This window comes from Lemur catta, chromosome 23, assembly GCF_020740605.2.
Source record: "Lemur catta isolate mLemCat1 chromosome 23, mLemCat1.pri, whole genome shotgun sequence".
Classification (NCBI taxonomy): domain Eukaryota; kingdom Metazoa; phylum Chordata; class Mammalia; order Primates; family Lemuridae; genus Lemur; species Lemur catta.
Window position 1 is genome coordinate 13844118 of NC_059150.1, and position 121896 is coordinate 13966013.

Sequence of the window (121896 nt, forward strand, 5' to 3'; positions counted from 1 at the left end):
TTGAGAGAGGCTGCTCACGGAGAACTCTCTCGTTATATAATAGCAACTGAATCCATAGTGGTTTTATTGTCCTTAGGAAACTATAAAGAATTTCTACATTCACGAAACCGTGGTACCTAGAAAGTATCAAAGAAATCTCTTGTCTATTCGAATCACAGTCAGACTTCTGAGAGGGTTAAAGATAGTTCCACCAGAACGCTGTCCCTCATCCCTACACCCCCATGACCTTGGCCTTGAGAAAAGTGGATGGAGTTAGATGTTGAAAACCTGGCCACCAAGGCTGACATTAGCACAGGCTTGGCCATGATGACTTCTCTGACACTAGTTTACACGTATTATGTAGACAAGCAAGACTATTTTGGCAACAGTCTAACTTACACAATAAAAATAAATAAAATCCACAGCCAGCACAATGGTCAGGAGAGGTGGGCAGAGTGGGTGGCTGTATGGCAATTTGCACGCTTAAAATTCTAAAGAATGAAAGACGCTGTAACATCTTTCCATTCAGTTGCACGCCTGCTTCTGAAATATCAATCCCTGGACTTTACCACAGAACAACTCTAATCTGATACACCAGATGACCCAGGCCAAGTGACCATGACCTCAATATTATTTTCTTCTCCTTCATACTCTATTTTCTCAGTTACTATTTTTACTGAGAACAAGAACTATTTTATCAGAATTTCACATCTAATCAAGTATAAATACTTCAAATAGAAAATAAACGTGACTGTGATGATCAGATGGTAAATGCATGAATATCCTAGTCCTTGCAGTCCATATCTCGAGTGGCATTTTTAAGAAGGATGGTACCAAATGAAAACACTAAAAGCGCACATTGTCACACAAAACCACTAATAAAATTCATACAATTAAACATCCCAAAGTGTTATTCCCCCAGATCAGAATTGTATTCTGTTGAAAGAACAGGATGACATGATATCAAGGAGTACTAATGTCATTTGAAAATCAAGTTATAATCAAATAACCAGTGCTCAGTAAAATGGACTTCATAGTAATCATTTCTTTCTATAACTGAGCAGTCCAATAAATGTTACTTCTCTTAATCAGTTCTGATTGGTATTTGCTATATGAGACACAGACAAATCTTTGACCAATCTTTAATTAGTATCACTGATGAAATATTTATTCTTTTAATTTGAATTTAGAAACCCAATAAAGCCATGTTTGCATCTTTTATCAACTTAAATATTATCCTCCTTTATTGCTTTTGTCATGACTGCAGATTCTGAAAATGTTCTCCTGAAACAATGCGTATTTCATGTATGCAGAGTTACCCCGGTCTCATTGCTTTTAGGGCAAATATTTAATATAGGCATTCGGGTCATAAATTCATTTCAGTCTTCTTTCTGAGGGGATCATGAAGTAAATTTCCTCTAAGTGTCAGGAGAGAAAAGAAAGATATTTTTAGACATCCTAAGACCTTCTTAGGGAATCACAGATTCACTAAATCATAACCTAATCCTCCCTGGGGCTTCTGGTGTCCAATTCACAGAAGCAATCGAGCTGGACATTACTAGGGCCTTGTGCATGGAATGTGCGGGATATTCCAGTGCCCAGACGCTGAACTCAGAAGCCAGTGTTCTATTTTTGGCTCTACTATATTGATGAGTGGCCATCTTTAGCTTAACTGGTCTTTCCAACCAGAGGCACAGTTACACAGTCCCCAAGTCTGATGGTTCTTGGGGCTCTGAGTTCATTTAAAATAGGTAGAAATCACCAGGCATATTATTAAAATCTAATGAAGCAATCAGATTGCACTGTGTTACAAAAACAGCTTTACCAATTTCCTCTAGTACACAAAACACCTCCAAAATTAGTGTACCCAGAATAATGTAGCAAAAAAAAAACAAAAAAAAAAAAAAAGAGGAGGGATTATATCTTCTGAAAGAGACACAAATAAATGACATATATGTCTTCCCTATTGCTCAAAGAAGTCTCCGGTACACAAATATCTTTCCCAGTTACTGGTTTTGAATTTTCTTTCACCTTCTCTTTTGCACTCTATGATCTCTGATGAAAGCTACCTCTTTGTAACAAATCTATTCAAAAATAGGTTTTTAATAATGTGTAGAACTTTAGAAGTTCTTAAGACCTGTGCTTGTTAATCTGTTACACTTACTTCAATGGCACCCTGGACCTCTGCTACAGAGCACTTTCCTAGTTACATTTACTCCACATTTACTCATGAGAGTATTTGATTTGTGTCAACCTTACAGGTTAGATGATGAGCTCTTCCAGAATATGGATCACACCAGCTTTTGTTTATGATTATAAACTTAAAGCCTAGCACAATGTCCGGAAGATTCACGTTCATCAAAGGAAGAGAACACAGACCTTTGCTCAAAGAAACCAACATTTATTCTGTACTTGTCTCGAGAGAGCCTTTGATTGGATCCCATCTTTATCTACCCTGGTGAGCACCCTTCACTGTTGCCAGAGCTTCTGTAGCAGAGCCCCGAGCCACAGGTGAACACAGTCCCTAGTACTTCCACATTCCTACTTCTTTCTAGAAATAACAACACAATAACCCGGCTTTTGTATTTTGGCAATACCTGTTTATGAAAAAATGCAAAGTAGGGCCCCTAACTACTTAAATCACATTCAATAAAATGCAATATTCTTAACTAAAAACTTTAGAAGTAACTAGTCTATTTTTTTTTCTTAAAATAATCTGCCATGAAAAAAAGAGGGAGGAGACACAAATATAAAAAATAGCATCATTGTTGACACATCAGTTAACAAATACGTTGTAGATGCCGGCATTTCCCGTCAAAATCTTCATTAGAAGTTAATTCTGTCAAACACAATCTTGGCCTACAATTCTATTTGGTGGTGGCTTTCAGCTTGTATTTTACACATTTCAGTATTATTTAAAAGTACTTTTCCATATTTAATATATGATGGCTTACTGTACCTTTCCACTGGCATTTATCACCTCTCAAGAGTGATCAGTCTCCACGAAAGTGAAGTTCACTGTCACAGAAGGGTCCAGCCCTCATTTATTTTCCTGGGCAGTATTTGGTACAGAGTGGAGTGTACGATAGCAGGTGTGCCTTCAATTTAGAGGTCACACTTTTTAGCAATAGAAATATCACTTATTAAGATAGACTTGTAATCTTCAAAAACATAAAGTACCCTTAAAGTCTAGATAATGGTACAAAATTCAGTGCGTATATTTTCTTTTGCTCCAGGTTCCAAAATGATCCTAAAGATGCTGCCATTTCCCAAACCAGAATTTCTGTTGTTGGCAGGATAAACATTGAGTTTAGAAAAACACGGGTCTACAATAGCCCCATCAACCAGCTATATCCTTGCCTAATTTCCCCGTATCTGTAATAGGCTAAGTCGAAGCAGCTTCAGGGCTTGAAGGCATTTAAAGAATATTTAGAGGAACATTTTTTTTCCATTTGATTTAGCTTCAGCATGATAAGATCATCTGAAGCCTCTGATCATTAGTGTTGCAAGGGAGGTGCACTGCAGTATAGGAGAAACAAGTGCCTAAAGTACTGAATTTGACCTTCCCCACAGCTGTGCTACCTACTGGCAGCTATGTGACGTAGGGAAGGATACTCAAACACTTTCAAACCTCAACTTCCTCATCTGGAAGGATATGAGGATAGTAAGTGCTATAAAAAAATTTATATATATATACCCTATTTGTTGACAATATTGATCACTTATGTACAAAGCAATGTCTTGAACTGTTTTATATGTATTAACTCATTTATCCCTTACAATAAACTTATGAGAAAAAAGGAAAGGAAACAGAAATATGTAGTGGTTTACTCAACCCAAAATGGCAGAACTGGGATCTACTCATCATACGGCCTCTAATAGGTATAATTAACATTATGAAACTCACCTAGGACTGAGTTTGGCACACAGTTAGTACTCCATATAAATGGTAAGTTCTATTTCTCTGTTCCTTGTGTTTCCTTTTCATATAAATCAATAGTCAAGATTCTCTTAGAGTAACCTGAAGAACTAATTCAATTGGTATAACAGATCCTAGCAGGGGGTCACCAGATACCAAATCTTATAAAAGTGTATATAAATATAAAGCAAATATAACACACATATAAACACACACACACACACACACACTTGAGTCAAATAAGCCTCCAGAGAAAGTCTCCTGGAACATCCACTGCCAATGAGTTTATCATCAATATTGATGGCACATAGACTCAGGTCACAAAACTGTGCTGGGTTTAGGGGCAGTGAGGGGAGGAGGTCAGACAAGAATGAAACTTATTGCCTGCCCTCAAGGGCGCAGAATCCACTGGGGGACTCTTTAATAACTCACTGTAATATATTTTGTGCTATGCTAGAGGTATGTAAAAAATCCTGTGGGGATATAGAACAAGAAACAATTAATTCTGGCTGAGGATTCACAAAATAGAAGTGATTTCTTCTAGATATGTTGAACTTCTCCAGGTAGAGATGAGGGTGAGGAGGCCATTCCACATTGAGAGAATGAAGGAGCGGAAACACGAAGGCATGAAAAGCATGCTATGAGCAGGCAAGTGGCTAAAACATATGGTGCCTAAAGAAGGCTAGGGAGATAAATTAGGTTCTAATTGTGAATGGTTGCTTATATGACCACCAGGGAATTTGGACTTTAGCCTATGCAGTGCAAAGGACAGAAGGGACCGAAGGCACTGAGGACATATAGACCAGTGGATTATTTCAGTAACCCAGGTGAGAAAGGGAAGTGATGTGTGCTAAAGTGGCAAAAGGGATGAATAGGAAGAGATGGATTCAAAAGATGCCCTGCAGACAGAATCTACTAGGTTTAGTAACTGAAGAGATGGAGGGAATTAGGAAAAGGATGAATTCCAGGATGTGTTGAATGATAGTCGTCTATGTACTTGATGCTCTTAAGACCTACTCTTGCTCACACAGGAAGGATAGAAGGAAGGAAGAGAAGGAAGGAGGGAGGGGCAAGGGAAGAATTGCTTCAATTCTAGGATGCCATGCAATTTAAGTGGACTAGCAGATATCTTGGGTTACAGAGAAGGGCACCTAAAGGAACTTGTTGGCAGCCTTCATCTCTTCCAAAAATACATACCTAACACCCTTTACAGTTCCTTCTTCCCCTCCTCTTTCTCCTTCCTCCCCCCTCTCCTTTCTTGTTTCCCTCCCACTTCTCTGCGGTCTGTCCTAACCCCAGACAGATGAGCAGAGCTTAGGCCCACGAGGCGGGAAGAATTCATACAATCTGCCCTTCCATTTCACTCACGGCAACATTAGTGTCACAACCACAATTTACTTTACGCTCCTCACAATCCCATTATCAAAATCCAGATTCTTCCAAAACTGCTTTGTGGGACTTATTTAACCTAAAAGCTCAGTGATGTTTACCTCTGAGCCTGCAGCAGCGCAGTAGAATAACTTAATAAATGGAACTGGCAGAGACACCTTTATGTTTCCTATGCAAATACTGCTTAGAAAAGCCATTAATGGGAATTATGGAAGGGGAAAGCCAACTAAATACATGGGCCAGAATAAGCAGGATGACTCAACTGGCCTTCAGGGGCCTTCGCTTCTGCTGGTAATTTTATTAGAACCACTACCAGTGAAGAAATTTTTAGCTCTTAGAATTGAACTGTAAATTGTTTCTGCTTTCCACGGCATCTTAAAGGAATTTCAGGGGGAATTTTTCTTTAGTTAGTGGAGTGGACTAGGGGAAGTCTTTTGGAAATTTCTGGGTGACTACCGGGGATTTTTCCTGAAATGGACTCTTCCTTGGAAATCTTTTAAAATATAAATTTTAAAATTTATATTGGAAAATTTCTGTATGAAGATTCATAGCATCCTTCCAGTTTTCTGTTTATAGGATTCATAAGAATATTATTGTAACAGTAGCATCTTATAATGATGAAAAGTGTTTCTACTTACTGTTACAAAAGCCCCTACTACTGCTTCAATCTCCACAGTAAGAAGTCATTATTTAAAAAACTACCAAACAAAGAATGTGTTCTTGACAATTCTTCATAACCCAATTTATTTTTGGCAGAGGTGCTATGAAGTTTTTCCTTTTTATTTATAAAAATATATTATTTGTGATTCTGGGAAATACACTACAAAAGAATGTGGAAAGCACCTTAAAATATTTATCTAGGAGACCGTGTAAAGCCTCATAGTAACTATTGTGATATAAAGTTTATTGTGTTTCATCATTACACCATTTATTTGATTCAAAATTGTGTGTGCCTCTCTACCTATACCAATTTTAACAAAATAGTATTTTACTGTTCGCATCCTCCTTAGCAAATTCCAGCTTATATTAACAATACTAATCATTCACAGTGGCAATATAAAATGTCTTTTAACATATATTCTCTTCTGTTGCTTCTCTTGCAGTCAATGTTCAAACACTAACCACACACACACAAAAAAAACATATTTGAAAGATGATGGATATGAATAAGAGAACTAGGTTTAGTTTTCTGAGAACAGTATCGTATGCACAAAGCTTTTATTTTATTGTTAACCTTTTAACACAAAGAGGTTTCCTTCTGCCATTTTCCCTGCTTTGTCACAAGTTTCATGCGAGAGTCTTTTTCTTGGTTTGCAACTTTGGTGTCCTGGTAGGGCTGCGTTGTCCAGGCTGCACTAAACTGTAAGTCCCCTCTCCCTGAATTCCACACCCTGCTTTACAAAAACACACCATTTTGCAGATCAAAGAGAGACGATTTATGCTTTCATCCAGCTGACGGACGATTAAATTAAAACAGATCAGCAGTGCGGTGCCTGGGCAGGTGGCTCCCACCACCACTGTCGGCCTCAGAGCGATTAAATTGTGGCGGAGATGGAGGGCCTTCCGCTCCCATTCCCGCACTTACAGATCAAACGGTGACAAATGAGATGTTACTGCTCTTGTAAAGCAAGGCTACAATCTGTCAAAATCCAACATAATTTGTGACCCTCTGTGACATCCTCTTTCTCTCTTTTTTTTTTTTTTGACATTTGAATACAGTGATTGTAGTAGAGTCAAGTCCATTTAAGTGAATATAGTCAATTCTATCTAAAGGAATACAGCCTGTTAGCTCCAACATGGTAGCTGAATATATATCTAGTGAGTACTCCAGCGACCCTTTGTGTTAAGTGCATACCATTAACAATGAATTCTGATTTTCTCCAAGTTATATAATTTGATATCTTGACAGCCCAGACACTTAAAGCACTACTATTTGTTTTAAATGGCTTTATTTTATTGTTTAAATGTCAGTATCAAAATAAAGTAATGCATACAGTCTTGTCAGTTCCAGTGCAGGGGGAAGTATTCCTGTTGAGAAGAGTCTTGAAAGAGTTGGTTCTAAAAATGGACTCAAAAGTCAATTGCAATGTCTCTTGGCTGAATCCTTAAATGACTCATGAAACATATTTATACTGCATTTTCTGTTTAGCTGGTGCATTTAATAAAGCACCGAAGCATAAACAGCAAAGGAAGTGCAGCATCTTAACTTACTGAAGTTGACATTATTGCCAGGTTCTAGAAATACCGACTACAGGAAAGAATTGAGAAATCCACGATAGAGCCCATGGCCCATATAAATTAACATACCTCTCGGTGTGTTTTAATTATCTAATCTGCTAGATTATTATAGGTGGCTTAGTCATAAAGGGGGAAAATAAATTCAAGAGACTGACTGAAGGTCATTTCTAATATTTTAAACTACTAGAATGGCAGGGAGAGTTGATTCTCTCATGCGTCCACTCCATTCAGACCTGTGTGGCCGTTACAAGCCTGTCACATTTCAGAACAAGCCTAGATTTTCTATTAATACTTCAAAGTGACGCAAGATCTTTCCCAAAAGACTTTTGTTGGTCACAAAACTTTAGACAGGTTAACCTCAACCTTGAGGGAAATCACTCTGAAATAACTTTGTTTACAAAGAATAAAAGTATATCTAGACACTTGGAGTACATTTTTCCTAAAGAAATAGGGTTATACTTTAAGATTCTTAGGCATAAGATATTTTTCTACTGTGTAGCACATTCTGTGATCTACATAAGTGGGTACGCTTGGGTTATTCAGCTCACCCTGGTCTATCTCCTTAATTTTCGGCTTGTTTACACACGTTTTATAGTAACTGTCCCATTTGATGTACAGTCTCTATTAATGACTTTGCTTCAGAAACCCAGCTAGCTACAGAACAGACTCCAGTTCGTGGCATTTCGAAGTAACCAGCTGGGACTGAAAAGTCACCTCCATTTTTTTGGCACATGGTATTGTGACAGACACTAATCTACCCTTATCATGATGGACCTTCTTATCCTCTCCAGGCTTTCATGCCTGTCATCACCCTATCTTGACCCATATGTGGAGAGGAAGAATACAGCCCATAAGACCTACAGACCTTGCCTACGTTAAAGGAAGCGTTCCCACCTCAGTCTGACCACACTATAGGAGTCACATGTTTGCTTTGTATAGACAGGAAAAGGCATCCCATCCCCCCTAAGAAGGCTCTAGGGCCTCTAGCCAATAGCTCCATTTTGTCAGGGGTATACTAAGGCCGGTGCTGCAGTGGGCGATCCCAGGAGATGGTCCACCAGATCCCAGCTCCCGTCACTGTGTGCCCACAGAGACCCAGCATGTAACTAGGACAACGGTGTCCTAACCTGTGGGTGCAGCTGGCTTTTGTTATCAGTGAAAATCCACCAGGAGTTTGAGTGTAAATTAAAGGTCTATGTTCTGCTCTGAACCCGTTGGCGGATGCGTGCACTGACACACAAAATGCCTATCTACCTCATTGTCCTCTTCACGATCATTTTTCCCAAGTCAAAAAGTGCCAGATGACAAATTTTAGAAAGGTTGATTTCTAACCCCCCCTTCCTTCCATCTATTTCTCTACATTGTTTATAAATGCAAACGTGTTAGGACTGTGTGTTGATCTGTACCTATGGTGACCACAGAGGGCAGTCACTCGGGCTGGCCAGTTGGCCTGTGTTTGTTAACAGAGCATGCACTTCTACTTTTTGTGAGTTCTGTCTGGCTCCGGTTTCAGTAAAGGCCTTTGCTGATTTTTATAGCCTGCCACAAACCACTGAGCTGATCTGCTCTCGCTTTCCTCCCTCTTCTCTCTATTATCTCTAAAGCACTTCCTGCTTTTGATGTAGATTCTCTATTAGACACAAGGGATACAAGGCAGGTTTTCACCTTTGCCTGTAAGCACAAGGGGAGGAAAGAGTAAGGTGGCAGAAATATTATTAACTTTAAAATCTTCCCTCTACCTCCAAGATGAGAATAAATGTCCCCCAAAGAGTCCCTGAGATATGCACAGACAGCTCTTCTTCCCCCATAGGAATCTCCTGTCACCTCGGGTTTTTTTCTTCTTTTTCTTCCTTTAATGGAATATAAGACTCTCAGTGTATGTAGAGATCTTTTCAAATGAAACGACAGTACTACATCTGTCGGATGACATTTTCATAATAGAAAACTCATCCGATCTGTTTCTTTTCAACACTTTCAATGTTTGTTATATGATGTCAATTATATCTTCACTTCCCTTACCCTAACAGTTTCCCAGAGTTTCATGAGATTGGCCAGCTAAACCTCACATACTCACATTTAACTTCTCAGGCAACAGAATAGAAGTGTATGAGTGCCTGATGTTAACCAAACCAAGGCCACTTGAGAATGCCACTAAAAGAATAGTGGCTGAAGGTTATAAATAGGTGACACTATTTATAAAGCATAAACAAAATGTTCATGATGTGTAACATAAAGCCCAAGCAGTCATATTGTTAAAACCCGGTTCCTGTGCCTAATGTCTACATAAATAGCAGCATGAACACGGTATAATGAGCTGCTTTGTTTGGCCTCAAGCTAATCGCAGACATAGAAGATGAAACATTTCCTACTAATTGCTGGTCTGTCTTTAGGAAAAAAAAAAAAAGTTGGGGATAGGGGACTTACAATGTGAGGAAACAGCAGTTTTCGAAAGAATCCAAATTATCTGGACATTCAGCAATGATCATATATTGCAGTACTTAAGTCCAACAATAGCATGTTGATAACAGGAATGCTAATCTCTTGGCCTTCACCCCCACCCAGCACTTGTTGCTCCTGAAAGATTAATGTTATCTCTCTATTTAAGTAACCCACATATATGTCCAAAATTAGACTGTAAAGCAAGAGCCTGCTTGGCTAGAATAAAATGGTTTTTAACATCAATTTATAAATACTCTGAAAATGCAAGTCACTTTCCCGCAGCTGAATGGCTAATGCATTATAAGATTTTGTGATACCCAGACCACTGGATGTCAGAAAGATTTAAGTTCAAATCAACATGCATTTATTCTATGGTACAGCAATATGGAAGGGTGATGGCATGAATATTTTACAGTAATGCTTCAATATTAAAATCCCCATATTGAGATTCTAGAGTAACATACAAATTATATTTAACCATCAAAAAATTCATTGAAGTACTTATTAGAGTATCAGTAATAATAGTCATTAAAATTTTATGATCACTTAAAAGAACACTAAATAAAGACAGTTTAGCAAATGCCCTATTTACATATTTTAACAAGACTCACATAGTAATATCAAAATCACATTGAATTTGAGAGTAAAATTAAACTTGCCCTCAAAAGAACAGATATATTACGGATCTGCTCTGCTAGGCTTGCTTGTTTTCCCAAAAGTGGGGTGAGTTGCACTGATTCCTTCACTGTCCCTTTTGGGACCAGCTATATTATTATACAAGAGTTGACCAAGAGGGGTTCAATCTATAGATAAAGAACAGAATTAACTAAGCAGGCTACACAGGAATTGAGTCTGCAACCTTAGCCTCATTTGGTACTGTGTTCTATTTTGCTCAGCTAAAAGCTTACAAATGTACCCACCTGATTTACATATATATAAATAAGTAATATTCATATAACTATTCAGACATATGTATGTATACACATATGTGGCTTGCTTTCATTTTCAAAATTTTAGAATATCTATGCAAGTTCTAGTCCTGAAGCATTTGGATATTTAGTGTACTTAGTTGATTTTTATAGCATCTTCAAAAATTGTGATTCTCCAAATTTGTACAAATCCGGGGTAGAGCATAAAACAAAAAGATTGGTGGGATTTGTTTTCTTTGCCTTCCCTGTTTAAGGTTAGGAGTGATCGCTGTAAATTCGATGAACGTGAGTGAACAATGGGTCACTAGAAATTCTCAAAGAGAGATATATGTAGGCACTCGGGGAAGATGGGTGGCCTAGGGTCAACAACCAAGCCTTCTGAGAACAGTCGTGCCGTTGACACAGGTCACTGTAGTTTCTTTGGGACATGTGATATACCGGCAAACACATCCACTAGAACCCTGTAGGTTCTGTCAGAATTTGAGGCTCATGAGTGAGTGGCAAATTAATTTCGCTCAGCATTCAGCTCCACAAAATCCCATTAGGAATAATAATAACAAAAAGTCACACCAGTGTATGAGTCCTTAGCTCTTTTCCTTGTTTAATGCATTTACAATATATCTAACGTTATGAAATCAGAGAAGTGAAAGACTTCTTAATATCATACAGTTCTGATGTTTGGGGGGGGGTCTGTGTGTGTGTGTGCACACACTTAAGGACGTGTGTGCACACTTACATGTTTGAAAGAGGGAAAATTAGAGAAATCACAGACTCTTACAAGCAGAAATTTATAAAAAAAATATTAAATACAAAATGAAAGTCAAACGATGTTTCCAGAAGTTTCTCTACATAGGCAAAGAAAAGATACCATCAGAAATACCTGGGGCCACCTTCATTCTATTGTGGATAACAAATGCATCAAAAAGCCCATTATCTTCATTGTCCCTGTTTCCTCTCTTTAAAGAAATGGGAATTAAGGTCTCTTACCTTCATTGGCTGTCAGTTAAGTAGGCTTGAGCAACAATTTACATGGCAGCTGTAGGAGCTTTCTAGTTAGGACATTAACTTTTTTTTCCTGCAAAACTGTAACTAATGCTAAGCCAGAAGTATTTCCATATTCTGAAATATATGCAATTGTGATAGAAGACAAAAGACTACAAGTAATTCATAGGCCCTCCTGAAGCATGCTTACCTTCCCAGTCCTATCTTCTGAGGTTAATATTAAAATCACAACATAGATTGTTTTGTTTTGTTGAAGAGTTAACAGATGCCTGGGAAACTGATTTGATAACTGACTAATCCACAGAGTACACCCAATACACGTGGTCGGCAGAGAGTCAAATTTAACTAGAAATACCTAGTCGGCCAAATATCTTAAGATGATTTTAAACTGAAATGCTCATTCGGTGTGAATTAGAAAAGCCCTGAGTACACAACACTGAGTCAAGAAGATCCGTAGCACACAATTTCTCCACCTATGGTTCTTTTCAATGTTTCAAAGGTAAAAGTTAATCCTTTTGACATTAAAAATCAATTTGAATACATGTAGAAAAGAATTTTTCATATAACTTAGGAATCCTCCATTCTATAATAGCACATAGCATGTCATAGTTTTCAAAAGCCTGGGCTCCCAAGCCAGTTTCGGGGTCTGAATCCCAGCTCTGGAACTTATCCGCTATGTGATTATGATCAAATTGTTTAATATCTCTGTTCCCAAATTTTCTCATCCACAAAATGGGTTGAAAAGAGTATCGAATTCATAGCATTGTTTTGAGGATGAAATGACTTACTACAGATAAGCACCTATAACACATGGTCAGCTCTAATTGTAAATCATTATGACCTAATTCATTGCCATCTCCCTCAACAGGACTGATTTGCTAGTTTAAATAGTAAGCTGCCCTCAGAGAATCCCATTTATTCAGGTTTTTATCCACTCACTCATTCAATTGTTCATTTTCTCAAAAAGCATTTGGAGAAGGACCCACCCCTATAGAACTAGTAAACCAAAGAAAAAGAATTAGTAATGCCTCTTCTTGAAAATAAACATGCATTTTGGTGGGCTGGAGTAATTGAATTAATATGAGTCAATCCTCTCTTCACCTCTAATTTATTCACATTACATTGTTTTAACAAAATGAAAAAGGGGTTTATCACTTGTATGTGCTCCAGGAAAATGCTTAAGATGTATTTTATTTCACCTGGAGGAAAAAAAAAATGGAAGTCTTTACAAGAACGTACTTTCCTGAAAGGTGGTAATCTCCCTTCATCCCCTATCCTTTGATCTGTGTCTATAGTTGCCATTTGGAGCATCTCTTCTACTTAAATATTCTCCATTTTAAGAAAACAGTTCAAAGCAGAACAGTATTTAGAATGATGTAGAGAAGGGGATTGATCTCTAAACACGTTTGGCTTACCAATCCGAAATCTGCTATCCCTTGAGAAAATATCAATATTGACATCATGTTTGGACACCAGATGTCAAGATACAGGGTGTTTTCCAATGAAGATTTCCATCCCATTTTGCTTTTACATCGGCCAATGAATATGGATAAGATCCTGGAAGCAGCCCTGGGTATGTATCCACAGCAGAAACTGAATGTAAGTGGCACATAAGTGATATTTATGGATAAAATTTTGCTTACTTATTCCAGGCTAACGCACTCAAAGTAATTCATACTAACCCTGACCTACCCCTATCCAAATGGGCAAAAATCCAATTTCTTATCCAATTTAAAGAACTTTCTTTCCTTTATGTTGTATTGGAAAATTATGCCTGTGCAGCTCATGGCACTACTAAAAGAAACATCCCCATGATATGTGCTTGAAAGACCTTTGACAAAGAGGTGCACTATTGAGGGTCACACATAGTAATTATTTTTGTCATTTCCATACATCTCACCAAAAGGTGGCCATTGTTTGCACCTTTGTATTTTGTTGCTAGGTGAGGGAGAGGGAGATGGAGAAAGATTTTGACCCACATGTTTGGGGTATGCGATGATAAAGCCACACCTCTTAGGAGAAAGGATTCCCTCAGATACCCCTCATCGCCAGTCAACGTGTGAAGTTCTCAACAACCCCACTTCCACACTGTCATCTTGAGGAAGCAGAATGCCCCATGACTGATCAGCTCATTTGGGGCAGTTCATCAACCACAGAAGACACGATTTGACTGTCTAAGTCATATTGGCTTTGCCATTCAGATCTGCAGACTGATGGCATATGGGGATTAATCCACTGCAACAGATGGCTCCACTGAGTTTCCTGATGAAGCGATTACTGCTCCTTCCAACAATATTCCCAAATCCAGCCAGGCACGGGGGGTCAGGTTAATTCTGCCTTAGGGATGTTTCTCCAGTCCACCTCTTTCTTCCTAGTTCCACTGCCACTAACCTCGTGTGGGGCCCTCACTGTTGGACCCCTGCAGCATCTGCAGTGATATCCTCACTAGACTGTGCCTACACATCTTTCCCTTCTCCCATCTCAGATACTTGTGCACGCGTGACTTCCCTGCACAGAGGCCTGAACTGGATGACTACTGTCTACAGGATACAGGGCAAAGATCTGGCCTGCAATTCAAGCAACACCTCCCATGACCTGGACCTTACCTCCAAATTCAGCCTTTTACAAAAACTTGCCTCCAGCCAAAATGATACTTACTACACCTTGAAAACACCACGGAAGTTATACCTGTGAGACTCCGCTGACCACAGTGACCTCAATGGAGAAAGTCCTTCCTCTTGATCTCTGCAGTTCTAAGAACAATTCTTTAAGAACAGTAGAAATTCTACTTCTAAAGGACTTCTTAAAACACTCTGGTCATCTTTAATCAGTTCAGCAACTGAGCTCTGATAGCTGGCATCTGCCATATTTATATGGAACCTTGGCTATGCGTTCTTTTCTTTATTTTTAAATTTTTTTTAAATTTCAGCATGTTATGGTGGTACAAAAGTTTAAGTTATGTATATTGCCCTTGTCCCCCCTCCCTGTCCCAAATCAGAGCTTCAGGCATGTCAAAAAGGTTGGCAACCACTGTTGTAAGCAGTATCCCTACATGTTGAGAACAGAACATACTACGGTAAAATATTCCCTGCCTCTGCTCTTCGGGCAAAGCAGAAAAGGTATCAGTGATAAAAGCTCTGCTACTGAGGGCCCAAGGAACTTGAAGAGTTACTTTATCAACTTTGAGTGCGTAAGGAAACTTAAAACTAGACAGAGGCTTATAAATGCTGACAATTTACCCATGTCATATTAAACTATTAACCTTTCTAGGAAACATAACCCTCTGAATGGTGATAAAGTTAACAGTAACTATATATGATAAACATACTGAGGATTTGCTAGAGTTATGTACAGGCTGGAATGGGCAGAAAGAGCTTGTATGTGCGTGTATAGCACAACACATAGAAACACAAAGAAATGTAGGACAAAGACAGGTCTATACTGAGAGCGGATATTTGTTGTGCTCAAGGGTATATATTCATGTGGCTCAAATGTGCTATGCTAGCAAGATCATTATTTACGACTCAAACTCTACTAGCCAAGTCCACATCCTCAGAAGCATAATATTTGGAAAATATCTGGAACACTTTTCTTTTCTCCAAAATATGCTAAACAATTATCATTCCCACTAAGATCTAGAAAAAAGCCCAAGGAGGCATAAAAAACCCATGAATGACCACTGAAGACTGGCCTTGATCTCTTTGTCCCATAAATCAAAGGCAGCAGGATGTTAGAGCACTAAAAAGCTGAAGAGGAATAAATTCCTAGAACCACAAATAGAAAGTTCCCTTTGCTCATTTCCAGCAATACTGTGAGTTTCTGTTACTGTGTTCAATTATCAGTGCAAAGATGAAAGAGCATTCAGATACTTAACGGTGTCTAATAATAGTAGACAGTTTAGACCAGAAATAATTCCAGATCTCTAAGAAACCTGTCAAAATTTCCCAGAGGTAAGAAACAATGACCTACGGTAGCCTGTGGTCATGACCCTGAGGTCCAAGTGCTAACTCTAAAAAAGTGCCATGAGATATTTGGTGACAGCTGATCAAGACATCATTTTTACACCCTATCTGGAACAGATAATATGCTTTGAAATGAATATTCAGCATACTTGCCTACAATACCGCATGGAAATTCACACAGAGACACAAGAAAAAAAATGGCATTCTTCTTCTGATTAGGCTATTCGTGAATCAATACATGACCCAACTTTCATCTCTATGCTACTGCTCTCAAATATGTATCTCTATCCCTGAAATTCTCACCCAGATTCCAGCTTCAAATTTTCACTTGCTTGCAAGTCACTTTTATTTGGAGACCCCATTACTACCTAAAAATCCAGCACACCTTAACATCATGAATCCATGTTCAGTACTTATCAGAGGACTCAGCTCATAGGACAGAGAAAGCACTCTTAAATATTCATCAGGTAAATTGCTCTTTCTTCTCATACCAGCTTCCACTCTCAAATCCCCCAATTCTGTTTCTTGGCCAGTAGTTGCCTACTTTGCTTCTTTGAAATACTTGAGTCTTATTAAGTTGTTCCCCTCTCTGGACCCTCATTCAAATACTCACCAAATATCGCAATTCCTTCTTTACAAACTGTCAGATTTACCTCTTTGAATGCTACACTCAGTGATCACTGTACACCTGGGTCAATAAAACTGTCACCTCCTTTAGCACCTCCTTCCCCTTTCATCTGATCCTAATGATTAGGATTCATAAAATAATAGCCTTGTTCCTTTCTCAGAAAACCCATACTGGCTCAAAACTGTTGCATCAACTCTAAACCACTGCATCTGTCTTTTAATGTCTCTCTAAACTGAGTCTACCCTCCCTATCAATCCTCATCACCTACAGAATATTCCTATAACACCGTTGGATCACTTTTGTCCTGACTACATTTATGAAAACTCTTCACTGATGCTCTGTTGCCGAAAAAAAAAAAAAAATCTATATTAACACTTGAGGTTGATCCTAACAATACTGTCTGGCTTCTATTTTTTTTTTTTCACCTGGAAACATCGCACTTCCCTACACAAACACCAAATTGCAGGTGGCTAGAGATGAGCATGTAGGAGACAATACACTATGGTGATTAAGATCCAAACTCTGGAGTAGACTGCTTGGGTTCAAATTCCAGCTCCAGCACTTAGAAGTTAAATGACCTCAGCAAGACTTTTATCTTTTGTGTCTCAGTATCCTCATCTGTAAAATGAGGAAAATAATAATACCTACTTCATATGGTTCTTGTAAGAATCAAATGAGCTTATGCATACATATAAAGTGCTTAGGAATGTGTACAAAGCACGGTTGATGACATAGTTATTTTTAGTTATTATATTTCTGTTAGCCACTATTCACTGTCTCTCTCTTTCTGTGTCCCTGTATCTCTTCCTGTGTCTTTCTCCATCTCTCTCTCTGTATGTTTCTCTCTCTCTCTGTCTCTCTCTCTCTCTCCGTCTCTCTCTGTCTCCTCCCTGACAGTCAAGACTGGAGGAAAAGTTCTTCATGCTCATTACTTCTACATCTCATGCACTTCTCAAAGTACCGGTACCTGAGTTCTGCCCATGCTATTCTATAAAAACTGTTCTTGCCAAAATCAGCTTTGACCTCTTGTTGCCAAACCCTGTGATACCTTTCAGTTCTTTCAATGGGCCATTCTACAACTTTTCACATTTTTTTTTATCACTTCCTCCTTAAATCTCCATTCCCTTGGCCTCTGTAATACCACATTCTCTCGGGTTTTTCTCCTACATCTCTGATCTGCTTAATCTCTTTTAAATTCCTCTTCTCCTACCTTTGACTTATTATTAGCAACCTCAGGAATCTGTCCTGAACTCACTTCTCACCTTATGTTTTAAACAAATTTCCCCATGGCTTCCATGATCATCCATACACTGACAGCTCCACAGTTTCACCTGCAGCCCAGACCTCTTCCAGCTCTCTATTCTGCTTACTGGATATTTCTGCCCACCTTCCCACCTCAAACTCACTATGCCATAGCGATACGCACCCCTTCTCCTTCTTCCCTCCCACATCCTGTTCCTCATCTTGGATGCCCCAGGGCAGTGAGACACTGCACCACCCGCCCAGTGGCCTAAGTCAGAGATGCCTGTGTCCGTCCCTGTCCCCTGTCCCGCATCCTACTTGCCACGTTGTGTCCATTCCACTGTCTCACTGCCTCCTCGCTTCTTTCAATGCAGGGCTAATATTACCCAGAGAACTGCCGCAGGTTCCTAAGTGGTATCTTTGTAGCTGGCCTTGCCAGCTGCTTTGTCCTTTGGCCACACTGCAGTCTGACTCATCTGTCTAAAAAAAGGATCTCATCATATCAGCTCCCAGGTTAAACCTTTCATGGGGTTTCCCACTGCTGTCTGGGTAAAATACCAACTCTTTAGGGATGATCTTCATCAGGATCCTGCTTACCTCACCAACCTCATCCCTCATCATCTCCCTCCTCAGACTCTAATCTGACTCAGAATGAACTCCTTGTAGTTTCCTGAAGGTGCTATTCTCCCTGGTGGATTCTACTCCCTCTATTTGGAATTCGCTTGTGTCACCTGCTCTGTTTTTCTGTCAAACTCCTACTTGTCCCTTAGGGTTATATTTGGATGTCATCTCTGCAGGAAGCCCTCCCTGGCTTCCCAAGTTTGGATTAGACAATCCTTTGTGTTTGATTTGTGCCTTCTGCATACCCATATTATTGCAATTCTTGCTACCTTATAATTCTTTTATATCCTTCTTATTGACAGAACTCTTTAGGGACAGGATCCATATCTTATTGATAATTTTACCCCCAGTTCACAGCAGAGTAACTGGCACATAGTAGCTGTTCAATACGCATTTACTAAATGAATGAATGAACCTAACTGCAGTCCTCAATGCATAATGGATATCGTCATAATATTTTTGGTCTAAAAAAAAGTGTAAATTCATGATTAGCTTGCATGATAACATAATGTCTCAGGAGAAAGAGATAATATCAAAAGAATTATAGTGCCATTCTCTCTAATAAGGAAGAACTGATGGTAAAAATATTGGTGGGTATGGAAGTGAAAGAAACCTCAAGGCTAAGTGATCATATCATCTTGCAATTTATAATAGTGGAAGAAGGTGATGCTAAGGGTGCTTAACCACATACCTTAGACTCTAAAATATGTACATATATATATGTATGTACATATATAGTTTTTAAAAAATTCAGAGTGATGTTTATGTCATATCAAGAACTATAAAACTGCCCATATACCTTGACCCAGATTTCCCTCTCTTAGGAATTTATCCTAAAGAAATTATTCAAAAGAAAAATGCTACAGAGATATATAGGATGTTATTATTTATAATGGAAAAAACCAGAAACAAGTGATTCCATGAAGAAAATAATTAGGTGAATTATGACATTAATTTTAATGAGATAGCACTTTAAAAAATATAAAAGTATATGTAAGAAATAATTTATATACTATAATTATAACTATAAAATATATGTGTGAATAAATGTATCATAGAGAAATAAAAATAAAGGTTATATTTGCTTTCAAAGTGGCAAAGTTAAAAGATTAAAACAGAATGACTCTAATAGGGAAGTCAGTTTTTAGATATCTACTTATGTTTTCATAGATTTTAAAAACATAAAGTCATTATGTTTTTAACATAAAACCTAATGCTTTAAAAACACTAGATTTATTATGTATTAAATCCCCAACAATTCTGAAGGGAAGAAGAGAATACACTATCTTCAAAATCCAGTGTGGCTAATGGTAATGTAAAGTGATCATTCACCGAGTATCTATTATGGACTAGGTCCTTTAAAACATTTTATCTTTAACCTGCATCCCCATGTTTATTGTAGCACTATTCACAACAGCCAGGATATGGAATTAACCTAACTAACAACAGATGAGTGCATAAAGAAAATGTGCTATACACACACACACACACACACACACACACACACACACACACGATAGAATACTATTCAACCACAAAAAAGAATGAAATCCTGCCATTTGCAGGGCCATGGATGGAACTAAAGGTCATTATGTTAAAAGAAATAAGCCAGACAAAGAAAGACAAATATCACATGTGGAAGCTAAAAACGCTGATCTTATGGAGGTAGAAAGTAGATGACAGTTACCAGAGACCTGGAAGGCAGGGGGAGATGAAGAAAGGTTAGTTAATATATACAAACAAGAATAAGTTGAAAGATAAAAGGAATAAGTTCTAGGGCTCAACAGCACAATAGTGTGACTATAGTTAACAACAATATATTGTATATTTCAAAATAGCTACAAGAGAAGATTTGAAATGTTCACAACACAGAGAAATGATAAATGTTCAGGGTGATGGATATCCTTAACGCCCTGATTTGATCATTACACATTGCACACATGTATTAAAGTATCACATGTACCCCATAAATATGTGGAATTAGTATGTATCAATAAAAAATTATTTTTAAATATAAAAAAACATTTATCTTTAGTACTTACAATTACTTTACAAAGTAGGTACTGTTAATTCCATTTTATAGATGAGGACTCTATAGATGAGTCTTAGAGAGGTTAAATCGCTTATCCAAGGCTCAACACTACTAAATGGTGCAGTCAATAGTCAAACCCAAGTATGCCTTGGTTCAGGCCGAGAACGTTGCTAATATACCATCTGCTGCAGGCCGTTTCCTCACAAACTTGAATTTTAACAAACAAAACAAAAAAGTAGAAGTAAAGGGATGGAAAATGACCAAAAAAAAAATTCAAAAGGAAGAAAAGAAATTATAAATAAAAAATGCATATTCCCAAATTAGCCAAGGTTTATAAAAAACATAAAACAACAAATGTCTTCCAGTCTGTTTTGTCTTGTTGTTCGTTTGCTTAGGAAAGATAGCCATGGTAAGTATGCACTTATTTCCCACCTCCCTCCACAAGACAACTAAAACTGAAGACAGTTGCTAACCTGAATCCCAGCAGTGAGGGGATAGGCACATGCTCAGCCAATCAGAACCCCCTGCCTGATCTCTGAATAGGGAATGGAAGTCAAAGACCAGGGGAGTGTTAAGAATTTACTTCAGGACCACCTGCCGCAGCACCCAGTGCCTGGTGAGAGCAGCTCCTTTGGTGGCCAGAGCAGTGTCCTTACGGGGATGTTCCTGGGCATTAACTACGGTTCAGTCACTCAGCTTCCTGCAGTCCCTACCCATTCCCTGAGCCTGTTTCTTTGGTATTTCCATTGATTGTTGAGCTACCCATCTTGCTGCCCATATCTAGCCCTTTTCTGTTTAAGTTAACTAATGTCAATTTTTATTGATTGCGAGAGTGTAACAGAACATATGGCCAAGTGATAGTAAACTATTTTGATGCCGTTTTTTTCCCTGTTTCCTCCATCAAAGAGAATGATCCTCTAGCTAGAGTAGGACAAAGCTGTGTAAACCAAACCACAAAATAAAATAATAAGAGAGCATCTACACACTTTTATTAAAGTGAAATTTCTAGGGCCAGGGAAATCACTTCCAGACTACTAGAACAATGTACTCATGAAACTAAAGAAGTATTTTCCTTAACCTTTAAGAAATCATGGTAATAAAAGAATCGCATCTGCAGATGTGATTGTCTCTAGATTCTTCAGAAAAGGGGAAATAGAAGATTTTAGAAACTACAGATCCTGATGTGCATACTTTACCAAATTTTAGAGTGAATTAGGTTGAGAGTCCCATGAGGAAGCATGTGCTCACTCAAGCGCACAACAGAAACAATAGTTGTCTTTTGGTGGTGAGTTTTTCTTCCTCCTTCTATTCTGTATTTCCCACATTCACTTTCTATAATGAATATAGTTAATCCTTTTAAAATGGAAGAAAAAAAATTAAAGGTCAAATGGTATCATACCATAAACAAGCCTCATATACTTTTTTGACAGGGCTATTCTCCTAGTAGATGAGTGGGATACCACAGACATCCGGATAGTACTTTCAACAAAGTATTGAGTAAAATCCACATGAAAATCTTGTGGATAAGACAGAAACATGTAGAGCAGATAAGAGTAAATTTAGAAGAATTTGAGGCTGAGTGATACTAGAGTTAGGCAAACTCACAAACGTAAAGTTCAAGATTAGCCTGACAAATCAATCAGGTAAGTAAAGAATAAGAGAGTCGAAACTAGAAAATAATTCATGAAAAAACACCTAAGGATTGGAGATGATGAGGTTAATATTAACAGCATGAAAAGCATGGGAAGAGCTGTTGTAATATCAAAAGGAGCCAACAGATCTTGGTGGGCAATATCTAGTCTTAAAGCAGCACTATTTTGTGCAGGTCTGAGAACCATCGTTTTAAGATGGACATTTATTGAGTAAAAAATATGAAAGGAAGGCAACCAGAATTAGGGGTCTGAGATCAGTTCTAGGGAAGAACTAATAGCCTAGAAAACCATGAAGGGGGAAAAATAAGCAATTTCTGATTTTTTAAGCACTGACATATATATACACAGAAGTATAGACTTTTGTGTGACTCCACAAGGCAAAAGTGGGAAGATCAGCTAATGTGCAAGAGAAGCAGTAGAGTTATTTATCTTCGAGAAAGAGTCAGGGCATGGATAGACAGATAGGTTGGAATTAGAAGTAACAGCAGTGTACTGTAAGTTTATTCCATGGAGCTAAGGTTTATTTTTCTATATCTTTGTGCCCAGTGGCTCTGCCAGAGCTTAAAAGACTTAAACAGCATAAGAAAAACAGTAGTTCTGGGGTTTGTGACCGCTAATGTATATCAAAGGGCAAGAAAACCCTACAGAGCAGATTTTCCAACCCATTGTCAAGGCACTTGTTTTCTGGAACTGGAAGAAATGTTACATATGGTTACAATTGCATGATTTGATCCAGAAGGTCTTGCTCCTTGTGGATGTCAATCATAAATAAAACACCTCTAATCTATATAAAAATAACTACTTTGTGGCTATAAATTGTTAAATTTTTATGTCTATACTTGGAAATCTCTTAGTTTGTAGGTGCCATTTTTTAAAATTTACAAATTTCCTGGTCACTTGTAATCCTTTCTCTGTCACCACTTCTACCTCTCGCTCCTCACTCACCCCACCCCTGAATTCCCTTCCTTTTCTTTTTGGTGACATCGTGTCTGGTTCTTACTCTCTCAGATGCCAACTCAGCTTCCTCAACACCTCTCATTCCTGCTTAGTTCTACTTCCACTCTGCTCCATCTAGTGGAATGTTATTTTTATAGTGTGGTGCCAGCTTATAAAAAAAAAAAAAAAACAAGTAATACTAGGCTATGCATGGTTAGGAAATAAACATGGGAAACAAAAGTCTGTATAAAGGTATGGGAACTTTTACTTTGGCTGGATAAATTAAGTCCCATTTTCCAAATACCTAGACAGAAACCTACAATTCTGACAGCATGCTAATTTGAAGAAAATGGAAACGCATTCAATCCAATAAAAGCATTAGGCTCAATAAGGGCTATTCCATCAAGAAATAAAAAACAGGTAAACAATTATTCTGTCTATTATGGAAACTTTGTTAGTACAGTCCTGTTATTATAAATTATTTTATAATTGTAAAATATGCTCTAGGAATCATTAAGACTTTTTTCTGGTACTGGATGATAAAAGTTTAAAATATTAGGAAAATTAAAATATTCCTATGCTTTGTTTATAGAATTTATAGAATGCTAGATTATGTTTGAAATTATGTAAAAATTAATTTTATCCCAAAAGCATAGGTATGGTTCTTTGGAAAACATATATATTCCTCTATGAAGATAGTTATTTTACAGCGTTCATAGGCTATGAACTACACCATAAACCTACAGCTTGATGGTGTATTTTCTTCAGATATATTCTGATTAATCTGAATATGATGTCCTTATGATTGAAAAAATGGATTTTTAGAGCTACAAAGGATCTTGGAGTCTATATTTGCAAATATTAATTCATGCCCTTTCTATACTCATAGTGAACACTCTGCTTGTGAATACAAATAACTCTGTTGAACCTGACAGGATCAAATCTTAAAGACTCAAGCGAAAAGCCAATTTGGAGTGGACTCCCTTATGGTCTTACTTCTGGAGTTGAAAACACATGACTGGCCCTGATTATCATCATCATATAGATAGAAATTCCTATTTTAAAATTTGATTGGAGACAGAAAGATCATAGAAACAAACTAGGAAGGAAAGGAATAAAATTCATTCTGAAAATGACAGCAAGTCTAGGCATAGCCCACCCTCATGCCAAGACCTCTGGCTCATTCATTTGTTTCTCAAACTATAGCCACAGCATCCTTCCTAAAACATAAATGGAAACTGATCCAAAACAAGAACAAACAAAACCTTCAGAAACTCCTCATTAACCTCAAGCAAAGTCCAAAACCCTTAAATAGATTTCAAGATCCTTCATTATCAAGTCCTTGACTCCATTCTCATAGCTAGTGACCTACCTCTTTGCAACACCCATGACCCTCTGGCCATTCTTAGCAACTTTCATTTCCTCAAAGGAACAAAACTCTCTCTAGGCCTCTGAGCTTATGCATCAACTGACCTCACCATTTGGAACACCTGCTCTCTTTTCCCCCCACCCTTCACTAATTAATGTCTGCTCATTCCTCAGGTCTCACTTTGCACATCAGAAGACTAGGACAGATGTCCCTCCTGTGTGCTCCCATGCCACCTTGCCACCACCACCACCCCCTCCCTACCACCAGCTACACAATAAATTCCTCCAGCTTCTGTTCACTGTTCATCCACGTTACCTAGAATACTGGTTGGAACAAAGGAAGCCGTCAATACACCTCTACTAAATGAGTCAATGAATACAGGAAGGAATGAAACAAAGACATCGGGGAAACATCAGCACAAAAACCAATGAGCTGACCGTGGACATTTCAGGGTTCAGTTTTATTAAACATAAAAATGGGAAGGAAGAATCTTTTTTTCTTAAACATAATGTATAAAAGCCACAAAATTTTGCTCGTTGGGTGTATATGGATATAAGATACCACTGTGAGAAGCAAATTTAAGACACAGTTAGTGAGTTAAGTCAGAATGGAATAACTCTGGAAGATAAGTAAAATTTCCCTATTGGACTTATTAGCTCCAATATCTAAGTCACTCCCTGGAGAGAATTTGGCTCTTACATAGGAATGCTAACTTTTTTTTCACCAGAGCAGAGTCTAATCAAGTGTGTAAATGCTGCAATACACCAAATGGCAGAGGAGAATTAATGTTCCTCTTGGGGGTTCCTGAAGTGTCTTACCACCAGGAAGTAACTTAGGCACTGAACAGAACAGGGATCATTAGAAACAGATATGCAAAACTTATGAACAGAAATACCCGTGCTTTATGTGAAGGTTAGAATTCAATGATCTGTTTTGGGCGCCCTTGGGGTGGAGACTTAGGTAAAATATCAAGTCTTACCCACAATCACAGGGCTCAAAGTAAGAAAAACCAATAGCAGTTTATAATTCCTGTGGTTGTCTATTGTTGGCTTCAAACACTATTTGAATAATGTTCTCATTTTAGAGATTCTAGTAAGTTAATTCTTCCCTCGTCAAAAAGGGCCCCACGTACACAGCAATTTTTGAGGACAATTACTTCCTCCAAAACCCCACAAAAATGAAAACTCTGACGCCACTGTCATAAGCAAAATCTTGGTGAAGTCACTGAAAACATCAGGCAAATAAATAACTTGACTTTTAAGCAAGTATTGCTTTTTGCTAATAAATTCAGGATTAGATGACTTTAAATAAATACTAAGGGAAGTGCTATAAAAAAAAAAACTATTTGCTTCATGACAGCAACTTTTGTGAATTTTGGTTTGTAACTCATCAGGTTCTTTCATTCTGTGTGATCAGAAAGACTTCAAAGTCCTAAATCACCATCACAACTTATCAGCTCGAGTTATTTTTCTCTTCCACCATAGAAGACTTTGGAAGTCCCCGTCCACCTGCTCATCAGATTGCATTCTGGCAATTTTTGTCACTGTTGGTAAAACTGACACACGCACGTGTGCACACTCATGCACACATTAAATCTTATAGGGAAAGGCTTCTACCTCTGCCAAATTTCAGCTGGGAACAAATTTTTATGGCTAGCTAATAAACCTGCTGAAAATAGGGGTTGATAATGGAAACCCTCCCGAGCCCTTAACTACAGTGTGCACGGCTATAATAAAAAGAATTAATGCAGTCAATTTGTACTACTGTTCTCAGAACAAAAAACCCTATTTCAACCACAGTCTTTTCAACAGCTGATTGGCAGCCCTGTCCATTTCCCCTCTGCAGTGTTGTCAGGAGTCTTCAACATGATAATGAGCCTGTCACCATATTCAAATAGCCCCGTGACAGCATGTTTTGTGAGTGTGACGTCCACTGCAAAGGGTCTGTCAAAAAGCACCTTTCAGAAAATGAAAAGAGAATGCTTTCCTGATGATAAACCTAATTTCTCCACAGATAAAAGGAGTGAGATTTTTCATCAGATTTTGTCAGTGTTGTGTTGCATTTATCTCTTCAAATGTTCCTGTTTTCTTTTTTAAAATATACATAAATTTAGATTTGTCAGTGACGGGGGATGGGGGCAAATGATGATGAAACACATTTTCTGTTCTAGGAAGCTGAGTCTATCAGGTTACCATAGAGGGGAAAAAGGAAACAAAAAAAAAACTGACACTTTTTATCACATTAAAAACTGGCAAGAAGAGTAGGAAGCTAACTTGTTACTAGTTGCCTAATAAACTTCCAAGTGTGGAACTCGGATTCTCTGTGCTCCATTTGCTGAGGCCAATTGCGTTCCCAAAAATACCCACAGAAGTTACTATGTTCGAACTGTGTCGCCATATAGTCACTTCCTCGGTGCACAAGGAAATCTGTGACCATATGAATAGCAAGGAGAAAGCTCCTGCTTCAAGATTTCAGTTACTTATGACCTTGGTAAATTGTGTGTATTTTCTGAATACCAGGAAGTATTTTCATCACATTTCAACACATTAAAGAATTTTGTGTGTAACTAAGATGTTTGAAAGTACTATTGTTAAAGGAGAAAATAATGTGTTTTGAATTATGAAGAATTATGTTATAAAAAGCCCAGGTTCTCTAGAGCATTGTTTAAATTCTCTTCCTTTGTTCTTCCCATCAATGTAGACCGAATCTCAGAGTGCTCAGTGTTCATACAAAACCTTAATTCAGGTACTGTCTCATAAGGGATATATGTATGTGTATAAGCACATGTATGTCTATATAATATACATATCATGCATATGTATATTAGATATGTAAATAAAAGTAAAATACATGCATTTGTACATAGGAACTTATATACACATATGTAATACCTATACATATGCACACATAGTAGAAAGAATGTGAAAGTGTTTATTTTTCACGAACCTTAGATTTTAATAAAATTCACAAAAACATGTCCAGGAAAACTGGGACGCTCTCTGGCTTTGACAGTGGAAGAGGTGGAAAGAGGATGGAGTGAGGGGGCAGGGGGACAGGAAGCCAGCAAAGAACTGTCATTCTCTCACTCCTAAGGTGCCCTCAATACCACCGAAAGCAAATAAACACACACAGGAAGTCCCAAAGGCTTCTAAGAAAGAAAACATGGGTAGAAATTTAAATCTAATGCCTACTTTATTTCAGGCTCTGTAACAATAAAAGAACCTTGTATTTTAAAAAACATATGCTCTGTCCAGTATATTACTGTGTGATGTAATTCATTAATATTCCCATATTAAACTATATCCAAATATTTTTTAAAGACATTACAAAACATGCATAACCTCGTGTCTCACTGCCCTGCCTTTAGCAGGTGGCTCACTGATAGGAGTCTCACTTCTCTTTTTATAGAAACAGTCTCGCTCTATTGCACAGGCTGGGGTGGAGTGGCAGCCTCAAGTTCCTGGGCTTATGTGATCCTCCTGCCTCAGCCTCCCAAATAGCTAGGACTACAGGTACAAGCCACCATACCCAGCTGTTTTTTAAATTTTTTGTGGGGACAGGGTCTCGCTAGGTTGCTCGGGTTGCTCTTGAACTCCTGACCTCAAGCGATCCTTCCATCTTGGCCTCCCAAAGTGCTGGCTGGGATTACAAGTGTGAGCCACCACATGCAGCCACAAGTCCCATTTTTAAAATGATATTTCCTTTCACTTTGATCTATGCAACTTATATATCTATATGTGATGATAGCATGTGTGAAACCCTTTCACTATTCAAAAGCAGTGCAGTCACTGGAATTTTTATTCTCCCAATTTCAAACAAACACAGGGTCCCAGTCATATCTCATTTGAATTGAGGTCTGACTACGCCAAAAAGACCTATCAATTAAAGAAAATTGTAAGTTCACATTTGTGTATATATCACATACACAGAGCTGACATAAGTAGAGAGTTTTCTAAATTAAAAATTAATATATTTCAATGCTTGGGGAAGGAAATCTCAGTGTTTGCAATAGAAGTTAACTTAAATATATTGAGGAGAATTAAAATTTAAAACACAAAAGAGAGATTTTTTTTTTTTTAAAGTATGATTCACCCTTTACTTGTCAACAATTAGTGAAGCTAAAATTACTGAAGAGTTTCTAGGGTTTTTGAAAATTCCAGAGTAAGAAAAGGCAGCAAAGAGGAAAAAAACGAGAAAACGGTTCCCCAATATGTATAAAGTCAACCCCTGAAAGAAGGTAAAAGTAAGCAATTAAAGATCAGCAATAAATTTGACTGATTTTAAGTTTGTCAGCTGGAGAGAACTATCATAAAGCCAATAAATAGAGCTATAGGCAGCTGGCTTTGTGCAATATACTGTCCCTTTGCCGAAATGTTTAAACCACTGGTTTGTTTGGGATTTTAAAAAGAGAGAAAGAGAGAGAGAGAGAGATCTCAAACTGAGCAATCCCCAACATACAAAGCAAATTCCAGAATCCTGAAGACTTTCATTGTCTCTGAAAGTCATTGTCACCACCCTAATCCCCTCATTAAAGCTAAAGAAATGCTGGGATGGCATTAAAATGAATGCAAACCGTTTGCAGCAATCTCCTGCTCACACCACCTCCAAATGAAGGCAGGCACATTGCATAATCCAGGCAGCAAGAGCTCCTGACAGGTGGATGATTTATGCTCATAGTCAGAAGAATCGGAGGGCCTGCGGAGGAGACAGCATGAGCAAGGTGGTGGCGAGACAGATGCTCTCAGTGGGCTTGCAGGGGCTGGCAGGCTCCAACTAGTTCAGGTGCAACCTGGACACTTTAAGTGCTGAACTCCTATTGCCTAGATTCCAACACTCTCCTGTGCCATTTGCAATATTATATGCAATGTACACAGTGAATAAACTGTCACATTCAGGCAAACACTGTATACATGCTCTACATACCTCTTACACACATCAATGTTATATACACAATGCCCCAGCACAGAAGTGAAAGGAAACCTCTTTTTGTCAAGTGATTATTATAATACAGATGTAAATATTTTGTAGTTTAAGGATCCTCAGTCCTGAAAATATTTAGCCCAGGTAGGGTGAGTAGAGAGTGACAAGATATCCTAACAATCGGATCAATATTAAAGATTGCACAGTAGGATTAGGAGAAACACACCTCAGCAGAAAACCGACATTCCTGTCAATTATATTAATTATTTTTCAGATACATGACATGCTTTCATGACATTTTATTCTGAGAAAGCATTTGAATATTTGAGAGGAAAATGAATAAGAGAGGAATAAAAGGAAGCATCCCCAAAGGGTTGAACGGCTTTGAAATCAATCATTAAAATAGTTTTCCAGAATTTCTCAATAGCCCCAAACAATAACAATCTGGTAAAGATTATGGTATTGGTTAAAAGGGTAGATAAACCTAATTACAGCTATTGATGACAAATTACTGCTACTCCGATCTCTAACAGAAGGTATTAGCCAGCATTTTCCTGGTCAGCAGTAAACCACCAATGGACAGAGAAATTCACGCCATAGATCTGCATAAAACTATATAGATAATTTTTTTTCCTTCCCGTTCAGCTGAGTATCTCTGAGGCATGAAACTTCAGGCATCAGTGAGAGGGATGAGCAGCCAAATGTACAAGCTTTAGGTTATCTTGGATGAATGAGATTTTACTTTCAACTCCTAGCTACCGTAGGGTCAAAGGTAGAACTGCCAATGAGAATTAAAGATCCCTTTAATTAGATAAAAGTATTCAAAGACTTGTAAATTCCCAAGAAGCCACTTTGCAAAGCAAGAGTTACAGTGTTCTCCTGAGGGAAAAGATGGGCAGTGGGCTTTTTTTTTTTTTTTTCTTTCCAGCTATGTACCACTAAAAGAGAATTTTTGAAAAGAGCAAAATGGAATACATTGTAAGTAATTCAGAATGCCTCCAGACTTTACAATTCTCCCCAGAGAAAAAACTCAAACAATTTGAAGTCTTCACAAACTGCATCCAAATCCTTTTTCTAACTTCATTAAGCTCCAGTACTTAAAAATCGTTCATAGCAAGTACTTTAATTAGAGACGAGCCAGTGTGCAATCCACCTAGCAAGCAGACTGCCAGGGGTGGGGGACGACGGTCTCCGACTCCCTGATGCCACTCGTAAAGGGACAAGCTGGAGTGTTGATACATTTCCTCTTTCCTCTCTCCGGAAAGGGGAGCGTGTGGGCTGGTGGGCTACAGGGAAGGATTCAAACATCATTCTGGCCTCATCAGTATTCTGGCAGTTCACCACCATATATACAGAAAAAGAACAGAAAGTGTGTTAAAGAAAGCAGGTTTTAAGAGGAACAGAGAACTAAGTCATCTGTACTGTAGGCCTATTTTTTCCCTTTTTGTTTCTCCTCCTCTCTCAATCCCCCTTCTCTCTTTGCTTCGCCTCTCCCCCTCTGTACACCAACCCTCCAAGCCCCATACTCTGAGACTGAAACCATTGCCAGCCACGAGAACTAGACCAGGCACAAAACTAGCAGGAAAGTGTAAAGGTGTCACACAGAACTCTGAGAGGCTGCTGCCATTTATCTGATGTTCTGGGACAAATGCAAGAGTGGAAAGGTGGTAGGGGAAGGGGAAGGAGGGGAGAACAGAGGAGAACGAGCCCTATGCGTGAGTAATTTGGCTGCAGTATTGTCTTTGGGGCTGAACTTGAGAAGGCAAGTAAAGAACTCACAGGTTCTAAGCTACCTGCAACCTAAGTTGCTCAGAGATTTGAACATAACAACAAAGTGTTTTTAAGGGACAGCATGATTCTTAAATATTCTAGGTGGAGGTGAAAAGCCCTTTCTTCATCAACGAGTTATATTTTATCCGGAAATGTTGGAACTGAATGAACATCACCATGTGCACAAGTAACTGCAGATGCCACAAATTACACCTCGGAAAAAGTTAGCAATGTCCAGATGAAAAGTGATACCATGGAGTCAAGGTCATTTGTTTCTGGTCCATGACAGACTTTCTTGCTGTCTCCCCACAATCCACGGAGGGGTCTCTGTACTTCTGGCAGGTTTTGCTGACCCTGCCTGTCACCTTCGGATCTCCTGCTCACAGGAGAGGGTCTTGGGCAGGAGTCACACAGAGCATTATCGTGCACCTCTGCCCCCAGCGAGTCATGGAGAACAAACAACGCGGAGACGACCCAGGCCTGCTGTGAACACAGCACTCGGTCATTTTGGAGGGAAAAAAAAAAATTCCAGGAAGATGACATTTGAGACCAAGCAGAACGGATTCGTCTTTAGTGTAAAGGCTCTAAACATTTGGGCAAGAAAATAATAGCAATGGTAACAGCTGATATTTAGTGAGGGCTTACGCCACATTTGTTAGACATTGTGCTAAGCATTTGAAATACATTCTCTTATTGAATCCTCACAGCAAACTGTAAGATAGGAATGACTGTCAGTATTTTTAAAATGAAGAAACTGAGGCTAGAGACATTAAGAAACTTGCCAGTAATTGGCAACTTAACAGCTATTCAAGGATGTCTATTAGCAAATTCTAAGATCTTAATACGCCATGTAGAATGATGTGTTTAAAATACAATTCCAAATATATATATATATATGTATACATATATATATATATATTTTTTTTTTTTTTTGAGACAGAGTGTTGCTTTGTTGCCTGGCTAGAGTGAGTGCTGTGGCACCAGCCTAGCTCACAGCAACCTCAAACTCCTGGGCTTAAGCGATCCTACTGCCTCAGTCTCCCGAGTAGCTGGGACTACAGGCATGCGCCACCATGCCTGGCTAATTTTTTCCATATATATGTTTAGTTGTCCAGATAATTTATTTCTATTTTTAGTAGAGATGGGGTCTCACTCAGGCTGGTCTCGAACTCCTGACCTCAAGCGATCCACCCGCCTCGGCCTCCCAGAGGGCTAGGATTACAGGCGTGAGCCACCGCGCCCGGCCCAATTCCAAATATATTATCTTCATTTTTCAAATCTGATAAACCTGTGACTTTGTAAGATACTACCCTACGTACTGGAATTTTGCAAAGTGCAAAGAAATGAACGGTCCTGATGTTTCCCTCCATTTCGCTCAGCCTTGAGTTCATTTAAAATACCCAGCCTTGATGAAAAATGAAAGAAAAAATAAAGAGAAAAAGAATAAGATATGAGTGCCTCAGCACTCCACGTTAGAAGACTTTTTATCAGTTATCTCTCTCACCGTGATCGCAAGGAGACAGCAGCAAAGACCCTGCAACTAACCTCTGCTTCCCTGGCCCATTAGCTGTTTTCCGATGTGCAAATGACTCTGGTCTCCCAGGACTGTTTAAGAGTTCAGCTGACTCCAGCACTGTCTCCTTTTGGGTTTCCAGTTAAAATCAATGCATTAACTGAGGCTGCTAGTTAGATTCTGTAACTGCAAGTTAAGTAAGAAAGGTGAGGAAGGGAAGAATTCCCAGCTTTATAGGCTTGGGAACTTTCAAAGAGGCCAGCTCCTGAGTGGCATTAAAATAGAAATAGAATTACTTGTAAAAGCTGGGGGATTTTGTTCTTTCCTACCTTAACAAAACTTCTGATAGATTTTTCTCTGCTGGAGCACATAACCAAATAGTTAAAGATTTGTGAGATAACCAAGAGATTCTCTAACATTTCTTAGGCACACAGTGTTGGAGATGAACTTCTGTTCCTTTTACTGTGTCACCATTAATGAAGCTTTATTTTTCTATACTGTCCTCTCCAGATCCTAATTAATGACTCCTGGGGAGACCGCCAGACATATACAGAATCGTTGAGAAATACATTTGTTCACAGACCACAAATTTGGACGTGCTGACTGCAGAGCATGAAAGTGATGCTACAAACAGAAAATGAAATCATCAAACAACAACCTGGACAGTCTCTCGGGGACAGATGCTGGGCACTGGCATACTCTCTTCCGCTAAACAATAGACTGTGATGGTCTACACGGAACAGGTGCTGTTCAGAAATGTGAGTAGCTCAAACATTATTGAAAGCATTTCAGAGAAAAAGACGAAATAGTTGACACAGAAATGCTAAGAAATAATATTCTGGACCTGCAGAGAACAATCTTTACAGAAATCAGAAAATGTTCTTTTTGTTGCCTAGCCTTCCTGTTTTAGAATGTCTACAACAAGGAATGATTCTGGAGTTTGTAACAGCTCCGGCACCAAAACCATTCTCTGAAATAAAGGTCTCCCTGCTCACAAAAGGAAGTGATAGCAGAGAACAGCAGCATCCATGTGACTTAAATAATATTTCACCTTTTGACACTCTGGTAAGATTAATTAAGAGAGGAACCAAAAGTCTTTATTGTAAATATCAGTACAGCATATGGGCTTCAGAGTCAGAGAATTTCAGATTGAATCCTGGCTTTACCATTAACTAGATGTCTGATGTTGGCCAAGTTATTTACATGAGTTCTTTAAAATAAGTCTTAGTTGTTACTTCATTTATATTCACTAACTTGTCACATGTCTATGGAGAAGATAGATGAAAACCAATATAATTCCTCATCTTTTTTTTTCTTTTTCCTTTTTTGGGGGGCTAACAACTGCTATATTGTCAGGTTAGTCAATATAAATTCAATAAAACAGAACTTCTGAAATACAATTCTGTCACAGAAATATGCACATAAAGAAAAATGTATTAGCAATTTACATATGAATTTTTCTAAAAACCATTAGTTAAGAGAAACTTATTCCTACATCCAAGTTATAAAAACATTACTGAAAGCATACCAAAATGGACTTTAAAAAGGAAAAAAATCACAGCCTCAGTGAAACCCTATCTCAAAAAAATTAAAAAAGGCAATCCGTTATATTTTAGTGAGCATCTACTACGTGATCATTATTTTGCTAGGTGTCTTGAGGGACTAAAATAAAAACACACATCATTCCTGTTCTGAAGTTGTTTATGCTTTGCTCCATGAGACATACTAAGTAAAGAATGGAATACTAAAAATTAATGGTAATACATGCTTTCTGAATGCTGTTGTTGATCAGACACTATATTAAGAATATTACATGTATTACTTTATTTGAGCCTCCAAACAATCCTCTGATATATGTGTAATGACAAGCTCCATTTCCCAGATAAGGCTTAAAAGGCAAACTATCTTGTTTGAGATGGCACAGCTAATAAGTAGGAAAGCGTGGAGTGCACCCCAATTCTATCTCTGCACTGCCCACTATGGTAGCCACCAGGCACTTGGGGACAATTTAACTTAAATTAAAGATTGAATTCTTCAGTGGCATTAGACACATTTCAAGGGCTCAATCAATAGTCACAGACTCCACTGGACCCAGACTCCATGCTGTTTATCTTTATGCTCTATTCCCTCTGTAGAAAACATGAAGTTAAAATGCTAAACTGTATGAAACAGAATATAAATGCTGGTGAAATTCAGAACATCTGAGTAACATCTACATAGTTTTAAGTAATCAGGCTTATGAAGGATCATAAACTCCATAAGGACAGAAACTCATTTTGTCATGTTCCCTTTCAATCCCTGGCACTTAAAGTGAGTGGTACGGAGCCATCTCCCGAAAGGCATTTGTTGAATGGGTGAAATCAAGGATGGAGGAATAAAAAGTTTGGAGATGGACTTAACAATGTGTATTACTTGGACTGATAGGCAGATAGATAGCAGCTCCTGGGAGGAATGACCTCACCCCAGCTCCAGATGTTGTAAAGAACAGGGTGTATTTCTGGGATAGCAGATAGAAGTATTTACACAGATCAAACCGTAAGGCAAGAATCCACTTTCCTTCCAAATACTTCCAAATTATGCATGAATTGATAATAACCTAAGACTGGCTAAGGTCAGAGTAATTGCCATTCAATTGGCTTCAAATATACTAATGATTATGGTAATATCGATACTGAATAGCCTAATAGGCCCGGAGACAAATGTCTAAGAGAGCAGAGAGGTAAATTCATGGCAGGTGGGGGTAGGGAGGGGCTCATTATGAAGGTTGTAAGTTTGGGAATCACCAAATGGTAACTCAGTAGAGTGGTGAGGAAATTTGGCTTTCAGATGAAACTTTTCAAACAAAAAAAAGTTTTTTAAAATGTGGGAGAGGACGCAGGGGGAGAAAGTTGTATGTGTTCCAAAAGTTCTGTGTGAGGGAAAAGCTTAGTTGGGGGATATTAATTGGACAATCCAGGGAGAAGCCACTAATTAAGGGCTCTAGTGGCCTCTAGGACAACACTTACCATACCTAAGGACAGAGAGGTGGGCCAGGCAAGAGGGACTTAACTTCCTAAGGGGGCCACATGCTGGCTTGAACTGAGACACAAAACTAGAAATTAGTACAGAAACCAGATCTAGGTAGAAACACATATGAAGTTAAACTGGGTAATATTAATGACCTCCTTTTTTTTTTTGAGACAGAGTCTCACTTTGTTGCCCGGGCTAGAGTGAGTGCCGTGGCATCAGCCTAGCTCACAGCAACCTCAAACTCCTGCGTTTAAGTGATCCTCCTGCCTCAGCCTCCCGAGTAGCTGGGACTACAGGCATGCGCCACCATGCCCGGCTAATTTTTTCTATATATATATTTTTGGTTGTCCAGATAATTTATTTCTATTTTCAGTAGAGACGGGGTCTCACTCAGGCTGGTCTCAAACTCCTGACCTCAAGTGATCCACCCGCCTCGGCCTCCCAGAGGGCTAGGATTACAGGCGTGAGCCACCGCGCCCGGCCTGACCTCCTTTTTTTTTTTTTTTTTTTTTACACATTCTATTCCTTAAATTTCCCACATCCCCAAGATACATAAAAACGCTAGTGAAAGAATGCAGGTATATTGAAATTATGATTAAGCAGAGCATGTAGAAAAAACCTAACAGGTGAAAATCAAATACTTGAGAAAAATAAGGAAGGGATTGCGATCCTAGATACAATCCTTCGAGAAACAGGTTAACCAAAGGGCAACTGGTGAGACACCCTCCCTTTGGGTTTTGCCGTAGGTCCCATTTCGTTGCAGACAGTCATCTAATAATACCTGCAAAGAAGCGTATCTTACAGTTGGAGCTTTTAAAATAGTAGAAACCCTAACACTCCTGTCAAAGGTCTCTGGAATGCTTCCTGCTTCCAAAACCATTTCCATATTACTCTCTTTTAATGGCACGATTCATATTCATATTTTAAACTTTAAAAAGCATTGAAGCTGAAGTAAGGTAAAAACAAATTTCTATTGTGGATAATCCGCTGAAATCCATCACACCCGAGGGTCAGTTATCATTGTGCCTGGGCTGTGTAGTCTACCTGGGGAAGGCTGAGCGGGAATGACAGGTCCCTGATATTTGTTCTAGAAGCCACAAAGCCACACTAGCTCTCAAAAAGCACAATCTGCCATTCACGTAAGTCTGGTTTGCCAGGAAGCCCAAGGATGGACTCCCCACTAGTACCATCATCAGGCTCAGGGAATTTGGCCAGCACCAGGCACCTCAGACTTCTGCCAGCTAATTGGCTTTGGGGAAGCCGCTGACCTACTCTCCACTGAGTGGCTTTTGTGAACCTGGAACCCAGCCTGCTTCTCATCATTGATCAACCTTGGCCAAGCCAGCTGGCTTGTTCCTTTGCAGACAGCTTGCCTTAGGGAAGCTGGTTGGTGGCTCCTCAACCTACTAAACAGAGAGAGAGAGAGAGAGAAAGAGACGAACGACAGAACAATCTCTCCAGAAATGACCGGTGTTCACTTTCAGTTGAGGAGGACTTAGGGATGAACAAAATCATATCTAATACCTGGTATGATACAGATGGAGTAGAACTCTGCAAAGCCTTAACAAGTAGGGTAACTAACAAGTTAGGACTGGGGCCCAAATGAAATAGCAATAAAACCATGAAGCAAGCTTCATTAAATGGTCCTCATTTGAATGTATACCAGAATTCCTTTACATCACATTTAAGCACCATGTCATAAACATCAATGCCACATTGATATATGCATGCATTGGTGGCAGGGAAGAAAAATCTGCCGTCTGGAGGCTGGTGGGAAAAAACTCCACCCTGAACACAGTCCTTTATAGCTCCGGCCTCCCCTCCTCCCCCCTTGCCATTTCCCATGCTGTCGCTGGACTTGCAGTGCCTGAGCAAATGTTGAAGCAGGTTTCCCCCGGCTTGGGGCTAAATCCACCAGGGATTTTTTATAATTCAAAAAGAACAGAAATTCATAACATATTAGATAAATGCTGGCTTCCTATTTCAAGTTCACAAATGGAAATGACAAATGAGAACAATCAAATAAATGATTAACTTCTAATAGTATTCCAATTAAATCAGGAGGAAGGGAGCTAAAAGAACCGTTTCCTATGATGTCAGTCTTTCTCTCTGTCCTCGCTAACACAAATGCAGGGAGGGTAGATTTAGTCAGTTGAAAGAATTCTTAGTGCTGCGATTTGTTAGCTCATGTGAGAGATTCTATCGACCTCATTACAAATGGAATTGTGATTCTTTTAAAAAACATATGTAAATATGAAATTGTTTCCCAGAAGCAAGGATGCAGGTTTTATGTGATAGTCTTCTAAGAGCCACGTGGATTAGATGCAGAATCATGCACAAATCTTTAAAACATTAGTACTTCAATTTTCCCCATTTATAAAACAGATGAGATTATAATGCCTTGGTGGCAGACAATGGCCACATCCTCAAAACAACTGAGGCAGATGGTGCTCAAAGTCAATGAATCAAGTTCATTCCTCTCCACGACTTACAAGGAATGTGACTCTGAAGTTCATTTTCTAAAAGCTGAGCCAGAGAATAAAACTATGCCACAAGGCAAAATTTTTCTCTATGCTCCAATTTGGATTTAAGTAAGATGTCATACACAGTTTCACAAAAACACAGACCCCTAAAATAGGGTTCCCAGGAATTGAACAGCTTGAGTGTTACTGATGTTTATTCACATCGTTTATAACTGGTAAGTTATTCCAAAGTTTATGTTGGGATGTCAAGAATCTCAGAGTGGGAAGTCATCATAAAAGATATTCTAGTCTAATCCTCACATGATACTTGAACTTGTTCCTACAACATCTCTCACAGTGCTGGGAAACTCACTGCCTTCCAGCACAGTTCATTCTATTTCTGGACAGTAAGTGAAGAACTCAAAGCACTGAACTTAGCCCTGATTCCCAAAAAATGGGGGCGGGGAGGGGAGCTACTTAAGTAATCTTTTAAAAGCTCAGTATCTCATAATACCCATTGCCTCTGAAGAATCTCAAGCTAAGTATACACCTGAATATGCCTAAAGCTTCCAAAGAAAAACTACATTAGACAAATACAGAGGACAAGCGGGAAAGTCAAAATATCTGCTACAGAATCCAGATTCCCTCATATACTGTGAGAACTTTGGCAAGTAACATAATCTCTCCAAGCTTCCCTCACCTCTGTGAAACGGGGAAATACCTACCACTGGGAGTCATTGTAGGGATTAGCAAAAAGTAAAAATCCAACTAAAGCACATGGCACATAGCCTAACGCATATTAAGCTCTCAAGAATGTGTGTTATTAGTCTTGCCTTCAAAATCTTTACTATTCATTTTGAAACTCAATGTTCAAGTTTTATACAGACAAAATATGAGAAGAAAATCACCATTTGATAATGCAGTATCTGTACATGAAGTAACTTTTTGGGTTACCTTAAGTATATTCCCAAATGGCTTAATGTCAAGGCAAAGCTCACAAAGAAGGTGGCTCCTTGCTATTGCTTATACTATAACTGGGGAGTTTTGTTTAATACTCTGCATTAATGAGAGAGCCTCTTAGGATAATATTACAACAGAGAGTGCAAGAAACACCAGAGAGGTCAATGCAGTTCTATTAACTGTCATCTAACTCAGAAATATTTTCCTTGAATACCATTAAAGCTTTCTCCTCTCCTTTGTTCTGCTTTTTGAAGGCAGTGGGAGCCCAAATTTCCCTACCAATAATTTCTGTTTTCTACTTGGCAGCATAATGATATTAGACTTGAGGAAAAAAAAAATCACCTTGGCAATGTCTTCTTCAGAGGCTTTTACAAAAGATATTTTGTTAGGATAAATTATAGTAAGCAGGCTCTTTAACTAAGCAAAAACAAATCCACTTATTACTAACTGATCTGAGTAGCTTTATATTTTTTTAAAGAGAACCTACCTGGAAAATGTTACACTCTTTAAATGAACATTTTATTAAAATGGAAAATATGAAACAGAAGGGTAATTAGACAAGTAAGTTGCTCTTTGCTACTCCTGCTGATAGGGTAAACTCAGAAGATGCTCAGAGTTCCCACTGCCATATATAAATCAAGACTCAAGCTGTGGTTGCAGCAAAACAGTTCTGGGATAATTTTTCTTTATATCCTGGGGGCTCAGGACAACTGATTGGAGAGATAAAGTGGCAGCTAAATGAATAAATGTGTAATCTAGGCTCTCTCACATGTGTGTGTGTGTACACCCCGCACCCTGACACACACAAACAAAATTGCCATCTCTAAACTAGAAGAGGAGAATATGAAATATACTCTATAGACTGTGATGAGATAGCTTAGAATAAATAGGGCCTCTGAACAAAGAATCCTCTAATGTGAAAGAGGAGGAGTTAGAGTTACTACCACCACCCTCCATATTCCTACCATCGTTCCACTCAAAGATTTCCTAAACATAAGTTACTGCAATATCTACAAGGAAAAGAAAACAGAAAGAGAGATGAATTTTTTTCAATTAGACAAAATAAAAACAAAATAAAAGATTAAAAAATAAACATCTCCTAAACATTGGGTCAGTCCTATTAATCAATCCACAAATCAGAGTAAAAGAAAAAGACTTTCCATTCCACAGAGACCGGCAATTCCTGATGGATTTTAAATGATTTTGTCAATCCAAAGGATTTAAGATGGGCATAGATGACATGACCCTTTTATTTAGGTTATTAAGTATGAAATGTCCGATTTTCTTAAGTACTAAGTTTGACAGTTGATGTCTCTGACATTTTTCACTTTGACACTTCTTATTTATTTTTATTGTGAAGGTACATCCTCAGTCTATCAAACGCATGGTTTGGCTTATGATTATCTTTCAAATTTTTGTAAAGCAATGTTTGTGAAACCATGGATAAGTCAAAAATTCGACTTACTTTCAAACATGAGTTCCATCGTGGAACCAATGATGCCCAAACAGCTTGAAATATCAACGAAGTGTTTGAGAAGGATGTGGCTAATGAACTCACAAAACTCAATGGTTTGAGAAGTTCTGTTCTGGCGATTTGAATCTTGAAAATGAGCCACGTGGGCAGCCTGAGACCAAGGTGGATAATGATGATCTGAAAAGCTGCAGTGGAAGCAAATCCACCTCAACCTATGGGTGAACTAGCGGCAAGGTCTGATGTTACTATTCCAACAACATTGGGCCATTTGAGACAAATTGGCAAGGAAAAGAAGCTGGATAGATGAGTTCCATATGAATTACACAAGTGTCAAAAGAGAAATCATCTCGAAGCTTGCCTTTCTTTGCTGTCACGACATAAAGGTGAACCATTTCTACACTGTATTGTTACACATAATGAAAAATGGGTTCTTTTTGACAATTGCAAGCATTCGGCACAATGATTGGACCAAGATGAAGTGCCGAAACAGAGTTCAACACCGAATATTCATCAAAAAAAAGATACTGCTGTCTGTTTGGTGGTCCAGTGTTGGTATTATCCACTACAGCTTCATGAAACCTGGTCAATCGATTATAACACATGTCTGCTGCAACCAATTGGATGAAATGATGAGGATGCTTGCAATTAAGCAGCCGAGGTTGGTCAACACAGACAAACCAATCCTCTTGTAAGACAATGCTCGACCACATGTCACACAAACAATGGTGCTCACATTAACAGAAACTAGAGTTGGAAACTCTCTGTCATCCACTGTAGTCACCAGACCTTGCACTGACTGTCACTTCTTCCAGGCTTTGGACCACTTCTTGCAAAGAAAAATATTCAATTCTCAACAAGCTGTGGAAAAGGCTTTCACGATTTCATAGCCGCTCTCCAGGCTTCTTCGCTGCTGGCATAAACAAGCTACCATTAAGATGGCAAAACTGTGTTTAGTTTAGGTGCATACTTTGATTAGTTGTACTGCTTCTTATTTGCAATATAATAAACTATACTTTTGATTTGAAATCGGACATTTCATATTTAATGACCTAAATGCGATACAGTGTCTCCAATCTTGCCATTCTGACCTCCACAGGCCCTGATACCCATTACCTTCTCAAACTCCGAATCCGTCCAGTACTCTAGCCTGTTCATTTATCCCATAAAGACCTTTCCTGGACCTATCCCCATCATTACTTTTGTCTTCAGAAGCCCCATCACACTCCAGTTGAGAAGCCTGGTGTTCTCAGACCAGAATCCTAAGAAAAAGTCTCTTCCTAATGAATGTCACTTAAATATATTCCTTAGTCTGAACTCTCCCGTGTTAGACTTAAAAATTCTGCTGCTTCTTGGGGCCTCTGGGATTCTTTTGCATCACTTCCATCATCAATAAATACTTCAGGCCACCGCTGGCCTGCTGTGCTCCAATGATGGCACTCAATCCAAGTGTGGGGCAGAATTGAAGCTCAGGAAATTCGTGGAAGGAAAAAATATCGTGAAGCAGGAAGGACTCTTTATTTGGCCAAGGCTACAACACAGCTTGACAAAGATACAGCACGGGCCTGGGAATATGACGCACCTGACTTTGAATCCCATTCCCTCTTCATCGGCAGTGGGAACTTGGGCAAGTCACCGAAACTCTCTGGACCTCGGGTTCCTTATCTGATTAATGAGAATCTAACACCCAGGGTCCCACTTTTCTATACTGGGTGGAGTCTTAACGTGATAATTCAATCTTAACACCCTGTACCTTTTCCATAGGTAAAGTGACTTATTCCAAGTGCTGATTCCCGACCTCTGCTTTTACTTTATCCTGAATGTGAGGACTCACAATTCTACCGTATTATTTACATTGCCTACTAGAATCTTCATGCTTGTATTTTTTAGACTTTTAGAAAGTGGGAAAAATATGCATACATAACATTGAGCACCTCTGTAATTGAAAGATACTTTGAAGAAGTCAAATTAGCTATTTGAGAAGCTGAGGTGGGAGGATCCCTTGAGCCCAGTAGTTTGAAGCTACAGTAAACTATGATCATGCCACTGCACTACCTTGTGGGTGACAGAGCAGGACCCTGTGTCTAAAAAATTAATTAATTAATTTAAAAGAGGTCAAATCAAATATGAAAATTAAAAAGGGTATCCAAAAAACATGTAGCTATTTTCTTTGCTTTGTTTTGATGACTTACTGTTTCCTGCAGAGGAAGTAATTAGAAGGCATTTAAAATTATATAAGCTTACTCTTCTCCTCTCCTACTGCTGTCAATATTTTTGTTTTAAAAATGTAACAACAGAACTTCAAATAAAATCTGACTAGTAGCAATCACAACAATCTATGATGAAATTTCAGAGGCCCACAGAAAGAAAACTATACTGATTGCACTTCAATATATCGACAAGAGATGTTAGGAAATGTGAATAAATATAGAGCACAAGTTTTTCAAACACAGGCAAAAATACATAATCAATACTTCAGTTCCTAAGTATTTAAATACCATTTAATTGCTCTACTGTTCCAACAACTACCATGTCTGTTAACTTTGAAAAAGTAACATCCTTCCTCCTCTTCCAGAAAGATGAAAAGCACCACAAGAATTTTCAGTTAAGACAAAATTCACAAAATAGCACAATTCATTGTGCATAGCTCTCAAGTCATAGTTCCTATTGTAGTTCCAGTCTCATCAACACCATCATCATGATCATGATCATACGTATCTTCATGTCATACCTGGTATAATGCTTTATAGGCATTATATCATTTTTAATAAAATGTATACAATTTTAGAATAGAAGGGGTAAGAAAGAATATAATCTAACTGCTCCCCTGAACATAACGGAAGTGGAGGCTTTTAGAGCTGAATGGACTTGCCAAAATCACAGCGTTTGGTAGTGGAGAAATCAGAATAAAAAGTGAAAGCATAATATTTTGCCAGACCCTTGTGAGAAGCTTAATTAATATTTCTTGAGGTTTATTAAAACTTATTTCCATCTTGTGACTTTTTTCCCCCCCACTATACTCTGACACCAAAATTTCCTCAGTAAAATGTAACGTTCCTGGACAGGGGGTATACGGGAAACTTCTATACCTTCCCAGAGGAAGGTATTTTGCTATGAGCCTAAAAATACTTGAAAAAACAGTCTTTAAAAACCAAAACAGAAAAGAAAACTCACAAAAATTCAAGTTTCATTCTTATATTTTTTCTTGTGTATTTTAAAATGTGTGCCATTTTCCATTTTCTTTGGTGAAACATTAGCCTCCTCGTCTTCCTCCTCTTCCTTCTCTTTCTCCTTCACTTCCTTTTTCTTTCAAGACAAAGGAGAAAGTTCTCCTTTCTGAAGCTAAACTAGTAATTAAAAGCATTCTTCATCTTTAACACTGTTAGCAGAAACTTCTGCTTGGGTTGAAGTCCCTTTTTTCCTTTTTATACTGTTGTCTCTCCTTGCTTGACCTAAGGTCACATAGTGATGACTAAATTTTGTCGTGCAATTTCTGAGCAAATTTTCACTTATTGATGTGATTTTTTTTTTTTTTTTTGAGACAGAGTCTCACTCTGTTGCCCGGGCTAGAGTGCTGTGGCGTCAGCCTAGCTCACAGCAACCTCAAACTCCTGGGCTCAAGCAAACCTTCTGCCTCAGCCTCCCAAGTAGCTGGGACTACAGGCATGTACCACCATGCCCGGCTAATATTTTTTTCTATATATTTTTAGTTGTCCAGCTAATTTCTTTCTATTTTTAGTAGAGATGGGGTCTCACTCTTGCTCAGGCTGGTCTCCAACTCCTGACCTCAAGTGATCCTCCCACCTCGGCCTCCCAGAGTGCTAGGATTACAGGTGGGGGCCACCACGCCTGGCCACTTTTTTTTCTTGTTAATAGAGTTTCAGTTACTGTACGATTGATGTGCTTCTATAAAGTTTGGAAAGCACCCCTAAGGCCATCAACATTGCCAAAGGGTAAGAAATTTTACACGAACTTGGGCTAATCCAGCTATTCAGGCTCACAGTGCTTCCTGCTAACCATGGCCACACCCTCGGTCTATGGTTAGATCTCTTGGTCTTCCCAGGAACCTCACCAGCTAAGTTCTATCTTCAGCCTCGTATTTACAATGAATAGACTGAAGCAAGTAAGTCTTAGAGAAGTTCTATAACTTGCTCCAGGTCTAGGAGATGGAAAAGCCAGGACTTGAGATTAGATCCACTTGACCCTAAAGCTTGACCCTTACTGTCTTTAGCCGAAATAGCTAATGTTGATCTGGTCCTCACTCTAGACCACATGGTATGCTAAGCGCTTAACTTAAAGTATCTTACTGAATATTCACAATACTACTTGCAAATATGATTACCGGTACCATCATTTTACAAATGACGAAATGAGAGATAAGAAAAGTTAGGTAACAGTTTTTTTTAAAAAGGCAAAGTAAAAAGCACACTTTCTTGGTATGAAATAACCAACTGCTCCTCTGTGTTGCCTTGATTCGGCTACACTTTAGCACATAGGCTAAAAATATAATGTTGTGCATAAATGTGAGTCTTTTGCTCACCTGCAAAAGCGCAACAAAAATATCTGAGTTGCCGAGATGAAACTCATTGTGCCAATAAACATCAAAATACCTTTAATCCTTTGATCAGTGAATTCTATACCTAAATAAAATAATTATTGCTTTCATAAAATGTCTCTGCTACTGACAGGGAGCAAACTGACCCAGCATGTCCTGCAATAGCCTTTAAATAACCAAGGAGAGAGATCAAAATAAAAATAAATCTTGACCAGATTTATAGGTACACCTTGATTAGTTCTTGTTTTCTCCTTCAAATAAGCAATACCTGAAAAAAATGAAAAGGGAATGTTGAGACCAGATATCATGTAATAGATGGGTTTTCTGTGACATACAGTATGGTATAATACTGTAAAAATAATGCTGGCCCATCACTCCTGATGTTCACCAGCTAAGTAGAGCAGAGGGAAAGACAAAGGGGATTTTTCAGGATGTTGAATGGTACCAACACTTGGATTCGAACATATTATCATTTGTTGAACTGTACTTATCGAAGTTTTGTTATGGTGTAGCATTTTGTTGTCTTCTCTAAAGACAACTGTTTTGTTGCCTCAACCTGTAACAATTTTTTTGATTCAAAAATTCTAATGCTAAAAATCAAATGTGGTTCATTCGTATATAATTCAGTTGCTGGCTAATGAAAAAGCATATCTTTTAAGAATTTAAATATGTATAATCCACTGCAACTGCAAACTCTTTACCCACGAAGCCATCACCTCCCTTTCCCACTGTCACCAACACTAAGATACCTTCTCAAAGCGCAATGCCTCCATTAGTGGAAATGCCAGTCAATAAAGCTAAGGAATTATTTTCTTAAAAGAATAAAATTCTCATTTTTTCTCTAAACTACCTCTTTAATGAAAACCTCTTCATTTCCCTCAGGCAACACTTTATCTAGGATGGATTTGGCTAGCTGAATAAAAAAAATACCTGTTAAAGGAAAGACGGTTCCCATCAAAGCTGCTGAAATCTGATTTCATTTCAGATTCTAGAACTAATGCTGTTTTTTGTTTAAATAGATTTTTGTCTGTCAATTTCCAGACCTGCTGTGCCATCAGCCTGTATGGACTGCTGTGGTCAACACGGGGGTTGTAGCAGCAAATTTTATTATGGACTGGTAATTGAATTGAACAGGTTTACATTTGAATAGATTTACTGCATCATGATCTCTGACATACTGCATGGGACTGAAATCCCTCTCCATCCATAAAGATACATTTAAGACGGTATCATTCTCTCCAGGCTCAGAAAGTAAGTCTTGAGCCAAGGAGATGGCCAAACATAATTGTGCATTTATATGCAGGGTGTGATGCAATATTTTGCTATATTTTTTAAGTATAAAAGAAAAAGAATATTCCATATTTACTCACAACCATCCCATCCTTTCTATTTGGGGAGGATAGTGCTTTAGAGAACTGATAGTTCGCCATCAAAGTGGGCATTAGGAAGTAAAGGAAAATAAATTATTATTTGAGTGTATCAGCAACAGCGGCAATTCCCTTGAAAACAGATCCTCTAAAGGCTTGATAACAGCAACTGAAGAGGTGTGAATTATAGATAAGCACCTTCCCATTTGCTATCACCAACAATGTTTAATTAAACACAGTTCACACCTCTTCATTCACTCTTGCCACCCTTCAGGACTGCTCTTGCTAGAAACCACAACGGGAAAAATTATTCAGGGGAAAAAAGTTTTTCTTCTTCCTCCTTAAACCTGGAAGGGCAAACAGTTGAGCAAATTGTAGTAGTAATAAAATCAAATTAATCAAAAATTATCGTTGTGTCTCCATGCTCTTTAGTTTTTGAAAATAAAATCTAAATATAGGACAATACAAAGTGTTCACTGATATGTTATTTTTAGAATATTTTTTAAAAATTGATTTGCATTTTGAAAATAAGAATTCCTCAAATTGATTTGCATTTTGAAAATAACAATTCCTCAAACTGACTTGCATTTTGAAAATAACAATTCCTCAATTTTCAAGGTTTAAAACCACTCCTACTTGAGCCTTTTTAAATGGGAGCATAAGTTTAGTTTGAATCTGTACAGCCCAATTAAGTGGCAATATTAAATATGATTAAGCCCCCAAATTGACTGTCAACCACTTATCATTACACTCTGAAATATGTTTTGCTTATTACTCTGCTACAGGGTTCAAGACAATGGCTCAGATAAAATGTTCCACCTCATAAAAGTAAGCTACCACCATCATCCTAACTAGAAGGAAAGCTTTTCGTCTCGTGGGTTGGGTGGTTGTTGTTTGGTTTTTATTTATATGTTTTCCACTAGCAAATTGTTCTTTTGGCAATGTCACATATGTTTTCTCTAGCAAGAACAACCATATTTTTATTTTTCACTGTCGTATCACCAGAGCCTGGAATAGTGCTTGGCCCATGGGAGGACCTTAACAAATATTTAGCAAATGGATTACAAATGTAAAACAGGTTAATTATGAAAAATCCCAATAGTGCCGAAGGCTATATGGTGAAAAGTACTCCATCCTCATTTTCATTCACTACTCTGACACTGTCACCAATCTATAGGTACCCTTCCTTCCGCTTCTCCATGCATGTACCATCAGTGTGTATCTACTTTCTGCCATTCTTTCTCCTTTCCATCTCTCCCTGTGTGTATATACATATATACACACACACACTATATATGTATATTCAATTTATATATGTGTGTGTGTGTATATATACATATAAATTGACTCATACTGCTAGAAAACTTGCTTTTTATATACATTTTTATTTGGCAATGTATCTTGGTCATCTTTTCATAAAGCTTTATTACATCCTTTTTTGTTTATAGCTCCTTCTCCAGAGAAGAGCAAAGTTGAAGACTAGGAGAAGAATTTGAGAGGGTCTTCTTTGTTCCTAATGGACAAGTAAAAGACACAGAAATACAGCATGAATTCCGTGGATCTGAACATAATCTGATCCTCTCATCTTCTTATAACATTTTGTTCACAGTAAAAATCTTAGAATAAGAACCAGGAAAAATTATGAGACCTGGTAATGCCACACACACATTGAAACCCTGGTTCTTTCTTGGCGGATTAGACTTAGAAGTTAAAAAATAGGGTATCTCCAGTAACAAAATATACAAACTAATAGGGCAAACCCTAGGAGCAAAGCATATTTCTATGATACAACAAATGCTACATATTTAAATATTTAATAGAATTTTCTGCCTAATTTTGATAACCACCTTTTTGTTACTTTACAAAACTATATTTATTTTAAACTCTGATGAATTTTCTGAAGAGAAGGAAACAAAAATCTAAATATACATTTACAAAAACATACATGTACAGAAACGCGTATTTTTAGTTTTAAAAAAACTAAAACCAAAGAAAAGAACAATTTTTTTGTATCTCCAAGCTGAAATGTTAGTTTCACTAGAAATGCTGAAATATACAAATATTTCAGGACTTTTGACATGTGTTGAATAGTTGAGTGACATCTAGAACGTATGGGCTCAGTTCCTGGTTCCACCAGTTATTAACTGGGTGAGCTTAAGCAATTTGTTTAGCACAGAATACACGTTCACTGTTACAATTTTGTGTTTGTTGTTATCCCCTACTGAAAGCAAATTGAATATCATATTGCAGACTCTTTATAATAGAAAATACGTCTGAAAGATAAGGTTGAAAAAGAATAAAGAGTGCTTTAAACCCAAGATTAATTAAAAAAAAAAAAACTCTCTGTGAACCAAGTAATGAGAAGAAAAACAAAAAGTCAATGACAGCAGCTTCTTGGTTTGTCTTCGTCCTTTACCTCCTGCAAATTGTAAAGATAAAAAGACCAGAACTGTCAAGCATACCTGGTAGATTTAGCTGCACATCAGATGTGTCCTGCCTTGTCCCTTCCTGTCAACGTGAAGCAGTTAGCCAAGATATCAGAAAGTTCAGGTGTAAAGAAGAAGTTATTCTGCCATCAGATCAGAGTACTTATTCTTACCCTACTTTTTTCTGATTTCTCTAAAATTGGTGTAATTCATGTGCACAGAGGGAAGTAAAACTCAGTGGAAATCAACCAGGGGGAGGCGGGGAGGTGGGGAGCGGCAAAAATCTACCTAATGTGTACCATGAACACTAGTTGGGTGATGGGCACACCTATAGCTGGGACTCAAGCGTTACAAAAGCGATCCATGTAACCTAAAACTTGTGTGTTCCCTTAATGTTTTAAAATAAGAATAAAATTTTGAAAGGGCAGCCACTAAGAATGAAGTACTGATAGATACTACAACAGGGAAGAACTTTAAAAACATTATGCTAAGTAAAAGAAGACAAGGCCACATATTGTATGATTCGATTTATATGAAATATTCAGAATAGCCAAATCTATAGAGACAGAAAGTAGACTAGTGGTTGCCAGGGGTTGGATAGGGTGGTTGTGGGGAGTGATTGCTAATGGAAGTTTCTTTTGGGGGGGTGATGAAAATGTTCTAAAATCAGACAGGAGTGATGGTTCTACTCTTGTGTGTATGCTGAAAAACACTGAATTGTACATTTAAAAATGGTGCATTTTACAGTATGTGAATTACATCTCAATAAACGTGTAACAATAACAAAAATTTTGTGAGAGGCTCCTATGAACATCTTCGTCCATCAGTATGATGAGATGGAGAAGTCAAAATGGAATTAAGCAATAATCAAGTGATGAAGTTAATAAAGTACTGACATTTTATTTTAAAAATAAATACATAACAAAATAAAATAGGTGTAATCCCCAGCCCCACTCCCCTCTACACCAAACCTAAAGCACAGGGACACTAGCAAAATACCTTACCTTCTTTCAGCATGCCCACTTTTAAACACTTCATGAAGCGGCAAGCTTGGCAGGATTTACGTCTGCGCTTTGTGATTTCACATTCATTCGTGGCAGGGCAGCTATATTCTATATTGCCTAAAACACAGAGTTCGAAGAAAAGAAGTAGTCAGCTTTGCAAAACTCAGGAAACATTAGCATCCCAAAGGCAATGGCAACTCTGGTTATACTTACCGCCCCCCACCAAAAAAAAAGTAACATGAGATTCATGAGGAATGTCTGATACGTCATCAAGCCGGATGTTCTGCTATAATCACTAAACACACACTGAACAAGGAGAAGACATATGGCGAAGCTCTTCAGAAGATTAAGTTTAAAATTAGCCTTTAAAACATTATGCTTAGTCCACCCATGCAAAGTAACAGTTTTCCAGAATTTTAGGTTCCCAAAGAAATTTCAAAGTAGATTATGTTCGTCAAAACACAAACAGCAAAACTGGATTCTAGAATTGGCAATTCTGGATTGCTTTTGGTTGCTAGTGCTTTCACACATTGGGCCTATTGTCTTTCTGACACTGAACAACATAAACCTCGCTGTGAAAAATGACCGGCAGGCTAATTTTGGACTTCATGGGAAGCTCCTAGAAGGCAGAGACAGAAATTACACAGTTGTTGCTGCAACACTTAGCAGAGCCTTATAGCACAATTCTATGCTCAGGAAATGCTTATGATGATGATAATGATGATGAAGACGGTAATCACCATTATCATCATCATCGTCATGTTTGTTACATTATTTACATAATTAATTTCAAACACTCAAGCTCTATGATGATGTTATAAAAAAGAATCAACTACTATAAAATTATGTTTTTAATATTAGACTTTACATTATTTATGGTAGGACCTACATATTTAAAATGATAAGCATGTAAAACGAAGAAGATCCAGACTTTAAACTTTTTCAGTTAGTGCCAATGGCAGCGTGTGGGCAGTCTGAGGCTCCCTACTGCTTTGTAAAGAAGCTGCCTGTAAAATAAAGCCTCTCTCCCCTATCAGCTCTGTCACATAGTGCTTGAAGGTCTTTCGTTACTTCCTAACCCTTTCCCCTTGTGATTAAGTGCATTAGTATCTTAATGAAAATGCATTCTGTTTATTGCCCTCTTGGGAAGGGGGAGGTCATCACACCAAATGCATAAATTGTCATCAGAGACGGTCCGAGCATAATTGCAATTTTGCTGCTCCATGTTTGCAATACTCAGGTCTGTCCAAGTCCCCTGAAACATGCGCAGATTCTGGTAATTAGCATACAGTCTGCCTGGGACCACAGCATTGATGAAATATTTCAGAGTTAATCACACTTTGTAAACACTGATTTATATTGACTACCTTTCTCCAGACTGATGTCTCCTCATTAAATATCACATTAGTGGATTGCAGGATTGTACAAAGACTCAACTACTCAGCAACTGCTAATTCAACAGGAAGTAATGCCTAACCACTTATAACTACTGAAAATTGGTTAAGTATGCATGACTTGAAAACATAAGTCTGTGCATTATAACTTGAGATAAGCCTGTCAAAATTGTTTGACTAAATTAGCATTCTAATTCAGGGCATTTATAATAATAAAAGCAACTACTTTTTTAGCATGAGGTTAAGTAATAAAAGTAATATTAATTACATCAATAGAAGCATATACCATCACCTTCCTAAGAGATATGACTGATGCTATACTCAGAGAAAATGAAGGATCAGTGAAAGGAACCAGACGGGCTGGGTCATGGCTGAGAATAAAAGGATTTAGAATGTGAACTTGAGATGAACCACTCTTCACTGCAGAGTTCCTTTAACCACTTCTGGAAAATTTATTTTGCATCGAAAGAGCGTTGCTAGTAATTTTCTAAGGGTTAATTAGTATTCCACAACAGATCCTTCCACTCTATACAGTTCTCCCTATACTTATTTAAAAAGAAGCCCAGGTCTTTGCTCTATGAGGAAAAACTGAACAATGACCGGTTAGAAGGATCAGATAGGACAAAAAAAAAAAAAAAAAATGTCTGCCAAACAGCCTTTCTTTCCCTTTTTGTGCCTGAAAAGTCAGTCTGAAGTAATATTTGTTCACTTTTCCATATTCAGGCATAAGTACTAGTCCCACACCTTTAGCCCAATGCTGGAAACTTCTACCAGGAGGACCCACCACCACAAATCAATGTTACCATCTTTCTTTTCAAACTGGTTCTACTTCCTCTTTGAAAACTGTATTGCCACCCTTCATATCGACATCCTTCTGACAGGAGGTACAGCCGGCACAAGTGAGCTCACTCCTGGACTACAGCAGTCAGCTCCTCCCTGGGCGTTTTGCCTCCACTGTGACCCACTTTAATCCATGCCGCATACCACGCTCATATTCCTCTCCCTGTGACTGCTTTGATCCTGTCACTACCCTAATTTAAAAATAAAAAAAAAAAATAATCAATAGATTGCTATGTCCCCCTGAACTAAATATAAAATATTAGATGAGCAAAATCTTCTCCCAATCTAACTCTCATCTACTTTTCCAGCAATATTATAATCATTGCCTTACATGAACTTTCAGATGCAGCCAATTTGATTTATTCATTTTTGTGAAGTGTCCTTCAGACTTCCCTCCGAGGATGGTCTATCTTTGCCACTCTTTTCCTCCTAAAATTATTTCCAAGTCCCCATGTTCAGCTCCAATTCCATTCAAATCTCTCATGAAAACTTTTCAGACTGTTCTAGCACAGAAAATGATTTCTTGGTTCTCCAAGGTACTCTCAGACAGGCCATATTTTGTTATACCTTTTCGCATGCATACTACCCATTAGATGGTAAGATACCGGAGGACAAAGACCATTTCTTATGCAGTATAAAAATCTTGCACCAGGTGGGGCATGATGGTTCATGCCTGGGAGCACTCAGGGAGGCTGAGGCGGGACGATCACTTGAGGTCAGGAGTTTGAGGTTGTAGTGAGCTATGATCATGCCACTGCACTCAGGCAGGGTGGTAGAGTAAGACTCTATCTCAATAAAAAAAGAAAAAGTGCATCAAAAAGCATAAAAACATAGCAATTTTCTTGTTATCGTAAGGAATTATTATGAATATCATTCATCGTGCTTAATGTAGTAATATCACGGGATCAAGTGAGCTGGATGTCCCATTCAGAAGCAATATTAAGAATACTAGGAAAACCAGTCCACAAATAATCAAAAAGGTAGAAGAAAATTTAGTTAATTTTCCAAAACCTTGAAAAGTACCTTTGACAAAAACAGAAATGTGGGGGGAAAAGGGAAAAAGAATGCAAAAGAATACAAAAACTTCCAGGGAGTAAACTGTGAAAAGAAAAAAAAATCTGTAAGAGGTTTTAAAGGAAATAAAAGTACATCCTGATATGAATGGGATAAGAAAAGGACAATAGTATATGAAAATAGATGGTACTAAAAGAGTTATATGATTTTATCTTATTATAATACTTATTTTTGACAGAATAGGTGCTCTCAGAATTGCAGGCACATTGGAGAAAGTATTTAGGACTGTTTCAATAATAGTAGCTAAATCAATGAATGACTCTCTTTATGAATAAAGATTCTTAAATTTCTTCAAAAAACAGAATGGAATTTGTGCAATTGCCACATGAGAGCTTTAGATCGTATGTAAAGAAGTACTCTGGCTTCCTTTCTAACCATTACATTCCATAATTCTTCAATGACAAAGAGAAACATAAAGGCAGGGAAAGTTCTAATGGTGCCTTGGAATGATTTCTTTGATGGAGGAGCTCTCCCTTATTCTTTGCTGAATGAATCCTCAGTGCTTATCAATGAGCCCAGAATTTTGTAGCATGGCCGGTCTGGGAGAGAGATGGTTTCTAATTTAGAGGAGTCCACAGTCATAGAGGAGACGAGACTCGTAAACAAACACCAAATACAGTTTAGCGCGGGGTGCAGTGGTTCAGAATGCAGCGCTGGCATGCACACGCACACCCAGGCACTCCCACACACAGAGATTATGCTTAGGAAGGTCAGCAAACTCTTCACACAGGAGCAAACGCTTGAACCGTTTTGTGAAAAATAAATAAATGACTACGTCAGGGGTACGTGAATCTTCCCAAAGCTACAGCAAATGCAAAAACATTTTTGTAAAAACTTCACCAGGAATGGATGGAAAACATAGTGCTCCTAAGTGTTTTCACAAATGATATGTTTTCAGCTGAAGTGTATAGAAATCGTTTACGACGCATCAGGTCTACTTCACACATGTTCTGTTTCAATAAAGTTATCTCGACACATATGGATGATCACTTTGATTTTACTAAGTATCTCTGGTTTACATCTTGAAAAAACAAATCAACATCATTCTAAATAACTTACTTGCTGGAGGAAAACCTCTCCAATTTCCATGCCCTCCCACTGAGCTGGTTCATTGTTGGTGGCTATGATCACCCACCCAACGACGTCTTTGATCCATGTTAGAGTCTACAGAGATCGTGCCCTTGAAGAACCTTCTCTCGTGCTTTTTTCTTCAACCAAGAAAGCATTTTATCCTAAAAATGTGCTGCCCCAAGCACCTAGGTAACAATGTTACATCTATTTTGGTAATGGTTCAAAGACATTACTCCCAGTAGACCATATGATCTCCATGGGGCACTTGTTTTCCTTCAATTCACTAACAGTGGAAACTAGACAAAAATATTTCCAATGGCAAGTGTGGGCACCTGCAGGGTTATCACCGGACAGCCATTCGGGAGGAGGCAGAAGTTATTGTTCACAGCATAGGATTCTCATTTCAGACACGGAGTTTTCTCGGATTACAGCTTGCTATTTGCTGGGACACATTTGTTAGATGGCACCAGGGACTGAATCGGGCAGCTCCTGATGACACGACCGGAATTTTCCCAGTTTTGTCAATAGCTGGGAAAGTGCGCTCTGCTGCGGAGGGAACCAAATCAACACAGAAGCTCTGGGTTTTCTAAACCAGGCTGACAAGAATGATAGAGCAATTTATAATATCTCCTGGCAGCTTTTCAGAAAGTCCTGGGCTCTGATTACTTATTTCAGAGTCTTTTGTACAATTAGTTTGCAGGCAATATAATTTTCTCACTTACTGCTTAATAGAATCTTGCAGCTAGCTGGCGGATAGAATAACAGGGTGTATGTAAAACTCCAGCCTGGAGTGCCAGCAGATAATTTGTATATTCCTTTCAGTCACTTAATGGACTTTTACAGTTTGGCAGTGAAAGGGCTGAATGATGTAAATTAGCATGGCATCTCAAAATAAAAATATATGTCAAATCTTTATTCCTGATTCACATCACTCCCACACAGTAATGATGCGTTTAGATTTATGTAGTTCCGAAGAGTTGCCTTCTTTTTCATACATATAGACATCAAAGTTGTAAAGGCAATTTGAAAGCATCTATATATTTCCCTCAATTGTTTTAATTTTATTAACAGAACCAAATGGCTTGAGATGACCCACGGGGCGCTCAGAGTGGGGTTTATCCAATTGTTTTTCGACATTAAGTGATTTAAAAACAATGGGATTTGCCTTGGTACACAATTACAGAGCATCGAAAACATACAGGCAATAATCTGTAGTATTTTTGTCTTAAATGCTCTAAAACATAAAAAAAGAAATAAAGAAAACCTTCTCTTTATTGTGTACTAGTAAAGGTTTTTCCATTTTTACAGTGATACAACTTCCCTTTCTTTCCTTTTCTTTTCTTTCTTGTTTTTAATACTCCTTTGTTTCTAGCTATTCTCTGTTTATTTCCACTTGAAAAAGAAAATAATACTATCTATTGCTAGGATTAATATTATGGAATAATAATTTTGTTATATATCTGTAACTTTAAAACATCATAATTACATCAATGCACATATAAGTTAAGGGAGCTATTTTTTTTTTCAAAGAATACACCCAAAGTTGGACTTCAAATAAGTTATGCATGGACACTATTCCTGTTCCCAAAGATTGCACCAAACATTTTTTGATGCTTCCTTTAGAACTGCCACCAGAGTCACTTTACAAGCTATAAAAGGAGGGGAGGGGTTGTAGTATTCCTCATTTTCACTCAAAACAGCTACTGCCCTCTTCATAATGACATGATGCCAAATGATTTCTTTCCATTACTGAATTTTAACTGTACCCTCAAAGGTCAAAGATCTGCCATCATTGAACCTATTTTGAGAATCTGCCTTGGGCTCTAAAAGAGGATTCCCAAAAATACAACAAGGAATGGCAGTGTCAGACTATTAATGGGACCATAGACCACCTGCCAAGTGTAGGTTCTGGCATACTGAGGTGGGAGGAGAGAAGTGTCACATCAGGTTAATAGTTACAGCTGGCTCTTATCAAAGCAATTTCATACACAGGGTTATGCCAAAGTCTCATGTTCTTTGCCTCTATACCATCCCTCTAACCCCTAAAGATTGAGGCAGGGAACAGGTACAGAAAAGGTCTTTTGCTATTTGATTCTTTAACGTTTTATAGGATTAAATTCTAATAATCATAAACATAGCAAACAAGAGTCGTAACAGTACGTTGGCACAAATTGCTGCATTTTCAAGGTGAAGCTCAGGCTTAGCTCCCAAATGGGAATGGAGGTTGCTTTGCCTTTAAGGATAAAAGACTGGAAGGAAACCCACAAGCCAGAAGGCTTGTTAACCTAAGCAATGTCCAGTGACTGGAGACCACACACTCTGGTTCCGTCTTATAGTGGCTTGTGTTTGGGAGAGTGACTGAGGCTGCAGCTAGCACCAGCAGAGACCGCCTGCCCATATAATGTATTTAACAATAAGATTATATTTCCCCATTGTAGGGAATGAAAAATGGTTAGCATTGAAAAATGATGTAAAATGGGGGGAAATTATTTGGCCTTGGGTTTTTTCCAGTTTAAACAAGATACATCCTACCTTCATTTCCCCCAAATTTGTAAGCATGGCCATTCCTTTATCGCTTTAATTCTGCAACTATTAACTAAACACTAGGCATTGTGAATGTTCACCTTAAAGAGAAAGTGGGAAAAAAATTCTTATATGCCCATTATATATCCATCCTTAGCTACTACCTTGCATATGGTAGAGAAAAACACCTGAGGAGGAATGAAGGGAAGGGAGGAGAAAAGAGGGAGAAAGAATTAGTAGCAGACATTCAAATTCCAGCTCTGCCATTTTATATTAGCTGTGTGAACTTGAACCAGTTACCTTATTACCCTCAGGTTGCTAAAGTACAAGGAATAATCATATCTGCTTTGTAATGTTGTGAGAATGACATGAAATGAAGGTATTAAAATTTTATGTATATAGTTTTGGTCCCCCTTCTAAGGAGAAAAGGGGAGAAACAGCGGAGGTGTGAGGACTGCTTGAGATCAGGTGTTCGAGACCAGCCTGAGCAAGAGTGAGACCTCGTCTCTACTAAAAATAGAAAAATTAGCCGGGCATGGTGGTGTGTGCCTGTAGTCCCAGATAATCGGGAGGCTGAGGCAGGAGGATCGCTTGAGCCCAGAAGTTTGAGGTTGCAGAGCTATGACAATGCCACTGTACTCTAGCTGGGGCAACAGAGCAAGACCCTATTTCAAAAAAAAAAGCGGGGGGCGGGGAAGAGAAACATTTTAAGATCCCATTCCTATTATATACCTTGATTCTAAAAACCTTAATCAGGGGTTTGGGAGTATTGTAAAAACAACTTTCCTCAGATTTACACAGGGATGTGAAAATGAATATGTCATTCACTCAGAGGGAAGTTGAAAGAAGATTTTGTCTTTCCAACAATTTGAGAGACAGTACTTAGCAATATTTTAGAGATATTGAGGAGAAAAGGAAGACTCAGTCATTTTGTAAAGTACCAAATTGTTGAAGAAGTGAATTTCTGAGACATCAACCACATCTTCTCTTGAACACTTCCTGTCACTACCTTGGAGCTCATAACGTGCCTGTCACTAGGTATAATCTGATTATAACTGAGTATAAAATATCTGCAACATCTCTTCAAAAATCTTATCTCAGCCTTATCTCTTGCCACAGTCCCAGTCAACTTCTACCCCTGTCTCAAGTCCACCCCCTTGGCTGACACCCACATGGAATTAAAGTTTCTAGAAAGCAGCATTCTCTTTCCTGCTGGTCCTCTACATGTGCTGCTTTGATCATTTTTTAGTAAAACTCTCCCAAGGCTCATAAGACTGATTTAGAGCTCTTTATAGGTATTAACTAGTTCATCTCATACTTATCTTTCAAGTGAGTTCTTCTCTTAGCACTTAACATACTCTAGAGTTGCCCACTTCCTGTCCCAACTGTCTATTCCATTGTTCTTTTTTTTTTTTTTTCTTAGCTGGGGTCTCGCTATGTTGCCCAGACTGGTCTTGAACTCTTGGCAATTCTCCTGCCTCAGGCTCTTGAGTAGCTGGAGTTACAGACACACGACACCTGGCCCAACTGTATATTCCTTAAGGGCAGCTGGCACTTACTCCCTTCAGAATCCGTGTCCAACAATGTGTCTAGTCAAGTTAGTAACCCTCAGCAAACACTAATTTGTCAATTTAATATTTAGCATTTCTGTTCTTCATTCCCTCATTTTAGTGTTTAGCCACAAATTATTCATTAAAAAACTAGAATAAAACTGATGGCAATCTACCAATAACTTATCATTTGGCACAAAGCAACATAGATTTACAAGACAATTGATTTCAAGGAGATCCTAAATTCCAGTTGCTCCAGCCCCTTCATTTGACATGGAAGACCACAGAGGGGTGAATATGCACTGACTCAAAGTGACCTGTGATCACTACACCCTATGATTACTCGACCCTGTTTACAAGAACATGGGCTAGTTAATCGCAGAAATGAGGCTAAAACTGAGGTATTCTAACATCCAGTCTAATGGTCCTTAAATGCACCCATGAAAACTTAGGTGTCAATACCTAAGAACCTGATAACAACAAACACTAAGAATGCCAGGTACTCTTCGATGAGCTCATTTTGCAGATTAGAGATTTAAGGCAGAGAGAGAAAAAGGTAACATACCCAGAATCATAAAGCTAACAAGTGCTAGAGGCAGGATTTGAAGTCAGGCGAGTCTGGATCCAAAGTCTGCACTCTTAAATATGATGTAATGCTGCCTAACTCTCATCTTGTACATGTAACTGAATGCTGTTTAGAATAAAAATATAAAATGAACATCTTATCTTCTGAAACAGTGCTTTGTGTAGCTGTTGTTGTTGCTATTGCCGCTGGTTGGAAAGGAAATTTTGATGCCTGACATAGGAGCCTGAGAGTGATAGGACAAGGCTGGCTGTTGGCATTGTCTTTTGCTGTTGTCAGACTTACGGTGCGAGGGCAGCTGTGGGATAGGATAGGGTTGCCTTTAGAGAACGGAATCTCTCAACACCTCAAAAAGAAATCCCTCAACTTGTCTCCGTACCACTATGGTTTGTGGCCAGTTTAATTCCACAGAAACCAAACAGAGCATGTCACCAAAGCAACAGGTGTCAGGTGATACACAATGCATTTTAACAATCCCAAAATAATGCTATTGTTCATGATAGGAAATAAAAAGTAATCCATAATCATGAGAGTGTGTTCTGAAACACAATTAAAAGGGAATGACAAGTGTACAATAAAAATATAGTCACTGGTGAAAGTGATGGAGAATATAAATATCTCTTATCCAAGGTCTGCAGAAATTCAATGTTTTTAGCTTTGATGTGCTGGTATCTTTTTGGAAAATGCCACCGTTCTCCTGCAGTGTAGAATGCAAACCCTACGTGATCTGTGTAGCCACTTCATCTTAGTTTTTAAGCTCCTACAGTACACGAATCATGTCACAGAAGTCCCCATCAAAGAGTTCAAAGGTGACCACTGCCACAGAAAAGTGGAGTTATCTGAGCTAACCATAAACTCCAAATTTGCTGTGCTCAGTAGCCAACATCAATTTTTTTCATATTCTTTCTCTACCTATGAATTTTAAACATCCTTGATGTGTCTGCCTACCTCTCTTTTGAAACATACAACTAAAAAAAAAGGCTTGTTGACAAAATACTCTTGGTAAAAAGAAAAAAAGAAATGCTAACTAAGTCTAATGCATCTACTATCTTTGGGTAGTTAAAGTTTCAATGTGTACATTTTGCAGTGACAGTGACAGACTAGTACAAGCCCATATGACAAGGATGGAGGCATTTGGATCATACCCTAGTGACAAAAGCACTTGACTCTTACATAGGAATTTGACTTCTTGAGATTTTCTTTGCACCTTAAGCAGGTAAAAGCAAGCATAACCTTTCCTAATACTGACTCTCAGTGCTTCTGTGCTTGAATGCTCTCAGTGTGCCCAGAACTTTGTCAGAAAACAGACATTAAGATCAGAGTTTTCCTTTAAGATCAAGTTCATATATTCAACAAATATCTGAGCCTTTTAAAATTAATAGAGATTTGGCGAACTCCCTCTTGAAATAAATAAATGCTAAGTGTATGTAAACTGCAGGAACCAGTATCACATATTGATGATGAGCTAACACACTGGAGTCGAACTCAGCTCAAGTTCTGCCTGATTCTACCATTTTCTGCGTGACTCTGGGACAACTTTTAAATTTGAAGTTACTCTCTCCATGAATGAAATGAGGATAGGCCATAATAATTGATGCATGATGAGGTTGCTGTTAAAATTAAGTAAGATCACGTATTTAAGATGCTCAGCAGGGAGTCTAACAGAGAGTGAGCACTGATCATTCACAGCATTGTTAACTATACTCAGGGAAGGGACACAGGAGAAAGAGCTAAGAGGGACTCGGGAAGGTGCTGGTTCTCAGCACAGAAGTAAGGAAGTTGCAACACAGAGAACTTCTTCTGGCCTTGTGCTAGTCCATCAAAAGGCCTGAATAAAAGGCACTTTGTGGGAAGCACAAGCAAACCCGCCAAACAAAAGACCCACGCACGACATGGACCTAGTCATAAAAGGAGGAGGAACATTCAAAAAAAGAGTAATTACCCCCAGAGTCAGGGAACTCAGGCAGGACTGCTAGGCTAGATTTAGAATAAAACAAGGAAAGGCCAGAGGAGAACAATGAAAGGTCCTAACATGTAGAGTTTGTGTCTGAAGTTTTCCTCTCTGAAATGAAACCTGTACACCTCAACTGTCTGCTATGAGAGGGACTGCAGAAAGTGCCTGGCATTTCCTCAGGGAAGAAGGGTAAGAAAGGGGATAGTGGGGGATTCCTGTTTCATGATTGTCCAGGGGAGGTAGGGCAGGAAGGCCACCTCCTAGCCATGAATATTTCTCTCACTCTAACTCCTTTACAGAAGAGCAGGTCTAATTGACAAGCTTTTCTTTGTTTGTTTTTGAGACAGAGTCTCATTCTGTCGCCTGGGCTAGAGTGCCGTGGCGTCAGCCTAGCTCACAGCAACCTCAAACTCCTGGGCTCAAGCGATCCTCCTGCCTCAGCCTCCCGAGTAGCTGGGACTACAGGCATGCGCCACCATGCCTGGCTAATTTTTTCTATATATATTTTTAGTTGTCCAGCTAATTCCTATCTCTAATAGTATATTTTTATAAACATTTGGAAATTTAAACCCCCCCAAAGAAAGAAAGCAATTGAACCTGAGCTGAGCAGCCATTTGATATGCTTACAAAATTTATGCAAGTGTATAATTATTTTCATATCAAAACAAGAAGACAAATAAGCCTTTTTCTTCCTAAAATCAAGAATTAATGAGTGTTATCCATGGAGAGCATAGAGATACATTTTTAGGATTGGTCTAAGGCAACCAACAAAAAACTGGGTGGAGAAATGGACGTTAGCAAATAAAAATCCAGGGACCTGGTGCAGAAATCTGATACGGAGGTACCAAAGAGCTGAGCTCTAAAGCTTCACATTTAAGGGATTTCTGAAAATGAATGACAAAACATTAGGTATTTTTAAGACTTAGTTCTCACTGCCTCTTTTCTAAAAACCTTTAATATTATCTAATCATAACATTTAGAATATTCTTAGTTCCCCATTTTATTTTAACAACTTAATGGAAAATTTTGCCAATGGACTAAAATCTCTCAAGGAACATACAGTCTAAAATCATTCAATACTTTCAAAGCTTTTACAATACACAAAGCAGTGTAAGGAGGGGATTAAAAGCCCAGGCTCTGGGTTCAAATTTTCTGGGACTGAGTTATTCTTTGGGCAATTAATTCTCTGTGCCTTAGTTTCCACATCTATAAAAAAAGATAATATAATAATCGTAGCACCTATTTCATCAGGATGATGCAAGGATTAAATAAAGATAATTTAAAAGCAATGTGCGGCACATTGTAAAAATGAATACATTCATTATTACTATTAAATAAACTAATGTATTCATTATTATTATAAATTAACAAATTCTTCATCTATTACTGGTATAAAAGCATCGTATTAAACTCAGCAGGCTGAGCCAAACTCATAATGTACAACTATGTACATTATCCACATACGTAATCCCTTGTGGGTAAGCCTAAAGAGATAAAAAATCAGAACTTCAAATTTGGGGCATATCTCAAACCCCTCAAAAATGTTTAAACATTGTCATCTCACACCCGTTCGGATGGTCACTATAAAAAAAGAAAAGAAAAGAAAATAGCAAGTGCTAGAAAGAATGCGAAGAAATTGGAACTCTTACACTCTCTTAATGGGAATATAAAATGGTGCAGCTGCTATGGAAAACAGTATGGAGGTTCCTCAAAAAATTAAAAATATTTTGAAGGCCAAGGCAGGAAGAGGATCACTTAAGGCCAGGAGTTTGAGACCAGCCTGAGTGAGTGAGACCCAATTTCTACAAAAGATAGAAATATTAGCCAGGCATGGTGGTGTATGCCTGTAGTCCTAGCTACTTGGGAGGCTGAGGCAGGAGGATTGCCTGAGTCCAGAAGTTGGAGGTTGCAGTGAGCTATGATGATGATGCCACTGAACTCTAACCCAGGCAACAGAGCAAGACTTTAGCTTAAAATAAAATAAAATAAAAATAGAATTACCATATGATCCAGCAGTCTTACTTCTTGGGACATGCATACATCCAAGACAACTGAAAATAGCATCTTGAACAAATGTTTATACAACCATGTTCATTGTAACATTATTTACCACAGCCAAGAGATATAAGCAACCTAAATGTCCACCAACGGATGGATACAGAAAATGTGGTGTGTGTATATAAGGAATACAGTAGTTGCCCCCATATCTGCGGTTTTACTTTCAGATATTTCAGTTCCCCAAAGTACAGCACAGTAAGATACTTGAGAGAGAGAGAAAGAGACTACATTCACATACTCTTATTATAGTATATTGTTATAATTGTCTTATTATTGTTAATCTCTTACTATGCCCCTAATATATAAATTAAACTATATCATGGATATGTATATATAGGAAAAAAAACAGAGTATATATAGGGTTCAGTACTATTGTAGTTTTTGGCACCCACTGAGGGTGGTCCTGGAACATTTACCCCACAGAAAAGGGGAAACTACTGTATTATCCAGTTTTAAAAAAGAAATCCTGCCATATACAACAACATGGGTGAACCTTGAGGACCTCATGCTAAGTGAAATAAACCGATCACAGAAAAGACAAATTCTGCATGATTCTACTTAGATGAGGTATCCAGAGGAGCCAAACTCATAGAAACAAAGTAGAATGGAGGTTGCCAGGGGCTGGGGGGAAACAAAGAGTTGGTTTTTAATGAGTATAGAGTTTCAGTTTGACAAGATGAAAAGGTGCACAACAATGTACATACAGTTAACACTTGATGTACTATATACTTAGAAATGGTTAAGATGGCAAATTTTATGGTATATGTAAATGTCATTTCTTTTAAACATGAACTTATGTTTACTTTTTGTTGTTGTTTTTTTTTTTTTTTAGAGACAGGGTCTCCCTCTATTGCCCAGACTAGAGTACAGTGGCATCATAGCTCACTGTAACTTCCAACACCTGGGCTCAAGCAATCCTCCTGCCTCAGCCTCCCGAGTAGCTGGGACTACAGGCATGCACCACCACACCCAGCTAATTTTTTAAAAATTGTTTTGTAGAGACAGGATCTTGCTATGTTGCCCAGGCTGGTCTCAAACTCCTGGGCTCAAGGGATCCCTCCACCTAGGCCTCCCAAAGTGCTAGGATTACAGGTGTGAGCCACTGCGTCCAGCCATTTTACTTGTAAGTATAAACACTAAAATATTTTACCATCACCCTTTACCTAATTTTGCTTTTATGTGAAACTTTTAAAATTGTATAAATGAGCTCCAATGACTAGGTCTTCACATTGTTGAAATCCCATTATCAGCAACTTTAAAAGAAAGTGAATTAATATAGTTTATAACTTGAGTTAATATACTTTATAACTTATAAGGAATTATCTAAGTTTATCAAGCAATATATCAGAAAAATGAATCACTGCCCTGGGCTTTATTTAAAAAAAAAAATCTTACCTATGCCATTCATTCATGCCAAAATTCTGAACCTCACCCTGCTGTTTCTCACAACCTGCCCAACAGCTTGGCTTTTAACAAGCTCTTACTGATGTTCTCTTTCCTACAGATTTAGCAAATCATATGGAGCTATATACTCCTACAACTACTTACCAAACAAAAGTGACCCATACCAATAGGAACTTCTGACCACAGAACTCCCACCATTCATTTTTATTTTCTTTCCTACATTTAGGGTGAACACTCTAATATACCGTAACTGGGTTTAGCCATAACTAATTTTGAGTTTACTGAAGGAATGGCTTTTATTGCATAATTATCTTAACATATGTATAAAAACATGCACTTTGAAAAACAGAAAGGACAAAGCACCATTCCAACTATTTTGTACTCCAGCATTTAATATGCTGCTCTCTAGACAGAGGCAATTCTCACAAGGGCTGAATGAAACAACCTCACGTGTCATGACTTGGTTCTGGGTTAAGGGAGAGTAAGAAGAAATGAAGGAAAGCTAGTAGAATGTTCAGAGAGCACTGGTGCCTTTGTTTGGGAGTTTATCTTGTAATCAAAGAACAGCCTCCATCACCTTCATCAAAACAAACAGCCATCACAGCGTACAGATTATGGCCTTCCTCAGGGGAAAGGCCAGCGACCTGAAGGCAGACTCAGCCACACCTACTTCCTAAGAAGTCGGATCATAAATATAAAATTCTACCCTGCAAAAAGGCAGGAAAGTCAATGGTATTTTTATAAGAATTAACTGGAACTGATCTGTGGAGTCCTTCAGACTAGAACATATGAACACTACGAACTTCTTTCTCAAGAGTTACTTGCTGAGAAAGCCCGTGGAATTGACAGGTTGTAGGTTGGGGCAGGCTAGAAAAGAAAATTACCAACAAAATCTTTGAAAGAAACGTCAATGCAAGGACTTCCTTTTCATAAGAGAGTGATTGAATGAGGAGTGGGGATGTTTGAATGGCCCAGTTGGGTCAGAATAGGGGATGTTACCACACTGGAACTAGAGAGGGTACCAGGTCTTATGCTAGTTCCACCCAAAATTTACTTCTGAGAACACTGGCTGAGGTGAGCCACAGGGTATTTACTTTCTTTTCTAAGTGAAGAGGGTTTTATTTATTTTTTAAGTTAACAAAAATAAATAAAAGTCTAAGCCAGGAGCAGAGGCTACGCCTATAATCCTGGCACTCAGGGAGGCCAAGGTGGGAGGATAGCTTGAGGTCAGGATTTCAAGACCAACCTGAGCAAGAGGGAGACCTGTCTCTACCAAAAATAGAAAAAAATTAGCTGGGCATGGTGGCGCATGCCTGTAGTCCCAGCTACTCAGGAGGCTGGGGCGGGAGGATTGCTTATGCCCAGAAGTTTGAGGTTGCAGTGAGCTAAGATGATACCACTATACTCTAGCCTGGGCAACAGAGTGAGACTCTGTCTCAAAAAATAAAAAAATAAAAATAAAAATAAAAAAGACATATTAGAAGTTAAAGTATAGAGAAAGAACTAAGTTAAAAAATTATGAAAAAGTGTGTTCTTTTGTAAATTGTAACTCACGAATTAGAGTGATATTGCTACTACAAAATGTATTTTTGTAAATAAAGAAAAATAAATGTAATATTATCAGAGGAATATGAAACACATACTATCACTTCTTTCCAACCACTGTGAAGTAACAGACAGTAGGAGAGACAGTTACCCATTTGGCAAATATATTGCTAGGAAAGCGAATTCTGTTTACCTAATTTGACAGTGAACTATATATGGTTGGGCATTTTAACGTGGCATTAAAAGTTTTATTGCAAATTCATTTCCTCCCTGAATGCCATTGGCATATACCCCTTACATGGGATATGCTCTTACCCAGTGTCACCCAATGGGAAAACACACCCTACGAATCAAAAACTAAAATGATGTGCCAGTTTTAAATGACTTTCAAAATACAGTAACATAATAAAACATGTAAATGACACCAGAGATTCTGACATCTGCAAATTTGAGTTTCTAACATCTGAAGGACAAAAATACAGTGAGGGTCAGGATCATTACATTTTCTTCTATTTTCCTTTCCTTGATCAAAGATCAAGGCCAGCACTATGGCTCACACCTGTAATCCTAGCACTTTGGGAGGCCAAGGCGGGAGGGGATCACTTGAGGCCAAGAGTTGGAGATCAGCCTTAGCAAGAATGACACCCCGTCTCTACAAAAAAAAAATAGAAAAACTAGTCGGGTGTGGCAGCACGTGCCTGTAGTCCCAGCTACTTGGGAGCCTGAGGTGGGAGGATCACTTGAGCACGGTAGTTTGAGGTTGCAGTGAGCTATGATGACCCCAATGCACCCTAGCCCAGTAGACAGAGTGAGATTCTGTCTCAGGAGGAAAAAAAAAAGGATCAACCCACAAAATATAAGCTCTTAAAATAATCACTCTTATTTTATACAACCCAAAGATCCAAATTTTTTCATCAGTCACTCTGTTACTTAATTTACATTGACTCTGTTCTCTGATTACCTAACCGATACTCACTTACATACACATACCTATGTTTATATGCACACATGTCATAGTGCTCACATATGTGTAATTAAAACAGGCTTAAAATATGCAAACAGAGAAAAGAGACTAGAAAATTTTGATCCCTGAAGAAGTAAAAATATTCTGAAAATGGAGATAATAGACTAAAAAAATCATGATAGAGAATTTGGTTTCAGTTTAAATAAATGATAATGTATGCAAAGCTGCCTAAAATATCCTCTGGAGCAAAAATCTTGTTAATCATTGTTGCCTACAGGAAGATAAAGAGGGTGTCTTGGTCTAAAAGTTTCCCAAACTATGGCTGGCAGGTCAAATTCAGCCCTGGGCTTGTTACTGTATGTCCCCAAGCTCAGAGCGGTTTTTATATTTTTAAACAGCTTAAAATACAAAACAAAGAGTATGGAACAGCAAAGGCATGTGGCCCACATATCCTAACATATTTGCTATCCTAAGATACTTAAACTACTTAATTTACTATCTGGCCCTTTATTAGAAAAAGTCTATGGACCAATACCTGTGCAACAACCTCAGAAGTATGACAATAAAGGTGAGTTCCTAAAAGTCAGAACAAACCATAAAGAATCACTGCTCATTTACCCCAAGAAGTGGTTCCACTAAGTCAAAACCAAGAGAGTGAAATTGTAAATTACACTGTTTTCAGACTCCCTTCACATAACACATCTTCTTCACCAAAAAACAAAGTCTGCAATACTAACTTTTACTATCAAAATAAACACTAACCTAACTATTAAAATAACAAAAGCAGAATGATCTTAGGTATTTATAATTTGGTAACATTAATGCATTTCAAACACTCAGACAAAATTGGCATCCAATGCAAGAAAAAGTGGCAAAGTCAATTAAATTTACAACAAAAGCAAGTCTTCTGAGTTAAAGCAAATGAATTATAGACATTTCTTTCGAAAATATTACTTCTATATTTAATTTAACACTGCATTCAAACTGATAATCACTGAGAGTCATCAAGTCAATTTAGACATTTCCATATTATTTTGGATTTTAATTTTAGAACATAGAGTTTTAAAGCTGCCATTTACTATAAAATGGGGGAGTTTTTATTTCTCTAAATACTATTTAAGTTAAATAGAAAATATTTTATTCTTTTTCTTTGGAAGGTTCCTATGATATACAGATACTCAATTTGTAAGTTCTTATTTCCTCCGCTGCAGCAAATATTCTAAGACTGAAATAGCACATGATGGCAAAGAAAACGGGACAACCAGGAAAGATCCTCTAGGACTACTTTGCTTGCTTCAAGAAGGAGTTAGGCAACTCCTAGTGTGGCAAAGAAGTTGATAGCATCAGATCCCAGGGCTATGCCCATATGTCTTTAGCATATGGCCTACAGGTAAATGCCTAATCTTTGATAGCCCAAATTTAAGGTGAGATTTAGGCTCTTATCAATGCAAACTTTATGTGGTTTTGTTTTTTTGTCTTTCAATGCCACCTTTAGACCTAGGCAAGAAAATCCCCTTTCTGAAAGCCCTGGGCTTTAGAAGGCATCCATAGTGCAAGGAGCCCATTCAAAGTGCTAAGGGGACATAAGGGGATAAGCCCAGCTGGAGCCATCCCTTGTGTACCCCATGATTTCAAGTACCTGTGACCCTCGATTTCCATGGCTAAATCACTACAAGTCCATTTCCAGGGTCTGAGAGGCTCTTCTCCTGGGTCTGTCGTCTGGAAGCCAGACTGGACTAACCTGCCCTACTGGTGTGCACATTATGAGACCTAGGCAAGGTCAAAAGAGAGCTGTTTGGAAGGGGTTGTTGGGCCTTGGACATGTGGGCAGCAGAAGCCACACTATGTACGAGTTGAGTCACAGACTGGGGACCAGCTCTCCTTGTGTTGCTTCTTTCTGACACAAAACTCCTAGTTATCTAAGACTGAAAAATAAAAAGCTAGCCTCCCAGGCCATTATGAAAATGTATTTGGTCAAATAAGAGCCTAGAACCTTTTTCTTTTCTTTCTTTTTTTTTTTTTTTCTGGAGACAGAGTCTCTCTTTGTTGCCCAGGCTAGAGTGAGTGCTGGGGTGTCAGCCTAGCTCACAGCAACCTCAAACTCCTGGGCTCAAGCGATCCTACTGCCTCAGCCTCCCGGGTAGCTGGGACTACAGGCACGCACCACCATGCCTGGCTAATTTTTTTATATATATATTTTAGTTGGCCAGATAATTTCTTTCTATTTTTAGTAGAGATGGGGTCTTATTCTTGCTCAGGCTGGTCTCGAACTCCTGACCTCGAGCGATCCACCCGCCTCGGCCTCCCAGAGTGCTAGGACTACAGGCGTGAGCCATCACATCCGGCCTAGAACCTTTTTCACTTAGCAGTTTGTTATCTTGCTTTACATCTGACATAATTACATATACGGCATGCAGGGGGCCCACAGTGTTCAGAGTGGACTCAGTTCTCATACGGTCACCCCCCACCTCTCATGCTGCAAAGACATTCTGCTTTCTCAGCTCCTAAATCCCACGTGGGAAGCTTATCTAGGAATGTGATGTTTTATGTAAGTTCTAAGATTCAGGCTTTCTTTTTGGTTTACCTAGTTTCCCATCCGTATCACAGGGGGGAAAAGTTAATCGATCATCATAAAACTAAATAAAACAGAATTTCCAGGCATTCCACCTAAATGCCTCTGAGCATGAAAGGGCACCATGGGTGAGAAATGGCTACAGGGAGAGAGGGTTTGTTTTCATAGCTCCAGGGTGGATAGCTGTGAGCCCAGGTAGGTTACATACAAATCCTTCCATTTGAACATCAAGGATAACTTTTTGTGCTAGATTATTTGAACCATCCAATGCTTAAGTCTCCCAGTCATATTCCCAATATCAACCAAAGTTAATAATTTATTGAACACTTACTATGGGTCAGGCACCTTGACATACATTCTCTCATTTAACCCTCATCATCTGGGAAATAAAGGCATAGAGAGGTTAAGGTCTCACAGCTGGTAAGTGGCTGAGACTTAAGCCTGGCTTTATATGACTCTAAAATCTATGCTCCAACAAATGTCTAAAAATTCCCATATTTTTAAATATATAATTTTTTTTAAAAATGTGAGAGAAAGAAGAATGCCTTATCTCTAGCATTAGAATAAGCAGTTGGAATGGCTATATTATCTATACAAAGAAAAAAAAAAATATATATATATAAACTATTTTCCTTATTCTTATACATAAATAAAAACTTCACAGGGCTAGTGTTTTGTGCATTAAATAATGAAATATATAGCGACCTTTTCTGGATATAAAGATGTTTTCCTTCTTCTACCCAAATAAGAGTCCAAAAAAATCTCTTAATGAAAAGGTGCCTCCCAGAAAGAAAAAATCACCAGTCATTTATGAATTGAGCCCAAAACTAGAATTGGGAAAAAAAATAACAGTATCACACCACAAAAAATTAATATACCTAGAAAATGACAATGAAATCATTGCTGCCACTGTAACCCTAGTGCCCTATTGGATGATGGGGCAGAACTGTCAAAGTTCTCTAAAAAGTTTTTTGGTCAGAAAATAAAAACAAAAACCTTGACTTCTACCTAAGTGCTGACCTCATTCAATAGTTTTTCAATGATAATTTGGAAACAGTCAATAAATAAAATATATCTTTCTGGTTGACTTTCACTGAAATCTATGATTAATTGCCATTCCCAACAGAAATACCACCTTCAGCTCTGAAGAGAACCATTTGCATTACCTTTCGCAAGAAATGCTCTAGATATACATTCTTTGGTTCCAAGTTTAAGAAGTACTTTGCCCAACTTTTAAAACTTCTATGTTTATTACACATTTGATAACCAATCCTAAAAATAAGTTATTACAATAAGAAGTAAAGATTCTCAAGAGGCAATATTGTCCATCAATATGCCTTGGGATACACAATGTCCCTTAAGTCAACGAGAGCAGAACCGAGTCCTGGGGAGGCAGTAGCCACGCTTATATAGTGTCCTGGCCATTGGGGTCCTATGTCTGTAGAAAGACTTGTTCTCAAGGTGAGTTATGTAATCTCTGCTTATTGCCTGGAGAGCTTGTTTTAAGGGAGGGGAGGGAGAGGGGACAATCTGTCAAGGATCGTTTGGCTGCAATGCTGCCCGAAGGCAGGGGCGTGGATTCTATGGCAGCTCCAGCGACAGAGTCTGGGCCACTTTCAACGTCTTTGGAGTTCAGTCGCCATCACTACTGTATTTGGCCACAGAAAGGAGGGGCTGTTCCAATCTTCCTTACAATTACCGCCCTAATTATTACATTATACTTTCACAATTTAATCCCTTTATTTGCCTCACTGCATTTTTGGGGCTAAGTAAGCACCACAGTGTGACGCCTGATGATGTAGCTAGCAGGGTAGCCTGACGGACGGCTGCCCAGCTGCCAGCTACAAGCACAGCCAGGTGGGCAAGTCCAGAGTGCTAATCTGGACAGTGACATCTCTGTCTCCTGCTCAAAATCCTTGAAACTTGCTCTCTCCAATATGGAGTAAAACTGAACACATACATCAATGCCAAGAATCACCCTGTGCTTTGCTCTGTTAAGCTTTTGGTAGCATTTCACTAGCCTAAAGAATAATCATGCATAGAATTCCAATCGTTCTATTCTAATTATTGCTCAGTAAATAACTATTGCATAGCCATTACTATCTAAGCTTCATGATTTTTTTCAAATAACTGTCAGGAAATTTTTTCACATAGTTGTTCTGTCTTCACAAAACATGCTGAAGACCCAAGAGTTTAATGCCCCCACCCTAAAGAGTTGGTATTCCCTTAAGGCAGAAGACATTTGTCCAGGGAATTTGCCTCAATCTACAACCTTTGGGAACACAGCCTTAATAAAATATTGGTAAGATGAAACTCCAAGCCAGCATGCTGCCTGACTCACAGTAGGTTCTCAGTAAATATTTGTTGAATAAATGGGAGTGGTTTTCACATTGAGAACCTCTTGTTTATATTAACATACACAGTACTTGTTCATTTACCCCAAAATATTTGCTTATCTTTGTGTAGTTAGACCCAGAGCTGTGTAAACTGATTTAACAAAATCAAATTACTAACAGTTTAAATTTCATATACTCTGTAACCATAAGGATTATAAGACTGTTGAACAATGGCTGGTAATAACCCAAAGATTTGAGGTGTATTTTCATTCTCAAGTTTTGCCATGTTAGTAAATAGGAAGAAGACATTTCTCAAACGCCCTAAAGTGAATACAAAGCCTTGTGTCTAGACCACCACTGTTTTTAGCTTTCTCACTTTACATGTGATTTTATATTTCGTTTTACTCTTAAGCATCCTGAGCAGTAGGTATTAATACCTTCCATTTATGGATAATGATAAAGAAAATAAAGATTCAGTGGATGAAGGATTTTTAGAAGAAAATACTAATAAAATACGGCAATAACGAGCCAGAAAATATGAAGATACACTATTAAAATATTTAGGGAATTCATATATACAGCATGCTAACTTGGCTTTATGTTTCTCACTTAAAACTATGTAACTCTATTATGTAAGAGTCTTCAGAAACTGTGTGCTTTAAGTAAACTCTCGTAGCTGAGTTCTCATCAGATCGAGGGAGCTATGTAGCAGACAACACAAAAGCCAGGGGGAGATGGTACAACATTTTCCACTGAGGATAGTCACTAAAATCTTCAGTGAAACTGATTAAGAGTTGCACCGCCAGATGCTCTTAAAAGGGAAGGGTGGGAGACTCCTCTATGTGCAAAGGGCTTCAGACTCACCTTTTGTTAAAATATTTAAAAGAATAAGAGCTTAACAAACATTATTTCTTTTGTACTTTAAAAACTACACATCACAAAGTTATTAAGGGTAGAAGTAAACTGACTTAAGTTATGTAAGATGACAGCGGTCAGCTGTCCGTGGTAAATATCACACTCACATGGTACAGAGCAGTGGTTCTTAAACCTGAGTGAGCATCAGAATCACCTGTAGGGCTTGGTAAAACACGGATCGCTAGGCCCACCCCCAGAAATTCAGACTGAATTCCTACAGCAAGGCAGGGGAATTTGCATGTCTAACAAATGCCCAGGTGATGCTGATACTGTTGGTGCCGCCATACTTTGAGAATCACTGGTGTAGACTGCAGCACAGTATAGTGCAGTGGTTCTTAACCTTGGCTTTGCATTATGGGTAACCTAGGAAGCTTTTAGAAATCCCCCTGGAAGGGAAAATGCATTTCTATAGGCAATAGGTTTCTTAGGCCAAACTAAGATGACGGCCACAGTGTTTTTCTGGCCCGGCCCCCTGGCTAGCCAGACTTCCGGGGAGGCATGAGTCAGCACACTTACGCAACCAAGGTGTTATCTCCTGTGTAAACCCATGCGCTCACGCTTTCCCATGGCACATTGCCACTATTGTTCAGAGCCATATATAAGCGCTCACCATGTTCTCAGCCATGCTTTTCGCCAATGCTGTATCCCCCACCCTGCCCCGACAATAAAGAGTATGTCTCACCTGCCTGCTGCCATCGCCTCTTCTTCCAATTTCTGAAGCCTGTGCCAGAGCACGCGCTAGCCACAGAGCTCCGTCTTCACACCCCCTTACCCTGGCTACACCCAAGACCAACTGATTCAGAATTTGGGGCATGAGCCCTGGCATCAGGATTTTTTTTTTTTAAAGAAAGTCTTCATGTGACTGCAGTGAGCTGGCAAGCTTGAGAACCACTTCTACGTGGAAAGACAGACTTTGTGTCCATAATTGGCTGTTAAGAAGATATATTTTGCAGACTTCTAAGCAGAATCATGAGTGTGCTATAGATCCTCAATAAATAATTATTCTTCCCTTCTCTCATTTTTTTCAAAAGTGAAATCTAATTTTGTGCCAGAATATGTATCTACAGGTTGTCAAATGAGCTGAGTTTCTGTATTGGTGGATTTCTAGTTTAAAGGGGCACATACAAATTTCAGTCATATTTTTCTACATTTTATGTGTGAAATAATGTTATTTATGAATCTGGAAATACATAAAGGTTTGGGTATGCACCACTTAGATACTTTGGAGGTGTATTTTATAATGAGATGTAATTTCATTGGTATAATTTTGAAGTCTTTTTATACTAATTCATTCAAAAGGTGGGAAAAGAAGGAAGATGCGTAGATAATTAAATTTGTCTAGAGCAGTGGTTGTCAAAAGTATGGTCTCAGTACTACAACATCAGCATTTATATTTAGAAACATAAATTCTCAGGCCCCTACCCCATATGTAATGAATGAGAAACTCTGGAGGTCAGACCCAGTAATCTACATTTTAACAAGATTTCCGAGTGATCGTAATGCATGCTCAAGTTTGAGAACCACTGGTCTAAGGTATTTATTACTCCCATGCACCTATAGGAAGAACTAAAGAGGTAAGAAGCATTGTTAATCCAAGGTACATTTGTTCAGTTGCCATACTGATCTGCATTGCTCTAATAATAGCTATGCTCTTTTAAACTCCACCCAAAGCTTATTATCATTGCATCATTAGAGCTTAATAGTGAAAGAAGAATTAATGGATAGGGGGGGAAATCTTCCACTATCAATTTTAATCTATTTCTATATTCTACTCAAGATAGAATTAAGACTATGTAACTTGACTTATGAGGATAAGAACTATAAAAAAAAAAAAAAAAGATCATGATGTGAGGTTGGAAGGGGGCAGGGTATTCCCAGATCCAACACTAACCTTGAATTGTCCTCTTGAAGAAGGCCTTGCAGGCTTCACACGACGCTACCCCATAGTGGTACCCAGACGCGATGTCACCACACACTAAACACAGTCTCTTGGGCATCGAGTTGAGCATGTATTCACACTTGGTCTGGGGATCTTCGACAATGGTGCTGGAGCAGTCATCATACAGTTTCCTGACAGGCCCAGTACCTCCCAGGATAGGAGCAGAAGGGTAGAGAGGTGGCGAGTCAAGTCCGTTCTGATGGCCATTCATGGTTGAACTGTAGCTCCCGCTGGCGTCTGAAGAGCCACCAGGGCTGTGGTGGTTGACGCTGTCCGTCAGGGAGGCCGGGCTGGAGGGTTCCGTCTTGATGAAGGACGAACAGCTGGAATCAATGTGTCGATCTTTGTTTGACATTCTGCAGAGAAGCCTGAGATTTAGGGAGATACAAACAGAGAGAGAAAGAGAAGGAGAGAGTGTCAAATGCAGAAACCAAAAGAGGTAGAAACAAAGAGATGGTGGGAAAAAAAAATAGAGAAAGCAAAAAGGAAAGATAAAAGGAGGGAAAAAATATAGAAGAATTCATATGTTAAAGACACTGCTCTTTGAGAGTGCTTCCTAAGGGCTAGGGATTACACATCATTCATTCTCTAGTCAATATTTCTTGTTCTACAAGAAGGTAATCAGCATAAGGGCATGACAGGGTTACATCAAAGTGCCCAGACAGGCCATAAACAAAAGCTCTAAAGGGTCCAATTGCTTTTTATTTTACCTTTCTCTTGGAGAACCACTGTCAATATCTAAATCAACTGTCTGGATTCTAAATTTGTCAATGGAAGAGGTGGTGATTTGCAAAGTCTATATCATTTCTAAAATTGTATTTTATCCTCACTCTGCCTTTCCTTCCACATGCTGATGCTGCAATCATTTTATTATGAGCAGAATCAAACTTTTATTTTCAAGACCGAACAGATGATCCTAAGCTCTGTAATTACTGTTTGTCAGCATGCTTCCATAAGCATAACTGTGTCTTTTATTGATCTAAAACACATAGGGAATATATCCTCAATCACTTTGTTTCTTTATTTAAATTGCTCTGTTTCATAGCCATTTAGCAATACAGAAAAACATCAAGTATAAAACTCTAGCCAATATTTAAGGATTATTTCCTAGAGCCTGGAAAATTTAGTGAATGATCACCAGCATTGATTAATAAATATGTGCATGCATTTTTGTGTGATTTGCTATTGTTTAAGAGGTGAATTGGTAAAAGCCATTTGAGCCTTCAGTATACATGTGAGTCCATAAATCCGATACTGTACTTTATATTCAGTAAAAGTAGAAATGCATCAAATTTTGTCCTGAAAAAATGAGATTTGTGATGGGTCTACCCACCTGCTTTTTGTCTTTTAATATCATACCTCCTAAAAGGAACTATGATGAAGCATCTGATCTGACAAACTATTTCTCTTATCTAGAAGAAGCACACATCACCTCTCTTTCTTTATTGGACCCATAAGTGATTGAATTTCAGGAAAGGTAATTAGATGAAAAGATATAATTCGTCCTATTTTCTGTCTGTTTAGCCATAGTGCAAAACCCCTTTTAGCAAAGTCTTTACGAACCTTCCGAGAGCCCACTATAGAAAGAAGAGGTGGCAGGCAGATGAGAAAGGGACTTAGATAATTACTTCCCAGTGGAAAGTTGATTTATGGGAATCCCACTGGGTAATGGTCATTCACGAGAATTTGGGGGAGTAGTCACAGGCTAACCAAAGGGATGCAATTATCTCTTTCACAATAAATCTAATGATAGTTCATCCCTGCACAAATTTCGTGCTCTCCTCCAGGTCCTCCTCCTCCTCCCATTGTTCTGTGACTTTAAAATGGAGGAAAACATGGAATTTTCTATCAGGAATGTTCACTTTAACTCTTCCAAGAAGGCAGTCTCAAGAGCAAAGCATTAAGGCAAGAATCTGCCTCTTAACAAAGCTATTTTACTTTGCAAGCTTTGCTCTGCTTTCTAACGTCAAGCAATATCAAGATGTGGAGACGTCAAAGAGGAAGGAGAAAGCCCCCCAAATACCTTCCTGCTCTCGCCCACCCACTTGTGTTGTCCTTTCCTCAAGAACCAGCGCAAGAAAAATATCCCCCTCGCCAGCCTGAACCACAGCGTCCTCTCCCTTCTGCATCTGCTGCCTTGTACCCGTCACTGTTAATGAGTGTTGTAATTAATAGATCGCTCTCCTTGTCTCCCAGCTTGCACTCTGGGCTAAGCACTTCCCTCAAGTCAACGTTTGAAAGAAAGCGGGTCGGCACTGACTTACAGCAGCCCTGTGAATTCCTTTTAATTTAGAGCACTTACACCACCACTTCACTTATTACCTTATAATTACTGGACTGCTCGCACATACATTATGATCTTAGACTAGAGTTAGAAGTTATTAGGGTACTAAACCATGGTTGCTCCCCTTTCCTCTCTCTAGCACTGAATTTCTCACAGCTATGACAATTAACTCTTTCGCCATCTGCCCGCAAAGCACTGTTTTATACTTTTTATTTTTTTCTTCCAGAGAAGAATTGCTCGGAGCTGCTTGATCACAAAACATACCACATTTTCTTCCAGCCCTCTTCTCCCCACCCCCTTTCTCTCTCTTTTTCTGTATCCTCTATTATGTTCACTTTCACCCCAATTCTCTTTCCCTAATGCTTTTTTTTTCTCAGGAACTTCTAAAATTTGCAGAACTCTTGATTTAAGGAGCAAGGCCAGAAATTATCCTCCAATTTATGGAACAGTTATTTACCACGTCACCAAATGTTTATGTATCAAATGCATGTTGTTAAAGTCCCTGAAAAATAGGGACTCTCCATGCAGCTGTTTCATCCAAAACTTGGTTATAACCTGGTGGCAGTAAGGAAATTCAGGACACACAAGCTGCCAGGGGAGTCCTTGGAACAACGGTAATATTTTGTCCTAAACAAGATCTGTCCACTTGACCCATAAATGAAAATGAACAAACTGGATTTGTGCTGTAGGTTGTACATGTTTTTCTCCTGACATGAACTGCTTCCTTAATTAATACCTTTTGCCCGGTGGAAATAATAAAAGTCACAAATTGCCATTTATCAAGCACTTACTACATGCCAGGGACTGAGCTGAGCACTTTACAAACAGTACTTCATTGAATCCCCAAGAAACCTTGAAAGGATGGTATTACTCTTTAGGAAACCGAGCCTCAGCCATTCCAAAACTTGGAGAAGGTCATACAGTTAGGAAGCAAGAGAGCCAGAATTTGAACTCAGGTCTGACTCCAAAGTCCAGAGCAGAAATGCTTTGAAGCTAAGGAGAGTTTTAAATGGTGTTTACTCATTTTTTTAAAATTAGCCAAGCAAGCAGGGTAGAGGTAGCACACAGAGATCTGCTTTTATTTCTCAGCAAGTATATCCACAGCTCACCCAAAAGTGGAAGAGGGCAGAGGGGGCCACCACACTGGCTGCAGGACTGTCCTATTGAATCACCCTCCCCAGGGTTTGGAGTGACGCCTAAACAGATTCTCTGAAAGAACACAGTTGTCTCCTAATTACTACTTAGCTCATTACACTGAACACTTCCTAGACACCATTACATTATAACCTAAAACTACAGCGAGTCTTAATTCTCTCCCTCTTCTGTCTCTGAAATTCTACAGCTCTATTATTCAAGCCTGAAATATTCACAACTATCTATAAATTCAATTGTCAGCTGGTGGGTTTTATTCTAGACTTCACTTCAATCTAAAATTAGAGGCACTAAAATTCACATTAACTCTAAGAGGAATGTAGTGAATAAGACTTTATTTCAAAAGAACACCTTTTTGTCAGAAAGAGCCATTTTCAAGATGATGGCTTTATCTGTAGCCAAAGAGAATAAGCCCAATTCCACATTGTACTGTTAATGCAGAAATTTTAAGTCACATTGGATTAATAAAAATCTAAATTTAGTTAAGAATTATGAATAGAAATAACATGTGTCGAAATATGTGGGAAATATTTATTTTAGAGCCTTAGTATGGTTACTTTTATTTTATTTTAAGAAAAATGAGAAGAACAAGGGAGCAAGACAAGCTACTGTCCAAAAATCTCCGAATGAATACCCTGAGAATAAACTGGAAGGGGAAATAACTGTGTCAAGAATAACATTCAGTTTCTATATAAGACACCAAATTTGAAAAATTAAACAGGCTTCTTGAAATTTCAGTGCTATAACAAGCATTTTTAACACACAGTTTGAGATATAGTCTCAAATAATTCTGATTATCATACTTCAATATAGGAACTTGCTTCCTTAGCTCTGCATATGGGCCAGCCAGGGTAAAAATCCTCTTTGGTGTTAGATACTAACGATCAGACAAATAAAACTTCTTAGCTGGACTATTTAAAGATGTAATTTTTGAAAGTTAATTAAATGTGTGCATATGTGTGCACAGAGAGAGAGAAAGTGAGAGAAAGAATAAGAATCAGTTAAAGTTGCTGTTATAGGGGAAAACAAGATAATCTGGATGTTAATATTCAATTTATATTGTAATTATCAAGCCTAATTATTTTAGGAGATTCTACCTAGATCCAGGTAAATGTGTGATCTTAAATGAATTGCCACGAGTTTAAATTTCCACATGCGTATATAGATGTCCAGAGTGGTGTACATTTTGAAGAAAGGACTTAAGCTTACCCAATACTGCTAATTGTTAAATGTTGCTTTAACAATAATGTTCTATAGGGTTATAAATTATAAATCCTTTCATTGAAATATAAGTTCTTAAGTAACAGCTATCTTTCATCATGTGAGCTTTACACAGAACTTGAAATTATTTGCTACTCTTTATTTCTCCATTTAGAAAAACAGGGAAATAGAGAAAAGGGTGCGTAGAAGTTTCATAAGGAACATGTGTGTACAGGTCGTCTTAGACCTTCCTGATTGTTATACTAAGGCAAGATGATCTGCAACTCTTATTATACTCATACCAGTGATGGATACCTTCATAGGCTAAACAAATGTCAACTAAAGAAGTCACCATTTGCTTTTCTTCTTTGTCATTCTCCAGGGCCTGAAAAAGTACTCTTCATAACTGAAAATTCCAAACGCTTTAAAATTTTATTTCCACTACTTTTGTGTAAGAACACTGAAGCCAGCACACCTGCAAGTTTACAAACACAGAGAGATAAGAGTCCTCATTTCCTTTCACCAAATCACAGAATTTCAGGGTTAGAAAGGAAGGTTATCAAGTCACACCACCTATTCACTGTTTTCAAGATAGAAATGAATTTATGGCGATTGGTTCGTTTGCTACCTTCTGAAATCACCAGATTAAATATTTAAGTACTTTTGTTTAAAGAAATAAAAAGCTCTTAGTAGTGTACAGGGGTTTCTTTTTTTCTTTTTCTTTTCTTTCTTTCTTCTTCTTCTTCTTTTTTTTTTTTTTAATGCTTTTAGGAAAAACCCTCCAGACTAATGCTGCAGCTCCCAGAGGTACTGCCTTCAGAGCCCATGACCCCAGCAGCTCCCATGGCAGCCTGAGTTACAACTTCAAGCACGCTACTTTACAATGAGCTTTCTTTCCCCCCCCTGCTTCAACTAATTGCACTCTCGTAAAGTGGCAAAATGTGAATCACTTAGTAACAAAATGGGCACCAGCTGCTATTGTCAGAGAATGGTGATGCTGAAGAAAGGGAAAGCAACCGAATGAAGTGTCATGTCAGAAATCAACGGTGCAACGTGTGATTTGAGAAAACATGACTACTTTACAGAGACAGGGTGTCATTATGGCATCACAGTAATACGATGCTTTGACAACTGCTGGGTCTAACATATCATCATTGCATTAAGGTACACTGGCTTAGTTGGGGAAAGAAGAGAAAGGATTTTTTCTTTTAATAAGAAATATCTTAAGGTCTGCCTGGTTAACCTAACAGAAGGAGATCATTAATTGTAAAGGAAGAATTGTAAATTCTGACCCATATATGCTTAAGAAGACAAAAACACATGGGCACACATATGCACACACACTTACGTGTAATTTTAAGGCCTTCTTTAATAAACATTGAGGCCCATCTGATAGAATAGATTTCTGTTCTGAATAACAGGATCATAATCATTTAGTAACGCTACTTCTTGATTCTTTGAACAAATAAATTGTGCATTTGGTCCAAACAACTCTTTCTAACTAATTCCATCAAGAACAAGAGTAAAGAAACAGCTGCCCCCAAAGCCGGTGGCTGAGTTGCTGACAAGAGACGTAGCTATGTAGTGTGGAGACGAGGAGCTGGCCCCTTAAAAAAAACAAATTAGAGCCTCTATCTAAGCCAACAGCTCTCCCAACTCTATAAAAGGGCGTCCACTATACCAAAAAAGGAAATTCAGGACAAATAAACAAGAGACTTTCAACTCACTTCTGGCTGATTATTGAAAGGAAAGTGCCCCATGAATTGTAACTTCATACTTAATGACTAAACCCTTACCAGGAAAGACCTCCCTGAAACCCTGTCTGTTCTGGGGGTTCTAGAGTTCAATGGTCCTTTCCTATTCAATTTAGCTCTGACATTACTTTGATCAACTATCCTGGTTTTAGTACTGCAAGCCCAGTCCCAGGTAAACGAGGATGGTCGGTCACCCACTCTGAAATACAGAGATCCCTATGGAACCCTATGTCTCCACTCCTGCTGTGAAACCTAAAACAAGAGAAGGGAAATGGAGACAATTCATTTCCAGCAAAGAAGGCCCAGAAAAATGGCAAGAAAAATGTACTAATAAGAGTGACTAAACTAATGAGGACTAGGGGGTGTTGTAAGGATATATGAGTTAGAAAATGCCTGTAGACACACCAGCATCCCATTTTACTATGCCGCGCAAGCTGGAGACGAATACTGATTGCCTTAAGTTATCCAGACTATTTTAGATGTAGGAAATTGCAGTTGCTTCAATTTGTATGGCCAGGTGATTTCTTATGCTCCCTGGTTGATAAACTTTATTAATGGGAAAAGAAATGGTCCTGCAATATCACAATGTGTTGCACATTATGATTGTTGACAGTTTCTGTATTTAAGGATTCGATCTGATGCAGAGGCGCTTAGTAGTGTAATTTATCCTTAGCTTGTTTTCTTGGACCTATTTCAATCTGGGGGGTAAGCACCTCTTGTTTATAGCTCTAAATACAGTAAGTGAGCTACTGAGAAATCAATAAACCTGTTAAATACATAATAATGCTGGGTAATTGCATACATGATGTTTTACATAATTAACTGTCTGAGCTTTTCTTTAATATAATGGGCACTCATGTAATATAGAGTAGCTATAAGTCTATAAAATATACACAGTTTATATGAACCATGATTCTGCTTAAAACTCTGGCTAATCATCTACATCGGCTTTGAAGAGAGAGCTCTCCTCCCTCCACTGCCAAGTCCAAATCAATTCTTATGACATTACTTTATAACTAACATGATATTTAACTGATGATGGCTATTAGCTATTATACAGATTGCATTCAAAGATTGTAACAGTAGGGGGGAAATATCATTTAGTTTAAACAAACTTCTGCCATGTAATCAATATTATTGAGGCAAATTAAGTGTTTTAACAAGTGTGTATATTTGCCCTAATGCAGCTTAATTAACTATGTGCTCACAACTGCTCAACTACACAACAACTATGGATCTTAAAAGAGAATCTAAAAAGAAACAAAACTCCTACTCAGAAACTCAGACGTATAACAGATTTTATCTCTGATCCCAAAAAATATTTCTTGCTTTACACAAGTTACTCTCACTGGAACTAAAAGCCTAAGAACAACAAGGGCTTTGGAAGAGTGTACCCTATAGTCAACCCACTTGAAGTAGTAAATGTTCTAATAATGTTGGCTGGGTAACCACACTCAAGGTAGAGTGAAACAGCCCCTGGCAACAGTGGGGACCACTGCTAAAAAGGAAGGTTTGTATGGGGTAAAAAAATCTACATAAGATAAATCATCAAAATGAAGCTTACGATTTATGCTGAATGTAACATTTATTCCGTCTTAGAGATTTACTATGCCATGAGCAGACCTCCTCCGCAGTAAGCTTGCTAGAGAAAAGAAATAGTCTCCTACTTCTACAAATCTCTGGTCTTTCAAACAGAAATATGGATCAATAAAGTTTGCTTGTGTTCAGACAATTCTGCTCTCAAGCAGTCAAGAAGCACACGGAAGAGAAGTCGACAACAGGAGGGGACTGACAGCTAAATGAAGACCTCCGTGGCATTGCACTGGAGAAGAAATAAACAGATACTCAACTCACAGAAAGTCTATGCACTGATCTTTACAAAGTACAATTGAATATAGATGCTTTACACACACACTCCAGTGATGGAGTTCACAAATCAAATCCAGGTCAATGAAAGCTCAGACTTCCTGAATTTCTCTTTCCTATTCTCTTTTGTTACACTGAATCAGGAAATAAGAATGCTACCAGAAGTTGATGTAAGGATATGGAAATCATAGTATTGATGTCCCTTTTTACTTATTAAGAAAATGTTTTGCAAAAGCAATTATAATTACTAATAAAGCAGCTGCCTCCATAAAGATAGGCCAGTTCACTTGCAGTAGAACTCTAAAACCTACGCTGCAACTGGGTGAATTACAGTGGTGAGAAAATCTAAATGCTGAGAAGAAATCATTGTTGAAATAAAGGTTGCTTCAAGCACATATGAAAATTTTTATATTAGTGGGAGATTCACAGCACAACCAGAGATAATAAACCACATCTGTTGGAGAGCAGTTAAACTATATTTATACTTTTAACTTAATAGCTTAGTCTGCAGTAGTTAACATCTGGATGCAAATGCAGCTGGTCTTGGGTGATCTATGGCAGAGGTTATGATTATATTCTGTTGGTATCAGGTGTTGGCCAGCTGAAGTGGGGGCAGGGGAAGCACAGAGAAGGGGAACTCAGCTAATTATTAATCCTAAAAGTTCTTCCTCTGTCCTCTTTCTGAGGCACATTCCGATGAGCTAGCTGCTCGGAGAGAAGGTGAAGCTAAAGCACACGGGCTGCTACTTGCAGGCAAGGAAAAATAACATATATCCACACATATATTTAATTCAAGCCACGGAAATGGCTAACGATTTGTTTTTGTGGCATGATGTGCTTGTTGCCTGTCACATTCAGAAGTCCAAATACAAACGTGCAGAGAAAAATTTCTAAATCTAATCTGCCATTCTAAAAAACTGATTTAAAAAAAAAAAAGGACTGCCCCAGAGTTCCCCCAGATTGCTCATCTCCTTTCCCAGGAAAGCCTGCCTTCCTACAGCACTTGACAGAGCAGGAGACATGGTTCTAGCTCTGGAGGTGGCACGCTGTGATCTGAGGCAAGTCACTGGACCACTCTGACCCTCAGTTTCTTCACTTGTAAAATGAGAGGATCTGCCTACGTGCTTTCTAAAGTACTTCTGCCATTTATATATATATATATATATGTTTTTTTTTTTAACTCAAATAAAAACCACTGTGTCCTGTGACTCTGATTAAACCTGGAGAGCAACGGCTACTGCACTGAGGTGTAATCCCCACACTCCCAAACTTCCATTTCCTTAGCTGCTACTGTACTCAGTCACCATTCAGGACCCTGGCAGGGTATGTGTGTGTGTGTGTCAGGAGGAACAACTTGCCACATAACAGTGAAACTACAGCAACCACATTCAATTGAAGAATCGTTCCCAGTGGGCTACAAGAGGACAGATCAGCGATCCTTTTGCAGGAGCTGGGGAGCAGGACTCTTGGTTTTTTTTTCCTAGAAATGGTTCTCTTTTTGTTCATTACGTTTTTGGTGGGAGGCGTCGGCGGAAAGGGCAATTCCCTGCAATCAGTGTTTAAGTGAATGTTTGTCCCAGTGTGTGACACCATGCTGTCAGCAAGCAGCGGGGAGCCGTTGAGTTGTTACTACATTTGATTTGACTGCCAGTAGGAAGCTTCATTTCTACCAACTGTTAGTTGCTCGCTCAAAGAATCTCCTCTTCATTTTTGGAGTGATTTTTCCCTCTCTTCTATTTCCTTTTCCTTGATATGTCGTAAGCCCAAACGCCACGTGGATTTGTAAGAGGCAGCCTTAGCCCTTGTCTCCTGAGCTTGTCAGACCTGAGGGTCTGGCTACAAGGGGTCCACGCAATTTTTTCAGCATTTGAAGATTGCATTTTAATTCTGATTCCCTAGATCAACACAATGTCAACAGAGACATAAACTGGTTCTGCCACATTGTGGTCACATCTTTTTACTTGGTGGGGTTTATATTGGCCAATGGAGCAGATATTTCTGCATCCCTAATTAACTGAAAAAAAGTGTTGTCACAACTTTTCATGCAATTTTGTGAAATAATTGCTATTTTTGGTAGTTGCTTCTGGCACCTTTTAATGAATTTCCTGATTTGGTAACTTTACCACATCCCATGAATGTTTCCTCAAAAAAATAATGATTTTCATAATCAGGATTCTCAAATAGTTCCTCTTGATGACAACTTCTGACAATGAAAAGCATCTTTGGAAAAAAACCCAAGCATATGCATGCGTAAAAAGGGTGGGGAAAAAAAGGCAAAAAAAAAAAAAAATCCCTCAGAGATATTACAAAAATTCAGGCTGAATGGAAAAGTAATTAACACTAAAGAGCTAAAACTGTAATTAAGAAAAATTTCATTAAGGGAGGCAGGCGAGTCTGCTTTTCTAAATATGACAAGGTGCCGTGTAAAAATAAAATAGAAGCAGGTTTCGGTGAGTGGAGCAGGAAAGCCATGTCTTTAACCAGATCAAATTCTCGAAATTGGCTGTCAAGACAGGATTGTTGTGATTTATACCCGTCTATCAAGCGCACGAAGGAGAGAGACAGAGAGAACAGAGGCAAGCTGCTGTCGCTTCCATTCGCAAAGAACCTTTAATTTCCACGGCACCATCTGTTACCAAATCTAATTCACATTCCCCCTTAATCTGGTTTAGTTCCATAATACTAATTCTTCCCCAACCTTTATGAACATAAACCACACACACACAAAAAAAATGGGCTTTGGTTCTTGGTGAGTGAGAAATTGAATATTATAGAGTTAAGGTGTTAAAGGCTCTGGTGACTTAAGTGAGGCATACATACTCTCTTCCATTAAAATGTATTCCCGGAAAAGGGATTTGTTTTCAGTCAATGCAGAGATATGAAATTGTTCCTATTTGGGGTAAAAAAAAAAATGATGATATAAAAGTAGGCCGGGGACATGAAAGCAGAGGTTGTCATAAAATACAATTGTTGTCAAGTTTAGTCACTTTCAGACCTGGCTATAAAATCACTTTGTCATGGTTTTCAGATAGAAAAAGCCTGAAATTGTATTTTTGGTAAGGAAACTCGAGAGAGTGATGTGTATATTCAGAAAGAGTAGAGAAGGGTAGGGGGAAAAAACCTAGGAGAAATGGAAATGGCAAAAAAATCATATATATTTTAAGATGAAGAGATGTATATGGGTAAACACATTAACTTCTGTAATCTAAGATTCTATTAGCACATACTTTTGATTCACCATTGCTTCTACTCTTAACCAATATAATAACTGGCATTCACAATAATGAGTCTGTGGAGCTATAAAATTATAAAGTGCTTTCTGCATCAGAGAAAGATTAAACTATGCTCAGTAAAGATTTAGTGTTAAATGTATTTTATTGCTTTCTAAGTCTGTGAAAATTTGTTATCTCTAAAGGTAATAGTACATAATGAGCCACAGGCATACATTGCAAAATGCAAAAAAGGTATTGTTTGAATACTGGGACAAGGTTTTTTTGTTTGTTTGTTTGTTTTTGTTATTTTTTTTTTTTTTTTTGAGACAGAGTCTTGCTCTGTCACCCTGAATAGAGTGCAGTGGCGTGGCGTCATCATAGCTCACAGCAACCTCAAACTCTTGGGCTCAAGTGATTCTCCTGCCTCAGCCTCCTGAGTAGCTGGGAGTACAGGCATGCACCACCACACCTGGCTAATTTTTGTACTTTTTGTAGAAGCAGGGTCTCGCTCTTGCTCAGGCTCTCGGCTCCTGAGCTCAAGTGATCCTCCCACCTCAGCCTCACAGAGTGCTAGGATTACAGGCATGAGCCACCGGCCTGGCCAAGGGATGAGTTTTGATTACACATTTAGACAACTGGCTCACTACCTAATTTTTCTATGACGATTACAAGAATTATCCTTTTGTTCTCTAACTTGGTATTATAGAACACTATCAGGGTTACATGGGATTGTTCCCTCAGGTTCTGTAAATAACTAGAGAGACTGAGATAAAAAATATTTATATTTATCATAGGTATTATCACCCCTAAATAAATTTTTTGTAGAAAAGAATTTAACATGGAAAGTCCATCAGCGAAGTTAATACCCCATTTTTAAAAATCCCACATCTGCTATCTAAAGACGTATACCTTCTGGAAAGAATTTCTCATTTTACTGATGGAGTCTTTTGATTAACTAGCTATACAGCTATTAGCAACAATAAAAGCCTGATTTTTAAGAGAGATGGGAGATCATGGAAGAAGATAAACTGTTTTATAACATAGTAATAAACATACAAAAAAAAACTTGAGACCAAAATAAATGTGCTTACATGTATACACAAACATACATGCAAACATATTACATATATATCATCTATAAAAATATCAATCTGTGTCATAAACAAATATAAGTGATTAAAGATTATAAAGATGATAAAATATCAGGTGATACTGTTAAGATTTTCATTACTTATTAAGGAATATGCTGATTCTGATATCCCTAAGTTATATAGAACAATATGTATTTTTAGAGTTTCTATTGCAATTGTAAATAAAAGAGAAAATTTTAATTTCTTCATACACATAAGAGTGGCTAAAATTCACAAGACTGACACCACCAAACGTTAGTGAGGATGCAGAGCAACTGAAACAGACACTTACCATATCTCAACTCCACTCCTAGATATTTACTAAGAATGAAAACATATGCCCACAAAAAAGAGCTGTTCACGAATGTGTATCACAGCTTTATCCATAATAGCCCTAATCTGAAAAGAAATCAAATGTCCATCATTGAGGAGTGGATAAACAAATTGTGATATATACACATATATGTGCAAAAGCATCTTATCCGACAATAAAAAGAAATGAACTGTGATAAATGCAACAACATGGCTGGAACTCAAAGACACTCTGGCAAACAAAAGAAGTTAGCTACAAAAGAGTACATGCTGCAAAATTTTGTTTGTGTGAAGTTCTAGAATGAGCAAAACTAGTCTGTCATGATAGAAATCACCAGTGGTTTTCTGGAGCAAGGGGTGGGAACTACCTGGAGAGAGGTATAAGGAAATTAGTGGTTCTATGTATTATATGGCTCACATTTGTTAAGCCTCATCTAACCAGGAACTGAAAATATATGTTTTGTTGTAAATTTTATCTCAAAGTTGATTCAATCAAAATTTTGAATGATGGGTTAAACATAATAACTACCTATTACGAGAAGTTTTCATTGATTACCATGCCCTGTACCAGATCTTAAATAAGCAGATTTAGAATATTCTTTATTGACACCTGGTTCTACTTCTCATTTACACACAAGGACACAATGGACTAGGGAAGTGAGATGATTTATTCGAGCACTCCCAAAACTACAGTCCTAATGTAGAAACCCAGTCCTAATGCCAGACTTCCATCTCTTCGGACAGATCTCTAAGTTTGGCCCACAGTGAGTGACATTCTGCCTAACTTGAGTGGGAGTCTTTTCTGTACTCTGTCTTTTAAAATTTATAAAATACTTTTAATTGTACACATAAACACATTCTTGTGTGTACTTGGGAAGTAAAGAAAGCTAACCTGACTTCATTCCACATTTTCTTCCCCGAAAACATGGTCCATGATAAAATGGCTTTAGAAAATATGCAATATGTGGGTAGTCATGACGTGTCAATGTAAGTAACTGAAGGTGGGGTTAAAAAAAATTTTATTGGTTTGGTTTGGTTTTTGCAATAAGGAAGTAGATGTTATGGGAGATAGCATAAAAAAAATTAGGATTTAGGAAGTAGAAATAAGAAAAAGAGGGGCATCATTTGATTTTTAAAAATATGGTTCATCTTTAAGTATTAATAGATACACACAAAGTAAAAAGTATTAGTGGGGGAAAGTACATTAATTAAAACCCAAGTTTGTAAAATGATACATTTCAAAAGAAATGTATGATTTCTAAGAAGCTACCAGGAAAGAAAATGTGCATAGTAACTTAAATTTAAAAATTATTTCATCACCAATTTGCCAGACACTTCTCACGTGGGAACACCTAGATGGCTTTCCTGAGCAGGAAAGGAAATCAATCACAGAGCACAGTTCTTCCCTTTTTTAATTTTCACACACATGAAGATTACAGCATTTAATAATAGCAAAGGAGACACAACATAATTATACGGCTAATTCACGTTCTACTGAAAAGAGGGTTCTGCAGAACAATGAAACTGTGCATGTCCCTAAAGACAACCCTGGCCACGCCCACCACCTATCCCAATCAATGGCTCCATGCACACTACGGGATGATGAACAAGCCCCTTCACCAAGGTGCCCAGACCCGGCCTTCCCTGAACTGACCCAGCCTTTCTCTTCAACATCAAATCTCGCTTCTTGCATCTTTGGACCTTATACAGTCACGGACTGCGTATTAATGTGTCGGTCAACAATGGACCAGCATAGACGATGGTGGTTCCGTGAGATTATAATGGAGCTGAAAAATTCCTATCACCTAGTGACGTCATAGCCACCGTAAGTCACGTATTTGTAGTGATGGTAGGATAAACAAACCCACTGTGTTGCCAGTCAAATACTGCACGTACAATTATGTACAATACATAGTACCTGACAGTGGCAAGGATCTATGTTATTGGTTTATGTATTTCCTATACTATACTTTTTATCGTTATGGTATAGTGTACCCCATCTTGTTTTAAAAAAAAAAAAAGTTAACTGTAAAACAGCCTCAGGCAGGTCCTTCAGGTGTTCCAGAAGAAGACCTTGTTATCATAGATGACAGCTCCACCCGTGTTACTGTCCCTGAAGACCTTCCGGTGGGACAAGATGTAAAAGGCGGAAGACAGTGATATGGATGATCCTGACCCTCTGTAGGCCCAGGCTAATGTGTGTGCTTGGGTCTTCGATTTTAACAAATAAGCTTTAAAAGTAAAAAAAAAAAAACAGAAGAAAAATCTAAAAAATAGAAAAAAGTTTATAGAATATGTAAAGAAAGAAAACATTTTGTACAGCTGTACAATCTGCATTTTAAGCTAGATGTTATTAGAAAAGAGTCAAAAAGTTTTAAATACTTAAAAAGTTTAATAAAGTAAAAAAGTTACAGTAAGCTAAGGTTAAGTTGCCTTAGAAAAATATTTTTTTATAAATTTGGTGTAGTCTAAGTGTACAATGTTTATAAAAGTCTACAGGAGTGTACAGTAATGTCCTAGGTTTTAATATTCACTCGTCACTCACTCACTGACTCACCCAGAGCAACTTCTAGTCCTACAAGCTCCATGCTTGGTAAGTGCCCTGTCCAGGTATACTGTTTAACTTTTATACTGTATTTTCACTGTACTTTTTCTATGTTTAGACATACAGATACTTACCATCGTGTTACAGTTGCCTACAGTATTCAGTACAGTCACACGCTGCACAGGTTTGCAGCCCAGGAGCAATAGGCTACACCATACCGCCTAGGTGTGTAGTAGGTTGTGCCATCTAAGTTTGTAAATACACTCTAGGATACTTGCACAATGAATTGAGTGAGCCTTTTCTCAGAACATATCCCCATCGATAAGCGATGCATGACCGTATACAAGCGATGCTTAATGATTTGTAAGTTCCCTTATTACCCAGCTTTTGCACTGCTTTTCCTTCTCTCTGGAATGCATCACTCTTGCCCTTGGCCCCGTTATCTGGCCAGCTCCTATTCATTAGTAAAAGTTCAACTGAGTTACCACTTCTCCAGCAAGTCTTTCCTGACATTCCTTCCCTTTGGTGTTCCCATAATACTATAAGCCTATTTCTACAATTGCACATAACATGCTGTTTTTAATGTACAGTTGTCCCTCAGTGTCCATGGGGCATTGGTTCCAGGATCTTCTTTGGACACCAAAATCTACAGATGCTCCAGTCCCTTATATATTATAAAATGGTATAGTATTTTTGTATAACCTATGCACATCCTCCCATATACTTTAAGTCATCTCTAGATTACTTATAATACCTAATACAATGTAAATGCTGCGTAAATATTTGTTATACTGTATTGTTTAGTAAATAATGGCAAGACAAAATAAGTCTGTACACATTCAGTACAACCCATTCACTATTTTTCCCAAATGTTTTTGATCTGCTGTTGGTTGAATCCACCGATGCAGAACTCACAGACACGGAGAGCTGACTGTACGTACTTAAGGAAAAGGACTGTGCATTAATTATTTTATAGTTTTAAAATTTAACCCTGCGCCTAGGTTGTTGATGAATAAATGAACAAAGCATGAATTTACACACACAAAAAGCTGTGGACTTTAAATGTTGGAGTACAAATTTCCTATATAAAAATGTTGCTCATACAATCTCAAGAATCTGAGATAAAACATTAAGCACAGAAAAGCTACTTCTCTGTCTCCTTAGGTCCCAATGAGCCTGCTAAGAGATGTGATTTAAAACAAAACAAAACCACCTGCTAGGTGAAGTAGTAAAATGACTAAAAGATTTTTAATTGGAAGACCTGTTTTTGAGTTCACCGACACTGTCATATACCAAAGGTGCTGTCTACAAGCCTCGGTTGCTGAAACTGTCAAATGGAAAGTATATCTCACTGTGAATTGTGGGAAGATTAAGTAAAAATAATTTGCACCGAATGCAGAAGGCTATCAGTGAGGAAGGGAAAAAAAAGACCATTTTAGGAGAGAGGATGGCCCCAAAAGTGGAACAGTACAGGTAGGCTCAGGGAATGAAAGAGGGAGTGGTTCTGAAGAATACTAAAGGCGTTTTGGTATCAGCAATGGGTTCAAAAACACATTTAGGTCATACTGTGGAAGGTTTGAAATATTGTACTGTGGAGATTAGATGTCACTTTGTAGGCAACGGGAAGTTATTGGGGGTAACTAAAGAGAAAAGAGACATGACCCAATTTGTATTTTTATTAAACAAGATTTTGGCTCCAGAATTGTCCATTTATTCATTCACTCTTTTCTTTTTTTTAATGCTTTAGGCCTATAACCTAATAAAATAGACCAGACCTTTGAGCCCACAGTGATTAAAGCCCAACTATGGAGCTATTATGTCCATATAATTATCAGTCAACTAGGCACAGTGGCTAGGGACTGTAATCCCAGCTACTCGGGAGGCTGAGGCCAGAGGATCGCTTGAGCTCAGAAGTTCGAGACCAGCCAGCCTGGGCAACAGAGTGAGACCTTGTCTCCAAACCAAAAAAACACCAAGAAACAAAATCATGAGGAGGGCCTGATCTGAGATGGTGGCAAAAAGAATGAAAAAAAAAAAAAAAAGAGAGAGATAAATATTATCATTATATGCATCATCAGAAGAGGTGTTTGCACCCCTAGTGATCCACAAAGAATATATAATAATCAATCAAGCTAAAATTTCTTTGAGAAAGTATAATTATTTAAATAAAGTATAACAAAAAAATATTAACACCTTGTGATGAACTTGTTCTTTTTGACTGTAGTAGTGGTCACAGAAATCTCAGATGATAAAATTACACAGAACTAAATACACACACACATAAACAAATTGCAAGTAAAACTGGTGAGATCTGAAAGGTCTATGATATGAATCATATTAATGTTAATTACCTGGTTGTAATACTATAATATAGTTATACAAGATGTTACCACTGAAGGAAACGGGGTACACATGGTTTCTTTTCATTATTTCATACAACTGCATGTAAGTCTACAATTGTCTTAAAATAAAAAAGGGTTTTAAAAAAGTTAACATTTCCCCTGGGGGCATGGGCTACATTTTATGTGACACGCTATTCCCAGCACTTTGTATTATGCTGAGCTCATGTTAGCTACTTAACACATTTGTCATTTAATGTATGTTTGTTGAATGAATAAATGAATCAATTGCAAAGCACTGTATCAACTGAATACATCATTTTTGCTAATGTTGTTATAAACCTGACCCTCGATACCATAAATTAAGGTCATGAAGATGCTGCATAGATGGACAGATGGTTCTTTCTCCTGCCACTTCTAACAGAGTATGGTGAATTCTCAAAACAATGTTGTAAAGAAATATTGATATGATTTCATATATCCCAAGAAGATATCTGGAAAGTACTTTTTCTTTTTCTCTGTTATGGTGGGGGGAAAAAGTTGCAGTCTTACACTGGTTCTCCTGACAATCTTGTGAGATGAGTTTTACCTCCATTTTACAGATGAGGAAAGCGGGCTGTGGTAGAACCAGAACTTGAACTTGAATTTTCTATGTCTAAATCCTTTACCCTGAACTACAAAATGCTACACCACAAAGATTTAATAATAGTATGTTATAACAACCAACTTAATATGTCAACTGTAGTCACTCCTATCACTTCAAATACTTTAATCTTCTTAAGATTTTACTTTTCTGAGGGGCACAGTGGCTTGTGCCTGTAATCTCAGCACTTTGGGAGGCCAAGGCAGGAGGATTGCTTGAGCCCAGGAGTTTGAGACCAGCTTGGGCAACATGGTGAGACCCTGTCTCTATGAAAAATAAAAAAATAAAAAAATTAGCCAGGCATGGTGGTGTATGCCTGTAGTCCCAGATACTTGGGTGACCGAAGCAGGAGGATCACTTGAGCCCCAGGAGTTCAAGGCTACAGTGAGCTATGATCACACTACTGCACTCCAGCCTGGGTGACAGAGCGAGAATCTGTCTCTAAAGAAAAAAAAAAAAAGAAAGATTTCATTTTTCATTGCTTTAATTTCCTTAAACAACTGTATACGAAGTGCTACGACATACCTGCCATATCTATCTGAACTCGCGTAACAAAAATCTGATCAAAATAAAACAAAAACAAAAAGTAACTTGATCCTTCTTAAATGCCCAAGAACAAAGAATAATAGTGTTGAAAAGTCAAAATTATTGAGCGACTTAGAATATACTAGGATTAATTTACATCATAGAAAGGAGAAAACTGAAGCATGATTACTATTTAACTGGTACAAGATTCAAGCCTTCTAATAAGGAGAAGCTGACTTATTTCACAGCATGGAAAACTGAAGCTATATATTAGGTAGAACTTCCTGGGCAATTAGTTGTCATTAATTAACTACATTAAAATGCATAAGGAATGCATATTAACTCACTGTGCCTTGGTCATCTGATAATTAAAATGGGGTAATAATACCTATCTTATCTAATACACAGGAACGTTGAAAGTCAAAAGAGAAAATAGATATGAAAAAGGCTTTTTTTCCCCCTTTTTTTTGGAGACAGGATCTTGCTCTGTCTCCCAGGTTAGAGTATAATGGCATAGCAACTGGCAACTTCAGACTCTTGGGCTCCAGTGATCCTCCTGCCTCAGCCTCCCAAGTAGCTGGGATTACAGGCGTGAGCCACTGCACACGGCCAATGTGAAAAACTTCGGAAAAGCTTAAAGCACTATGCAAAATTAAAGTATTACTATAAATTTGTAGAACAAAGTATCTTTTTTAATCTTTGGATTAAAGTAAATCTCCATCTACTTTCAAAATATAAATTCTACTTACCTGGAATACTCACAAAAAATTATTCAACTTTTGAGATTTGTTGCAATTTGTGTTTGTTTAAATACTTCGGTAATGTAGTCTGAGTTTTACTGATTTTTCATCAACTGGCAATATTACACAAAATGATTTGCTCAACTTCTTAGTACTTAACATTAAGAGGTTATGCTACCTGTTTATAGCACAGCTTTAAATCAGTCAATTCACAAATCTTTTGTGAGTATTTTCTACGTACAAGGCATGGTGCTGACTATGAAGAATAATGAGCTTTTTTTCCAAAGGAAAATGTGGTGAGTTTTAGGGAAGGTCAAAATAGCCATGCTAAGAATCAAGGTTGTGTGGAAGTTATGCAAGAAACTAATGAGGTTAGAGACCTCCATCAGATTCCACGTGGGTAACAATTAATTTAACAGAGGACTGGGGAAAAAAAGAGACAACTCCTAAAACTGCTTAACTACATTCAACTGTCTTAGCCACTAACCACACACACACAAAAAAAAAAGACATGAGAGTGTGGATGAAACCTATTTATTACTATTTCTGGGGAAAAAGTGACTTCTGTGAATAAAGGTGTAGTCTACAACCAAGAACCATTGAAAACTGCTCCATGGAGTTACTCTAATAATGCCCAGTATCAATTACAATAGTTCTCAGCCTTGGCAGCTGCTGGGTCACATGAGAGACCTAAGTCCCTACTGCCTCTGTTTACCCGTAAGGTGAGGCTCTTCTATGACAGTTAATCTGTCCCTTTTCCAGAAGGAAAATAGACAGAACAGGGATATTTCTTGTTCTTATCCGCAGCCCGGGAGAGATTATTGAGGGGAAACAGGGAAAAGAAAAAATTCGTGCAGTCCGTCTCATGCAACAGTGACTGGCTAACTAGTTAGACACGTAAGATTGCCAGTCTCCTCCTAGAGCTCCTATGTCCCCACGCAAACTCTGTGCTCATATCTGAGCCTCTTTGTTTACTAGAAAACCACAAAATAACCAGTAAGCGATGGTCAGAGGTATGAACTTTACAGAGAAGGAAATGGAGGGCAATACTGAGAAATAAACTTAAGTAGGATCAAAGAAAGAAATGGAAAATGAAGTCAGGAGTTTGGTTTCATCATTTCAGAGACTTCTTACATAAGAGATGGAGTAAAGCTTCTTTCTCTCCCATGCCTAAGGAATCAAAGATTCTGTGACTCGGGGGAACTGAGGCTTAGGAGAAAGGAATCTCTTGAGAAATGGTCACTCTTGTCCTAGCCTCCTCCCACGTGTACTTATTTCTCCTCACTCTCCAAAATTCAGCTGACACATTAGTGGGGCTCAGATAATAACCCTGACTGATGTTGGGAACTTTATTCATTCATCTATCTTTCCAGCCATGAAACCTCATGAGGCTGAGGGCTGCATGCTGAGGTTACAGCCAGCACATAAATAAGGTCATCTGCTTATTTACCTGCATCGCTGTATCAAATATGCTGTCAAATTTAAACTACACATCGACTAAAATATCTGCCGCAAGAAAACAAATAATGATAGTCAAATGACGGCGTGTGATGTGTTGAGTACAGGGGGTTGTTACCCTAGTAGTTTTATTAAATATAGAAGCAAAAGATTTATGTTATGGGTGATAAGGGCAAGAACGCCGTAAAAGTGAGAAAATATGGCAACAGTATGCTGTACATCACCAATGGGATAATTATTTATCTAAAAAGTTGGCATTCTTAGACTTCCAACAAGCAGTGTATGAAATTCATATATTCAAAGGAGACACCATAATAACCTGCCGGCTGGTGGTGATGGATATGTTTTTAATCCAAATGACCACAATCTTCAGTCTGCCTGTCATGGAGAGCCAGGAAAAAATGGAATTTTCCTTTCATAACTCTTGATGTTGAAAGAGGAAAAACCTGGAAGAATGATAAGTGGCTCATTCCAATGGACAAATGGACATGGAGCTGAGACAATGAATGTGAATAAAAGCCATTGTTCCTTAACTAATGCCATTTTCACTTGTTACACTGAAAAAAAAAGATGGAGCAAGGGATGATTTCTGTCCCCTTCACGTCCGGAAAGCACAAGTTCAAACTGCAACAAAAGCTGGAAAACCTTCAACGCCATGTGAGTTAATTTACAGATTCCTTCTTGCTGAGAAAGTCAGGGAAAGGCTGGTATAATATTTGGCTATTAACTAAAACTTATTTTACAAACACAGCAAAAAGAGTGACGCTGTAGAGCATTATTGACTAGAAAGCCTCGCCTATGGATTTCCTCCTTGGAGGTTTAAAGGAATTCCTATTTCTCATTTACAGTCTATCAGAAAAGGTATATGACCTGTATTTTTTAATTTATATAAATCCACTCAGTCAATCAGCCTGGGCTGAAATTTAATGGATGTATCAGTCATCGTTGGTCCAGGGAGAGAGAACGAGGCACCAACATCTACCACCTCATCTCTGCTGCTTCTATTATATTCCTTCCTTTTTTTTTTTTTTTTCCATTTAAACCTCACTAGCTCGGATGCTTCCCTTAACTGTTAAGCTGGAAGTCTTGTGAAGTTGTTTTTAAAGGGAGTAAATATGACTAAAAATAAACGGATGCAAATATAGACAGATTCTGGCTACTTCAGTTTTTCAAATCTTCATTTTCCCATCTGTGTGATGGCAATTTTATTACACATTCAGCAAACTCACAGTAACAAGATGTTCCCCTGACAAATTAATCACTTTCCAAGCATTTTATCAGATAAATAAAATAGCACCACAGGAGGGTAAAAAATCAGCTCAATCAGTTGATTTAACTCTTCCTTCAAGACACTGAAATTACCACCTCCCAGACACAGGCATACAACACTGGCTCGCACACTCATTTGCTTACACTCTTAAAAATACAAGGCTTGTCAGGGCTCCTACCATCAGAGCCAGATAGTATTGTTTACTGGATTAGCATAAAAGACAGGTACTCCTATGCCTTTCAAAAGATCGCAGAAAATGCAGATAAGAGAACCTCTTCAGATATCTGTACCCTCCCTCCAGGGTAATCTGCTAGAATTCATACTTTCTCCTTCAGTACCCTTAGTAGATGACTCATAGATTTATTTCTACATTTCTTTTAATAACAATAATAATCTAATATTATATTTGTATAGTCTTATTCTCACCCTAATACTCTAGAAAGGGAAGAAAGCAGCCGGTGGCTAGGTTTCTGTCTTTACTTTGCTTTCCCCTTTGCTAATTTCAGAAAGTGAATCCAGCAATTATAAGTAGTAGGAGACTGATAAGGAGTCACACATGCAAGAGAAATAGGTTCAATTCAAACTTCCCTGACTAATCCTTATTATGACTCATTTTGACTTCAGAATTTGTCGCTTGAAGGAAGAAGCTAATTTGGCTTTGAGAAATAAAATCTCAGTTTTGTACTTTTCCTTCTAGTGCTACTAACAACCCCATTATTAAAAGCAAAGTTGCGGGGGGCAGGTGTGAAATATTTATTGAGTACCTACTCTTGCCAAGCATCTTTTGTATGCTATTTTATGAGATCACTAGACTTAACATACTTTAAGCAGCATAAATTTCTCTGGCTTTCAAACTCATAGTCTATGTCATATTATCTTGTTTCCCCAAATAAACTGCATTATTTTTAAAACCTGCACCCAATAGGATCCTCAATCCATGACCCTGAGGTTAACAGTCTGACATCTGGTGAGATTTTTGACAGGAAATGGGAGCAGAAAGGCCCTGATAGATTTCTCTTAAGAGCTTCATCCCGATATGTACAGGTGTGGCCCTTCCTGTTTGCACTCAAGCGAACCTGTCTCTTCTCTTGCCATGGTTTCTCTCCTACCAAATACTACTAGGTTTAAATCTGTATGTTTTAAGAAAACATGGGGATCTGGCATCATGCCTGGACCAGTTGTGATACCCCAAAACAAAAGGTGACCAGGCCATGCTGTCTTTAGTGCTTAAGTAAATACCATTCTATTTATTAGCCTTGCTTTGGGGAAACCCCAAATGGTCAGCTTACCTCCCCACTTACGAAGCCATAAAAATACCCTTGATTTATTATTATATCGCTCTTCTTCGCTATCAATGGGATAATGAAGTTCTTTATGGGAGGCTATTAAGAAGCAACATGGATGCTACTATTTGCTACTTATCCCATGTAATTAATAACACCATAACTGCTATTAGACAGCAGTGTTTAAAGCAGCTAGCCTACCATAAATATAGCTGATTTGACTGAACTGTCAATGGCAAATTCAAGAACCACGAAAAGGAGGTTTACTTTTGAAATATATAAAGGGTTACACACAGGCTTTTATGAACATTTATTTATTTTTTGGTTCTAATGAAATCATTAGACTTACCAATTTACTCCATAATTACAAAGTCAGCATTCTTAAAAGTAGTAACTAGTTCATTTCCTTCTGGTATATCCTTGACAAGTTATAAAATCTCTCTTTTAAAATTTCTGACAAATATTTGAGCACACAGCTTTCTTTAAAAGTGATGTTCGTGTCTTTAAATAACACCTTCCATGAGAAAGCTGATCAAATAAAAATAAAATTAACATGCAGATTATGAATTCTCTAGTCTTATGAAAGAGGTGGAAGGAAGACATCTGTAAAATGCTTAGATGTTCATAGCAAGTGCAATGTGCAAAACCCATGTTCATTTTCCAAGTTGCCATTGCCATCTTATGGAAATAAACACACTCTAGATTCCCCCTGTCGAAAAAAATATCTTTGTATGTGATCTCAGGATACAGTAAGTTATTACAGATTCCAGGCAAAGTTGACAGGAGCACAGAATTTGATGAAACCGTATGCATGTGCATTATTCTGGTTCTGTCCAGATTAGATCAGAGAAGTTCTAACACTCTGACATCAGAATACAAAAGGAGAGAAAACAATGCTCAGGAGGATTCTTCCCAGTATGTCTTAAATAATACACAAAATTTTTAAAATGAGCACAGGAAGTGGTGGTGAATACAAAGCAATTAAGGCAATAAGTAAAAAGTTTCAGTCCTCTTGTACAGATAGAGTTTAAAATTCTTCTAGGCTGGGAGTGGCATCTCACATCTATAATCCCAGCACTTTGGGAGGCCGAGGCAGGAGAATGGCTTGAGCCCAGGAGTTTAAGACCAGCCACTAAAAAATTAAAAAAAAAAAAAAATTAGCCAGGCGTGGTGGCATGTGCCTGTAGTCCCAGCTACTTGGGAGGCTAAGGCAGGAGGATCACTTGAGCCCAGGAGTTTGAGGCTGTAATGCGCTATGATTGTGCCACTGTCCTCTAGCCTGGGTGACAGAACAAAGCCCTGTCCCCTGTCTCTCTAAAAAAAAAAAAAAAAAAAAAAAAAAAAATTTGAAAACATTTCATTGGTTTGTACATCTAAGGAGCCTCAAAATATCTATAAATGTTCCTGGAAGTTGTCAATTAAACATTGAGTCAATTCCTATTCTTGTAATTAACTGATCACTAACATGTACAGGTTACTTTTAGGGTCTCTGTCAACTTTGTCTTCCTTTGTCTTGAGTAGCAAACAGTACCTAAGTGACTCTAAGAAATAGACTGCTTTTCAGGAAAAGATAATTTAAGAAGAGTAAGTAAAGGTCTTTGTCAGTAATTTGGGGGGATTTTTTTTAATGGCAGTTTTCAAAGCTGGGTGAGTGGGTATGCGTTGGAGGGGGGTGTCGTTTTAACGTGGGGCTGGAAAGAGAGAGAGCTGGGATGTCAAAGGAGGAAGTGTGGGGCCGAAGAATAGAGACTGGTTGAGGGGATAAACTCAGTCTTGTCTAATTCACCTGAATTTTATTGAATACCCTTAAATTTACAGTGACTTAAGACAAATATTTTATTTGGTGCTGGAAAATGATTCAAATGAATATAAGGAATCATCTCTAATATTTTTTGTAAGGAGATTGGATACAAATAAATTTCCTTGGCGTAAAAAGTATTTTATTTGAAAAATATATGAAAAGGGTTACTGGTTGCCTTTTGAATTAGCAATGTAATTTATTTGCATGCACGTTCTGCTCCCCATATAGATGTTGCTTATTAAAATGAAGACTAGCGCTTTACTGGCTCAAAAAGGTAGAACAATTCAATTTACTTTGCAGCTGAATTGAGCCGAGTGGGGTGAAGAAAACTCACCCTAAAGAATCTAGAGTGCAAAACATCACACACAGCTTTCTGTACATAAGGAACCAGAGGAAATATTAGTACGTATCTTCTCTTTTTCATGGGTTTATCATAGGTTTGTCAACTAAAAAATAAACAGGCTAGATATATAATATTATCCATATACCTGTATTCATCTATAATGTAAAAATGAGAAGAATAGATTTTAAAAACCCCACAAATTAATTTAAATGAAGCCCCTATCCACACCCCCAAATGATATCATCCTCTAAATCTGTGGTCCCCAACCCCCCCGGCCAGGGACCAGTACTGGGACATGGCCTGTTAGGAACTGGGCCTCACAGCAGGAGGACAGCCACTCCCCATCACTCGCATCACCGCATAAGCTCCGCCTCCTGTCAGATCAGGGGCGGCATTAGATTCTCATAGAAGCGTGAACCCTACTGTAAACTGTGCCTGCCTAATCATCTGGGGTGGAGCTGAGGTGGTGATGCTAACACTGGGGAGCAGCAAATCTGCAAATACACATTATTATTAAGTGTATTGTGTTTGTTTTTTTGTTTTTTTGCCAGTCAAATTTACCAGTGGGAGGGTTGCATACCAATTTTAGTGACACTAATGTTAATAAGTTCTGATAACCCACTACCATCGGACCAGACTAGCAGTTTGACTGCACAAGAAATGTAACGGGCTTGAATCACCCTGAAACCATCCCCACCCCACTCCCTATTTGTGGAAAAACTGTCTTCCATGAAACCGGTCCCTGGTGCCAAAAAGGCTGGGGGACCACTGCTCTAAATGATTCTGAGTTAAGAAAATAGAAACAGTTTGTTTAAAGTCTGGATGCTACCAATTCCATTCATAGATCTAAACATTCATTTACAATTTATAATCATTTTTATAACAAGTAGCTCTTCCTAGACTTCAATGACAATTATAGTCTTGTAAACCTATCTTATTAGATACAAAATGACATCAGTAAGTCTTTGAAAACCATTTTGTTTAAACCTTCCTTATTTCAACAGAATCTATTTCAGTATAAATGACATATTTGACTCTAGTTTACAATTTAAGCATTTCTTTTTTGCATTAATCAAGTAATTCCTAGGACCTTCCAGCCTGTTCACATGGTTTATTTAGACACAAAACAGAGTTATACAGAGATTTCTATGTTTGAATAATTTAATATTTAGTATATATTTAATATGTATAATAATATATGCTAAATCAAGAACAATGTTTTGTATATAGAAGCTAACTAAAATATTTTGACTGACCATATATACAAACAGAATTAACATAGAAACTTTTTTCTAATTTTCTATATCTAGTAGGAAAAAAGGACAAATAAATTATAATTCACTAAAAAGTCAAATGTGTTGTTTCCACTCTCCCCAAAAAAATCTATTTCTAAAAGGACACACAGTTGCTTTTTTTCTGCTAAATCAATGCCTTAAAACATTACATTTCATCAGTTACACCTACGTTGAAAGTTCCAAAGATTCCCTACCTGGAGCTGGCCATATTTTAAGTGCAAACCAGGCTGAGCACTATCTAAATCTAGATAAAACTCATTGGTTTGTAATCTGCACAATGATCTACACGTCTGAATCTATATGCAAATGGAAGCTTTCATGCATTAGAGCATTCCAAAGCACCCAGGACTAAGGGAGCACCAGGTTCTTTCAGATCCTTCCTCTGTTATTCTTCTCCTTTCCTTCTATTTATTTATACTAGCTACCTAAATAATTCACACCGCCTGCTTTTCAGCCCGAATGTTCCTCAGAAGAGGCCTACAATGAGCTATTGCAGTCACCAGATGGACTCATGAATGCAGCAGGTGGGGCAGATGGCAAGGCGCCCTGTCTGATGCTGCCTGCCTGGGCATGGGCTGCCTTTTCCTTCCAGGTACATTATCATCATCCTAACACTGAGCGGTGTGTAGTTTGGGGGTGGGGTGGAAGTGGGGCACTGGCAAACCCTTTACAATGCAATACTAGAGGAATCAGAAATTACCAGCTGCCCTTTTCCTCCTTAGCCCCCACCCCTAGCAATCCCCGACGTTTTATACTGTTGCTTTGTTAGTGAGTTTTTCTTTTTTAAGACTACGGGGAAGGTTTCAGAAAGCATTCTGGCACTAGGCATAAAGAAGCTTGCATCGTTTTAAACATTTCACCTCAGCTTAAAAAAGTGAAGAGGATTCAAGGGGAGTGATATGGGAAACCTCAGGAAGACTATTGGGGGGAAAAGTATTTTCACAAATATTTTGCCCAATAAAACCCTACAAATAAAGCAAAAACATAGGTAAGATGACTCAGCTCATGTTTGCAGTGCTCACAGAAAGGTAAGCTGTCCTTTTCATACATAGAGTAGAGGAGACAAAAACCATGTTTATAGCCTTTTGGTGTTGCAGAAAATACTGGCTGTGCCCAAGGTGAGACAGTTCTTTGTCTCATATTTCTAGTGTCATTTCTAAATGTATGGCATTTCCCTTCCAACATCTGTAATCCTATACAGTGCTATAACACAAAAAAAATCGCCTTGCATATCACTTGCAATTGGAAACTTGCAACATCATGATGCCACGCTATCATGAGACAGGCACTCAGTAACATGTAGTATAAATTTTAATTGAGCATAAACACTTGACAAAAAACTCTCCCGAGATATTTCTGGCATATTCCAATTGGCAACGGTACCATGATACCATGATTTTAAATCCTTCTATAAACTTAACTGATGCCAATATAAATCTTATCACCTAACTTCACTAATCATCTAATTAGAAACATCTAAAAATGTGAAAGACAATAATATTAATGACCTGAAGCAAACCAATCTGTATCTTCCCCAAAAATAAATAAATAAATAAAACATCTAAATGAAATGCATCCACTAAAGAGATGCCGCAAAGAGACAGAACTGCTTTGAATTTAATCTTTGAATCCTCGGGCAAATTGAAATCCCAGGCTTTTGGGAACTGTACTGGCTGTTTTGTAGCAATGCTGGACAAAGACAATAGCTGTGAGATTATCTCAAGATTAAGGGTAAGGTTTTCTTATAAAAACTACCTTTCGATAGTCATTTATGTTGATCAGAATGAGTTTACTAATTCAAACCTTTCCCTAGAAGTCAAACAACATAAACCTTCCAGAGTTCAAATAAATCCTCCTTGTTTTCCCTACAATCTGGGAAATACATTCTTTTCCATGATCTTTTAAAGCATTTTTTTTTCCTCTTTCATTACCAATCTAAAACAACAAACCACATACAAGTAATTTCAAGCATTTTAAGATTTAAAGGCAACTTTGGTGATCAAATCTTCAAAGGCTTCATAAAAAAGGAGAGCCCAGCCCACTCTTTAGCTGAAGAAGTACAGGCAAGACCAGACTTGATTTTATCCACGACCCCAATGATGCCCTTGAGATATTCAGGATCTAAATGTACGAATCCTAATCGTGCTCATGATGCTAACTTTGCATCAGTTCTAAAAAGCCAAAACCAGAAAGTCAGGATGGAAGCTTCGGTTTGCTTAAGTTTTATGTAAAACTACTGCTACCTAAATTCCTGAATTTATTTTCTGGACTGATCACCGTTTACATTGGAGACTCAGGTATAAAAAGTCCCATTTTTAAATGTTTTATATGCACACATAATCATTCTATATTTTTTCTTTTATTTCAGGATCTCAGTACCTAAGACAGTACCTGCATACAGTCAAATACTTTTGAATGAATGATCAAAAAAAATGCAGTTTAATGCACTAAATTGATGACTTTAATGATTTAAAAAATTGCAAAGGAGTGCATGTAATCTTTTTTGATGCAACGTTAGAAGTTACTATAAGCAATCAATTTGACACTGGAGAGTTGGTTATAAAGAATACACTTCAAAAATCAATTTTAAACTGATATCTTCTAAACCTGATTTCATTAACTATCATTAAGCTATGCACTCACAATCTAATTACTGTACATAACTTAAAAATACTAAACAGAAGGGAATGGACATGTCTTAGGGAGAAAGACACTAGAAGGGAGGTGATATTAAATTAATTTTTAAGATGGTAACTGGAATTAAAATATAGTTTTTAGAATTATATCATTCTTAATGATTTGGATATTTTTGGTGTATTCAATGTGTGTTAATACTGTCACAATTAAAATGGCAGACAATGTAACTTCTAAAATAAAATTAGTAGCAAAGTATCAGGAAAAAAATAGCCATTTTAAAATTAAAAAAACAGTAAGTGGAGAAATAAGTAATTACAATTTAAGCCCCAGATATAAAAGGTAATAAAAGTAATATATATTACTAAGATGCTGCTGAACTCTTCCAGCATTTTACTCTTATAAGTAAAATTTTGATGTTTTACACTGCAAAAGTATTCTTTTTGTAAAATGTAGATGGTATTCTCATATCCATCTTATATGTCTATATCTGAATATAAACTTGGAGTACCAGAAATCAGTGTAATAACATGTATGCAAAAAAACATTTGCATGCATTGAAAAAAGAGTTAATGTGTGTATATGTATACATACATATAAAAAATACAATTTTTCTCACTGATTAAATTATTTCCTTATTTTACACCTTTTCCTGAATATTACCAAGTCTCAAAATTTCAAAGTACAAGTTAATCTAAACCTGGTAACAAAAACAGATATCAAATTTTAATCTAATATATAGTATACACTAGAATTAGTATAATTTAAAAAGAGAAATGTATTTTTAAATGCCGCCTTTCTCTTTCCTAAACAAAATACTGACAAAGTGACTCACATGCAATAAATTCAATGCAATGCCCCATTTGCCAAGCTCATGCAGTCCTCTTTATTAACTATGATTTTATTTTTTGCCAACTTTCTTTTTCATGTGTAGGTAGTGCTGATTGAAAGAAACTGGGGGGAAGGAATGTATCATTTCTAATGAAATTACTTATTTTACTTATCTGTGGTTTACCTACCTCCATGAAAATATAAATTAAGTCACATAATTAAACACAAAAAATAGGATAAACGAACCAACAACATTTTTTAGAGGTGGCAAATACAACACACCAAATGACGATCAACTTTTAATTTGTAAATAAGGACAGTATCTTCCCCATATTAACCTGTAATCCTGCTTCAAGATTTACCCAGTTTTTTTTTTTGTTTGTTTGGTTTTTCCCCTCTGAAAGTCTTAGAGGAATTTTCTACATAAGTTTTGAGTTCATAGTTTAAAAAGAGAGAGAATGAGTACATGCTCTCTTGCATGCCTTCTCTGCACCTAAACAGAGCCATTTACATAGCCCAGTGCACACTGTTTAGTAAACACGGAGTACACAAGTCCAGAGTAGCTTCTACCTTCCAGTCCGGCCGTCTTTGTAAAAACAAGGCAGGGGTTCTGTTTTTAGTACACACTTTGGTTCAGTGTTAATCCTGTTTTATGTTGTTCACACCTGCTGCTGACTAGCAGCCTGCTGATGGGCCGGGGCTCATGCTGCTCCGAGGAATCCCACTAACTGAGAAGCCGGACAAAAGCTACCGTACAGGGCTGGAAACAAAGCCCGATCAGGGTCCATCGTCCAAGAGAAGCAGACCCCACAAAATCATTCTGTGCATTTGCAAATAAGGCTCCTCCAGTGTCCCAAGTTTGCCACTCAACAAAGAAATGCAACCAATTGTTTTTGAAAGAAAGACTGAATCCCATTGGGTTATTTATATTCCTGAGCTTTTTATGTCTTTGGGTAAAACTGATGTAAATACAGTAAAAAAGAAAAATTCTAATCAGGTGTACATTCAAGTTACCATTTTGATTCTTTGCCAAAAGTATCTGTATAGGAAACAAACAATTATTAATTTAAAATACTCTACGGCTCCCCTCTCTATTCATAGAATTTTGCATCCAAAACTAACAGAGAATATATATATTCTGCCATCAGAGGCCACCAGTGTGGCCAGGATGGTGACATTGTATGCTAAGACTGGTCTCCCCCCACCACCCCGCCCCCTTGCGCTGCATGTGCCTAATAGCAAACATCAAAAGGAATGATTTCTTTTTTGATCTTAGGACCAGCAATAAATCAAATTCAGTGCCACAGACAGGGGGGAAATGCACTACTAAGGGAAAACTCCAAGACTGACAGTGGGACCAGTCAGAGGCATTCGTTCAATCAAGCTTCAGTAAACGATGCCCACACCCTTCTTCTTCCCAAAACAAGATGTAAGCTGTCATGTGCTTACCCAGAGTGAGCAAAACTTACCCGGTCCTGATGTGACCCTAAGTCAAGATGCACTTTGTGCTGACATTGCCAGTGGGGGCATCAGAGCCCCTCCCCATCCTACCTACAGACAGAGCTAATTTCCTTCCTACCTGGGAGTCAGGTTCTGCCCGCAGGTGGGCACAGAAAGCTTGCACAGGACAGCTCCAATATGAGCTGCACATCTGGGGGGTCAAATGGTGGCTCTGGGATCATTTTATTACATCTCCTGAAGCACCTTTTCTGACTGCAATAGCCAATAAAGCATCACAGGCCCCACTGCAAAACTCGGGGAGTTTTGCATCCGCCTGCTCCACAGTGGTGCACAGATTTAACGGAGCACACTTTTAATACTTCTCTGGGGGAAGCACAAAAAGCGCTAACTAGCATATTAAGGTTCTCTTAACAAATGATGTGAGGATGAAGCATTTGAGGTGTTGACATCTTTTTCCCAATTTGCTTTCGAACTATTTATACTCTTAGCAATGTGCTCTTTTGGGGAGGGGCGTGGTCAGTACTGTCTTTTGATACAATGAGGCTACTCTTGCGTTTGTGGCATGGTCTTCCCCAGCAGATGAAAAGTCTTCATGGATTCTCAGGAGCATAGCTTAGCAACCACAAGAGACATACAAGATAAATGCACACTTTTTCAGCGTGTGCAATACTTTATACTTGGCAACCCTTTAATGGTGTTAAAGAAAAAAAAATAGTTGCTAAAAATGATATTATAATATACTTGCCATAATTGTAGACAGAAATCACGTGGCTCCCATAATCTGATACAGCCCAGGAGAAAATAAAATGTTGTCACTTTCCATTTGATTATGGAATATGAACAGTATAGAAATAAATCCAACTGTGGTGTTGGATCGTATGAAATTACTGATATTGGACCATTTTTGACCTACATAAATGACAACTTCCTACAGTTCAATCTAATATAATTAGAATCCTATTACCTTACTTTCATTCAAAAAAAGCCTGATGTTTTGTCAGGGAATTTCTTGATTTCAAATTTGACTTTCCCATTGATCTTTCCCTCAGAAAGCCACCTCTAAGTTTTTGGATTTTTTGAAAATCAATATCAAAATCAGAGCTTACCAAAGTATATTTTAAGACTTGAACCTATGATGGCCTTGGGTCCAACAGTCCCTGGTAGTCAAAATTTCAATTGAAATCAAGTGTTTTGCATGGAAGACCATTTGCTTATTCAATGGAGGGTTTACTACAATGCTCACTTTTTTGAGAAGCCACTTAGCGATGCCATAGAACGTAAGAGCAAATGCTCCATGCCAAGTGCCAAGGTGGCACAGTGAGGGACTGTGACAGAAAATCTCATCCTTGAGGTCCTTGCCTAAAGGACTTGAAACCCGGATTTTTTCCCACCCCCTTCAACTTTGTAAGTTTACTTGTGACAAAAAGATTTCAGCGTATCGGCAGTAGAAGCAGCGTTCAGATCAAATGATATTTAGTGTTTTGCATGTAGTATTGGCGACATGATGAATACCCTCAGATGAGAAAGGAAAAAAACTAAGGAGCTGTGCGCTCGATCAAGGTGCTGTCCCTGCTGCTGCCTTCCAGCGCTGCTCCCAAGCTTGCCCACTTCTGCAGAAAGTTAAGACCACCTTATTTTGATTATAGTGCTTTCCTCAGGCAGGAATTTTTATTTCCGTTTGAATCTTAAACCATTACATTTCCAGTGATGCATTTTTATGTTTACAATTGACATCTTCATAAAAGAACGAAACCTTTGAGCAACAGCTCAAAAGCATGAAGGTTGCCTGCAGTAAGTACTTAAATTATTTTACACTTACATGGAGCCCAGTTGTTTTTAGTTAAAATTTAATAAACCTTAAACTGATGACCTTTCTTCCACAGTAAGGTCCCGAGTTGCAAAAACGAACTTTCCAATGAAATATATTTTAAGGAACTAGTGCTGAACAAAGGGCTATTTAAAGCTGAATGCTTTGTCAATTTATCAGCTTGTGAACATTCTGTTCCTGAATTCCCCACTGCTGCTGAATGTATAGAACGGTTGTGCCTTGCTTAATCGAATACTATTGATTCGAGTGTGTCACAGTGATCTCATTGAGAGTAATCAATAGTAATCCAAAATCAATCAATCTGCTCTTGCACTATCATTTATCAAATCTGAATACGCCAAATTATTTGTAGGCATCAAATTACAAAGAAGAGAAAATGGTAGAACTGGGAAAGTTAATGGTTTGTATTGAAGAGCAAAACCAATATCTCTTTTCTTAAGGGGAGGTGTTTTAAAATGGGCTATTACTCAGACAAATACATTTATCTTCTCATTAAAGTATCCTAAATTTATAATTAATCTCATTCCACTCCTGATTTAAAAAAAAAAACAAAAAAAAAAGTTTCTTTTGGAGGAGTTTGCTGGTTCAGCACAACTGATAGAAACTTACAGATGCCCTAACTTACTTCACCAGAGCACACCAGCATTTTGAAGTCTGATAAGCTAAGTTTCAAATGCCTGTCACCCATCTGCTAGAAAAACAAGGAGAGTGGATTGACACAGGACATAACTGCATCTTCTAACACCAGAAATGATGCTTAATAGAATTGGAGTGAAAAAAGGAATACGTAATTCCTCCAGAGAATGTACAGCATAGATGCATATGCTTATCAAGGAAGCTGCTGTTGATGCTGAAGGTTCCTTTATCAACATATTCACCTGTAATTTAGTCAAGGTAATAAATCCTTCTTTTCATTACAGCACACTCAAAAGCACCCCTCCTATTTAACTTGAATGAGAAAAGGCACAGAGTGTCTAAAACATTTACTTTTGCTAATGTAAAAGTGTTGGCATTTTACTTCATTCCCGATAAGCTGGTGCCAGCAGAAGTGATTATTCTTTTCTTATTCAAAGCCTATCAGCATTTCGAAAAGCTCTCTCAATCTTATCAGGTGTATGAACAGCACGATTACTGAAAACAGTCTGTACTGCTCCTCTCTCTTTCTGCCAAGCTATCTGATAAACCCCCAGCTAACTAACTGTATTTACACACAATCAAACATAAGTTGTATCTTCTACGCACTCTAGCCAGATTCCAGTTTGCCATAGGTTTTTTTCTGCTGTGACATTAACTGAAAAATGTCAGCTGTGAGTATCCCAAACTGACAACAATCAAGAAAACACTATAAAAGCACTCAACTAGAATGCACAACAAACAGAAACAAAACAAAAACAAATATAAAAAGTTGAAGGCAATCTCTTTGGAATTCATGGGGAAAATAAAGTGTACCGTGTATGTAAATATGGATGAGTATCATGCACTTACCTTTTCACAAAGCAAATGATCCTTTAGCAAAAGAGATGGATAGAAACAGAAATTTCAAAAGAAAATACTGCTGGGATTGAAGAAGGGAAGGTAAGCAAAAAAGTGTTTTAGAACTGAGCAGGCATTTCCCTCACATTTTAGATTATCTCAATGTGGGAGCAGAGAGATTCTATAATGTAAGCAAAGCAAGACAATAGACAATATCACCAAACTTACCCCATACACTGAAGACAAGATAGAAAGCAAGGCTGTCACATATGGTGACCACATTCTCAGGATAGATTTTCCAATCATTAAAACCCTCAAAAATGCTCTAGACATTAAAGTTTTGTTCACTATAAGGAAATAAAGAAATAAAAAAGAAATACAATTTGAGTTTTTAACCTCTTATTATTTTTCTTATTCTTCAGACTTAACCAACTGAATAGCTCAATATAAAGGTATGAAAAAAGAATCATCATTTAGATGAACATAAATGATGATCTGTTCTCCATTTCTATTACAAAATTCTTACACTAATTCATGGTTCACATTAATTGAGAGACACACCTAATCATTTATGAGTTGTACTTTGGAGCCCGAAAGATAACAATGACATTTCTAGAGTGCAAGAGAAATCTGAAATTTACTCTAACAACTGAGTTAAAAACAAATTCCTGACCCTAAGAAAGAATCTCCGCTGGAGCTTCTATGCATAAATTGTCCATTTGTTCCTCACCTCCCTTTGCTGAATGACTAAGGAGAGAACAGCAAAAGGCGGCCACATGCTCCCACCTGAGCCCAACTCCTGATGCTGTCTAGACTCCAAGAACAGACTGAGCCTTCCTTTAGATGTGTAGAGCAATGAGATGAATTAGCCAAGTGTGTAGTTCAGTGCAATTCAGCTGATGGTTGCTTTTCCATCTGTGACACTATGGGCTCAGGACTGATTAGGCAGGTCTCATTCAAGTCTATGGATAAAAGGGATGTTTCTGTCATTTCACCAACAGCACCAACTGTATACACAGTCACTTTCTCATAGGAGAAAAGACATGGTTCTCACCAACCATATACATCTTTCCCTTTCGTTGGTCATGAACAGTTGGTTACTGGCATAATATGCCTCCTCAAAATACCTGCTCTGTTTTAACAGATTAATGGCTGTAAAGAAAGCATTGTCAGAATATCCTTCCATTTATGGAAAAATGAACACAATTTAACAAGGCCATCTTACATTTTTGGAGAAGTACTACAATAATTTAGAATTATGGAGGGCAAAGAGCAATCGATTGAATAACCCCACAGTTGAATTTTTTTTCTCTTAAATGACTGAGTCTCTTTAAACTTTCATATGATCTAATATTTTCATTAGCTCTAGATGCAGTTTTGGTTATATGATTAATATACTTTTACTATTCTTTTCAAAGCAAAATAAATTGTTATAAATATTGTTACATATTAACTGCCTTGAAAAGTATACCTTTTAAAACAATTTTAACTCACTTTGTGAGTATGAAAAGGCAAGGATATATATTTATTTAACAAAGTCCTTTGTTTAAATTCTCAAAAGCCATTAAAACAAGTAAAATCTTTCTAGCATAGATGAAAAAGGAAATATTTACAAGGATCCCATTCTGGTCATGGAGGAAAAAAAGAATTTCGTGTGTTTCTACCTATTTTCTGTGCATAAGTTCTTGACTGACTTTTTGAAATTTCATTTTTTTTTTGCATATTGAATAAGCCATACAAAAAGAAAGCACATGACATTTTTCTTCTCCAGAAAATGAAAAGTGCAACAAAAAGAGATGTCCACTGTTAAAAGTGTGTTGCCCACACTGCTTCTGATTCTCCACTTCCTTAAGGTTTTATTTACTTTACAAATAAGAGCAACTAAGGTTTACCACGTCAGAGACTTTTTTTTTAAATCTCACTTTACTTCCTGGGTAGTAGAAAGATTTAAATGAGCCTAAGTTATATATTTTTTTAAACAAAACACATTATTATCTATAATATCCCTGTATTCTAACTGTATTCCTACAGTTAGTTTTTAATGAGAAGTAAGCAAGCAAGCTGGTTTTCATGACACTGATAACTGTCAATCTCTGATATAGTATAAGAATTTATTGGTAGCTTTCCTTTTATTTAGTATCATCTTAGCCAACTGTTTGCGGAGAAGGTATATGATGAAGCAAAGTTAAATTGACATGTCTGTGATATGCCTGACAGCCCTCAGTATGCCCAATATTAATTTGTTTTCTTTGGCTAGGTAAGTCCTGCCAAAGCATATTACACATAATGTGTACTTCCAATCAAAATGATGAAAAGTATATATGCAGTTTAGTTTCACTCAAAGCAATGTGAGAAGGCACAGAGGAATGTATGTGACAAAGACTACTTTTTATAATTAAAATATAAATTTACTTTTATGTTCTTTTTTTTGGAATGTAAACTAATCTTAAGTAGGCTTCCCTTGAGTTTTAGCACTTTAATACGTATTTAATAAATTTTAAATGCCAAAATCCAGCGTATCATTTACTATATTGTGTGAAAGAATTCCATATAGCCATAGATTGTATTTCTAATGGTTAGTGTTGTATGTTATATATCTATAGTCAAATGCACACATAGATTTATGCCAGTATATTGCAATGGACCTTAATTGACCAGTGAGAAGCCAATTTCTTTAAAACTGTACCTTCTCTTTCATTGCTTTGCTTTAATGAGCAACCTTCCAAATATACATGCGTTGCCATAAATTAAAATGGCATATCATTTGAAGAAATCAAAACATAAAAAGCAAGTTTCTTCCAAACATTTAAAAATATTTTTTACAAATTATAAGGAAGGAATTTACGTACGTACACACATATATAAAACACTCACAGAATCTAAACACTCTCAACTCAGTGGTTTTGGACAATTGATTAGAAAATACATTTGGACAATACTGAGATGTATTGTCCAAATCAGAGAAAAACAAACATCTGGCACTTCTGGAAAGAAAACGTAGAGTAGAAAGATGTGTTTGCTAAAACCCTAAATGGAAATTATTTTTATTAGCTGAGGTTTCCTAGACCTTAGAAAGTATAAGTCTAAAATGAACTTGAAACAAGAATAAAAAGCCAGGTAAATCCTTCAAAACGCTTTCACTTACCACCCTTAGATAATAAAGGAACTAACTTTGATCTGATGGTCTGGCATAAAGCAGTTAGCAGGATTTTTTTTTTTTTTAACACAGTAACAGTAAATGTTAAAGTGTTATACAAACAAATAAAGGTAGGCAATGAATCTAGGAATTTAAGCAAGAATATGAATTAGAACAAGAATTAGAACAGAAAGAGCAATTGTATAACTGTTTTCTCTCAACACTCATTCAGACTTACTAAGTAAAATCACTTTAAACTTACCTCTAAGAATAAAATTAAATAATTCTGAAGTCTATGACATACTTCTTAGAAATATAATACTTATTAATTTTGTATATTTGCTTTTAGCAAAAAAAAGCAAATGGTATTTATGCAGTACAGATAAATGAAATTCACATTTTGTATTTGTTTGAAAGCTATCATGCTTAACATTAAGATATATTTGTCTGGCCCAATTGTATAAGAAAAGAATGTAGCCAAGAGCTAATTCAAAATTAGTTCTTGGATATGGGCCCAAACCATTAAATTATGCATTTAATACCAGCAGTTTATTTTCTATTTTACAAATTATTTATGATTACTATATATTGAATACAAAAATGATAATCTAAAAAATTTTAAATCAGAAACAAATTTACTTATTAGGTTACCTGTTACCTGTCCAATATATAGTTAAATCAATTCAGTTTAAAATCAGACCTAGTAAGTATCTGAAATACTAATTCCACATTAAAATCATGCCTGGCAAATTTAACTGGCAACTAACCGATTAGAATAATACTTGAGATCTACTTTATTTACATAAACATACATGAACACTCTTAGGAGCATACCTATATTCTACATATATGCCTCTCCCCATATACATGCATATTTCACATGCATACTATCCATGCACACAAACACACTTGTGTGTATCTTATCAACTGCTTTGGATTTTAAAGTACCATATGTGTATTTATTTACTAATAATGGTACAGATCATGTATACCCATACATACATGGCTATGAAAATAATAATCAATGGCAAAACACATTCAAAACGCAATAGGAAGAATGTCAAGCGGCAGAGATGCTTGGTGTCATCCCCGCACTATCAAATACACACATAAGTATGATTGGAGAAAGAGAGGCTAAATATTTCACTGTCAGAGAATGTAAAGAACTGCAATTCATTTCTATCTCATGTGCTTTAGGACAATGACAATTTAATACAACGCCAGTGGATGTAAAAGAGATAAAAACTGAACAAACTGGGCCAGTGTAATCAAAGATTTTCTCCAGAGAGCTGGCTAGGGCTGGAGCTCATATGCACTTATAACAGATCAACATTGTATTGTTTCTCTCTTTCATGAATTTGCTATGAAGCAAATTCAGAGCAAAGCTTATCTGCTACAATCCCTTTAAAGTTCTATTGAGATACCACAAATGCTCTGCTATTATTTTTAAAAGCTTGCTAGGTGATTTTAAAAAGTTTATTTGATATTAATTGGTTTAACAGAAATCACTGCTATTAATTGCCACTTGTATGAGAAAGTATCAACCACAAGCATGTATTTTAATTTATTTTATAAAATAATGTAAAGCAAAACCTTCAGTGCTGAGCATTCTCTACAAGTAAGACAAAGAAACATTTTGTTTAGTCACCAAGCTAAAACAAATGTTGAGGAATTTCTCATAAGTGATACGGACTTGAGATTGGGCATTATGCCTACCTTCCAAAAGAACGGTCTCTTCTTTGTCTGTAATTCTTGCAGGAGTGAGGTATTGTGAAAGTGTTGTTAAATAGAATCATAGAGAAGTTAGCTGCCCTCTTTGATGAATAGCACCAGGTATCTAAAATTAATTGCAAAAGTATGGCCCGGCTAATGAGATGGTCCTTATCTTTTCTCAGCACAGGAAGCACAAGTATTTTTCTGCTGGCTCAATATTTTACAAAAATACCTAAAGTGCTATTAACTAAATAAAAACCTGATTAAAAGATCTCAAAGACACAATTATAAATTCTAAGATCTGGAACATTTGGAGTTAAAACTGATTTCCTGCACTATTTTCTTTTTAAACCTTAATTTCTTTTTTTCTTCTTCTTTTTTTTTTTTTTTACTTTGAGAAGAGTAACAAAAAAATCTTTCCTCTTGCTTCTATTAGCATTTTTAAAAGCTGAATTATAATACCATTCTTCATAAGATGGCCAATACATATTACAGTTCAGATTAAATCAAAGAAATATATCAAAGGCCGTCCATTCAGAATTAAAAAAAAAAAAAATGATAACTTATTGGGGGAAAACACTAGAAAAATGATCATCCATGCAAGAGAATTAATGGATATCCACAAGGGCTTTGCTAATAACATGGGTTAATTACCGCAGCAACACACTAGGCTCAGTAAATAAAGCAGCAGTGCCATAAACACATTAAGATGAGAAACCATCACTGTAAGAAGAAACAGCCAACACCATCACCCCTGCCTCTGCCCAGGAATCGGAAAGCTGTTTTCCAGTCCTGTCAAACGAGGATTTTTAAACTTACCACCAAATGTGTATAAGGGAATACATAAATACCCTGACACAAAGGGCTAGTGAAACATAGAGGGGGCCCATCATTTATTCACCACTCCCACTCAACATTTATTCCATTAACTCGGGAACACTTTTTTTTTTGATTACTTCAAGGAGAAAATCATATGTTACATAATAAACATCATCTGGCTATTTCAACTATATACAGTTTGGGACATATACAGTGGTGACTTAATTTTTAGAAAAATAGAATTAATCTGTTCACTTTAGTGTTGTGATGGGCAAGGTTAAGAGACTCTATAGCTCAGGAACAAGGCTCATCCCTAATTGCTGCTGGTTGTCACTTGCAGCAATTTACAAAGAAATCATCTGAAAGCCCCACCTACACCACCTACCTTTAAGGCTGCAGGTGTTTTCAACAGATTTATAGAGAAAAAACAGGATGAAAAGTAGTGTGAGCTCCAAGTCTGGAGTCTTAAGTATTCTTTCTCAGAAAAATAAACTTAAAGTGTTCATAGTTCTCAAATAATATCACATCTGAAGTGACTTGAACAAGCTCCTATCTTTCCTTAAAAATCAGCGTCCACTCTGATTTAGGCTTTTTTGTTGTGGTGGTTACTGTATACATTTTGTCTTCCTATTTTTATCTCCTGTATTTTGACATTATAGTATTACTTTTGAATGGTTGTCTTTCAATTTAGTTTAGCTTTGAACACGGATAGGTGAGGCAGAAAAAATAGCAAGACCCTGAAACAGAAAGAGTGGACCATACAATATAAAACTTGCGTAGTTCCAAACAAGAATCTTAAAACACATTAAAATTTCAATGTCTGGATTTCAGTGATCAGTCTGAAATTTACTAAACTGTTCCCTCCTCGCCTTGTCTGTTTTGGAGTGTTTCAATTGCCTTTCCTTCTTCCAACAGCTGTGACAACTGTTAAAACAGTCAGTAAAATTAAGTCCGCTCTATAATCCTGTAGTCAATGTTACATTTTAATCAGAGGTTGAAAGGGATTCATGTGATGAGCACACTCATTTAGAATGATTAGACTGACACATATGTCAAAATGAGCAGATATATTATTTTCATCTATTTATGCTATCAGCTATTACTGCTATTAAATGTGAAACAAGCTTTCAAGTATTATGTTCTTTAATGTGCTGGCACATTTCCTAAAATAAAAAATACATAGTTAGAGGTTAACATTTTAGGCTCTCTTAATGGTGGTCAATAAATTGTATGAATCTTTTTAACAGCCTCCAAAGCAGAAATTGCCCAATATTTTCCTCCGAAACTGCATAACTCTGGTTTCATTTCTATGTATACACACACGTGATGGGGTTTAACCCAGTACAATTACTATGAATATTAATAGCGTGTATAAATTCTGTGGTTTATTAATTGAGACAGAGAGGCAGATGTGTTGCTTAGCATTAGATCTTTCTGTCTGTCCAGTGAACCACGTAACCATCAGAACTCCATCCAGACAATAAATCTGTATTTTTTAAAGATGACTTTTAATTGAGCCAAAAAGAAAGCTAGTTTGAATCTTGCGCCAAAGCCAAAAGGACATGTGCCTTGATTTCATTTAAATACATCTGCTTTAAGAGGCTTATCTAAACGAATTATTCCAATTAGCTATAAGAAGTTAAATTCAAGGAAACTACTTCAAAAAGAAGCCTCTGGGGGATTTTTAAAGTTTGTTTTGTTTATTTATTTACTAGAGAAAGTTCAGAATCCGAGTGAGCTTGGATTAAGGCATTCTTCCTGACACGAAGACATTTTAAACTCTCTAATTCTACAGCCCCAGGTGCATTAACCTTCAAACTACACTTGAGTGGACAGTCCTACCTTTGTTTATTTTTCATTTTTATTTTCACACATCTTAAGGTTGTTTCTTCCCTAGAGTGTTTCAAACTGATGTAAGCACAGCTTCACGATCTTTCAGTTCCTCCTAAATCCAGCTCTTGGCTAATATTCCCTGTGTGAGTGTGGATGTGGGTGTGTGTGCTCGTGCAAGCATGCATATATGTATACACACACACACACACACACACACATTTACACCCAAACATACACGAGCAGCCACTGAGACTGCAAGTCACTTTTCATCTCTTACTTAATTACAAAGCAATGCAATATGCAGTCACTAAGGACAGCTAGTGGACATCTACCTATAATGCACTACCTCATCTTCTAGAGTTTTAAATTTTCTTCACAATCTATAGAGAGAAATGTTTGCCAAGAGCACTCTTTTCAGAATTATAACAGTTGGTATTATTGTAATGTGAAAGCAAAGCAATACAACTGACTCAACAGAAAGAGAGAGAAACCAGTGACAGCTCTTGTGATATACTAATACTTTACCTTAACAGTGGGTTGAAATTAAGTTTATGACCTACTCATTTACACAAAAATGCCTAATTTACTTCTTCTACCCTCACTTACCCCCCACCTTTAGTAATGGAGATATATATTTCCATGTGCATAAGGATATCCATAAGCACTAATTAAACTGCATATTAGAACGAAAGTACTTTTCTATTTTTTTCTGGACACAATTAATTAAACAAATCCACAATCTGAGCATTGTCTATGTAAGGGGAAAATTTTAAAGTCACTACTGTTTCTTCTTTAGTTTTTTTTTTTTCCCCCTTAAATATTTATAATGTGTGAAAATCTCATGTTACTTAATGGACTGATTTGTCAGTTAAGTGCTGACTTAACGCTAACCATGCAAATAACATTTTTCTAGCCCTGAATTGCACAGGGCTAGTTTTTAAATTGTTCTCTGAAGGAGAATTAGTAAATGTGCAATTTTGCCTCTAACTCTGCGCGGTAAGAAATGACAGGGAGCTGAAAATATCTGTCAAACTGCAAATACATAAGAGGCACTCAATAGTATAAATCATTTTGAATATTGTATTTTAAAACATCTTTCCTTGGGAAAATGGGTCCTAGTAAAAGATGCATTTTAACAGTTCACTAGGCATTTGTGCCAAGTGCCTATTCTTAGCACCTGAATAAGAAGTGACTGTCACACAGCTGTTTTACTGACAGTCCCTGAGCTTTGCCTCAAAGGTAACATTGTAGTCAGAGAACAATTCTCGACTTACCGAATTAGGAGATCACCCTCAACACAAAAGGCACAAGACAGACACAAATAAGCACTCGTGCACACAAACACCCAGGGCATTACCTGAATCAGGGTGGAAAGATACATCCTGCCCACCCCCACCGCCGCACCACCCCCCACCACCCCCCACGACGAGTTGAAAAAGGAAAGAAAAAGGTACCTACTCTTCCTCGTAGTGCAGGGAAAAAGATTCAGGCAGGCAAAGTTCTACCGAATCCATGTGCGACCGGCAACCATTATTTGTGCACCCCCAGCTATAAATCAAAGTTTCCTTGACAGAGCACAGTGCAATTAACACGAATGTTCTCCTAGTGACAAGCCTATAGGCACAGCCAGTTGGGACCAAAGCTCTCACACTCTCCTAATCAAGGACTTAAAGCCCCGATTGGAGCTTATTAATATGAAGTAGGGCTTTACATATGCAGTCCCACCGGCCCAGCCGCGCAGCCGATTGGGGGCCCTCTGCCCAATCAGGAGGGAGGCGACGGGAGGCTGCACGGAGCGAGCGGAGCCAGGCAGGTAGGCAGGGTGCAGAGGCGACGGGGCTGGCGACAGCGAGTGGGCAGAGGGACAGCCAGCGAGACCCGAGCGATCGAAACGCTCCCAGTAGATCCTGCCCGGTTTTGTTTTTTTTTTTTCCCTTTCCCTCTTTCTCTTTCTCTCTGTCTTTTTTTTTTCCTGGGAAGCTACAAAAGCAACATAACTAACTTAACTCTCTAAGCACTGGAGGGATGTGTCTTTGCTTTCTAACCTAATGTTTCTGCCTTGCAAAGAAGAACTCACCGCAGACTCTCAGTTAATTTGGGGAAGGATTCTGCGGAAGGTAGAGAATGAAGTTGGTCTGTGTTTTATTCCACCGGGGGAGCTGCTGCTGACTGGGTGGCTGTACTTTTCTCATTGATTCCTAATCATGTCTTTTCCTGCTTTCCTGATGTATACTGGGCATTTTTTAAAAAAATAATAATAAAAAGATACTCTTCTAAATTGTTCTGGACGTGGGAACTGGGATCGTCATCTCTTAGGTGGCATGCACTTTTACACCACTACCGAAGAGGAAATCGTGCATCAATACAATTTGAGAGAATGCCTATGTAAATTATAGGTGTAAACATTTCTATACCTCCTACTGTCTCTACTTACAGATATACAACGCGTAGCTTTTCACAACAAAGATAAACAACTGCGGGACCAATTGGCTTTGAAGGTTTCAGGGGTGGGAGACTGAGGGCTGTTGGGATAAACAGCACATTAAATCTATCTCAATGCATTTTGACAAAATAAAGACTGCATTTTGGGGGGGGTAGGGACAGCATTATTAAACGGTGCACTGAAAGTATTAAAGTATTTTTAATCATATACTTATTTCAATACAAGCTTCTAAACAAGGAATATATATATATATTCATATATATGATTTTACCCAAAACATCCAGCTTTCAAATAAAATGCAGCGAACATATTTGTTTCTATACATAGTGTGCCCTACATGCTTTAAAGAATCAACCCAGAAACATTTTGTAAACCATCACACAGTCTGGTCACTATAAGAACTAGTTTCGAACAGAAAATAATTTACAAAACTAAGAATTCTCAATCAAAAGTGTTCCAAAAAAAAAAAAAACAGGATCTAAGGAGAAGGCTGTTTTTCCCCCTACAATAGTGTATAGCTAGCTTGTCTTTTAATTTCCGTATAACAAAGAGTTTGCTTAGGTCCTATTTTAAACTACAGGATTTTTTTATACTAGCAAATGTACATTGGAATAGATACCAGCTATTTATGGCAAAGAGATAACTGCTACCTTATGGAGAGTGAAAAACCCACAATTTTGATATAATTCAGCTCTACTGCTCACCAACCTTTTACATCTTAAGTCTTAAATGATAGAAATAGTATAATCTTTGAGATCAAAATAAATTAGTGCAGATATTCACCACTGTGTGTTAAATTCACTAAATCAGGACTCAACCCTCTCAAATTTTCTAGGTCTTTAAAAAATAAAACACTAAAATAGAACAGCCACATTAAAATTCAGAATATAAAAATGACAGATATGATTTGGTCCCCCCACAGAAGAAAGCAATTTCCCTGCCTTGTATTTAGCTATGTCTAAGATATGGGCCTGATTCCTTTTATTTGTGGTCTAAATGCATACAAGTTTCTAGATCAGAACTCACATAGCAAAAACTGTGCCTGAGAATACTGTATAAAAGCAGGTAGTAAAAGCTTAATTACCAGTAGCATTATGCTGTCTATATTGTTAAATGTGAACTCTGCAATTAAGATGTAAATTTGGTTGTGAGCAGTGAATTAAAAGAGCTTTGAGATGTAGAAGAAAATCCAAGCATTCTGCAGCACCCAGGGAAAAAAAAAAGATTTGTCTATTCAATCTAAAATGAGACATGTAATCATTTTACAATTAAAAAAATAAATAAAAAGCCATTTTGAAAAAGAAACATGATTTTTCTAAAATAGTATCAAAGAACTGCGGAAGCTAATACTGCATTAGAAAAACAGAAAAACATCCTCTGGTTCATGTGATTACTATCTTGATTTCTGAATAAACTAAAATTCTCAAGATAATTAACAGATTCAATTGTACGCACTTTTTAAAAGATATACCAAACAACACTTTCCTTCTTATTTTTGTTCAGGGATATTTCTTTAAAAAATAAAAATTATTTAATGTACTCAACGCATCTTAATGTACTCAATGAACGCATTCTGATTTTGCACCTGTGCAGAATCCTGTACTTTATTCAGCTTCTTTGCATTATCATGCTGTGACAGAACCTGTTTATTACTCCTCGGGAATGGCTTTTTAAAGACAAGATTTGTAGTCTATTTACCGATGGACCTTAAGTCACCACATTTCATAGAAGTGATCTTTTATTTCTCAGAATTTTCTTATTTTCCTTTGGGTACTTATTTGCCCTCATTATAGACAATTTGACTTCACTGGTGTGTATTTTAAAACATATTTACACTCATATGTATGCGTAAGCCTTTTTTCCGTGCTCACGGAGATGCATGTACAGACATACACAGTGTCGTCCCCACTGATGTTTCACTAACCATATTTCATCTACGAAAGGTGCAGTGTTCACTGAGCTCGCTGCTTTCTGAATGACCAGAAGTGTACTAGGTTTGTAGAGCCGGATGTTTTCCTCTTGGGATCAAAGTGTCACTTGCACAAGTCAAGGACCTG

The 121896-nt window shown here is 37.8% G+C and overlaps 1 protein-coding gene across 1 annotated transcript; it reads right to left on the reverse strand.

The window, feature by feature from the left end:
- Window positions 1–49749: 49749 nt before the first annotated feature.
- On the reverse strand, window positions 49750–119084 carry LOC123626785 (estrogen-related receptor gamma-like). The gene is made up of 3 exons (XM_045536017.1): window positions 118855–119084; window positions 74469–74884; window positions 49750–49911 (listed from the first exon to the last, which is right to left on the reverse strand). Exons 1-3 carry the CDS (start codon window positions 118908–118910, stop codon window positions 49778–49780), a joined length of 606 nt encoding a protein of 201 aa, XP_045391973.1. The 5' UTR covers window positions 118911–119084; the 3' UTR covers window positions 49750–49777.
- Between the last annotated feature and the right edge of the window lie 2812 nt (window positions 119085–121896).

Coding starts and splice junctions, on each gene's coding strand:
- LOC123626785 (XM_045536017.1), bottom strand. CDS start 118,910: ATGGATTCGGTAGAACTTTGCCTGCCTGAATCTTTTTCCCTGCACTAC. Junction 74,885..118,854: donor TCCCTGCACTACGAGGAAGA/GTAGGTACCTTT, acceptor CCTAAATCTCAG/GCTTCTCTGCAGAATGTCAA. Junction 49,912..74,468: donor CTTCAAGAGGACAATTCAAG/GTTAGTGTTGGA, acceptor TCTGTGTTTTAG/GCAATATAGAATATAGCTGC.